This window comes from Lytechinus variegatus, chromosome 19 (genome assembly GCF_018143015.1).
Source record: "Lytechinus variegatus isolate NC3 chromosome 19, Lvar_3.0, whole genome shotgun sequence".
Classification (NCBI taxonomy): Eukaryota; Metazoa; Echinodermata; class Echinoidea; order Temnopleuroida; family Toxopneustidae; genus Lytechinus; species Lytechinus variegatus.
Window position 1 is genome coordinate 10,769,733 of NC_054758.1, and position 139,012 is coordinate 10,908,744.

A 139,012-nucleotide genomic window follows, 5' to 3' on the forward strand; every position below is an offset into this window, starting at 1 on the left:
TCCTTAACCCTGGACTATCCTTAACCCCATACTATCTTTTTTCGATTCACCCTGTCTTCCTTAACCCCATACTATCTGCTCAGCTGGGGTTAATGCCTTAACCCCGGACTATCCCTCAGCTTATGAATATTGATGATTTTGCCATACAGAGCGTGATTAACGTGCAATTCGACTTCTGTGATTGGCTAATGCTTAGCCCCACTTTCTTTAGCCCTGTTTCGTTTTCACACTGCATCTCTTAGCACCGCAAGTGTGGTGCTAGCACCACAATAACCCGGCTAACCCTGCTTTTTTGCACGGCCAGATAGTACCGTACTATTTACCGCGCTAGCCCACTTTGCTAAAACGTAGTGTGAAAAACGAAGTGGGCTAGGCTTAACCCCAGGAAATTGGTGGGGCTAAGACCCCCCCCCTTAGCCCCACCAATTTCCCGGGGTTAAGTGAAAAAAGTGTAGTGTGAAAAGCATATTACTGTACAAATCTACAGCGTAGGATAAGCTCTGATATTACAGTGATTGGGGACATTCCAGGGCTCTTTATATTTCACCGGGCTTTGTTTTTAGCTTTTCGCCCTCATGTAAATTTTTCCTCAGTATACAATCATAAAAATGTGTGCAAAAGTTCTACGTGTTGACATGCAGGGAATAAATGAGGGGGGGGGGGCTAAACTTTTCGCAACTTACTGTTGATTTTTCACTGTTGACGTGTTGATGTCTTGCATTCAGATGTCAACAACAGCCCTCCCTCAAAGAAAAAAATCCAAAATAGTAAAAGGTGTTACAATATAAAACATTAAAGAGTATATAAATATTATGAGGGGGTACATTTTTACAGATTGTTTAGATTGGTGGAACTAGAAGGAAGTAAGAAAGCCTGTAATGTTCCAACTTGCTTGAATTGAGTTTCAGATCATTAAAAAGTTGAACATAACCCTGACATATGATTATGTAAAGTAAAGTTGTAGCGATGAAAAGAAGTAAGTGACCATTCTGAAATTTGTGTAAGATATTCTTATAAGTTCTTTATGTATTAAAGTTTTTTCTGGGGGGGGGGTAAACTGGAATGCAACAAAAAATCTAATCATTAGTCTTTGACCTTGTCATTGGCAAGCCGTTATGAGTAAGTTCGAACTTTTTCACATATCTTTATCATATCTCTTATAACTTTGGGGTCACCCTAACCGCATTGATGACCCATCGATTAAAGAGCGTAAAGAGGAGTTCCCCCAGAATTTCCCAGGTCGAAGGACCTCTGACTCATTCTCAAGTTGACCCAACTTCTCAAAAACAATCAAGATTTTTCTATTCATTTAAATGTGATTCTGCCTCTTGTTCAATGTCATATTCAATATGTTGTGTACCTCTTATGCATTTGATAGCAAGCAATCTCCTTTTCTACCGTTGTTGACTAATAAATTTAGTTGAAGTTCCAAACAAATTTTAGCAGAATTGGAACTGACACAGCCTGTCATGATGTTTCTTATTACCTTGATTTAGCATGGCTTCCTTGATCGGGCACTCGGGTGTTCAAGAAATTTCTTTCTACCGTGTATCCATTCACCTCACCAGGGTTAGGTGCAGCACATCTTGGGTCAATTTCTTGCTGAAGGAAAAAATGCCATGGCTTGGGATTGAACCCATGTCCCTCTGATTGGAAGATGAAATTCACAACCACAAGACCATGTCACCCCCACGTATGAAGACACTTGATTGATACCCCTTGTTTTTCCTGATGATGTCATGATATGGTCATCAAAGTTTGGGGTCACCCCAATAAACAACCTGCTGCGTTGCTGGTCAGTAATGTCTTGTGGGAAAAAGAAATGAGCAATATCGGTGAACAATTAGCCTATCAATCAAACACCAACAAGAAAATAAAAAGGGGAAAATTGGTCCCCAGGGATGTGTGTAGAGAGGTCTATCTTTCCTGAGGAGCATTTCACAAAACAGATTTTCACTGTCTGTTGTTATACGCAATGGCAAATCCTTGCGACTGATTGGCCGATGGCAGATTAGTTGGTGAAACACACTGATATAACTGTCCATGAAACGTTTTCCCGATGACGACGATCAAACCAACTTGATGCTCATCCCAGAGGAGATTAATTTCCACCCCGCTACTTGGAAATTCATACGCATCATTACTTAAACCAAGACAATTAGAAGAGATTTGAATCGACCAATCACAGACCTATACTGTGACTTATCAGTGATGAGTGACTGATGACATAAAATGATGCTGGTTTTTCTGAAAGTTTTTTTTTGTCTAGAATTGCATCATTCCAAAGGTTTGCTATTCTGAAAGCAATTGTTATATACCAACTGGTTTTTTATCGAAAAATGAAAAAAAAATGGTAATATGAACATTTGTGTTAGTCTAGACGTTGATTATCATATAAATGTTTGTTCAGAAAAGAACCAAAAGGTTTTTTTTCAAGATTTTTTTAATTCAAGAAAAAGATATGATTTGGTGTTCTTAAGGCTTGATAACTAGTCCAAAATAGAAATAAAGATTGTTCGAACAATTACCAATGTATGCAAACCTTTCTTCACTTTTCAAACTTTCACTCCTTCCGAATAATGAACCATGTTTGGATTAATAAATCTTATTAATGAACCTTCCAGCAAATAAAGTTTGTAGGAATATTGAACCTTCAGAATACATGTATTGTACTTCAGAAGAAGGACTTGTAACCACATGGGTGAAGCTTATTTGTGATACAGTTGTATATTGTTTGTAATGGATATCAAATAGAACAATTGAACATAGACCAAATGGGTTAATTCCTTGTGGTTTTGGTAGCAGGCTATCTCAGAGCATGGACCTAGTAGGTCCATGCTAAGAAGTAGACCAACTTGTGTAAGCCATAGTAGATCCATGTGTAAACCAAGTCCTGCACGGTCCTCTGATTCAAACTCTTAGGACGCTTCAAAGGCAACCTGCAGGGTGACCTGGAGATTGGACAATAGGAACGATAGATCAGGAGAGACTCACCCTGTCAATCAAAGTCCTTGAGGAAAAAAAAATCAGATTCGTCAAAGAAAATTAGAAGAGAAGATGATATCCCCAGGATGCTCGGAGATTCCCCCCTCCCTGCCGATGATGTCATGACGCGGCGGTGAGTGTGCCCTCGTTGTTTCCTGTGAGTCAGGCGGGGAAACAATGGGGTTGCAGGGAAGGGACAATCAGCGCGCTGATGGATGCAACAATTGGCGATGTGATGCATCTGTGACGCATCGTGACTCTCGCACGACTTTGCCCCCAAGTTGCTGCTTGTTTTCGTTGGTGTTTGTGTCAGCCGGGTGGTGACCTGGCACGGGCAGCTGATGAAGATAGAGCAACCTGTCTCAGGATCTCAGCTAAACTGCAGGTTCACCCTGTTCAGCACATCAACAACTGGATTTCGTAATTCTCATAGATGTCCTATAGGGACCATCTGGTTCCAGTAGCAATGGGCCAACATGGAGACTACCAGATTCAGTACTTCCCATATATCAAGGACCACCAATTTGCATGGGACAATGGGTTTGGCCGACTACTGAATTCTGTAATTCCCATACATGTAGGGCATGTAGGCTACCAGATTCAGTACTTCCCATATATCAGGGACCACCAATCTGCAGGGGACAATAGGTTTTGCCGCCTTCTGAATTCTGTAATTCGCATGATTGTAGGTGTTGCACAGGGACAACCTGGGGAGTGTTTCATCAACATTTTTGTCCAACAAGTTTTCAGATCTGACAACTTTCCTTGATTCTGATTGGCTGATTGTAATTGTCGGATAAAGCGTCTGACAAGTCTTTTCATGAAACGCTCCTCTGGTTCCAGTAGGATAACCTGTTAACTACTTATTCTGGACTTTCCATAGGCTTTGTACAGGGACTGTTTGGTTCCAGTAGGCATTCATGGTTTAACTTGTTGACTACCGATTCCTGTACATCCCATAGGCTTTGTACAGCGACCATTCGGTTCCAGTAGTTAGTGGGCTAACCTGTTGACCTTAAGATTCTGTATGAATGTACTTCACATTGTATGGAATCTAAATCATGCTCAATTAGTCGAAAAGCTCCCAATGCAATTGTTCATCTTTAGTCACTCTATCTTGTATCATTAGGGCTAATGTCACCTATTATCTTGACTCAAGACTAACACTCATTGTCATGCTGATTTAGCCTTAGACACAGGAAATAGGGAATTTTCACACATTGTGAGTATTATGACTTCATTGATAGGAGGCACATCCTGACAGGAAAATAGGGTGACACCGAAAGATAATTGATCTTTATGTCTTGAAGTAAGGTCATCAATTATCTTTTTAATGATGGAACGATGACTGTTAAATTAAGACCCTTTGTCTTGCTACTAAATGGGTTAATGACCGGGATTCAGAAGTGAAAAGTAATTGTGTGGATTTATTAAAACATTTTATTTAATTAATGACAGTATTAAAGATGGGGAGAGGGTGTACAGGTTATTGTAGCTCGTTCCATGACATTTACTCTGGCGACAATTTCTCTGCTGTGAATTCCACACACTGATGGAATCGTCAACTTCAAACTTGGATTTAACACCATACTCTATCCTCAACCTAACCCTAAACCTTAAATAAACTCCTATTGTAACCCTAACCCTATGTCTTATACCGTTTTCATACTGAAGGCGAAGTGGAGTTACTCCGGAATAACTCGGGATTGAGTTTATACGCTCATACAGCGGACCGACTTTAACCCCCCTTTCATATTGGCAAGCACCGCAGCGGTGTATCCGCAGTCGTTGCCATGGTTTCCAAGCGAGTTCGCGCCATACGTGTGGCGAGATCACAGCGATAAGCGCATACCGCATTTCCGGTGCGGAGTAACTCCGTTTGTAACCCTCTTCTCGAAGTGGGTCGAGTACTCCGCTTTGAATCCGGATCGAACTAATCTCAGAATATTCATATTGCCCTCCAAAGTGGAGTAACTCCTCCTGGACTCTGGACTACCTCCACTTCGGCTCTTACTATGAAAGGGATATTTGATGAATTAAAGCCCAGAGCAATTGCCGCAGGAGCAAATGTCGTGTCACCATTGTAGCTACTTTCTATGAGGGTGCCAGGCCTCAGCTGCTGGCCCCCTTGTTAGTGTGAAACGACTAGAGTGGAAGTGGAAGAAAGTATGGTCACTCGTCTGTCCCCCCACACATACTCCCCCTAGCAGACCCGTGACACCCCTCTCTCATGACATCCCACGATCCCATTTTAGGGGCTCCACACCAAAAAATTGATTGTTAAGGTTTATTAATCATATTGACAAAATGTAATGAAATTTATAGCAGAGCAAGAAGGGGTAACTACCTTGGTGGGGGGGGGGTGACAGCTTACCCCCAGATGGGTGTCACATGACCAAAGAATGGGTGACCACCTACCCCCCCCCCTTGGACTGTTGATATCCCATAATACAGTTTTTCAAGTTTGGCCAATACTGGTACCAGCAACTACAGAGTGCAAGCCTTTAAAGAACAACTCTGATTTGATTGGAATGTCTCATCGTTTGCTGAGATGGGATTTGCAGTAAATCAGGTATAGTATAAGAAGGCAATTTGTCTTGCAGTCAGAATCAATTGTGTACCACACTAGAGTGATCATACTCTGTAACCACACAAAAAGAGTTATGTCCCCTTTTTTCACCCAACTCTTAATGAATCAGTGAGAATGAGTATTTTCTGGTAAGTAGTAAAATCATGCCCCCTCCCAGCATCCACCCCCACTTGCCTTCTCCCAAAAGTAAATAAAATAAAATGAGAGCTGAAAAAATAAATATAATAAAAAATAAAGTATAAAACATATTAGAGTAAAAAAGTATTATTTTCATTTATGTGAAGATGCAACCATTATTAAGTGCACTACAGACTGAGCACTTGGAAGACAAGAATTTTAGCTGCTCCCCACCCCCCCATGTGCGTACACACACACACACACACTAATGAACAGAACATCGAAAGGTCACATGTTTACCAGTCTTAATACAAATTAAAAAGAATGCAGCCAAATATTCCACCCAATTCCTTTTCACTTTGAGTAGAAATAGAGCAAAATAAGCCTGTGATATCGCATATCTAGGGTAGGGATTAACCCGGTATTGATAATAGGGTTGGATTTGTGTGAGGGAAATTCGTCTAAATCAGAAACGATGATTCATAATTTGAGTGCTTATTTTTATCATTGATGAGTTACATCTTTACTGATGCAAGAGAGATATTCTGGTTTCTCCTTGTGAAAAGAAATAAACAGCTAGTTCGATTTTTGATCTTCATATTTAGAGACAGTGTTTTTCCGTTTTACCGGTAAAAGAAACAGAAAATCTGTTCGGTTCTTATGCTTTTCATGCAGAAAATCATGGAATTCACCTTTGCAAAACGGAATTCAGGTTTTTTGCTGTGTATATTTTCAGTGACAAAACGGAATTTCCATTTTTAGATCAAGTTGAAACGGATTACAGATTTTCATAAACGGAAAATCTCTGTCTCTACATACAAGTATTATATTATCTGTGGAAAAATAAAGAAATAGATATTACTATCATAGATATTACTATCAAAGGTGATTCCAGTTATAACTCTAGTCATTTTGGTAATGAAGGAATACATTTCAACAAACTTCTGTGCAGTTCTGCAATAAAAACTTCTCTCCAGGTATTTGTAAAAACATATATGTATGGGACTTTTTTTTGAAGTTACATAGAACATAATGCAAGTTGTGATGGAATATAAACCATGAAAATTGTGCCCTGCATTTATTGTCATTTTATTTTGTTTGGTTCCGTATATATATTTGCCTTAAAGTGATTGGTTAACATTGGTTTGACTTTTAAAAAATCTGAGCTAGAAGGTCACACTTGTCACCTGTGTCTGTGATATGTTACAAAAATGAAGCCCAGAAAAAACTGCGTTCGAAAATAATTATTTAGTGCTTCAAAAATTGAAATATAAAGTGACCGGAAACACCATCTTAATTTCATCCCATACACTTATGTGTACTATTTAGGTGTCTATAAGACGCCTATTTACAAAATCGGGGTTTGCCTTGTAGTTTTAGCTTTTCATTCTCAATAATGGTTGTTTTCAGGGTTTATTAGTTCTAATACATGCACTTGTACACATGTTTCATCTTGGTTTGAGAATTTTTTTAAATCGGCTGCTCACAAAGTTAAACAATACCTTGAATAAAGGGATATGATATATTTTCCTGAGCAAAGGCAAAGAGCTGTAGTAGAGCAGGGCGTACAGGCGCTTCAAGTCTTTTGAATTTTACATTTATTCTGTACTAGCTATATGCTTTTGATTGGATCCCCTATTTCCACTGACATTTACATCTATTTCACATTACTCATTACAAAATCTTGTGATTAGACCAGAAATGATCTATATTTTGTTCACTTGTTTGTCTTCTATGATATTGAATGTATGCTGTGTAAGTACATGTAGGCCTAATTATTTTGTATTATTCACTGCGGAAATGAATGAATACAAATTTGTATTGGAAATTTGAGTAGATTACAAGGCAATAAATGGGGCTATCAACCCCAAGCTCCTCCATCTAGTTCATCTCATGTTGTTGATCGTCTTCAATCATTTCACCCCTGGCCCTCACCTAGTCTGCAAACACAGACCCCAATTTGACACGTTAACAAATAATACCATGTCTAGAATGGAGACTAGACTAAACACTGCCCGCATGTCAAATGTGATAGAAGCAGCTGCAGCTCGGTATAGGCCTCCTTGTGCGAATCTAGTCTCATACTCCAGACTCTGCATTTGGCTTGACTTTGTGAAAACCATGGGTCTGTGCGTGCAGACTATGCCCTCATCCAATACTTGTCATCAGCTATTCATTTGACCTCATTGTCCTGGGCAATATTCTCATTCTGCATCCTTCCTCTCACCTGAGATGAATTGCATTTGCCTCACCTGCGGTGGACTCGTACACAGTGTCTCATAAAAATGCTTAAGGTGTTTTGGTTTGTTATTCAGTTTTGTTCTGTTAGTTTTTGCTTTTAGTGTGTGTATATATGGAGATACTGAAATGTGTTGATAATATCAACTTGATTTGTCAATGATGTATTCTTTATCATGTTTTTTTTTTATATAATATTGACATTAAGATTTTGTATAGGCTACATCTATTTTACAAGTTCAACCATGCTTGAAAAAAAAAATAGTTTACATGTATGTTTTATCAAAGAAAGAAACAGAGGCATGCCTCATGTTCCTTGCCGAAAGCAAGGCAGGTTTTAAACCTGAACAGTAGTAGAGAAGATGAAGGGGACGAAGGAGGAAGGAGAGAAGGAGAAGGAAAAGGAGGGGGATGGAATGATGGGAAGTGGTTCTCATCTTCAAGCCCGTACATGCTGTACACATGCAGTTGGGAATAGCACTAATAAAGGAGCGACCAACAAGCTCTTTCAAAATAAGAAATCCCATTCTTAATCTCTACATTTAAACCTTTGATTTTGTATTAGATTGGAATACTTTCATGCCTGGGTGTGGCCACCTCATCCCTGATGCTCTGTCTCTGTATAGTGAAGCTCTACGCACTACACAGTGTCCGAGAAATGGATCACAGGAAAGGTCAATACAGGTTATCATTCATCTCAATGGGATTGCTATGTGGCCCCACCCTCCGAGTTGCCTGCTCGTAAACACCTGCATTGAATTCTGACCTCATTATTCAGTGAAGTATTCTCCACATTCTTCATTTACACACCTGAGTTTATCCTTCCTCTACCTGGATGGTGAAAGATGTGGTACACAGTGTCTCAGAAAAAAAAAAGGTGGAGTGGTTTACATCAGGGAACGCTTCATGTAAGGACTTGCCGGACGTTTTATCCGACAAGTCCCATTTTATTTGACAGTTACTAGATAAAAGTGCCTCTCAGCCAATCAGAATCAAGGAAATATGTCAGATCTGACAACTTGTCAGACAAAATGTTGATGAAACAGTCCCCGGATATTCTCAAAGGGGATTTTGTTTGCACACCGGGCACATTTACAGTCTAGCCCCTAGAAGGACTGCACGTATAATCAGTATGCCTTAATCACAATCAGCACCATCATCATCACCATTTTCACCACCAATTATCATCAATATAATGAAATTTATGGACATTTATTGTCATCACCTTCATCATGACAAAAATGTTAAGATCATCAGCACCATTCACATCATCCTCCTCATCATTGCCATTGTCATTGTTATCATCATTAAAATTACCATCATCATCTTCATTTACATCACCATTATCATCATCATCAACATCAATACCATCGTCATCATCATCACCATCATAATCATCATCGTCACCATCGTCATCATCCTTATCTTCATCCCCATCATCAAAATAATTCCTTTTCACAAAACATATGATGGCTCATGATGCAAAAGAATGTAATTCAATATTTTGATGGATCTCTGCATATAATATATTTCGAATGGAAGGAAATGTACTGAGAATATTCCCCTTTTTCATGACACACCCCGTAGTTCATTCTCACCTGCGTGGAGCGTACTTTCTCTCACCCCTCCGAGGCCCCCAAGCATCTATCACTTCAGGTAGTGGGTCATTCTCTTATCAAACCTGGCAAAATTACAGGTACCCTCCCTTCCCCCCTTCTTGTGGTCCATTGCCTGAGATGATTCACCTGTATAATTCATCAACGGTTACCCTCAGGGCCTCGTGTCGATAACGGGTCAATCGTTTGGGTTTATCAAGGTGTCAAACTCCCAATTCGTGCTTTATATGGTCGGGTATATCCCTATTGATGTTCTGGTTTGGCTTAGGTTTCATATGAGCCCTTCTTGTGCAGGATCTGTTTACTTTTTGGTTCGGTATATTTTCAGTTTATTTGAATTGTAGGGGTTTCGTGATGAGGTATGATGACTTTTTTTTCTTGATCACCTTGTACCTGGTGCACCTGAGTAATAACCCCCCCCCCTTCCCAAATGTGGCCCCATATCTCTTCTGCTTGTCACTGATTTCAGGTCATCCTTTTGTTATTGATGCGTTCCGCGGAAATAAACCGAGATTGCGCTCACCGCGTTCATAGCATGATTGGCCTAGTGCGAATTGGCCTTTGCGATTGGCCTAGTCCGAATGGGGCCTGTTTAAGGTATGGTGCCATTATGTATATTGACTATCACTTTCAGATGTAATATGGTTTTGTAGTTCAGCGTATTGCACCCCCTCCCCCTTTCACCCTTTTAATTGGCATATATGATTTAAACCGCAGTGATTTTCACCTGTAACAATCAACTTTGAGTTTCTATCTAGATGTACATAGTTAAACAGTGGTTTGGATGATATATGAACTACATGTCTCATACTTATGGTCTCATTTTAATGCATGAAAGTGAAAACCAAGTACTGCCTACCAGTTTGGTTGTATCTAAAAGAAAACTCCCACAACTCCTATTCAAAATAATAGTTGTTAGATTTCATAGTGAACCTGTTCACCCCCATCTATTCTTATCTCAGCATGCCACTTTCTCCCTCCATCGCCCCGCCCCAATCTCAACCTTGGTTTTATATACTTTTCTCATTTTTGCTCTTGCAAGTCAAGTAAATTGATTTCAAATTTGGTAATACTGGGTTGTTATGAAATTCTAAAAACACTTTCTGAAAATGAAAAAAAAAATTCTGAAATCTAAGAAGCAAGTTATCTGTTAATAAGATGAAATTCTAATCATTAGCAGTATTTGCATCTTGAAAACTCAAATCAGATCAACAGATCTTCTCTTTTACACTGCATGCTCCTTCACTTGCCCCATTTACATGCTAGTGGTGAAACAGTTCAGATTTGACCTGTTTTTCATACTCGTCTTGAACTACAAACCTGAATTATTTATTTGTTATTCTGCTCGTGTTCCCCTTATTTTCTATGCCTGACACGGTTTCCTCAAGGTTGAGCTTGAGAGCTCAGTTTGTTATCACTTGTTGTCAATTACAGTTGTGACCCCCTCCAGCCTCCCCTCCCCCATGTGCCCCCTCCCCTCTGAGCCCCCTCACCTCTCCTCCCCACCCCATAATCTAGTGTAAAAAATTGTTTCAACGTGGGTGAATGTAAGGTTGACTTGTGCAAATTCACCTTAAAACTTTCATTTCTGAGATAGGGAATGCATCCTGAATAAATCTTGTATTTTTTAGTGGAAACAAGATGCATGTAACACAGGGAAGGTTAGAAAGTGTAATTTTTAACACTCCATCTTCATGTTCAAGTTTAAGCTGACTTTTTTTTTTTTCAATGGGTGAAGAAGGTATTTGGCCACTGAACATTCTTGAGGTGACCTTCTTCCGTTACTTTAAAAGGCATCCTAACTGACTACTAGTATCTGCTTCTTTTTGAATGAAAACATTGTGTGTCCATGTTAGACAAGTACAGAGTGATGGAAAGTATCATTTTTCTACCATTGCTTTTAAAACTTCTAAGCTTAAAGTGATTTTATCTATTATTTGGAGACAATAAAAGCATTTGGCTGCAGAGCGTTCTTGTTGAAGTGACCGGAAGGCTTTCTCTTCGACTTCATTCTTCTTTTTGGATGTTAAACATGGATGATATAGTGAAAGTACCTGTTTCCTTTTCAAATGCTGCTTCTGTATGTGAAGACGGATGAAGGGATTTAGATTTTAGATCTGGAACATTCTTGAATTGACCTTCCATTGACTTTGAGAAGGAGCGAGGCATCTTTAATCGACTCCCTTTGAATGGAAACGGGATGTGCCCGTGTTGGACATAAATAGGAATTAATGAGGATGCGAAAGTTAAAGCCTGGAAGGGATGAGGCTCCGTGGCGCCAAGGAGTTTGGAGAGACTCTTCTCAGAAGAGGGAGAGGGAGAAAAAGTTTGAGAATGAGAGAGAAGGAAAGACAGAGTAAGAAAGAGGAGAGGTAGGCCTAGGGGAGAGGGGGAGGAGGAAGAAAGGGGAGAGAGTGGGAAAGTGGGGTGCAGTGGGGTAGAATGATAAAATAAAGGCAAGATATTGTATGATAACAGAAGAAAGATTATAATAATAATAAAGGTATATTTACCCAGGGTAGCCACTTTAGTTCCGCAAACTTGTCTCCCAGCGGGCCCTGCTGTTAGTATTACCCCAGCTAAGCTAATCTACCAATTCAGGTGCACGCAGCTTTTTGAGGAATTAATTACTGCGGGTACCCATTTACCTCACCTGGGTTAAGTGCAGCACACTGGGGATGAATTCTATGGAGGAATCTACGCCATGGCTGGGATTTGAACCCACAACCCTCTTTTTCAAAGTCCGGAGTCTAATCTACTGGGCCATGACGCTCCAGATTGTGGGTATTGACAGAAGAAGAACAACTTTAGCATCTGCATCCTTTTTTTAAGTTTCTGTTCCATTTTGTGTTTATCTGTCCCCTTGCAAAAGGTAGATCTGTTAAAATTCAGTTTTAGTTCTTTAACCCATTACCTCCTGGACTCAGCTGGTCCTTGTGCAAAGCCAATATGAATGATGGAATTCAGTTGTCAACAGGTTAACCCATTTCTGACTTGAACTGCATAGTCCTGTTCCTGTATAAAGCCTATGGGAAAGACAGAATTCGGTTAACCCATTGCTTACTGGAAATGGGTGGCCCTTGTACAAAACATATAGGAATTACAGAATTTAGTAGTCAATGTGGTCCAATATCTAAACCTTCACTTCCTGAACCCGACTCTCTTTCTTTCACCCTCTGTACCAGTAATTAATTTTGAATGGAAACCTCCATGACATTATCACCAATCATGCGCCTCATTCATGATTTACAGTCCCTCCTGAACATTCATGAGTAACCGTGACTGATCAGAGTTGAGGGTTCCACGAAGTTGATCAAGCATTAGTGCCTTCCTGTCTGGGTGAAGCTCCCCCGGATTCATCCAAACCCTGCCATTGAGGATAAACCTTCGTTCTGGTCGAGAGCCAGAATAATGAAATCATATCAGAAAGTAGAAACTGTCTCAAAGTGGCAGAACCAATGTGGCCCTGTGGATCAGTCTCCTGGCTTTGAAACAGAGGGTCACGGGTTCACATCTCAGCCATGGCATGATTTCTTTTAGCAAGAGGTTCATCTATATTATGCCGCTCTTGTCCCAGGTGAGGTAAATGGGTACCCGGCAGGAATTTATTCCTTGAAATGTTTGTGTGCTGTTAGAGGCTGTGGGCCTAAAGCCGAGATTATAGTATCAAAGTCATTTCGAACCGTAAAGGGACGTTATATGTAAGCGCTATTATCGCTGTACAAGATTTGCATAATCATCAACATGTGGAAGAATCAGGAAAGGTGGTATCTAACAGCTTTACAGTCAAGTTCTGTTCAGGGTTCTGTAACACAAAGGATAGTGATTAATTGTACACCTGATTTTCGTGATTGATTGTACATTGTAGTCAGTGCAATCAATCGTAAAGATGTTCTTTTGCGATGATTGCTAAGCTTTGCGTCACGGGTGCCAGGTCGCATTTGGGCTATGATCACACTCATCACAGCTTCCATATTGGCCTCTTGTATACCATGAAAGAATAGACAGCAAAAACTGCTGTGTTAACCGGTGTACATAGAGGACCACTGTTGTTTTACACCAGTGTTAAATTAGTGGTGTTAGTTTTACAACTTTGGGTGTTATTACAACACCTTTGGGTGTTACATTTACACTCTTTGGTGTTATGTTCAATCTCTAGGGTGTAGTTTTAACACCTCAGGGTGTGGTCCTCTATTAACACCAACTGGTGTCAGTTTTAACACCACAGTTTTTACAGTGTAGCGATGATCATTTAGGATATTATTAAACCTGTCTTTCGTTTAAACCGTCATAATGTTTCACACCTCAGTGCCAAAACTACAAGGAACTTCTTGTAGCGCAGGAAAGACCTACACGCGATGACTCACAACCGCCAATAGATCCAGTCCTCCCTCTCAAAAACAGAAAGGGATGGCTACAAAATTAGATTGTGTAAGCCCTCGATGAGTCCTTATCGCTCTAAAAGTGACACATAAATAAGCTTCGTTTAGTCCCCCTCCTCGCATTGCTTTGCATCAAGGCCAAAACAGAGGTTTCTGCCTTCGAAATGACACATAATTATAACCATTTTGAATCAACTTGGATCAAGTTATCAAGATTGTCTCGCTGGAATCATGGGAGATCCCAAAAACTTTTTTGGTAAAAAGCGTGATTCATATGGTGACATCATTTTTTTCAGGCAACATTAGTCTAAATTATAGACCCATTAGAATATTAGTGTTTTGATACTGAGATCGGAGTAAGGAATATAAATTGTCCACAACATTTTATTGCCTTTCCAGTGCCAAGTCTACCCCAATAGCCATTTCCTTCAAGTAAAAAAAGAAGAAAAATCAAGTAACCCAAATGCTAAGAATTTATTTGTATGTTTTCTTTTTATTTTCTTTATTTACTACAGTCCACTAGTTTGATTTGATAGACTTGACCTGTATAACCAGACTCTTCCTGAGCATCATTAAATATGCAAGTCTATATGCAATCATTGATTTTAATGAAAATCAACTGAAACTATGTCATAGTTTTCTATAGTTCATTTCTAATTTTTATTGAATTTTCAATTTTATGAATGTTATTGTTTTCTGTTTATTCAAATCACCCTGTTAAAGGGTAGAGTTAAAGGGGAAGTTCACCCTGAAGAAAACTTTGTTTCAAAAATAGCAGAAAAAATAGTAAAAAATATTAGTGAAGGTTTGAGGAAAATCCGTTAAAGAGTAAGAAAGTTATTAGAGATCAAAGTTTTGGATTTGTGACGTCATAAACGAGCAGCTGCCCCATGTGTTATGTAATATAAAATGCATGAATTTCAATTTTTTTATGGTTCCTGATGACTTAATTTTGTTTTCTATTCATGATCGGGTGTGAAATGATTTGTCTATTGATATACAAAAGGTACAGCGAAAACCATTATGAATTTTCTGAGAAAATGACATTTCATTGATTTTTTACCATTCGCTATGTAGGAATGCTGCTCGCATATGACGTCACAAATCAAATAATTGAAATTCTGATAACTTTTTAATTATTTGATGAATTTTTCTCAAACCTTCGGCAATATTTTTTATTATTTTTTCTGCTATTTTTACAATAAAGTTTTTGTCAGGGTGAACTTCCCCTTTAACCCTTGATTTTGGAATAAAAGTTGAATTCTCATCGAGTACACATTAAAGCTTGATTGTAAGACTAAATTTAACACAGAACAGCTGTCTCTAAAATAGAAACAATCTTCCTCAAAGATTCACTTTTAATGACTAATTTGTTTTTAATCCTAGAATTGAGTGAACCCAGGCCTATGATAATGATATATTTGCCATGATATCATTTTATACTCTGTCATACTCTCATACTCTGTGTTTTTAAGATGATGATTTAGAAGGAAATATGGTTTTGGTGAGTAGATTCCACAATTGCAATTCATTGCTTGATGACACGTATGTCCTTAAACCGATATGATGTGGATGATATGAAATGAAAATATGTTTTTGTTTTATTTGATAAATTTGTGACCTAATGTGAATTTTTTCTTCGAACAAACGCCTCATCAAACAAAATGAATTACTTGCGTAATTTTTAACTAAAACAAGTATGGAATGAATAATATACATGTTAGGCCTAAGATTTATATAGCACATGTATCCACCTTGTTAGGTGATCAAGGCTCAAGGCAGAATTTCAGGGATTATTTGGGAAGGGTGCATAAAGGTAGATACTCTCAAACTAACACTGGTGCACAGATGTATCAATTACTACCTTTATTAAGTATACATGGCAAATTGATGGGGAGGGGGTCCACATTTTCAAATTGAAGAAGCATCCGATGGGTGCAATTATTGGGAAGGATCATAAAGGGGTGATACCCTAACACTGGCCGTGGGTTTTGGCAGAGTACAGTAGGGGATACAATGTTATGCTAAACATACCCTCAAGCTCAGTAAAAGATGATAGCATCCCCTTGTTTCACTATCAATGATGGTTGTGACTCTATGGAGTATCTGTGGTAAATGGATATCTGTCAAAACAGAAAAATCAAAGAATATGAACAAAGAAAGTTTGAGAAAAATCAGACAAATAATGAGAAAATTATGAGCATTTGAATATTACAATCACTAATGCCATGCAGATCCTCCCATTGGCAATGCGACAAGGATGTGTGATGTGACATGTGAACAACTTTCCCATTGATGGACTATAAAATACCCACCAAATGTCTCTATTTGCTTTTTGTTATGGTGACACAAACTCTTTATCCATTATGTATTCTTTGAAAATCCGTAATACATGCCCTCCTAAAGAATACATGATCTACTGGTAGATGTGATAAAAAGAGGCAGTTTAAGTGAAATATATAATAAAGTAATGGGGAGAGTTGTTCACAAGTGACATCACACATCTTTGTCGCATTGCCAACGTGAGGATCTCCATAGCATTAGTGATCGCAATATTCAAATGCTCAGAACTTTCTCATCATTTGTCTGATTTTTCTCAAACTTTCGTTGAACTGTTTCTTTGGTTTTTCTTTTTTCACACTAGGTATCTTGTTCCAAAGGTTTCATTCTCCTTTAAATTTGGTGGTTGGTCCAGAGTACAAATGGAGTCTGATTTGTGCCTGGTGGGATGAGTTTAGGTATGAGTGCCTGTGGGAGGGGGGGGGTTCTGATACTTATTATGATGAAGGGGGGGGGGGTCTTGTCAGTCCCTGACCCAAGAGATATGATGCATTTCAAACCAACACAATAGAATTGCTCATTCTCTGATTGTGGTGGGTCCCTGTGCGCATGGAGTCATTCATAAATATGATTTGTGGCTGGTTTGGTATGAGTGAGTGTGAAAGTTTGTAGTATGACTCAGCCTTGTTCCTACCAGGCACCAACTCGCACCCCTGCAGTACTGGTGGTATCTGGTATCCCAAATAATGCCTATTACTCATAACAAGAAACATGATGACATAATTGTCTTCTTGTGATACACCTGTACCTCTGTGTTCTGTATGTCTGTCTTTTTGTCTGTCTGTCTACCACACTTGGGGTTCTGGTATGATACATTTTGGTGTCTGTCTGTGAAGATGGTTCCTTGTGTCGAACCTGTTGATTGCAGAATATGTCTGTAGGCCTGTGTGTCTTGTGGTATTTTATTCAGATTCATTTATTTCACACCTCTTTGAAACACACAAAAATGCATGAATACATTTAATACAAATAAAATTCCCAATACAACAGAACAGATATTGACAAGTATTAAGTATAAGTAGTCAAAAACTACTTATACTTTATGTGTGTGGAGGCTGTTTCATAAAGATGTTGAAAAGAAATACAGGATTTCGTGGTTGACTTTACAATCGACTTTGCAATTGCTTTCTGATTGGCTATATGGTTGATCTTGTAATTTACTTTAATATGATTGACATTACAATTGAATTTGTGAGTGACTGTTCAGTTCACTTCTTGATTGACTTCATGAGTAATATTTCAATTGATTCTATGATTGGTTTTAGGATTGATTGTACTAATAATCGATGGTTGACTTCACAATTAATTCTACACTTGATTTTATAAGTGACAGGACTATGGAGTGCCAAGTTTTGGGGAGTAATGTACACCAACGCAATGGCTATTTTGGCCAATTCTTTTGAAGAGTATAGATAAATGTAGGTCTAAATGGTTGGTCAGCTGAAAACAAAAAAATATATATTGATCTCCTACAACTCTTTAATTTAGACCAGTATAAAACCTCCTAAAGGTTTATTTCCAATTTGTCTAATGCCAACTCGTCTACTACCATTTTGTCTATCATCAGTTCGTCTACTCACCACATAGTCTACTTTCATTTATTTTAATCTCTAATAACCAGTTGGTCCAATAGCCATTTAGTCCTTGTACCATTTGATCTAATTAAACTGAAGTGTTAATGTGCAAAATGAATGATAAGAAAATAGATATTAGACCAACTAGTTATTAGACGAAATGGTAATAGATGAAATGGTGATTAGGCAAAGTGATGATTGGACCAAGTGGTTATTGGACCAAATGTTTGTTAGACGAAATGTTGTTGGGCGGTATAGCATTAGGCCAAATGAAGGTAGACCATGTGGTGAGTGGATGAACTGGCAATTTACTAGTACTAAATAAGCTCTGTATAGGCCAGTTCTCACCACAAAGCCTCATAAAGACTCCAAACTCTTTGTTACCCTACGAGACATGCTAACTTTAACTGCACCACAGATTTAATAATTGATGCCTATTTTCATATTTTTCCTAAACAGCATGGAGTTATTACCCCATTCAAGATCTCCCCATCAGACTTTTATGATAGTTTTTGAATAATTAAGGACCCCTGCAGTGGTTTTGTCTCTGCTATTCTGTCTTTAAGGGAACAACCCACAAAAATTATGAGTCATCGAGTTTGAGGGTTGTTGTCTGACCAGTAAGTGGGTTATCAAGACTAAAAGTTGGCAGTAATACCAGAACTGGTTACTGGTAGGGAGGCATGAGTAAGGTTTGTGATCAAAATGTGCTGGTATAAGTTACAAGAATTCTGGGAAAAGCGTATATAGATACAGATAGGTAACATTTGGAGCTTCCTCACTTGTGCTTGTTCGAAAAATATTGTAAGAAAGGTGTGTTCCTTTGCAATATTCTGTGTGTGTTCATATAGGACTGGTGTTGAAGGTATGTCATATTTCAGGTGACACCTTTGTAGAAAAAATTCTAGTGCAATTGATTCTGTCTTAATCATTTTCCCCTTCACTTTCAAACATTTTCAAAGCAATTCTAAGCAGGCCTTTCAAGTTTTAACAGCTTACTTTGTTGATAACATGCCAACATGCATTTTTAGATAGATCGTGTTTAATTCACTGTTTGTGTGATTGTTTAGTCATACCAATAGAGCTATTAACATGGTCATACCAATATGCTTTATCTTTTGTTTCTCTGACAACAATGTTGTTGAGCTTTAACACTCTGATAACATGAATACCCAGATAACATTAATACCCCCTGCAAAGTGGATGTTTGGTCAAAAGGAATGATTCATGCTCTCCTTTGTACAGGCAGTTTTTTTATTGGTAGATAAGCACCTATATGTTTGATGTCAAAGTAATTATAATACATTATTTCTTTTTCTTGTAAGTTTAAAGAGGGATTAATGCAGTTACTGTACCTTGTCTAGGATTCAAAATCAGTCTGGGATTGAAGTTGTCTGTAAGCAAATTGTAGTTGTGATTATTTAGGTCAGTCAAGAATAGACAGAATTTCATGGACCCAGGAGGAGGGGGGTGGGGGCATTTATTCAATAAACATGTTACTAAACATTAACATTACCATCTTATGTTTTGTTTTGCTTTTTTGCTCGTTATTCATTCAATCTTCAATTGATCTATTTTCTTTGATTAAAAAAAATGAATTCAGCTTTGTCAGGGGTTTCATTTTCCTTTATAAGCGTTTTTAGGAGGGGAAGAAAGTGAAAGATGCAAAAAAGAACCAAAAATGCAATGATTGAGGATAAGTGTACTCTTCATTCTCATTCTTTTCAGTTCACTCTATAATTGGTGATATACAACAAATCAAACAAAACTACACCCTGAAGTACAAGCAGAGAACTAGGACACCTGCTAAATAGGCCTACTAGTCATCTATTGTTATAGGATCACCATCATGCATAAAAACAGTCTATACCTGGTCTATACACTTGAACTACAAACGGTTCTTAGCACTCCCATTATTTTCCTTTATTCTTATTTTTATGACTTTGCCTTTTGTCTGTGCTTGTGCCTCTACCAAAGGTTTGCACTGCACTGGTCTGGCATTGTTGACAAATATTTGTTTATTTGCTGGTTGTGTTGTTGTGGGTTTGTGTGTTGTTCTAGAGGTCAATGACCTCATACTTTGGTGTATGATGATCTACCCAATGGCATTGATCAGAAGAGGAAGTTTGGGTGGGATGACAAAGAGACTAATTTCCTCTACATGGTGTCATGGATCTGTTCATATGGATGATGTTTATTAGGGGTGTGTTTACACGGTGACTCAACTTTGCTCCTGGGAAATTTGCTCCTCACCTGCAATGAGTGCTCCTCTACAAAATGCTGACAATAAATGCATTTTTACCTCCATGATATTAGTTTCCATGTAAGTTCAGGCTCTTGGAAAGCTCTGTTAGTAAATACTGAGTTTTGTTGTATATCTTTTAATATTACAAGATTTATGAAAAGGAGCCCTGATCGTAACTGCAGATAGTAAAATCTGTAACATTTAATTTTTGGTGAAAATGAACCCCTTTTTGACAATTTATGAAAATGGTGACAATAGATACTTTTTTTACCTCCATGATATTGGTTTCTATGTAAGTTAAGGCTCATGTTATAAAGTATGGAAAGCTTTGTTAGTAAATACAGAGTTTTGTTGTGGTGAAGGGTAACCCCACCATGAGTCATCACCTTCCATAATATTGTTTCTGTTTACATAGTTTTAAAGACACATGATTCATTTATCGTGAACTTGACGCTATTTGGATGTTTTACTTGTATACCAGTAACAATGGGTGTTGAGTTGTCAGTCACTGGAACAGAAGAAAGCCCCCATCTTTATAGCCAACAGGACTGAAATAATGGTCTGCATTTATAGAGTCATTATCTTGTAGTCCCAGCACTTGTCGCCCAATGTGTATAATAAGGCGGTTTCAAACCGCCTCGATCACAAGAATCCCCGTTAAATTATGAGAACTTTTTTTGGCTAAAAAATACCCATTAATTATTCCTGCATTCACACCGCCCCGCGACGTACCCTTCAGGATAAGTTCCCGAAGTTACGAGCATGCGCAGTATGGTCTGATAAGCAGGCAAGGTGCGAGATTCAAATTCACTAGCCCAGCAGCCACCCACGCCGCCGCGCCCAACGACACGCTGGGCTAAAAGTTCCCGTAATTTGCTTTCACATCGCCAAAATACCTGCGACCTTGGAAAAATCCCCACGAAAGTTCTCGTAATTTCGCCAAGTACCTACTATTTAGCGGGTATTTTCTTTCGGGGAGATTACGCGTAGTTTGCTTTCACATTACCAAAATACCTGGTATTTTCTGATCGGGGTAAATTTCCCGATCAGAGAATACCTGGAACTGGCGAACTTCGAGGCGGTCTGAAACCACCTATAGTGATATGTTGCATTAATATAGCGCTTTTAACGAGTGTTTATAAGCAGTAAATTAAAGAGAGAAGTAGGGTAAGTTGCCAATTCGTCCACTGACAACTCGTCCACTCACCACATGGTCTACCTTCATTTAGTGTAATGCCATCCTTTTTCTAACAACCATTGGGTCCAATAACCATTTGGTCCAATCATCACTTTGTCTAATAACCAGTTTGTCTATGACCATTTCTAGGCGAACAGGGGTTACTTTTCTAGAACAGGCAACTCTTTGAACTTCTTACATTTATCTTAAAACTTTAATTCTTACATTGCTCATTAGATGTCAATGCGTACGTTTGATTTTACTTTACTCATGTACCATTTCAATTTTCAAATGGAGAATTCCTTTAATTGGAGCCCATCTTTGTTTCATGTTTATGATGTAAAAGACTTTGTTCTGAGTCTGAGTTCACAACTTGGAATTGGTTGCACCTGCCTTTCAAAGCCAGGCAAGCCACAGAATATCAACAAAGAAAGTTAGTACAGGCAGGTTGGTGGGGGGGGGGGGGAGGGGAGGAGATATTTTCAGAAAGGGAGAGAGAGGGAGAGACGGGGCTGGCGATGTGAGGAAGGGTTGAGAAGGGATGAGTAGAAATAGAGAAGAAGGGGAAAATAAGAGGGGAAGGAGTCGTGAATAAAGACAAGAGGGAGTGGGAGAGAGGGAGATAAAAGGAGAGAAACAGTGAGAGGTTGAGCTCTAGAGAAGAAAGGGCGGAGACAAGAGACAGAGAAGATGAGAGAAAGAGAGGGGACGAGTGATAGAAAAAGAGATAGAGTGAAGGGGGGATGGGAGAGGTCTGAAAGAGAAAGAAGGGGATAGTGTGAGTGATAGAACGGAGTGAGAGAGGGAGAAACAAAATGAAAGAAAGATAGATGGTAATAAAGGAAGAGAGGGGGGAGGGGCTTCAGTGGGAACCAAGAATGAGAGGGAGATAAATGGGGATAGAAAAAAAAGGAGAGGATAATAGAAAGAATGGAGAGAGAAAGAGAGACATTTTGATTTTAAAGAGAAGGGGAGGAGAGGGAGAGAGAGAGTAAGAAAAGGAGGGTGGTAGACATCTCAAATTTGAGGTTTCCTTCAAAATAGTCGTTTCCTGTTCTAGGAGGTCTGCTTTTCTCCTTTTGTGGTCAATGCCATGGACTCCTGGTTTTGTTTTGACTGTTACCCTCGCCTGTACCTGCTCAATTTAAAGGAACATGTCAGTTTGGCTTTACTTTTTTGCGATTTGCAATCAAAAAGAGGGAATTACGGCTAACTTTGCTGAATTAATATCTTTTAAACCCATAGAAAGCTGATTGACTCTGGAGAAATTAATCTGGGCCCTGTCTTACAAAGAGTTGCGATTGATCCCATCAACCGCAACTATGGAAAGCAAGCCTGCAATTCCAACATCTGATTTTGATGTTTGTTCACAATATTTTCTAGATATGATGTGCAATCATAGTCATACATTCATAGTTTACTTTGAATTTAGTGGGCTTCTCTTTCTTTACCAAGGACATCGTGCAAATGTCTTATTGAAAAAAAAAACAATGTTGACGGATTTCCATACAGTTGAGGTCGATAGGATCAATCATAACTCTTTGTAAGACAGTGCATGTGTCTAATAAAATTACTTGTGGAAGGTCGCCTTATGTGGGGTCACCTGTAGGCCTATATATCATTGTACACAAATTATTTAACATTGATCAAGAGGCTTGTAATACAGACTTCATAGAAATATGCCCTTTAATCTGAAAATTATGTCATGGTAATCCTTTAATTCATATCTTTGTCTGGTACAAGTGTGAAGGAAGAGGCAGTCTGCTGTAGCGCTTGTAAGTGATTGTGGTTTGAAGAAGAGAAGAAAAAGATCATGCCAAAAAAGGAGATTATCCAAAGCTTTTCAAGAGTTATTTACTTTTTCATCATGTTTTGAACAAGAGACAATGATTTACTTAGAAATGAAATGATGCCAGTTGCTTTGTTTATTAATGTAAATTTTCAGATTTTTTTTCATTTTCTACATTGTCTGCTCAAGGAATGAGGTTCCAAAATTGCAAATCATCGATATCATTATAAAGGCCTGTTCAGAGGTTATGTAAAGAGTAAGAATGTGGATTATACTAGATTACCATCGAACAGTACACTCAAGTCTTACAACATAATGTGCATTGGCTGTTGATTTTGAGAAAATTTGAATTTGTTAACTTTTTAGGCCTTTAATTTGCTTTCTTTCTCTGTACTGTTGCCCCCCCCCTAAAACTGGAAGATTTGAACACTAGTGATTTGATGCAAAAGGATTTATGGAAAGATGGAATTTTCAGCCCATCCCATACCTGAGAATTTGTTTATAGCTTTAAAAACAAATACATGGATATAACTTTAGTTTGAATGGTCCCTCAATCGAAATGATTCTGTGAAATCATGAAATACTTCCACCAAAACATTTTGTTACTCTATCCACACCGTAACAGTTATAGGGCACACATAGTCATATTTTAATGTGGTTATATGGGTTGGAACAATGACATACAATTTCATGGGTTTCCCCAAAACTTTTAAGGTGCTGATGATAAAAAGTATAAATTAGTGAATTGGATTCTCAAGTATACTCCATCTCGATGTCACATACCCCCCCCCCCCCCCCTATTGGAGCCACACAAACCGCTGTGCTAAAAACATCATGGTGTCGAGAAAAATATAGAACGTAGCAAGCTGTGTGATGCACTGTGGCAGGGTTTTCTCACGTTAGTCATAGCCCATCTCGGCCTCGTTCACGACACCTTTCAACAAAGATTCTTGCACGAAGAGAGAGAAGTGGATATTCATGGACATCATTACGCAGGGGAACAGTTCTACTCATTCACAATCAGCTGTTTTGCCTTATTTGGTGTTCAAAATATTGATTTTTGCCAAATTTTGTGCATATTTGGATTATTTTCAATTGTGGTTGCGTACCACTATAATTGCTGCGACCTTGGGGTTTTCTGTTAACTCACGTTTTACTTGCTCGGCATAAGGCATTCCAAAGAAAGATCTCAAACTTTCTTTTGAAGGGGGGGGGCCAGTATAAGACCCCCCACACACACACACACACACACAATAGGAATGCTTGTATATTTCCTTGGCTTTGCCCAAAGCTTAAAAAAAGTTGGCAACACTGATAATTGAATCATTGAAAGGTATTGTTTAGGTGAATTGGAATCTCCCTAGAACTATTTTGATGAGAATTATTCAAGAAAATAATAAATTATTTACTTTCTTTCTCTTTTTTTTCCAGATCACAGTTAAAGAACTCCTCACCTCAGCATGCAAGTCTGAATTGGATCTGGGCAATGAAGTCATAGTCTACGATCAAGGCACACAAGATATTACCTCTCTTACTGCCGACACTTTCCTAAGTGTTCTACTGTCGAAGCTGAGCGAGAACTTCAAGACTGTGTATTTACTGGCAGGTAAGACTTGAAACAAGACTATTGATTATTGATTGATTTATTGATAATCTTCCTCTCTCTACATCTCCCCCTCCCTCTCTCTTTCTCTTCTTATTTCTCTCTTAAATTATGAATTTTCTCTGAATGGTATACAATAAATATTGAACTGCTTCTCAAAGATGGAATAATGATAATAATTCTATATTGTGGAGGAGGGGCACCTCAAAGTGAGTACACTCCATTTTTTAAGTGTTTGGTGTTCCATGAGTGATTTGTTATGTTTTGTTTGTATTTCTTTGTTATTTCATGTTCAGAGGAATTTAGATGTTGTTTTTCATCACTCAGTTGATTGATTAATCTATTTATTCTTTCCAGTGAAATATTCAATTATCTGTTTATTGATTGGTTTATTAAATATACTCTAAATTCCAAGGATTGGAAATAAATCCAGATTGGCTGTGAATTGTGACCAGCCAAATGTTAGATTTAGATTTAAACCTTCTTGATTTAAATATAAATCTAAAAAAAATTGAAGATTTAAGTTAATCCTATGATTTAAAATAAATTCCAAATTTTGCTGGTCACTAATCACAGCCGATCTGGATTTATTTCAAATCCTTGGACTTTAGAGTGTATTCATTTGTTATTAATTAGTGAGCATGTGTTATGTTTGTGTAAGGGGTGTATTCTTATATCAAAGCTTCAATGAAGGAGGCAGGTAAGATGTTGAATGTTATTGTAATATATAATCAACGCATACAATGTTGATCGGATTGGATGTCTTTGTATCTAATCATCATGAGGAATTATACATTTTGTCAGTTCTATTCAGTTCTTAAATGTTACCGGCATTCATGATGCCATATTTGAGCAATGTTGGTTAGTTTGGTGTTTTTGTATCTATTCCTTATGAGGAAATATAGGGCAATTCCATAAAATGATCAACCTAATTGTACGTGTGACCCCCATTTGAAAATATACCTCTCTGTTTTCAGATAATGTGAATATGTCATATTGTCATTTATTTATTTATTATTCATTTATTTGTTTTCTTTATTTTACACTGCAGGGTTAGCCTGTTTAGTTATGCAAAACTGCTTTCCAAAGGCACCCTGCAGTTTAACAAAACAAATAACTCAACATCATACCAATTCAATGTATGTAACATATGATAAGGTAAAAACAGAATACATTATATACATATAGAGTGAATCAACAATTATGGAATCAATTACATCTACATCAAGTTATTCAGTGTCATTGTATTGTATGACAGTCACTAAGATGATAGCATTTTTATGATTTGACCTCAAAATTTGTAAATATTGAGAAATGAGGTTTAATAAAGGCCCTCTGATGATGTGATTACCAATAAGGTGGTATACTTACCAGTCACAGATCAGTGGGGGAGAAATCAACGTGTAGAAACGAGCCATCCTGAAATAAATTGAAGTCACCCTCTGCATCATGCCACGACTTGCTGGATTGCGTGGCTGCGATGAGAAAACGAGATGAGATGAGCTCATTATTGATTCCTCATCCCCTTCATGACTCCAGGCACTGTCTCGTAATGGCCAAGAGAGGGCTTTTGACCACGTCATCGGACGGTGGTCTCCGGAGGAAGGAGTCGGGAGCGTGGAAATAACGTCTGACTTTGCTTCCCCCTCACAATAAGCTGAGCGAAGATTTTTTTTTAATGATCTTTTATTCTTAAAAAAAATCTTTTTATGTTGGTTTATTGTGACTTTGTGTTCTTTGTCATCTAATCTCTATATCTCCATTTTGCTCCAAAATCTAGTGTATTTGATGTAAATATTATTAAGTATGAATCATGTGGTAATCTCAATCCAATCACATGAGAATGAATTACTTTTGTTTTCATTATTGTAAAAGTAAATGGATGTTCATGACTCATCTACTGCTGTGCGTTATTACTTTGAATGGTCATTTGCATGTATTTCTAGTGCATTGCCAACAATATACTACTATTTCTACTAAGCATTTTGCTTTATCTTGTGCTATTATTGTTTTCTTTTTGTGTCATAGCACATTCACGTGTTTTAATGAGTAATACACTTTTAATGTATCAATTAATCAAAGATTTGTGTCTTAAAAGAGCATTTCATTTAGTTTCTATTGATTTGTAGCTTCTCTAGCAGGAAAATAGTTTCTAGCTGATGAAAAATTCTAATTTCAGTTTGCTATATAATATTGGCAATAAACTGAATTTGATGTTATTAAGATAAAACACCAAATACTCTCTAAATTTAAAGTATATCACATAAATCTAAGGGTGGTTGTCATTTGTGAATAATCACAAGCCTATATTAAACATTAGATTTAGATTTCAATCTTCTTGATTTGAATTCAAAGCTAAGGTATTTCAATTTAAATCCTTTGAGATTTAGAAATAAATCTGAAGGATAAATTAAATAGAAAAAATATAATAAATAAATGAAACGTTAGCTAGTCACTTATCACAGCTACCCTGCATTTATATAAAACACTTCTTTATGGGGTGTTATACTGCTTACTAACTCCTTGAACATATCACCATAGTCAAATTAGGGTTATTTTTAAACCAAATTGAGTAAACTTTACCTCTTTGACTCCTTATTAGGCCTGAATCAGATGTACGAGATGAAATCACATCTGCCACTTTGAAACAGGCTCTGATTACCGACTCACCTCTCATCATAGTTCATGCATAAGAAGGGGGATTTTCATAATGACATCATACATATGCATCACTATATGTCACAAGGATTTCTTTCGATGAATAATGATAATTAATCCAATCCTTGATGAGTTCATCATTATCATAGCCAACTTCTAAATTAGTTGATTACTCATAAGAAAGCGCTCGAGACAAGTCGACACACCCCCTTTTAGCTCTGTGTAGGCCTATATAGATCATTTTTATCGTAATCTACGATGTGTAAATGCCTTTTAATTAATTGTGATTCATTTACTGTTGTACATGTTTTATAGCAGTTGTAATCCAACGCAATTGCAATGATCGTTATAAGCTTGTGAAGTTGCATTGATTGAGGAGAGTAATTTTGATTGATTTTTTTTGGGATCAATTGTTATTCGTACGAAGGTTTGCACTGACGTAGGGCTTTTATACGTTGTATGGAAAAAAGCCAGCGTCCAGAGTAAAGAATGTGAATTTGTATGAATGACAAGAAGAATGGATCAAAGAAAAAAGATCGATGCAATTCAAATTCAAATTCAATTGTTTTTTGAGGGATTGAAGTTATTACAAGAGACATGATTCTTTATATTGATGTTGGTGAAATTATCTTTAAATCACTTCACTTAACCTTGAGTTTTGTCTTGTAATGATTTTATTTTATTCTTCTAGGTAGACATAATTTGTAAAGTGTGATATAGGTTTAATTGTACTTCATCATTTATATTGATATAGGCCTATTGATGAGTTGAAAATATATATCTCTGTTTGAGTGTATGCCCAGAATATAGATAGAAGATTTTACTGTATTTGTGAAATATATATGTTCTCTGTATTGATTATGAGGTTCTACATATATCTGTAGGTATAATCATTAAAAATGGTCATGATTTTACAGCTCATATTTACCACTTCTGTGGCATAGGCCTAATAGATTGATGCATATATGTAGCAAGTTTGATGTTCCCCTTGCTGTAAGTTCATTTACTACATTATGAACGCTGGTTAGCGCCTGAGGGATATGTATTTCAGAATACCCGGTTTCCATCTGGCATCGTTGGGATCAATTAATGGATGTCATATCTTTCAATAACAACCCTTCAACGGTGGAATATACTGGAATATACCACAGCGGTATATAATCCTGTATATCTCCCCGCTCTCCAGTGCATAGTTGGTGCCCATACACAATAGCTGGCGTAGAGCAAGAATGGTTAGCAGTCACTGGTAATGTATTAGTGGAAGGGAAGTGCCAGATTGGCCTGTAACTGGATGACATCATCATGCTGCGCTGTGATTGGTCAATACCTGGGATGAGTCATCCTGGGGTTGTCCTCTCTCTCTCTCTCTCCCTCTCTCTCTGCACAGCTGATTATCTGTGTGTGTATGTGTATAATGACTGTGTGTTTACAATACAGCCTGTGCCTCAGCACCATGTAAGGTTGGAGAGATACCCCAGCGCTGCCAGGAAGATCTCCATAGGTACAGTCATTACCTCCCCCCCTATGACTGTACCAGTCATACCCTTTATACGCTCTTCCTTACTTCGGCTGGATCATAATACACCGAGCTCTATAGCTAGAGAGTATCCCCCACCAATTTGCTGGGCATTCATTTGTTGACGAGAGAGAAAGCTCGCTCTCCGCTGCCAAGGAGACACAAGTTGCTCAATCGCGCTCGAGAGAGGACTGGTACCGACACCCGCTCCCGCGAAAAAGAATATAACCACACAGGGATCATACATGGTTCGTCATTGTTGAATCGGTTTTAGCGATCGTCTGTTGTCGGAGCGCTCCTATTTCTTCAGCCCAAATGTTACTGGATTTTTAGTTGTGGATTTAAAGAAACCAACCATGGTTATCCAAGTCGAAAGGAATGTGAAAACAGTCGCTGCTGGCGGTAAGGATCGTACGTCTTTATTTTCACGCAATACTTCGGCATCTTCATGAATATTGTTATATCACAATACTCAATATTCACTTAAAATTGTTTATTCAACTTGAAAGTAAAACTTGAATGTAATATAAGTATCGTTTTTGTCATTAATAAAAAGAATGTTTTCTGATGTATCTTGGAATATTGAAAAAGAAAATTCTACATTTCAAGATTCTTGCAATCAAAGCTTTTGCAAATGAATTTTCAAGTGTACATGGTGTATTAATCATTAAATGAAATTGACATTCTACTATGTATACGTTCCTGTAAAATAAAGTATTACCATATAAATGACTACAAATTGGCAGCCACTACTTGTAAGGCAAATTAGGCATTCATGCCATACCTTGCCAAATTTAAAATCAGATTAATTGTTTTTAATATTTTCTTAAACTTGTCTAGCTTTATTACAGCATTTATCCATGACCATGAATATTCAGGAAAATCATTTTGTACGATTTGTCTGTGATAACGATATTTTAGGTAGAATATCAAGAATTTCTGTTCAATCTCTTCAGCTCTATTATTATTTGTATGCAAGTACTGAATTTGTTGAATCTGTACTTGGTTGGAAGGAATATCACATACATGTATTCTCAATTGCAGTGTTGATTATGTTCTATAAGACCTGTGTTTATCAAACAATAGTACTGGTGACTCTATCCTGGTTCATTTTTTTTACATTATTTCGTCTTTGGGCATTTTATGATCTTAAACCCAAGAGAAGTTGGGTAAAAGATGTTTTCAGAGGTATTCCTAGAGTTCATTAATGAATGTACATTGATAAATTTGCAGTACAAAAAGGTGGAAGGGCTCTGGCTAGGCTTTGGAAAAAATTAATAAAATCATGATTTTTTAGGTGAAAAACTTTAGTCTATAGATTTCACCATTTTATTTGATAGTTTAGCTGGATGACGTTTATCAGATAAATGAAAGCATTATGTCATAGCTACCTTATAAGGGTTTTTTTTCCCCTGACTCCAAAATAATCTATGATGTAGGTAAGCCAGAGTACTTGGGTTTTTCCTGTGCGGGGAGGTTGAACGCAGATCGACGTATTTCCTTATAGTTGCCGAGTGAACTGGTATAAGCCAGCTGACTGTGGTAGTGAGTGAGAGTGAAATTGAAGAGTAAGGATTCCTCGGGGAGATAGGAAATATTATCTAAGCCAAACCATTGTTTCCCTTTTGATATTTCTTTCTTCTGTTTCTTTATCTTTACTGCCAGCTGGTTCTCTCTCTCCTGTTTCTCAATTTTTTTGTTCTACACTTCTAACCTACTGGTACCGGAATGCCTTTTTAAAAATTCTGCATCTGCATTTGTTTATACTCACTCTCCTTTTTTCTGCCCCGTTCTATGCCCATAAACTTCATCATTAGTTTTGGGGTTTTTTAAAAGTTTTTTCCAAAGCTTTATTTCTATCTTGTATACAAATATGTGACTTGTTATACTTCTCCATCCACCACATTTTGGAAATTGATCTCTACATTTTGCTAAAATGAAGTTCTGAAAAAGCTGGGATTTATTGAGTACTGGGCCTATCATCTATGCCCAATCACGTCTTGTAGAGTTCACCTTTCTCTGCGTGCATTCTGCCCCAACTCCCTTTCCCATTCTCATCAGTTTAGTTTTGTTTTCTTTTTCACATTTCTTTTGATCTACTTACTACAATATGCTTGTACTGTACATTGGGAAGAGCAAAGGGGAAAGTGAGCTTTAGACCTCATATGGCTTTTCCCTGCCAAATATGGTCATGTAAACGTCCGTTGTAGAGTTCCTCACATTGTCTTGTTGACTTTGGTTACAAATGGGTATATTCCGGGACGATATTAAAGTCAGGTCTTCCGATGTGCATTGTGCTACTGAGCGGAACAGATATTGTTGCGGTTCCTTCATGCGTAGAATGTGGATTGTAGTTCATGATGAGAGAGCAAACATCATGCTGACGTCTTTTATGGGATTGACGTCGTTCGTACAATTTGACAAATTGAATTGGTATTTCATGTATAGTGTTACTAATCATTGCTATGTTGGTAATAAATCTTTATTATCTTTATGATATTGAGATATGCATAGTTAAATTGTTTTATGTCGAAAGAATTTCTAGGTTTTATATTGTAATAGAAATTCACTGGAATGAGACTTTTAGAATATGGTTCGTCCTTTTTTTAAATCTTGCTAATAAAAAGTGAACTTGTATAGATAATTAGCCTCATATGTATTGGTCTTTATGAAGTGTTATATTTGACATTCAATACTCATTTATCAGATGTGAGTGTTTTTCGTATTAAATGTTAAAATTTGTATCATAATAATAATATTGTATCATATATTTGTATGAATGAAGAGACGTGTATGAGGAATAATCTTTCATTTTTACCATAAATCTGATATACATGTAATTCAGGAGTTCCTGGATTTCATAATATTCATTTTTATCTCCTTCGCTCACAGGCGGCTACACATCTTTCCAGTCTTGTTTCCCGTACCTGTGCGAGTCCCAGAACCGACCCCCTTGCCCCGCCCGTGCCCCCCTTTCACAACCCTGTCTACCGGTTACCAACACGGGCCCCACCCGTGTGCTTGGATTCCTGTACCTTGGATCACAACAGGTAAATAGGTTTTTTTCAGCCATAATAAGAGACGACTGAAGCTAGAACCATCTGAAATACTGTTGTGTTGTAAACAAAGTATAGTTTTTCTGCCCAAATCAAGAGTTTTTAAATAGGCCCTAATCTTTGATCATTTTGTTGTTGTTGGAAGAAATGCAGTTTAATACCAATTTTGAATAGTATAAATATATATGTAGTATCTCATTACATTTTGATATTAGATCATCCCTAAATATTATAGATGGTTTGAGAAATATGCAACAAAATCATACAGTTTGGTAATTGAAAATATGATTTGTTTAGAAATATCTGATATAAATACCTAATTAAGCCACCAGAATGGTATAAAATAATTGAACCACCAAAATGCTATAAAACAACTTTTGTACAGTCAGATATTATTTTTTTGTTGAAATTTTGCATGTGGTTGATTAACTTAAATTGAATTCCATGACTTTCAAAGATGTACACAAAACCATATACACATTACAACTGCATGTGTAGGCCTAATGTAGTAAACTCGTAACGGAATCACAGAAAAAAAAAATTGTGTGAAAAAACCTGGCAGCTAAACTCTGATCTGGGTACCTGTACGTAGATAGCATTCAGTAATCTTGGCATTGTACACGGTCTGGTTTAGGAGATAACCTTTACTCATTGAGAGCAGGGTTATATTCTTTACTATCGCCCTGTTTGCTCAGGATATGATCAGTTTGCACTCCTATTCTCTCTCTGCCTCTGTGACTCATCCTCATAGCCTTCACACTGTACACTGATACATATCAAATGCATGTAGGCCTATGATTTTGCAATGATTTCTAATACAGTTTACACTTGCAGACCGCGTGGGGGGGGGGGGCTGTAGGGTCCTCGCTTTTATGCTGGGTGTTATTTTGTTATATACACCTCTTTTTAAAATTTTCATCCATTATGTTGTGAATCCTATAGCAAATGGTAGGTGCTGTTCTGCATTTTGTTTCAAGATGGGGAGGATGGAAATTGCTTATGCCTTCTCCTTTTCCTAAAAGAATAGACAGTTGACTATATATTTCTACTTATTTGATATCTTTAATGTTCATATATTTTGCAATTTCCAGAAGGAATGATATAACCAAGCAAAGAAAAGGAATAGGTTTCAATTGGCAAAATGAAAAATATATTTTTAGTTACTTTCGTATTTTTCATATTTCGTTTTAGTATTATATATGGGAAACAATACCTTTTAACTAACTAAATTTTTATTCCACCTCGATCCTTGCAGGATGTGATGTCGGAGGAATGCCTGAAGAGTTATGGGATAAACTACGTCCTGAACGTCAGCAGGTCGTGTCCGATCCCAGAATTCCTTCCCCAGACCCACTTCCACCGGATACCCGTCCGCGACAATCACAGCGAGAAGATGCTCCCCTGGTTTGATGAGGCGCTTGAGTTCATTGGTGAGTATTGAAAAAAAGAAATTTTCTTATGAAACAAATTCCTTGTCATTTTTCTATCTTTCAAGAAAAATATTAATATCTAGCATTGTCATTGATACCCAAATATGTTCAAGCAAGACATCGCAATTCACCCACAAACCTAAAATTTACAGTTACAGTGTACGTACCTGTGTTGTAGTAGGAATGATGTACCAAAACTCTTGGGACTGTGGAAGCAATTGAAGCCTGTACATGTTCTGCCACTAGATGGCAGTATTTCATCTCTCACCACTGTCTTTGAGGTGAATGAATGAAAAAAGTCAATTTCTGCTTGTTGAGGTGGTCATGCTGAATCTTCTGGGTTATGTTTGCCTCTTTATGTTTGTGTCTGTCTCTTCTTTCTTTCTTTCTTTCTTTCTTTCTGTCATCCTTTCTTTCTTTCTTTCTTTCTTTCTGTCATCCTTTCTCTCTCTCTGACTTCTTTCTCTCTTCCATTTTTAGATTTCTTTTTGTACTTCTTATCTTATTTACTTCTTACATTGTACTATTTCACTGCTTTTTTTCATTATTTTAGTCTTTTATTAGATTACTGACATAAATTTTACCTTTTTTCACCTTTCGAAAGTATCACTTCATTACTTTCAACACAGCAACCAGTCAATCATTAACCACTACAAATTGTGACGAATTTGCATACAAGTCTAACTCACTTATTACATGCAAGTTGCTTGATCTACGCACCAGAAATAGGATAACTTGAACCGCATTCATTCAATTAAACCCTCTTTGACCCATTGTCAATTCCTAGCGCTTCGTAAATCACTTCATTACAAATGGTCAGCACAAGATTACTTACGTTGCATGATTTCCTGTACTTATATGACTCAGCGCTGATCGCAAGTCCTCTAATCTGATTTCTACTGTTGGTTCTTTCTGGAATATGGCTCTTCTTAACGTGTCACTAGTGCCTCTGCCTCTTGGATCATGGACATATTTGAGTGGTCACTTCCTTGTAGCCCCCCCCCCTCCCACCCCAAAAAAAATGAAATCTTGTGAACATTGTATTGATACATACATTTTGACATGCACAATGGTCCAAGTTTAATCTCATAAAAATGTTGATAACATAATCGCTTGCTTGCGAGCATAATCAAATTGCATTTTGATCATTACAAGCTGGAGGTAACTTGGCCCGCTGTTCTGCATTGTCACGTCCGTTGCCAGGTGTATCATAATTTGAGCGCCGAAAATAAGCCGCCTGCCGCGATGCACTGCGAAAAGGCAAAGACAGAAATACACCTGAGTGTTTTACCCCATGACGGTGACGATGAAGATTATGTTTATGATGTCATACAGGTAGCCCGCTACCCAGACGATAGAATTAATAGGGTCTTGGATATTTTCAGACACCGTGAACTGATAAAATGTGATCATTAAAGCTCTATTTATAACCTGGGGAATTCTACTACTCATGCTCAAAGTGCACAGAATATCTATCAGCCTGTTTTCATGTTGATATATTTTTTTGGGAAAGAAATAAAAGCATAAGTGGTAAAAAATGTTTCTCTTTCATTTTTGTGTGGCCCCTCTTAATCTTATACATTTTATCAATACAAATGATGCAATGTGAGCGAACTGAGGCACAAATCTTTAAAATAATTTGCAAGGAATGGATAGACTTGCTTCTTAATAAAAATCAAAAGAAAAAAATTTTCATACAAGATTATATGCCATGCTTAACATGAATATTAGCTTTTATTTCAAATCAATAGGCTTCATTGGTGTTCATAATCATAGACTTCATCAATGATAAAGATCTTTATTGCTAATCATAGATCTAATTAATAGCTTAAAGGCTCTATTGGTGATCATAATTATAGCCTTGATCGATGATATGACTTAAACGATAATCATGGATTTAATTAATCAAAGGACATTACTACTACACGGTCTGTAGCCATCATGTCTGCGTTCATGGCAATATATCTGTGAGTCAATGTCGCCTGGGTCTCGTATGTTACCAGCCCAAACTTGTATCATGGCTCTATGAAGGATACAATTAGTCCGCTCTTGCTTTCTCATGACGCGGAAATAGATCTGTATAGTCATAGTTTTTTCATCAAACCCTTGGCCACACCTGTCTCTGTCAGAATTTGATTTGGATATTCGCCACTCAGGATGAGTAAGACAATCGCCGCGATGAACGAGTCAAACTGATTTGCATAGAATTATATCTTATCGTTGTCACTTTTATGAGGAAATGGTGACCTAGTCTTTGTACCAGCCACTAAGTATTTTAGCTACTTGCTCAATGCATACTGGATGAGGATCCGATTGCATTCAGTCCGTGTGATTTTTTATATGAACCAATAAATCATGCATAATTTTTATAGAATCCCTTGATGCCTTAAAAGAGAAAACTTACTGTAACTTTGCATGCCCTTAATCGGTTTATTTGTTCATATTTTCAGATTTAACCAGTCACATGTACCTGCCATAGCAGGGGTGTCTCTGTACAGTTTTTATTGGACAATCAGAATTCAGTTGTCAAAATGTCGAACCGTTCCTTGAACTGAAACCATTTTGTCTTTGTCACCTCTATAACTTGTCAATTTATTGTATTAATATTTTGTTATTCTTTTCTTTCTTTAATCATCCAGACAAAGTCCGGTCAGCAAACGGATCTGTCATCGTTCATTGCCTAGCCGGGATCTCTCGTTCTCCAACCGTAGCAATTGCCTTTATCATGCGTTACCTCAATATGAACGTCGACGAGGCCTATAAGTAAGTAAACTGCACTGCCATCGATGCATTTCATCTTACAGACTCTGACTATCTTGGCACCAAGCTATAGAACCTTCAGAGATATATATGTTCTAAATAATTTCTTCAATACCTACCCATCAATACTTATGATCAGTAAACTATGTTTAATACTCGACCCGAGCTAAGACCAACATCTTGGTACCTATCTACAAAAGCTTTAACAATCACTCTTTAATTGTCTTTATGAAATTCAATTCATTCACTTCGTCTTTAATACCAAAAAGCCAAATTACCAAAGTAACCAAACAACGCACTTAATACTTCATTTAGATCTGACCTGTGAAACTTTTTAATCCCCCTGTGTTGAAGCATAGGAAGAAGACATAAATCTTGTGATGTCCTTTTGATGTAATAGAAAGCTAGGGGGTCGGAAGAAAGTATTTTTAGGGGATGAGTCAGTGAGGTCGGATTGATGGCCCCGGTAGCAGGACTCAGAGGAGGAAATTGGTTGAGGATACAAGGTTAGGTCCGCCAGATAGCAAGGTTGATAGAACATGCGCGATCATAATGAATAGCAATCAACCTCCATGCTTGCCAGGGACCCACCCATACATATTTATGTTGTTGTTTTTTTCAATCTCTCTGACAATGCCCCGACAATAAACTGACTCCTTATTTGCTAGAAGGGTTTAGATATTTTTTGTCGGGCTAGTTGTTAAGGATTTAATGTATATTTTGCATTTCTTAGTAGAATTATAGTGTCAGAGAAAGAAAATTTATTCATGTCTTGTCTGTTATGTTATAGCATCTTTATTGTCATTCCATCATTTAAATTGGATTTTAATTAATTTGCATTTGAAATGTTATTTGGAAAGTATTTTACATTGGATAAGATTTCTAAATTATTATTTTTTGTTATCAATTATAGGTATGTCAAAGAGAAGAGGGCGACCATATCTCCAAACTTCAACTTCCTCGGTCAGCTCTTGGAGTATGAGAAGATCATCCGAACGAGGCAGGGCCGCCCATCGACCTTACAGCCTTCAGGACCTCCAAAGGAGGACGTTGAGCCTTCAGAGAAGAAGGAGAAGGAGGAAGGTGCCTGTGCCAGTGAGCCTTCGGTACTGCTGACGTCACCAAAGGAAGACTCATCAAAGGCTGCACATCCCAAGAAGGGCCATGAGGACACCTTGCTTCCGATGAAGCCCAACATCAGGAAACTCAGTTTGGAAAACCTCTCGCTGCCATTGAAGTGCTCCTACATCCCGGGGAAGGCAAGCCCCAGGTTGAGCAGGACTTTGCCCCGTGTCACTTTCGCCGACGCACCCACCACACCTACCTCAGAAAACAAATCAATAAAAAGATCACTCAGCCGTGACGCCCTTACAGAAGTTGGAACGCAGACGCTTGTAACAGAGAAACGCTCTACAAGCCACCTCACGCTAGACCTAAAGAATGCACCGAGCAGGACTTTGCAACGACCGACAGGTCTTGACGTGAAGAAGACCGCTCTTTTGCTCGATTCACCAGGGGATTCGAAGAAGCCCCGATCCCTCTGCAATAGTCCCTCAGGCCTCCTTGAACAACTTGCTTGGGGTACGAGCCACCTCAGTGTACATTCACCTGAAGTTCGCAATAATAATCCTTTTGTGGAGGCATGCGCAAAGTTTCAGGCTCAGCAGTCAGGCCTGACCACCGGTGTCCAGAGGTCCCACCCAGAGAACTCTAAGAGCAAGGTGGAAAGAACAAAACTGAAATTAGAAGGACTTGTCTCAAACTCTGAAACAATCTGCGCAGAGGTACAAGCTGCTGAGAATTTGATTCCTTCTGCTTCAGGATCATCGGTCCTGACGGCTCCTGCTTCACCCTCGACCAGTCGGAGCCAGAGGCACAAGCACAGTGAGACATCTGTAGGGTTTCAATTTGGACGTTCACGAATAAACCACCCCGACCCTGCTTCAAGCAGCTCAAGGGTCACAAACTCCTCAACCACAAAGGACCAACAAAAACCAAGTGCGCTAAAGAAACCAACTTTTGGACCTCAAAACTCTCCACCCCCTATTCACCCCTCTGCATCCGTTGTTGCAGGAAATGTTTCGAACCCCTTTTTCTCCCGTCAAAGCAGTGGACATTCGGTGACTAGTGACCTAAGTCTTAGCAGCACAGCTTCCCCAGCTTTAGATCCTAGCTCCTGGATGACACCTCATGGTTCAGTTAGCTCTGGGATATCACCAGACATAAACTTAAGTTCTGCTGCAAGTAGTGCCTGCAGTAGTGCTAACCTCAAGCCAGACTCTAATCCGAAATCTAAGGGTTCAGCTGATATGGAAACCCCTCAGGTACTGCCTTCAGGCTGGAACCCTTTCTCATTCCCTCAGGCAAAAACAGATGACAGTCCTAGTAGCAAGGGTGACAGCGTGGTGTGGACAAAGCGTAAGGAATCCGGGAACAGCATCGATGAAGCTGGGCAATCCCAAAGAATCCACCAGTCCCCCACCACGGCAATGGATCGGGTCGCAACGTACATAACCAAGTGTAACTTTGGGTCCCCGGACGTAAGTGACTCTGACTCGTCAGAACCAACACACCCACACAAGAAGAAGTGCAATAATAAAAAGCGACCGAAGCTCCACCCAAGCATCCGCAGCCAGTCTTGCGAAGAAATTGGCTCGTGCTCCCGGGAGGTGGTCACTTCTGAGATCGTTGTTAGTGCGCGACGGGAGATCCTAGAGTACGGTCGGGCGGCGCTCGACCAGGACGAGGAAGACTTTGATACAAGGTCACTGAGCAGTCAACGATCTCTCAGCAGTAGTTGCGAAATGATAGAGGTGTCATGACAGTCACTGAGAGAGACTCTGGTCCCTTGTACATTGTGTGTTATATCATGAATTCATTCAAACATTCTAAATTGCTCTTCGGCCTGCTAATCGCAAACATGGCAGCAAGCTCAGCATAAATCAATCCCGAAAGCCATGACGAAAGATACAAATGTATATTCAAATTAACATCAACCTGTTATCTAATAACGTGGGTAAATAGCTTTTTCTTTTCTTGGTGATTCTAACTCGGTGTGGGTCCTTAGATTTTCGACAATAGCTTACAATTCTAGACATAGATTTTTTTTTAATGACAACCAAAAAACGAAAAAAAGTTTGTGACCAGTGGTATATTGAGGTATTAACTGAATGACGAGAGTAAATTTCTGTATTTTTTAGTTTATTTATTTCAGTATTGGTTTTATTGTATGGATGTGGTATAAACCGATTAATGGATGTGTAACATGAACTTATTGGTGAAGTGTTAACTCATAGACTGCGAAGGCCTGTTGTAGAGGGTGTCTTTGGTAGCTGTAGGGTTAAGCTCTAAATTTTGTGAGGTCTGGTGTTATACATCTAATATCATATATACAGATGGAATTAAAGGGTGACATTCTCCTGGCGAGAGTAATCATACTCTTTATTCTGTTATAAAACTATATATTCTATAACTCCCCAAGTGTTTCTGTGCAATCATTACATTTTTTCTTGTGGTATCGTTAAGAAACAGATCAAACTTATACTTGTAGCCACAACTTATTTTGTCACAATATTCACAAAAATATATATATTCTATATTCATACCTATTCATTACATATTTTGAAGTATTTTTGTTGTTTTTTTAAATCAAGTCGTGAACGAGTGGTGGTGAAACCGTACGTAGCTAAGGCAAAGAAAAAGTCAGTGTTTTTTTTTTAATTTAAAGACAGTGTTATTGTTTGTTGCATTTCAGTTGTGGGGTATGGTAGGGACATAAGTCTGTCTCTGATTCAGATGCTTATCAAGTTTTGTGTTTCTGTTTTTAATGTTTAGTTGTAGCACGGTGAATATAGCGAGTCTTGTGTTCTGTTTTGCACAGTACAAAATAACAGAAAGTGCGTTGGTCGACAATCTTTGTTTTCATTTGTTTCATATGTTTGATGTATAATTTCAATTCAGAACAATTGTTTTTTTTTCATATGCAGGTGAACAGTGAAATATTTGTGGTTTTTTAACTGGAAATTTGGTTTTCCCAATTTTGTTTTCCCCTTCCCTTCTTTTTTTTTTGTTTCCTCATCTGATGGCTTTGTCGGGTAATCTGGTAAAATTCATGACTTAAAGCTCAGGTCCATATCAAAGCGGGGTCCCATTTTACAAAGACTTGTTATAATACCATCCGCCAATCAGTTTGAAAGATTTCAGTAGCTTTTAACTGTAATTGGAAATTTGTTATTGTAAAAGTTTTATGAAACGGGTCCCTGATCTCGAGTGCCTTTTTCCATGTTCATAAAAATGAGAAGGAAAGGAATTGGAGCAACATGGCTTCAGCATATATCCATAGTGATTCATATGAAATTAATCCTAGATTATCTATGATTGGGGCAGCGTAATAAACCAATTGATAGCAAGTGCAAATCCAAAATACATATTTTTAATTGTTTGAAAATCAAAGTGTGTATGATTTCGAACTTTGGAGTCGCTTTTTATTGCAACTCTTGTGCAACAGACCCCTTTACACGGTTTGTTTTTAACTTCAAACTCCATAACCCTTTTAGAAATATCTACAATCTGTAGTTTCAATATGTTTCCGAAGTAGGATTGGACTTTTTGAGAGAAAATAAGTAAGTCAATTTAACAGTATCTCAGCGAGTATAACACATTACTTGAATATCAGGGCAGCATGTCTTTGCATTTTGTGGTACCAGTTGACTCTATATGATTTAATTTTATGTAAAGAAATATAAGATTTGATGAAGTAGTCGTATCTTTTTTGTCTTGGCATTTGTTAGGTCATCTAAACAAACTCAACGCAGAACCCAGAGTGAACATACATAAAAAGAAAAGAGAATGGATTTGATTTAAAAAAAAATCAGATTTGAAATGGGAAATATCAGAAATGTTCATTGTACATGTATATGGAAAGCATATATAATGTTCATCAGATTATAAAGTCTACTAAAGGCTTGTGTAAGATGAATGACTCGTAACATGGAAATGGAAGCATTTTCCATTTTCTAGAGTGCTGAGAAAATACGGGAATTGACGAAAATTGCTGCTTACATATATTCATAAAATTCCAACAAGAGACCTGTTTTATTCATCCTAGCTTGGCTCATCCTCTAATGTTTTTTTCGGTACTGTCTTTTTGAGAAAATCTATTTAAAAAAGACTCTGTAGTATATATATATATATGAACATCTGTTCTGCCAAAATATTGCAAATTATAGCTTTGCAGTTGTCTTTTTTTGTATGCATGTCTTAAATGTTTGAATATGAACATTTTTTTGATATGAAAAAGAGAATATTAAACTAAAGTGAAGGTGATATATATATTACATTATGTTTAATTGTGTGAATTCTCAATGTACTTAATGCTTTCATATACTGCAAGTATGATGGTTATGATATTAATGTGTGTGTGAGGGTGTGTGGAGGAAGATATGTGAGTGTGTGTTAGGTGTTTAAACTAAGTGGCCTTGTGTTCTTATTCCACTTTTTTATTTTTGCTATACTTTTTTTCTTATTCTCCTTTTATTATTTATCTATTCATTTATCTTTGTATCTATTTATCTGCACATCTGCTTATCAATTCTATTATTCATTCTATCTGTCTACCTATAAATTTATCAATCTATCTATCTGTCTGTCTTTCTGTCTCTGTCTGTCTGTCTGTCAGCCTGTCTATCTATCTATCTATTCATCTATCTGTCTGTCTGTCCATCCATCCACCCGTCTGTCTGTCCACCTATCACTGCGAAAAGTTTGCATGTTTGCCCTGGATGAGTGAATTTGAATCTTTGAATGTATTCGTTGTCAGGGTAATCAATGGCAATGCCATTCCTACATCATTCATATAAAAATTAACTTATGTTACCCTCCAACATGTGGATTAGGAAATTAATTTAGACCCTAATAAAGCATGTGTGATATCAAAGGACTCCTTGAGAATGTTCTGTTGGTAAATATTAAAGATAAGAGCCCCTTCCCATAATCCTCTGCTTCTTCTTTCCTTTGTTGGCAACCAGTCAGGATTGACTATTTTTGCCACAGATTTGTTCATTTTCAAAAGCTTATCATAATTTTTTTTTCTTTTCCTCTGGAAAATTGAATCATTGGCCTTCTCCCAAACTCCATGAATTATCAGTCGGGTATAAATGAGTAATTTATTTAGCTTTGCCCCCCCCCCCCAGTGTGTATCATTTCATTCTAGTCTTGTTCCAAACTTACAACATTATCCATCAATCTATTTAGCACTCTCCTTGTCCAAAATAAGACAAAAAATAAATGATTTCAGAGAGAAGACTAGCTTAACCAAAGCAGATAATTGATAAATCTTGAGAGAAAGAGGCTCGGTCAGTAGAGCAACGATCTCGCAATGGTTTGCTATAACTGCCCATTGGTTAAGGATTTTCTCATTACCAGGTCCCTCGGAGATGACCTTAAATTGTAGATCCTCTGGTTGCTTGCCTATGAGCTTTCATGCTGATAGCATTCATGGAATATAAATGCCTGCATTGTAATCATTGATTTGTCAAAGTTGATAAACTTTATATAAAAAATCTTTAGATAGTTTATAAACGTCTGAATCCTGGCCAAACATGCAAGGAAGAAATTTGATTCCACCGAATGACTAATTGCAGACTCTGATGTAATTTATTAACTAACCGTCGTGGAAAATTATGCCACACGATACGCCTTCCTCTGAAATCTCTTGAATTTCAATTGAGAAGCCTGTAGCAGCGGCCTTAATAAGATCTTAATAAACCCTTCCGAGTCGTTTGCAAGTGACCTATCCCATTTTTAATCTCATCAAGATTTCAGAGTTTCACGGCTGACCTAGATGGGTTGGTGGGAGACTATCCGTGCACTGTGAAGGAGCTGTGATATGCTTCCTTCAAAGTTCAATTTGGGTTAGTTTGTCTTGTGGTTGCATGTAAGTCACCAGACTAATTGAGCCACAAGGTCTGGGATTCAAATCCCACCACGGCGCTCACATCCTTTGGCAAAGCATTTATTTATATCTGCCACTCTCCACCTGGGCGTAGTAAAGAAGTGTCCAATAAAACATCATCACGATATTCCCAATGTTTATTCATAACTTGTAAACATATTCGTGGAAATGATCACCTGCTTTTTCATATTTCCAATGTTATGCATAACTTAAGCAGATAATCTGCTTATTCCTTTAGGGGCACACCTCAACCCATGCTTTTATAGGCCTAAGCATATTTGGTGCATCATGGGTAAAATGAAATAATCAACAACAAAGAATTGGCAAGAAATGAGAAAGATGCTTATAATCAACCAGATATTGCAAATCTTTTTTGTTCATTCATTAGATTTTCTTCCCCATGCCTTCCCTATCAGAAGTCTGTATACTCTGGGGAGGGGGGGGGCAACATTTTGTAATTTTGTGAAATGACAGTTGTTGGCTTACACATAATAAGCAACAACAAGAAAAGTAATGAAGAAATAAATCAATGAATTAATTGGTTCGTAAGCAAATTCATAACAAATGAATAAGAACTCCCCCAAAATCAATATAGAGATGGACATAAAATAATGTGAATTGTATCTATCTCCCTGGTCCATCAGAATTGATTGATTTTATGTGTTTGTATTTGTTTGTTTTTTCAAAAATGAAGTTGGCATTCAGGGTGTGATCTCCCTCCTATTGTGTACCTGTTACTCTCTTCTTTCTATCTCCCCTCCCCTCATTCTTTATTTAAATCTTAATTTGCAATAAATTTCTTCTAAAAATCCATTCTCATTTTAATCTCAATCAGTGCAAATGTTATCCATTTGAATTAAATGTAGCTTAATTGTTTTAACCCATTGCCGATTAGAACTGGGTGATCCATGTGCAAAGCCTATGGGAATTACAGAATTCAGAAGTCAACATGTTAATCCATTGCCTACTGGAACCAGTGGTCCCCGTACAAAACGTATGGGTATTGCAGAATCCAGTAATCAACGGGTTAAAAACTTTTAGCAGTTTTCAAAATTGTTGCCTTAATCTGTTGAGAGCATCCAGGAGTAAAGGGAGTGTCTCAAAATTTGCAGGCAATTAAGTGAAACGAATGAGCTAAATTTTGACCTTTATAAAATGAAATTCATTGAAATTTAGTATAATACCGAGAATACATTTATCTCTTTTGGATATTTTTGTACGTTGTGGGAGCTTAGGGTGGTTTTTGCCCATCCAACTCCACCCCCCCCACCCCTACAGAAATTTAAGCGTGCCGCTTGCTAGTAACTAGCATGCGACTAGCAGGGCGCTCGCTTAATAAGCGAGTGCATGCTAGCGAACAGTCCCTGCTCGCTAAAAGATAGCTTAACTATTACTCTGCACGCATATTACACGCTTATTAAGCTAGCCGCATGCTAGTTACTAGCATGCCGCAAGCTTGCGCAAGCTAGTCGCACGCTTCCCGCAAGCTTGGAAATTTCTGTAGGGGCAAGTTACTTTATATATCAATAACTTAAATCAGGGCTTTCTTCGATTTCATTGATATTTTTGAAGTTTTAGAGTATAGATATCTATCATAAGCTGTCGTAATTCTGTCTTCAAATTCTCTGTATGCTATTGGTGTGGCGTGTGATTATTGTGATTGTGTATTGTTTGTGTTTAGTGTGTTCATTGCATTGATTTGTGATCTGATGTAATATATATATATACTACAGAGTCTCTTAGTCAAAAGTAACGGCAAAAAAAGGTGATACATGGATGGCAGAATCTCGACAGATGAAGATTGTTTACATATTTCTCTGCATCTTTGCATTGCTGCCCGTTAACTCGCCAATTCCATGCATCATTATTTTGAAGTGAAAGAAGTTCTATTAAAAACCAATTTAGAAATGAGCAAATAAATGAATAAATGAGTCCCAATCAACTTTCCTTTGTACGTTTAAACAATTATTTTTTTTCCAAAGCCAAATAAGAATTCAAATGACTGTAATTTTCTTTTTATGACATGCTGCCCAAACAACTAGCCAACACATATCCTTACTATAGCCAGTAACATGCTTACCTAATTTCCCATAAAAAGACTGAAATTCATTGAAATCCTAAATAAAATGCTTAAAATCCAAACAACAATATTCAATCTTTAATATTAATTTTATAAGATTTGAACATCTTTTTTTTTTCTTCAATGCTTGTTTGAAACTCTCATATATAAATAAACTCCAGTAAAGATTATCTGTCACTTTATCGGTTTATTATGAACTGATAGGTATTATTTGAACTTATTTGAACTTTATATAAAATGCTTAATTTAAATAAACAATGTTCAGTTTTTTTAATTTAAAAAGTTGAATAGTGTTGTTTCAATTTTTATTCAAACTCTCTTATTCAAATAAACGCCAGAAAAGATTATCCATAAGTTCATTTAGTAAATCAGGTTGTACATGTATATAAGATTCACACATCACTTCATTTTGTTTTTACTGCGCATTGATTACAAGTTGGATATGTGCACTCTCAAGAGTTTCAGGGGTTAATTCAAATGGGAAGAAAACGTGAACGCAGTTAAGAACTAATGAGGACAGACAGAAACGGGAAGTGTCCTCGGCCGCAAGCGAGCCAAGTTCCCCTACGGAAGATGAGAAGAAAAAAATGAGCGATGAATCATTCCTTTGGCTTTCTCTCTCCAGTTTCCATCTTAGTTTTTGGCTCTCTTTTTTTTTTCTCTCTCTCTCCTTTTCGTCAATGATCCAGTTACGCCTTCACCCCTTCCCCCTCTCCCCCTCCCCATTCACCTCCACCACCACTCTCCAGCACTTACCCTCTGTTTGTGTACATTTGGATTTGGTCCACACCCACTTGGTCTACTTTCCATTTGGTCTGATCCCAAATGGTCTAATCCTAGTTTGTCTACTAGCCATTTGGTAAATTCAATTGAATTAATTGTCACTTGGTCCACACCCACTTGGTCTACTTTCCATTTGGTCTCATCCCATATGGTCTAATCCTAGTTTGTCTACTAGCCATTTGGTAAATTCAATTGAATTAATTGCCACTTGGTCTACACCCACTTGGTCTACTTTCCATTTGGTCTCATCCCCCATGGTCTAATCCTACTTTATCTACTAGCCATTTGGTAAATTCATTTGAATTAATTGCCATTAAGCCCATTTTGCTACTTCGTCTAATTTCCAGTTAGGTGTTGCCCAAATTTTACCTAATATCCACATAATTAAAGTTCATCTATTACCAGTTGGTCTACTTATATCTTATTATATTTGCCATCAAGTCAATTTTACCAATTTGTCTAATTTCCAATTTGGTGTTACACATTTTGTCTTATATCCACTTGTTCTAAAACCATGGAGTCTATATTTTTTATGAACCAAATTTTTATGTGACAAAGTGGAAATGGTTGGTAGACAAAGTAGAAATTAGACCAACTTACTGTTACTTTACTTTACTTTAATGCAATGATGCTTGTATGATTATACCTGTTCATTGATCAATGGAAAAGTGTGTGTGCTCCACACTATCTGTTTCAAGTAGTTGCGTATGGCAAGACAGAAAATTGATTACTTAAAGTCATACACAAGAGCAAAATTCTTTCAACTGGGCATCAGACTCCTAAAATTAGGCCGATAATTAGAACAAGTGATGGTTGGACCAAATAGTATATAGACCAAAATGAGATTAGACCAAATGGGTTTAGCTATGATGGTGTTGGTTGGTCTGAGATTATAGTCCATCTGCTAGTAGCCCAATTGACAATGGACCAAATGGATAATGGACCAAATGGGTTTGGCCATGCTGATGTGAATCAGACGAGTTGAGAATTAGACCCACTTGTAGACCAAGTCAATATAATGTTTTTTTGCATGGGAAAAAGAGAACCATCTCTAGCGGATAGAGCATTAATGTTTTGACACAAAGATGACAACACTTTGATCGAGAGAGCACGAATACCTCGCCCCCTCAGCCGAGTCACACCCACGCTTCCAATCCGGACGTGTTACCCCTTAATCTCAAAATCTTCAAAACCCAAGCAATGAGTGTCTTCCCCTACAAGGTACGATAAGGTCCCCGACGGAACTCGGTTCCTTCTTTATTCCTCCACTCCTCCCTGTTTTCCAGTCAGTAATTGTTGCCATGACAACTCGACACTTGCAGGCTGCACTCCCCTGATAATCAAAAAGGTCTTTTCAACCCCCCATAGTGAATTACTTGGTTTATAACAGTCATGATATTCATGTATGTCATTGAGGTGTTTGGTGCAACGATTGCTAACCCAGATTTGTCCTTATGGAATATTAATTTTGGATTTGTTTAAATGACATTTTTTATATAATTTCACTCAAATTGATTGAGGTATGGGGGATCATTTATGACACATGATTCACCGTTTTGTATTAGAACTGTCGTACCTGTTTAAGGAATAAGTATCGATTCCATGAAATTTCTGTTATTCGTCAAATAGTAAGTTTGATTTAATACAAAACTACTTCATTTCTTTTTAATGTTATGTAATGAATAGTCTGTATGCTATTAAACACAAGTTCCCCAAAAGCCCTGATATGCAATTGTCATAGGTCAAATTGCAGTAGATGGAATTTAAATAAATTTTCAGTACAGCTGAAGTAATATTTGTAAACAAATTCATGTGGCCTGGAGCCAAGAAGACATTTCAATGTCTTTAATTCTTTCTCTATCAGTGTTCAAAATAGAGTCTATAATATTGGGAAATCCTATTTGTAACACATGAGAATAAAAATCTTTTTTTCCATTTCCATTTTCCATTTTACTCAAGTATTTTGATCAAATCAAATTTCATTGCGTTGAAAGTAAAATTGTTTTTATACTCAGGTACTACTATATAATTTATTTTGTGCTGTATATTCCTTTTCTGTGTGATTGTAATTCTGCTTATTTTTAAATGGATAGAGCAGAAAATTCTCTATATGTTGGTTATGAATATATTTTCTTGATAAAATTGTTGCAAGTTTGATCCATTTATAAGCACTCAGGCTATATCTCATGTTAGATTTGATTTTGAATGGTTTTAAAAGTGATGCACTGTCTTGTGGATTTGCCATTGCGTAATCATCAAAACTTTCAAGAATTCAGTTTCAAAGTTTATAATAATCATAAATAGACTGGCTCTTTCATCGGTTTGAAAAGCCCGGAGCAATTGTCGCCAGAGCAAAAGTTGTGTCGCGTTCTATGAAACATACAAGGGACATACTCTCAAAATGATGCTGATAATATAATATAATACGTAATATAATAATAATGATAGTTTGTATAGTGCCATCTGTTACATCCAAGGTGTGCTATTATTATATTCACTCTGTATAGGAGTTGATTTTGAAGTGAGTGAATCTAGAGTTCATTTGGATTGAAATCGCATTTTCACTCGATTTGGAGTGAAATCAACAATCACTCTTGGATTTTAGAGTGATCGTGGTAACTTGTCTTTCCAGTTGCAGAGAGCATGAGTCAAAGCACACATTCTCACTGGGAATTCACTCTCAAACCACTCTTTTTAGATTTGGGCCATCAAAGAACGAGCACTATTACTTCTTATACTTGTGGTACTGAAATAGCCTTAAACTGAATTCTTGAAAGTCCTTATGATCGAGTTTACAGAACCACTGAATGAAGATGTTCTGATATTGAGTACTATGGTATGTGAAAATGACATGTTTTGTTTGATTTGATTATGTAAAGTGAAATTATATGCCAGAAAAAAAAATGAATGAAAAGAATGTAACTGACTGGCATAAAAGTTTTATGTACTAGAATACTTTTAGAAACAAAGTTTTAGCATAAGGAAAATTGAAAAGAAAAATGAAGCATGCATACAGTACATGTACATTATTCTGTGTATGTTGCCAAACTGTTTCATGAAAATATGAATTTTGATGATTGAAACTTAGAAAAATGAGTGCAAGAGAGAGAGAGAGAGAGAAAGAGGGGTGGAAAGAAAAAGAGGTTTTCATCATAAAATGTACAAAAGAATGTAAGAGTGAAAGAGGAGAAATATATAAAGGTTATTGGTGATATTTTACTCTTTATACATTGCATTCCAGTAGTATTAATAAAATCAACTTATTTGATATTGATTAATCTTTGAAATCTCGAGGGAAAGGTTGATGATATTAAGTTACAGTTTGAATGTGTTTTATTTCCTAGTGATCATGGTTTCATGTAATACAAGTTGATTGAATTGGTTCATAAATGTATCTTGCAAAAAAATAGTGTTGCAATTTTCATTATATTCTATTTGGTTTTGTCATTGGAAATCTCTAGGTGGGTGTTTCATAAACCTGTTCGTTAATTGAAGAGTGAATTTAAGGATGACTGGTGAACCTTTCTTACACGCTAAATAATCACTAATGAACATTTAATGGTGAATATCATTTACCACAAAAAAGGATCACCGGTCGTTCTTAAAGTCACTCTTAACTTACGAACAGCTTTATGAAAGGGCCCTCAGATTGCAAAGTAGGCATTTGCAGATTAGGTTTATTTTTTCCCTCTGATTTGTGAAATATTTAATTTTCGCTTGAATTTTCAAAATTTTTTAGAGCGTTGATTAGAATAATGAAGTATATAAATAATAAGAGATAAATATATATAAATATATATAGTTGGTCGTGAGCTTTCATTATGGCTGGTGAATATAGAATTAAAGCACAGAAATAAAAGCTTTAAGGCTTAAAACTAAATCACTATAATGAGCCAGTACCTATAGAAATCTAGAGCTATGCAGAATAGACACTTTCATGATATTAAAAGTAATTACAGGAAAAAAAGTATTAACAGAAAAAATTAGATGCCTTGTGAATGTTGATTGGTGTGATATATAATAACAAAATTGTGACAAAATGGAATGATGGTCAGATAGAGTATATTTCACTAGAGGAATGTTGTGTACAGTGCATTTATATTGAGTATTTTGTGAAGCAGGTTTTTGAAGGAGTATCAGCATTATTACAAGAAAATGTGACATAATAGAGATTTTATGCATTTATATACTACCGGTATACGCCATGGTCGGGTGTTCCATGGTTGTGCGTTATGTGTGAAGATGGTGTCTTAAGGTGCAGTGTTAGTGTTCCAGTTAATGGCATGATGTTTTTGTTACATCTACACCTGATGTAGATAATCTGTACTTTGGTGTCAGAATCAATGAGGTGTCTGTTTTGTGAGACATCAGTATCAATGATCTATATGCTGACTTAGTTAACACCTAACACTGCACTTGAAGACACCTGTGAAATATATTTGTAAAAGAATTAATCCAATGTTTTTGGAGTACTGTAATAAAATAAGTGAAAATCTTTACTCCTAGGGAATGGACTTGGAGTGATGATTGAGTAAAAGGAGTTTGATTTAAAGAAAATAGAATTTTAACTCCAAAACTCACTTGTTTTTTTTTTCTCTCAACAAGGTGTAAATATTTTCACTTTTATTTTGTTAAGAATAAAACATTGGATTGATTTGTTGAAGTAATGCTAAGGAACAAAGGTTTCAATTTCACCCCCCCCAAAAAAAAGGTTGGTTTCTGCAAATATTTGCAACTACAGTTTTAATTTCAAGGATTTAAAATCCCCCAAAAATGTGAATATTGACAAGGCAAATACTGAGTTTGGGTTTGATATTTGCAGATTTGAAAATAAAGCTCAAAGATTTGCATCCTCAGCATTGAAAAATAGTCCAATGTTCAGTTGGTCAATATTCACAACAGATCAGGATTTCTTCCTTTTCTTGGAATTATTATGTACTGCCTAGCATATCTGAAGATGATGACAAAAATTTTATGCCAATTTGAATGTTGCTATAATTGAATAATACACATACACATTTGTAATTCCAAAGCTTCGTTATTCCGAAGGTTCGAATATTCCGAAGGTTCGAATATTCCGAAGGTTCGTTATTCCGAAGGTTCGTAATTCCGAAAGTTCGTAATTCCGTAATTCCGAAAGTCCGAAAACGAAATGAGGTTCGTAATTCCAAAGGTTCGTTAGTCCGAAAACAAAGTGAGGTTCGTAATTCCGAAGGTTCGTTAATCCGAAAAAGAAATTATGTTCATAGGTTTGTTAGTCCGAAAACGTAATGATTTACAAACCTTATTTCATTTTCAGACTAACGAGCCTTCGGAACAACGAACCCTATTTCGTTTTCGGATTAACGAGCCTTCGGAACATCGAACCTTTTTTTGTTTTTGGATTATCGTACCTTCGTAATAAAGAACCTTCGGAATAACGCCACAAATGTTCGGATTAACGAACATCGGGGTATAGGCAATTTATGTGTTTCGGAATATAGAACCTTCGAAATTATGAACCTTTGGAATTGCGAAGTGTAACTGAATAATATGCAAGAGTTTTTCAGTTATAAGTTCGATCTTAACATGAAAATGCTCCAATGTAGATATGTATGAGGGGTGAAAATGAAACCTTGGTTGCTTTGCCTACAAATGTCTCAAGGAAAATTAAATGCTAAAAAGCTAAATGTGTGTGCCTTGTTAGTAGAAAAAATATCCAAGGAATGTTTAGAGGCGAGTATATGAAAGGCAGTTTATATATCAACAAGATTGTTATGGTGTTTAACATTAGACAAATTAATTTGGGGATTTTGTAAAATTGATCCCCTTTTACATTTTATGGGAATTATAGAATAACCATAGATTGATTTTGATATGATTTGGAGAAAGGAAAACAGCACAGACTTATAGTTGAGATGGTTTTCCTTTAAAGAATAATTAAAGAATTCCATTTTTTTATGAAAGGAAATTGTGGTTCGATTGGATTGGATTCAATAAACAACTTGGAAAATAATGTTTGAGGAGTACTCTGTTTTTCATTTTTGGGGCAATTTTCATTATTGCAAAAATAATTCATGTTTGAAAATCAATTAACATGTACGAGGATAATGGGACAGTTCATTTCATGACAATCAACATTTTAAATTTCAGTTTGCTCTAGAGTATGTATGTTAGCATGGGAGATTTATAACCCATAGTTCCATAAGTTATTTTATTTTTTTTATATCAATATTATTTAATTATCAAATATGTTTGTCATAGAGGATTACTTTTTTGTCTTGATTTTCAAAAGTGAATGAAGTTGATTATTCTGGTTAATTATTTGAGTAGTAAGATTGACTATGTCACAAAAAAAATGTATTAATGAAATGTTTGCTTTTTCTTGCTCTGCATGCACTAATATAAGGTCAAAGGTCATTCACAGTGTATTGTACTGCACACTGCTTTTGATAGTATTATTATATGGTTCACAATTGTTAAAAGTGATGATTTGTATATGTTGACTTTTCACATTATAAGTATGATTTCTTTGTCATGTATGGTTTACGGAAATTACAATTACTTTTTCCTCGTACAATCAATTTGTATCATTGTTTTGAGTGAACATTGGTTTAACAGTCGGGATATTATATTACATATTCCAATATTCACTGCCAGTGTATGTTTCATCTACAAACATATATGTTCCACATTATATATTCACAAACCTATTTATGTTCGACAATATGTAATAACAAATATATGTATCTATATATATATAAATATGTTCCACAATATATATTTAGAAACATATATATGTTCCACAATATACATATATTTGTAAACATATACATGTTCTACGGTATATATTTACAAACTTATATCTGTCCCTTCAATACATATTTGCAAATAATATGTACAATATATCTTTAGAACATATATGTTACACAATATGTATTTGCAAGCATATTCCACATTACTAACATGTATGTTCTACAATATATATTTACAAACATATATATATATATATATATGTTCTGAAATGAATATTTTCAAACATATATATATGTTCCACAATATATATTTTACTGGCTTTATTACTATGAAAGTGCCATCGGCAAAAATGGTCAAAGCTGGTTTCAAGTTATCAATTGGACAGGGTAATTAGTTTAATACAGAGAGGAGCAAAATATATCAATCCTGTGGGATGGTTGTTATTATTGTATGCTGCATTTACAAAAAATATCCTCACAATGATATTTTCCATTCAAGTCGAAAGAGGCAAAGTACCTGATATTGGTTTCTATGTAACATACATTACCATGGTAATATTTTCCCATTCCATTCATTTTTTTTGAATGACCAAATCAAAAGAGAATAGAATTACATTCAAATCTGTCGATAAAGGCCACGTAAGGGAAACAAAGGTGGCCGCTGTAGACAGGTGGCCTAATAGACAGACGCTATAACATATTCATATTCCTTTCGAATGGGAGATATATGGTGGCTAATAAAGACAGGTTTGACTCAATTCTAGATAACAAAGATAGGTTGGGGGGAAGATGCACTCTTTTGACTTCAAATACAGCAAAACCTCTGAAAATATCCAAATGAGAATGTTGTGGAAGAGTCCGTCAAAACAGATGATGATAATTTGTGGAAACATATATACTAACTCAAATGTTCTAAACATCTTTTTTTCTGCTTATTTTTCATATTTCTCAATTCTGGAGTGAAAAATGGATGACAAGTTTACAGAAATGCATACTGTGGTGGTTGCATGTACATTAACCATTTCTAGGGCTATTGATGAAAATGACAAGATTGATCATTAGATAGAAATATTGAACAATCCGCCTGGTATATCCACCGTATTCTCGCAGGTAGAGGTAAAAACAAATCAAAGTCCCTTAATTACGCCTAAGGGTTCTGAAATATCTTGAATATATATCATTACAGGTATAAAAACTTATTATATATTTATAAGTGAATTAGATCTTAATGGGTTTATATTGGTTGAAATGTATTCAAATATACAAATATTGTTATACAAAGATTGTGTTGTATGCCAGCAAATGCAATTTCTGACAAATGTGTTTCATATTTGATAGTCACTTTATCTTTGTATTTTCTTGTTTTGAAATATCTTTACATGTTACAGCATTGATATTGAATTAAAACTAGCCAACTGTCTTCAATGTACAATTGTCATTTTGGTGTGATTCTGTCGTGTTACTTTAGCAGAATACTTGAATAGTATGGCTTATACCAGTAAATGCGCATTGGTTGGCCTTCCATAAGTGAATACTTGCCCCAGTTAAGATTATTTTTTAGACCTGGGGGCCGGTTTCATATAGAGGTAAACTGTCATAGCCTTGCCATAATGGCAACTACCATGGCAACAGGGCTCAGCAGCTAATCAAATCAAGGTTTCCATTGTATTTGCCATAATAGCAGAGTTACGACAGTTGTAACTATTTATGAAACAGGCCCCGGATTATGCATTTTTTCCCCTTAAATTGAACATATAACTTTGTAAACAGATTCTACTTATGCACTGTTACCTGTACATGAACGAATGAAGATGTGCTCATGCCAGCTCGATCACATGACTATCCATCAATGACGAGAACTAAGAACATGCATTTATCATGGGCATTTAAAGTGAGACAGATGGGGGAGAGAGACAGAGAGAAATGAAAGGGAGATATTAGTAACAAGATAATTGGTAATGAGAGAGAAGATGCAAGAGAAAGAGAGAGGGGAAGAGAGAGGAAAGCAAAGAATTAAGAATTGCAGAAAGGGGAGAGAAAGAAAGATAGAAAGGTTGCTGCATTGAAAGTAATGAAGTTATACTTTTGAAAAGGTGAAAAAGGTAAAATTTATGACGTTAGTAATCTAATGAAAGATTAAATTATAAAAAAGCAGCTAAATAGAAATAAAAAAAAGATAAGAAGTAAAGAGAGAGAAAGAATGAAAGAAAGAAAAAGAAACTGACAAGAAAAGGGGGAAGGGAGCAGGCACGGATCCAGGGGGCATGTACCCCCCCCCCCCCTTTTGAGAAGCAAAATGATAATTTACAATGTAAAAATGCCATTAAAACCGAGGTTTGCTCCCTCTTTAGAAATTGAAGACCTTTTTTTATTGCTTGTCAAATTTTTTCAGGTACAAAAAAATCCTCCGAATTTGCCCCCCCCCCCTTTTGGAAAATCATGGATCCGCCCCTGGAAGGGAGCAAGATGATATGCATAATGAATGAAAATACTTTAAGAAAAAAAGAAATTCCAAGAAATAAGCTATAAGACTGCAATCAAGAACAAAATAGAGCATTACTGTCTTATTTGCAAATTTCATTCACAATTTTATTGAATGTATATCAAATTCATAATGTCATAGATCAAATTCAGAGTACTTCAAATCTCAAGCTCCCTCACACAAGTAATCATCCTTCAGAATAAAAAATATATATACTTATTTACTCAGTGACCTAAGATTTACCAAGAACATTTATAATATATGAATATTGCCCATTTATTGGGGCAAAAGCAAAAACTATTGCCCCAAAGTAATCTTTAGATTACAGGCCTACAATTTCTCCCCAAGACAGAAAGTAGAGAGAAATAGTAGACCTATAGTCTCAGAGGGTTACAGGTTTTACTATTACCTGAATAAAAGACAGAGCAGACAATAACTGCTTTACACCACTTCTTTGTGCAGGGCATTAGCAAAGACTATTGCCCTGCTCAAATAATGCAAATCGGCGGTATACATCATTCATAATCCATTTTGCTGTTAAAAGCAATATTTGTTTGAAAAAGAAAAGGCAATGCTATCTGGTGCTTTCTGAACTCAAATCATACATCCTCATAACACACTTTTGGAAAGGTGCTCAAATATAGCATTTACTTATCTTCTCTGTTTAAATCCTGACACTAGATGGCAGTAGACATTAGTTTGATGATACAGGATTTTGCATGAGGTGAAAGAAAGATGCTCTATTGAATCGAGTGGCATAACCAAGAGAATATAGTGTCTCTTTTTTTCACCGAATGTGAAATGTCATACCATTGCAAGAAAAAAAATATTTTCGCTACTTGTGTTGTTCAATGCCTTGGAAGTTAGCGTAAATACAATTATCAATTTTTCCCCTATGTTAATGTATGTCAATGAGGAAAGTATTATTGAAAGCAAAAAGCCCCTGATCGCACACCACATCTCAATTCAATTCAATAAAATTCAATAACATTTATATCCAAATGAATCACATTACGGCATTTTATAAGAGTTACAATATCATGGTGACAACTCTGAAAGCACAGCTTGAAACGAGTGCACCATATTAACATAAGGACAATAAAGACATGATACTGAAAAGAACTGAAAACAAAAACCATACATAAAATACAGTACATAAACAAAGGGGAAAAAAAACAATATCAAACCAGGCAGGACAAATCATATACAATGTATCAAATCAAACAGTTAATCAACCATCAACCTATTGACCCACACTAAGAATCTAATGGCAGATCCCTCAAATCTTGTGGGGGACATGCAAATATTTTTCTTAAGTCTTGTCTTGAAGCAATTTAAAGATGGTGCATATCTAATATCATGAGATAATTTGTTCCATTTTCTGGCCAATAAAACTAAAACTACATTGATAAGAACACGTCCTGTGTCTTGGCAAGGGCACAAAATAATAAGTATTTGTATTTTCATTGCCTAGATGCTGTCATGTCTAAGCCCCTGACGAACAAGGAACTATGATTTGGGGGAAGTTTATTCTCCCCATGATGTAATTGCAACACACTATTCCTGACACAAATATAGAACAAAGAACTATATCAAATTCCAAGGTAAATCAGCATGTCTAGAATAAAGCATTTGTCAGATATCCAACATAAGTAATCATTATAAAATGTAACATAACAAAAATCAGGCATGATATTCTCCTCTGAAAAAAAAAAAATCTGAAAAGTAGCCAAAGGTAGCTAACTCCCAGCCGACGTCCGAGACGCCCCAGTTGGGGTTACAAGCTCTTGCATAGTAAAGAAATTGAAGGTGATTTTTCAAGGTGAGTCTGCATGATAGCTTTATCATCCGACTTTAAAAAGCAGTAAAAAAACATGAGGATGTTCTTGGGCAAAGGATGTCACATACAAAAAAATGATAATAAATATTTTATGTAAAAAAATCTGAAATTTGTTGTTTAAATCGCAATTCCGATTTTAATCGGGAGAATATCATGCCTGAAAAATCTATGTCTACATGTAAATAAAGCATAAAATGGTGATGTTAGTAAAAACAAAATATCTGTTTTATACACAAATGCCTGTATTCTGAATGCCGCTTTAATTCAATTCTTAAATTGTGTTTTAACTATGGATAGCCAATTGTAACACAAATCTGTAATGATTCAGGTTCAATTTATCACATCATCTGCCACTCAAATTATTTGGACGTCTCTGGGAATAAAAACTTGATTTGTTTTCTCCCACATTACAGGATGATGAAAGAGTGAAGTGAACATAAGAAACAAGCAATGTTAACAAAACTGTTGTTAATTTTGGCTTTCCATAAATTGGCTTTTGGCTTTCGATCATTCATATGGAAAGCCATAAGTCTGAAAAAGTATGAAATGTACAATGAAATAACCAATATTATTTTATAATGAATAATTAAGAACGATGTTTATTTTATTGTATATTTCATACTTTTGGCTTTCCATAATTCAAGCACAGAGTTAAACTGGATTTCATAACACATGCCAAAGATACTAGTAGTACATTCTGTGAGAGTATTTGGGTATAAAGGTAAAATGGAACATGCTTCTTTCAGACATGCTCTTGTGACTACACAAAAACAACACAAATATAATAATACAAAAATAAAATGGCTACATGTCCGGTGACATCTGCTCCTGCGACACTTGCTCAGGTCTTAATATCTCTGAGGGCACAGGGTTAGAGTTAGGAATGTAATAGAGCTTTTGGTTCAGAATAATGTAAAGATAAGGATTAGGGTTTATTTAGTTTTGGAGGTTAGGTTTTATGTTTGGCTTAACATGTAGATTTTACATCGGAGCAATTGTCGCCAGAGCAAATGTCATGGAATCACATTTCCATATACTCTGGTCCACATATGGCGATCCTTAACTACAAGTAAAAAGTTTAAAATCAACACAGCTTGACTTTGTCTCATTCTTCTTCTTTACATTCATCCGGAAAAAAATGATGTAAAGATTGATTTCTTTTTCAGTTTCAAAATCAATATCATTCCTATTTTTTTCATTTTCACAGAGCTCTTTCAAAGGAAACTGTTTAAAGAATTTATAAGGAATAATACAAAAAATAATATTGTTTATTTTTCTGTACATTTCATACTTTTTCATAATTCATACCGAGATGCAAAATGCATTGTACATTACACTGTAAACTTGGGTTATGAACCTAAATTATCAAAATACAACAAAGTTATGAGATGCGAAATACTGGATATTCAACACTTACATTTTTCAAGCATTTATAATGCATAATGAATCTTTGAATGTTTCATTTGTTTTCTTAATTTTGACAAAGATACAAAATATACCGTGCATAAACTGAACATACCATCTAAACACAAAATGCCAAACAATAACAAGATGAAAGAATACAGGAAATAGAAAAAAGTCCTAAAACCATGATTACATGTATTAAACTGTTACATCTACTTTTAACCAATAGATGAATATAATCCACTAATCATACATTTTTCCTGCCACTGAAATAAGAATTCAGACTGTATCGATTTCTTTCTCATTTCATCATATTTTTTTTCAGGGGGTGTAATTAGTACCATTTTGATAAGATAAATAATCATAAATAAATATACAATTGATAACTTGTTCCTTATCAAGTACACTTGCTTTAATAATGCTATATTCATGGTTCAATTTTTTTTCAAATGCAGAAGAGGTAAAATATATTACTTTTTAGATCAAAGTACTAACGTATTATGCATATCAAGTGTGGACGCTTATGTTTGAATTCAATGGCAAGTTTCAAAGAAAAAATGGTACATATGCCTGTCAGGTCATTGGTTAAGTCATAACTGGGTCTAACAATAATTCCAGTTCGTGTAGACCATGGGCCTGTTGCATAAAACTTTTTACCTGAGAAAACTCTGGTAAAGACTGAAAACTAAGGTTAGTCTGATTTCTGCCATTGACTTTAACACAGGGCAGAAAATCCGGTAAAAACAACCTGAGTTTTCTCAGGTAAAAAGTTTTATGCAACGGGCCCCATGATAATCACAATAATCACTATACTCAAGTGTACAGGTATATAAGGGGGCTTTTACACTTGGCTGTTAGAAATAAGACTAAGACAATTCAACCAGGTATGAATCAGGTGAAAAGGGTTACGAGGGGGCATTTGGCACGAATATTCCTTTTTTTTCTTCAAAGAAAATTTCACCTGAAATATACTTTAATCCCAACAGCATCCCAATCATGTGAAAGAGCTTAATACGCTCTTTCATTTGATACCAAATTTGTCACGGTAGTATTTATATTTCTGAAGATATAGTAAATTTTACGATGTTTGGCAAGCGAACAAATTTTGCTGAATTCAATGAGTGTATGTAAACTTTCGGCCTCAAATGTATATGCCTATATTAAACTCAAATGAAGAACTCTTATGGGGCAGTGATTATTCATTAAAAAAAATTCCATTCTGAAAACCTGACACTCCGTTTCAAACTTGGATCTAAAATGGACATTCTGTTTTGCTATAGAAATGTTCACAGCAATAAGATGACTTCTGTTTATTCAATGAATTTTCACACAAAATAAGTAAAGGACCAAAACATATTTTTCTTTCTGACTTACCAGTGAATGGAAAATCACCGTCTACATTTCTACAGCAGGTGTGACTTCACCATATATTCTAGTAATTAGTTTATTATAACAAAAGCATTGAATTTAAAATATGATAAAAAAAGTAAAAAAGCACAAAAGTTGTAAAAATAAGAAAGACAGGTAAGTTTAGAGCACACAACACTTAACATACAATCAATAATGGATAATATAGCAATATTGACTGGCCTCCAGGCGATACAACATATATCGCCCAAACTAGATTTATATATCGCCCCAGTCGTAGACGAGGGTGATATCAATTTAGAGAGGCGATATATGTCCTTTCGCCCCCAAGCCAGTCAATATTGCTATTATTAACCAAATCAGACATCTAGAGCAAAAATCATTAAAATTCAGATATTTTAGAGTTTAAGATGGGAATTTATTTTTGTCATGTTGAGCAGACTGGGCCTCTGAACTTTATAATTGTGATGTAATTGACATGACGCGTCTATGGCCTTTGGCCACCGGGGATGCAGTTTCCAGCGCATTGTCTCCACTTGACGTACAGCACTGCCCGGTTCAAGGCCGCGTACAAAAATGCGTAGAATACCTGGATGTTAGCTCTGCCTTATTGCCCGCTACGTTTCCACGCAATTTCTCATAGACTTTCCTGAGTGGTCAATAAATTTGTCCACGGTTAAACAAATGGAAACTTATTGACCGACCACTTGATCCCGGTCTTAAGCAGGCAATAATGTATCAAAGTTGCCCTGCTCAGATGTCTGATACGGGTATAATTTCATACATGTATTTCATACATGTCAATTTAACAGCATTCATTTGATGAATATTAAAAAAAAAGAGCCATGCAGGACAGCCTATGACATGATTTTTAGAGTTTGTTTTCAAACTAGTACCCTGTTACATAAAACATGTTATTAATGGTAACTCTGTATAACATGCACTTACGATTGAATCCTTGATTTTGATTTCTATTTGGTAATGTTAACATGGAAGTTGATTACGAAGTTACCACAAAATGCATCCCACAGTTTTAACTATCTATTCTTATGATAGCACGTATTACTATTGGCATGAAAAGACAGACTAACCTCATCCACACACACCCATGCAATCATAGTCCCCTCAAACAACTATAAAAACTCTTCCCCCCTCCCCCGTCACACTCACAACCCCATCACCCACAAATGCAAACTACCCCCACCATCACCTCACAAATCAATCCTAAATGTACACTTCTTCCCCCTCTCCCACACTCAATCACACCCCTCCCCATAAATACAAACCTCCATGTACACTTCTTCCCCCTCCCCCACAAAGGCACACTGCCCCCACACAAATGCGGTGCTCCGCCCCCCCACCTACAAACCCACATTCTCCCGCTCCCCTCCCAACGAATGCACACCCCCCCCCCCCCACATTTACTACATGTATAGAGATCATCACTCACTAATAGATATTACATTTATAAAAAAGAAAGCCACTATAAAAGGGCATTTTACTCACACACTTACTTTGATCCTATTAAAACATGATCTAGTCCTTACAACCTTAATCACTTTAAATGGGAAATGGCACAGTGAAGAAATATCAACATACACAATGACATGATACATAGAGTAATGTGTTCCAAGACAGTTGTGATTAATTGTAAATGTAATTATGGTCCCCAAATTAATCACATGAATTGCAAATTTGCAATTGATTAATGATCTTGGGCCTATAACACAAAGCTTTATAGCAATCATTTAACACTCTGCCAATTTGCCAGTGAAGACTGGTTCATTGAATGCTCCCCCATAGAGTACCAAAGTGTGAGGTTCTCAGTTGCCATGGTGTCATGGCAAGCTGGTTCTAAACAGAGTCTTAGCTGACGATCGTTTGTACACATTTGTGTGACTTTGGCTCGTCCGAAAAATGGGTTGCAAGCGATCAAATTCCAATAGCAGCCATCTTCTCCTAAGAGAAACTCATGCTTTCCTTCAGCGGGTTCGTTTGTTTAGAACCTGGGGCCCCGTTTCATAAAGGTTGCAACTGTTGTAACTTTGCCATAATGGCAACTACCATGGTAACAGGGCTCAGCAGCCAATCAAAATCAAGGTTTCCATGGTAGTTGACATAATGGAAAATTTACAATAGTTGTTAACTCTTTATGAAACGGGGCCCCAGGCCGCCATGACACCATGGCAACTGACGTCATCACTTAATTACTCTATTGTCATTCAATGTTACAAATTAACTTGATAATAGAGTACATCATACTGGTCTACTACCAGATCATCTTACACCATTCTGGTTAAAGACAAGTAGTCCACCGTCAATTAGGTGTAATTACTGTTTGGTTAAACCATCAAATGGCCTAAACTGCCGCTTAGTTTAATGCTCAGATGGTCTGAATTCTACTCTAACTACCCATTATTTGGCACCTTGGCAATAAATGGCAAGTATACCAAATCATGGTTAGTAGACGAACAGGCCCAGCCGCACAGAAATGTTGTTAGCGTTATTTACAATGCGCTAACAGGGTTCATGTTACAATCAGGAAAATGTGACTGGGCTTACTGTGAGTGCTCTGTATGGCCGGTACTGGTTGTAGCCCAATTCTGATTGGACCGAGTGGAATGAGACCACAGGAATGAGACCACATGGAACATAAGAAAACACATGAATTTATCAAAATTTACAAAACATACCTAATTTACCAAATTACCAAACTGGCAAAAATACTGCTGATTCAAGATGAAGAAATTTCTCCTTTCCAGAGGTACAACAATCTGGTCCCTGCAACACGAACCTCAGCGACCGACTTTGGGAATGGTTTTCTACAATCGATTGCATTAATAATTGGGTATTATTGATCATAAATACATAGTCAATAATCAGTTGCTTAGGTTTATGTACTTGGGGCCCGTTTCATAAAGCTGTTCGTAAGTTATGATGACTTTACGCACGACTGGTGATCCTTTCATATGCTATGTGATATCTCTTTGTAATTGAGTTATGACCTAAGAACATGTTCATGTTCCAGTCGTGCGTAAAGTCGTTTGTAACTTTACGAACAGCTTTATGAAACACCCACCTGGGCACTATTTTCCTAGTCTGCAGGCACAGACCCTTAGGCCCGAATTCACAAAGGTGGTTTTGAAAACCAACGGTTGAGTCCATGGTTTATGCTGATTTCCTGTATAAATTACGCTTAATTTAGCACGTATCGGGTGCGTGTATAAAACGTGTCCAATGCTGATGCGCGCTTTTGTCACGGTGTGCCAAATTGACGCCTGTTACCATGGTTAGATACGCTATTTTATTCATGAGTCCACTGTTTGAAGAGTGGATTCATGAATAAAAACAGTTGACTCATGAATGAAATAGTGTTGATAACCACGGCAACAGACGTCAATTTGGCGCACTGTGACAAAAGCGCGCATCAGCACTGGACACGTTTTATACACGCACTCGAGATGCGGTAAAATAAGCTTAATTTATACAGGAAATCTGCATAAACCATGGACTCAACCGTGGGTTTTCAAAACCACCTTTGTGAATTCGGGCCATAGTGTTTGCAATGTGCATTGTGCATAAATGCAGTCTGAAGTAGTGAGACTAGATTCACTGGGTACTGTGGCGGGCTCTTATTTGACACAACAGACAGAGCCTTTGGCGTCTAGTCTTGGCTCTAGATTAACGTGTCAAATAGGGGTCTGGGCTTGCAGACTACCGTTTTCCTACCCGAAGGCTCGCTTTAATAGCCGATCCGAGGCCAATAGGAGAAGCAGATGTGGGGCATGATGAGGACAGTGAGGAGACACGATAGGAGGTTGATGCCCTCGTTGTCAAAGAGGGCGACGCCCGATATGTGTTCGGTGGTGGGCGAGGCTTGGTGGACCACCTTACACTGTCTCGTGCAGTAGCCTGTAGAACGGTAAGAGAGACAGAGAGGGGGGTGGAGGGAAGGAAGGAGGGGTAGAGAGGGAAAGAGAATGTTTATTATTAGCCGTATCAGACATCTGACATCAGACATATCTCGCATCGCCCCGAGGCCAGTCAATATTGCTTTAATACTGTTCCACTTAAAGAGAAATTCCAGTAGTTGCAGTTAACACTGATTTCATGAGAAAGTCTGTAAAACAAGGCTTAATTGCCAGTATATCATCGAGGATCTAGATCTGGTACAGTTACATTAACTGGACTTTGTGAAATCTTGAAATCTAGGCTGAAAAATGTTCACACCGAAAATCCCCAACACAGATAAGCGCACGTGGGACAATGTATAATTATTGTCCTACCCGAATCCCGTGCTTATTTGCTGATTTCTCAGCAATTACACAATTTCTTCCAGCATCCTTTGGCACATGCGTTTTATTTATACAAACAGACACTTTAGTGGTCATTTCATTGGATTCTGTACAAACTCATTTTGATATCGTTACCAAAACTAGCATTTACCTTTAAAGGGATTCAAAAGGGATATTGATATGGTGAATGTTGCCCTTTCACCGGGGGGGGGGGGGGGTACATGCAGAAAATAATAAGACTTTTCTGTGCTGCACTCAACCCAGGTGAGGTAAATGGGTACCTGGCAGGAATTTATTCCTTGAAACGCAGCGCGCGTAACAGCTGCACTGCTAAAGCCAGGGTAATTATGCTGCATATACTGTAGAGCGCTTAGAGACTTCTGACAAAGTAAGTGTTAAGGGCTATATAAGCAAGTATAACTATATATAAGCAAGTATAATTTTCGATTTGCACTTTTGAATCTGCGTCACTGTGCATTAACGACCCCATTCACCACCCAACTTCGTGTGTTTGCCCTGGTATTAACAGTCTATCCAAATCTACCAACGCCACGCTTCTGGCATTTGCTATTCGGGGGGTGCCTGCGGTATGATGGCCGAGATCATGAAGCTTTTCAGCATCATACGCTTGCTCACTGGTACACACTGAGGGAGAGGGCGCCAGCATGCAATCGAAAAATAAAATAAAAAATGCACAGATCAACATGCAATAGAAAAAAAATGCATGCATTATAATAATGCATGCACCATAATAATGCATACACCGTAAAATGGATCAAACATTGAACACCTTTCTACCAATCAAATGAAAATGAGCCATTGTATAAGTTGTAAATAGCGAAATGTCGCTCGGCGATGCGTAATGAATCCTACAACGCAGCAAATGCATTGAAAATGCAAGTCAAATCACACTGAGTTCTATGTCTAGGGTTGGTGAATCGGAACAGCAGTTTTGTCCGACGTTTCAGAGCTGACGAAAAATCGCTCATCTGCAGTTATCCACGGTCAGGGACGAAACTGCCATTTCGATTCACCGACCCTCGAAAGCTTTACTGTCATGGAAGGCATTTGGCAATAGATTCTCTATGTTCCGGAAAGCGTCTTGCATAGCTTTTGCCACAACCCCCAAATAACTGAATACCTGAATACTGGAACCAAGCCCCGAGCAGAGAGTCGAAGAGGGAGCCCACCAGGCCGGCCACGCCCCCAAAGAGCACGACCGGCCACTGGGGAGGAGAGCTACGTAGCATCTCCTGATTGAACGTTAAGAAGATTCCTGCCAGGTATCCAAGGCCCACGACGAGACCCCCAGCAAAGCTCATCAGGGTACCGACAAGAGAGACAGCGCCATTGGTTCCTGGTGACGAGATAAAAAAACCCATATTTTTATGATATTATCAGATATATTTTGATCTCTGTAGCCAACACAATACAAAGTCCCTCCAATGTTATACATGCATGAAACAATTTTGAATTTGATCTCGGTGACCTTTACCTTTTTGACCCCATAATCTATTCAATTAATAATAATAGTAATAATATTCCGCATTCATATAGCGCTTAATACATCGGAAGAACGTCTCTAAGCGCTTTAAATTACATTAAATTCATATACCTTAATGGCCCAACTTTGAAGATGATGCTTCATACTATTCTTCAGTTTTGGCAAGATCAAGATGTTTCAATGTATATAATGACCACTCTCACCCTTGACCATTGACTGCTATCAAAACAAATCAGATCATTATCTCTCCTATATATGTATACTCGAGCCAAGTTGATAGGGAGACCCTTTTTTCTCTCTCTCCATTTTTTTTAATTTTGGGTTTTCTCCTCATAACAGACAGCTAGCCATCTCGCACAGAATGTGAAGGACCTATGCCCCATAGGCTCAATGTGTTATTGCCCTACAAACCAGGTCCAGATTTTTAGGATTGCTTCGTTACAAAATTGCATTGAGGTGGCGTTGATTACTAGATCTCCTTATTCAAAACTTTGATCGTTCAGAGGTCGATATTTGATGAAAAAGTTGAATTAACACAAAAAATAATAATTTGGGGGTATAGGTTCTATTTACAGAGTGGAATAATGACTGGGGTGTTGCAAGAAACTTGCGATCAATTGCAAGTCTATTTTTGGTCCCTGAATCATTCTCATGTCTTGCAAATTAGTAATTGATTGCTAATCTGCTTCTCAAAACAAGAAGTTTAAACCGATTGGCTACAGCTAACAAAGCATTCCTTGTACTAGTTGTTTAGCCTGTTTACTACATGTATGTCTAAAGTCCATAGGGTCGTTTCATGAAAACTGTTTGTAAGTTAAGAACGACTGGTGATCCTTTCTTTTGGTAAATGATATTCACCATTCAATGTCATTGGTGATTATTTATCATGTATGAAAGGATCTCCAGTCATACTTAAAGTCACTCTTAGCTTACAAACAGCTTTATGTAACGGACCCACCAGGACGAAACGGCCGTTTCGATTCACCAATCCTTGACAGAGGCTTCAAAGGGCATTAGACAATAGATTCATTATGTTCCTGAGAGCGTTGTGTCGCGGTTGCGAAAACTCCCCAAAGACTTGTGTACTGAAGCCCTTTCTGACATGGAAACAGCAAGTCTTATACTGTATGTGCTAGTCTTGCGTGAAGACCCACTTTCTGATCAGTTTCAATCAGGGTCTGTGCCTGCAGACTACGGTCAATGGGTGGAATTTCTGTTGGAGTAATTCTCACAAGTAAATGTCATCAAACCCATCCCAGGTACTAACCTCTTGGTACCCTTTCCCAAGTTGTGATCAAGCGAGGTTTCTCCATCCCGACGACGCTCCCAACCTCGGAAGCCCAGGTATCTCCGCTGCAGCACGCTATCCCGCTCATCACCCCTAGAGCGATGAACGTGGAGTTGTAATAGTGTGAGAAGTCCAGCGGGTGATCTTGGAAGCCGGTGTCGAGGATGAAGTGGGCGGCATACAGTGCAGGAAGTCCCCCGTTTGCGAAGACCTGAATCCATGTTCTCTGTCCACCTAAAGACAATATCAGTGAGTTTATTTATTTATTCATTCATTCAAGTTACAATTAATCAGATAGTTATTCAGTCATTTATTTATTTAGTCAGTCAATCGTTCGGTTGGTTAGTTAGTTCTGATATTTTGTCATGGTAGCCCATTCACCAATAAGAAGTGGTCTTCCATGAGGCCCTGAATGACGATAAACATATTTACAAAATGCATTAAGAATGTACCAAAAGACTCACCGGTAAAATTCACAGTAAAATTTGAAAGTACAGACAACATAATAATCGGTTTAGCACAAAAAAAGCGCAAACGAATACCTGTTTGCAAGATCAGTGACCAAATTCAGCTTATAATGACATGAAATATTGATTCAGTCTCAAACATGTGCAATACAGAATGAGAACAATGTATTTTCAGCTATCTTAAAAGTAAATACACATAAGTTTGTTTCAACACCCTCTCCAATCGCATGACAGAGGAAGCTGAGAAGAGTCATAACTAGAACAAGCACTTCCTTTTTACACACAAGCCATCCAATGACAAAAGGTAGCAGCTCTATTTTTTCTTGAAAATTTCTTGATATGCAATATTTTATGCATGCCCTACATGGAGTCACATATTATACTTGCTTAAAATTTAGCACTCGACATTTTTCGTGATAAATCCGTTGCTCGAAATTTCTTGATCGCGTCGCTCGCTGACTGTTTACTTTCAAGTTTCGCGCAACTTTTGAGACCAAAATTGTGACCCCCGGGTACGCGGTTCCGAAATTACGCAACATTTCGTAAGTGCATGCAGACCCAAAATTACTCAAAAACGTGAATTTGTGTACAAATCCAATGCAAATAGTGTTTGTAACCATTATTTTTCCTTTCACTGCTTAATATCAATTAATTTTATCTTGTTTATGGTCAAAATAAAGTCCCTGACAATTTCCATTGAAAAAAACAATACAAAACAAAAAGTCTAAAAGCAAAGAAATACATAAGAAATTTAGAAAGCAATAGAATACATGTTTTTTTGAAATTTTTGAAAAATAAATTTGATGACATGCCTACCTAGAGTAACATCATTATAGGGGCATTATTTTATTGATTAGAGCAAACTTATGCTTTTATACATACATTAGCACAATTAATGAGCAATGAGATTTTTTGCAGAACTTGATATTACAGTTTTGTGGATAATGCCATGGGCAAGGCGCATGCCAATTTTCATTGTGATCGCGTGATCGACGGCCGGGATCAGAAGGGGGGCTGAATCAGCGCCCCCCCCAGTCTTCTTAGGCGTCAAAATAGCCCAGTCTATTTAGGGTTAAACACTTTTATCAAAAGTCTCACCCAGTTAAGGTGAATAGATACCTGGTAAAAATCTATTCCTTGAAATGCAGGCGCATTACAGCTGCTCTGAAAGGGTAATTATGCTGCATAGCCCTCAATTCCTGAATTTTAAAAGAAACTCATTCAAGCATGTTGCCTGCTTTTATCATTATAGAAATGGCCTTCTGCCAGCTACATTTTGTTATGTTGGTGGTAGAATGCCCTTAGCAAAACATTTTCATACACCACATCAGTGCAGAAATGCCCTTACGCAATGCAGTGCGTGCAGCTAAGGGCATTTTTTAGCACATGCGTCATCTGATGTACGAAAGTGTGGTGTTACTGTTAAGGGCATTCTTGCACCGACACAATGATCTCACCTTCTTTATAATCCTCTTCCAACTCTTGCTTCTTTCTGGCCCTGAATCGAGTGAGCTTAGACCCGGAATAGAAGAATGCGGCCAGGCTCAAGAAATGAGAGTAGCTACTCAGTGTCATGACGACACCTATTACAAACGCTGGATAAAATGAAAGAGGTGTATGAAATTAGATGTGAAATACTGTAGAAAATAAAATTGTACAAGTCAGCAAATATATCAAATTATCTCTGGCTATATTTCTTACTATAACTAAATGAAACACAATTGAACCCCTATTTCACCTAAATTACAAATTTAGGTGAAAAGCACATGAGATGTTCTTGTAATTTTGTAATTGTATTAAATAAAGAAATACATTCAGAGATATAGTAAGTTTAAGTACTTCAAAACTAGAAAACATTGGTGTTCATTTTTCTTTACTCAGAAGACCCATTCAAAATGGTCAACTGCTGTTTATAAAAAATAAACAGCACATGTATTACATACTAGAAAACAATAGGGAGATGCATGCAATGTCTATACCAATATCGAATGATTCGTGTTTATATTTCTTACTACAACGACCGAGTCAAAATGTCAAACTGCCATTTAGACACCTGTACATGTATGTGTTTTACCTATTACACAAAAACATGAGCAGTGCAACTATGCATGATCAAGTCTTAATGGATAAAATATAATTATAAAAGTACTGTAGCATATCTTTATTTTTTATATTTCTTGATACTACAATACATTGTATGGCCGATTAAAAAATGTTTACCCATACTTATTTACTTTTAAATTTTTTTAATTTCTATAAAATCTAATTTTTCCATTGTAAAAGACAACTGTTGCTCAGCTAGCGCCATGAGCGTCTACTGACGGTGTGTGCGCTCTACAAATATACACTATTATTATTATTACTTACTTACTCAGATTTACTTGGATGTAGAGACATAAAGCTGGAAGCTTATTTGCCCCTCGTCACATAGGGTTGTCTCTGGTATGGTGAATATCTTAATGGATGGGAATTCCCGTTTAAACCATTGCTGACTATTTTGTCGTGACGAAAACCATTTGACCATTACGGGAAGATGAAGAAAGTGCAATCTTCACTGGTTAATTTGCACTCAGCCAATCGGATGCAAGGGTTTCAGTAGCTTATAACAAATGCCAGTTCAAAATCATTTACTATCTTACTACATGAAATCCCCCCCCCCCCCGAGAAGTGGCTGGATGATGATACCGAAAGATTGTTACCTAATACTGCTCCGGCTCGGTCCAATTTCTTTCGGTGTAATGCATCAATAGACATGTAGAGAGGGACACAGACAGCAATAAGCCATCGTAATGGGCTGATAGGATAAACAGGGCCTATAATGGGATGAAGAAAATTAGTATATAGTAAAACAAATATATTTTATTAAGAAAGCTTACTAATAGGCCTGAGTCATGTCAGAACTTTTTTGTTCCAGAATCTGCTGGTGTTGCGCTGGCCAGATTCCTGTATCCCAATAAATGAATTCACTAACAGGGAAGTACAAAGAGGTCACTCTCACAGATTTTATTGATTTCATTTTCAAACAAACTTTCATTAAAAAAAAACAAGAAAAATATTGAGAAGATAGGAAAAAAACTTGACGATGTTGACCTTTACGTGGCCATCTTGTTCTCTATTAGTAGCTAAACTACGAGACACATATACGCGTCTCTTAGCTTAATAGCTACTAATAAAGAGAAAAGAAAATGAAGAAGGAAGAAAAATAAGAAAGGGAGAGAGAGAAAGAAAGAAGGAAACAAAGAGTAAAGAATTTTTGAGACAGTTGAAGAGGACAAATAAATGGAAAGACAAAAAAAGAAGAAAAGTGAAGTATTCATAATTATACATTTCTTTTTAAATATCTTTCAATCATGATATAATTATATATTCATTCTAAAATGAATATTTAAATACACCATAACGAAAAAAGAAAATGTAGGAAAGAAAAATAAATAATGGAGGGAGATAGAGAAAGAAAGAGGGAGGGAAACAAAAAATAAAGAATTTTTAAAGATTGAAAAGGAAAAACTAGAATTTAATTCGTCATGCGGACGAATTAGGTGGTCTGTCTTTATTATTGCCATCATGATCACTATTACCATGTTCATGCAGATCAATATGATCTTCATGATGACAATGGAATGCTCATTATGGATGGAATACTTGTGAAAGACGGGAGATGATAAATCACTGTGAAAAGGGCCTCTTTCATGTATGACAATACATGTGATATGAAAAAAGTAATTATAATCTCTTTTATCTTGCTAAATTTTAACTTTTGTGCCTTTTAATTATCATAAAGGATCATGTAAGAGGTGGCAAAAAGAAAAAAAAATTGAAAAAAAAAATCATCTTGTTCACCCCAGGACTCGAACCTCCGCCCTCGAGAAAGCAAGTCAAATGCGTTATCCATTGGGCTACGATATTCCCCATAGAGATTACACGTAAGCAATTTTGAGAATTACAATACCAATTTTGCAAGTGAAAAACGGGCATGATCCCGGCATCTGATCAAAAAATGGAGGGCACACTTCCGAAAGCTTAGAATCTCAGCTACAACATACTAAACGCTCAGGGAAACCCGACAAGAAAAAATGGAGATATGGCTCACGAAATAGAGGAATGTCGATTCTAGTTTTGAGAAAAAGTCATGTGCCATAGAGATTACACGCAAAATGAGGAAAAATGACATGCCTCTTTTCATCGCTGTTTTACGCAATGATGCGTTTCTCAAAACGAATATTCATGTTAACTGAGGAGAAAGAATACATTCTAAACTAAAACATATCAAAATCTGGGCGAAAAACAATCTATATTCGAGAAGTTACAGCCAAATTTGCATAAATTTGATGACGTCATTTTTGAAAAAATGAAATTTTTAGTTTGGGCGCCATTTTGATGACGTCACGATATAATTTAGGGACAATGGTGACATGAAATCAAATCTACAACTAATATTCTATCGATATATGAAAAAAAAGTTGGGGGTCAACGGACTTTTTAAAGAGCTACAGTGAATTTACAATAGGCATGTTTTTGCCCATATATGGCCTATAGTGAGAGCTCGCGCGCACACGTGCTGCAAACTTTAATGGGTGTTAATTTCTATATTAATGGTTGTAGAAGGTTGATCAAGGTATCAAATTGCTCAGAATTTTATTAGCAATGCAATGATATTAAAAGAAACGGTTTTTTCTGCGTTGCGTTAAGGTGTAACGCGCGGAAACGCGCGCGCATATGTGCGCGCGCGCAAATTTTTGAAATGCTTAAAATGACCTGAAACGTACCCAAAAAATTTTATAGGTCATTTGGACGATTTTTTTACCTTTGACGCGCGCGTACGCGCGCGTCATGACCTCTACATGACCTTTGATGACATTGACAGTTGACCCTTGACATGAAGTTAATGTCATGTAAATATTGTCAATTTTTGATAATTGATATTGAAGATATGATCAAATGAAGAATTTTACAAAATGGCGCGTAGATGACGTCATCATGACCATATGACCTTGAAAAGCTTATTTTGCCGTCTCTATGATAGATTCTATATATGACGAAAAAATCAGCCAAATTGATTCAGCCAATTCCGAGAAAAGTTGGCGACAAACATAGGTGCCAAGAATAAATAAAGAAAATTCTGACGAAAACAATAGGTGATCTGTCGTAGACAGACCACCTAATAAATGGAAAGACAAAAAAGAATGAAAAACTAGACTTTAATTCGTCATGCGGACGAATTAGGTGGTCTGTCTTTATTATTACCATCATGATCACTATTACATGTACCATGTTCATGCAGATCAATATGATCTTCATGATGACAATGGAATGTTCATTATGGATGGAATACTTGGGAAAGACGGGAGATGATAAAGCACTGTTAAAAGGGTCTCTTTCATGTATGACAATACATGTGATATGAAACAAAGTAATTATCTGTTTTATCTTGCGAAATTTTAACTTTTATACCATTAAATTATCACGAAGGATCATGTACGAGGTGGTAAAAAAAATATGGAAAAAAATCTTGTTTACCCCAGGACTCGAACCTTCGCCCCTGTGAAAGCAATTCAAATGCGTTATCCATTGAGCCACGATATTCCCCATAGAGAATACACGTAAGCAATTTTGAGAATTACAAGTCCAATTTTGCAAGCGTGATGCGGGCATGATCCCGGCATCTGATCAAAAAATGGAGGGCACATTTTCGAAAGCTTAGAATCTCGGCTACAACATACTAAAAGCTCAGGGAAAACTGACAAGAAACAATGGAGATATGGCTCACGAAATAGAGGAATGTCGAATCTAGTTTTGAGAAAAAGTCATGTCCCATAGAGATTACACGCAAAACACATGTGATATGAAAAAAGCAATTATAATCTGTTTTATCTTGCTAAATTTTAACTTTTATACCTTTTAATTATCATAAAGGATCATGTAAGAAGTGGCAAAAAGAAAAAAAAAAGTGAAAAAAAAAATCATGTTGTTCACCCCAGGACTCGAACCCGCGCCCTTTAGAAAGCAGTCAAAGCCACGATATTCCCCATAGAGAATACACGTAAGCAATTTTGAGAATTACAAGTCCAATTTTGCAAGTGAAATACGGGCATGATCCCGGCATCTGATCAAAAAATGAAGGGCACACTTGCGAAAGCTTAGAATCTCAGCTACAACATACTAAAAGCTTAAAGAAAACTGACAAGAAAAAATGGAGATATGGCTCACGAAATAGCGGAATGTCGAATCTAGTTTTGAGAAAAAGTCATGTCCCATAGAGATTACACGCAAAATGAGGAAAAATGACATGCCTCTTTTCATCGCTGTTTTACGCAATGATGCGTTTCTCAAAACGAAGATTAATGATAACTAAGGAGAAAGAGTACATTCTAAACTACAACATATCGAAATCTGGGCGAAAAATGATCTATATTCGAGAAGTTACAACCAAATTTGCATAAATTTGATGACGTCATTTTTGAAAAAATGAAATTTTTAGTTTAGGCGCCATTTTGATGACGTCACGATATAATTTAGGGACAATGGTGACATGAAATCAGATCTACAACTCATACTCTATCGATATATGAAAAAAAAATTGGGGGTCAACGGACTATTTAAAGAGCTACAGTGAATTTTCAATAGGCATGTTTTTGCCCATATATGGCCTATAGTGAGAGCTCGCGCGCACACGTGCTGCAAACTTTAACGGGTGTTAATTTCGTTATTAATGGTCGTAAAAGGTTGATCAAGGTATCAAATTGTTCAGAATTTTATTATCAATGAAATGATGTAAAAAAAACGGTGTTTCTGCGTTGCGTTAAGGCGTTACGCGCGGAAACGCGCGCGCATGCGTGCAAATTTTTTGAAATGCTTAAAATGACCTTAAACGTACTCTCGTTTGGTCAAAAAGTGATTTTGAGCATTTTGAAGTTTTGACGCGCGCGTACGCGCGCGTCGTGACCTCCAGGTGACCTTTGATGACATGACCTGATGACCCTTGACCTTAAATTGATGTGATGTTAATTTGATTGATTTTTGATAATTAATAATGGAGATATGATTGATAATGTGATTTTACAAAATGGCGCCTAGATGACGTCATCATGACCTGATGACCTTGAAAAGCTTATTTTGACGTGTCCATGACAGATCCTATGTATGACGAAAAAATCAGCAAAATTGATTCAGCCGATTCGGAGAAAAGTTGGCGACAAGAAAATCCGTAAAAATAAAGAAAGAAAGAAAGTAAGAAAGAAAGAAATAAGAAAATTCTGACGAAATTAAGAGGTGATCTGTCAAAGACAGACCACCTAAAAAAGAAGGAAAGAAACGAAGAAAGGAAAGAAACGAAGAAAGGACATACAAAAGAAAGGAAATATCAGGGGAATGTTTCATCAATATTTTTGTCTGACAAGTTGTCAGATCTGACATCTTTCCAGGATTTTAATCGACTGAGAAGCACCGTTCCTACAACTGTCGGATAAAACGTCTGATAAGTCTTTTCATGAAACGCCCCCCCGAAACACAATTAAAATGTAGATTTATGCAATTATGATCGAAATAATAGACCACAAAAACTAAACGCATCATGGCATCAATTTTCATAAAGCAACTGGGGTGGTATTCTGAAAACGTTCTTATGTTTGTTCTTATCTTTTATCTTATCTCACTGAGATAAGAAGATGCTAAAAACATTGCAAATCGGTATTCTGAAAATCTTCTTAACGCGTTCTTATCTCTGTAAGGACTGCCCCCTTCTTATCTCCAACACGCCCATTTTTAATATTTTACCAATCAAAATGCGCTTTATATTGGCAATTTAACCAATAGAAGCGTTCCTTATATGTGAAGAGAATATCATGGGCGCTGCGCGTACACTGTTTCTGGCGCTTTGCGCAAAATGGGCATTTTATACGCAATGACTGAATTTATTATTTCGAGACGTCCACGTGCACAAAATAAAGAAAAAAGTAAATAAAGCAGGTAGGAATAAAGAATAAAATATAATAATAACAATAATAATGAAATGTTTTTGTAGAGCGCAAAATACATAAGCAAAGTTGCATGTCTCTAAGTGCTTCTTAAAAAAGGAGTGGAGGTGAAGAGGAGAGCACCGGGTTCTTACATGAAGAAATATGAAGAAAGAAAGTACACTGTAAAAAAATGAAGTGCTAATTTCGCACTAATACCCCTTTCATAAACCCAATTACTATGAATTAGGCGGCCAATAGCAGCATAATTTGGTCGTAAAATTGGAGGAGGACAAGAGTTATCCGCATTACTCTGATGCTGCTATCATCCGCATAATAGCGGCATCGGGATAAGATTTTGAGTTTATGAACGCATTTCCAAATAATGCGGATAATTGCCATGGTGCGGTCACAAGGTCACCCTTTTCCAACACAACCGTATCGGAGGGGCGTGTCCAGTTGTCATGGCGATTATCCGCCTTTTTCAGGACGGGTGCTCGTAAAAATAATGCGGCTTATTTTCGGAGTTTATGAACGCAATTTTTATTAAATTATCTGCATTACTCTTAGGCGGCTAATTGGAGGATAGGTTTATGAAAAGGGTATTAGAGTGCTTGTATAGTGACTGCACTACGAGTGCTGATTTTTGGTTCAAATTTAAACTAGAAAATCAGCACTCATGGTGCAGTCACTATACAAGCAGTTTAAGTGCTAAAATAGCACTTCATTTTTTACAGTGTAAGTACGTATTAAACTAAGAAGACAGAAAAGGGTCAGAATGAAGCAGAAAAAAGATGAAAGGAACAAAGCAGAAAATAATGAAAAAAATAAAGAGTAAACGAAAGAAAGCAAGCAAAAAGAAAAATAAATAAAGAAAAATAGAAAGAATAAAAGAAGGAAAAGGAAAAAGAAATAGAAATAGAAAAATTATCAATGATAAAGTAAAGGAACAAAAATGAAGAAAAAAAAAGAACAAAAAGAAAGAAACTAAAAGGAACACACAAAAAAAAAGAAAAAAGGTCAAACTAAAAAGATAAAATAAAGTAACAAGGAACCGAAAAAGAAAAAAAAGTCTGAAAAAAAAAGAATGAAAGAAAATTAGAAAGAAAAAAATAAAAAAAGGGAATAAAATTGTAAAAAGTGAAGGAAGAGAAAAAAAAGGAAAATGAAACAAAGAAATAAAGATGAGAGAGAAAAAAATGAAAACAAAATTAACGCAAAGATGAAGACTACAAAAAGATAAAGGAAAGAAAAAGAAAGAAAGAAAGAAAAGAAAGAAAGAAAGAAAGAAAAAAAAACGAAAAGGGAAAATAAAAAGTTGGGAAAAAGAAAACGAAATAAAAATCAATGGAAAGAATTTTAAAAAAGTTTATAAAAGAAAGACAGAGAGAAGAAAGAAAGTATAAAGAAAAAGAGTAAAGATTAAACGAACAAAAAAAAAGAATGAGCGAAATAAAGAAAAAAAAGAAAGTAAAAAAAAAGACACAAGTGTCAGAAAGCAGAAATTAAAAAAAATAAGAAAATTAAGAATTATAAAAGGGAAGAAAGAGAAAAGGGGAAAAGCAGAAATAAAGACTCAGTAAAGAAAAAAAAAGAAAGGGATAAAACGAAAAGAAAAAATGAAAAAGGAAGAAAGATGAATAAATGAAACAAAAGAAAAAAAAAAAGAGACAAGCAAAATAAAGGGTGAATGTAAGAAATGGTGGGAAGAATACTTGTGGGTACTTGTTATTACTAGTGGCCATCGATTTTGAGCAAGAAAAAACGCAGACATCGTGAGATGTGATAACCCTCTAGCTATTTTAGATATTATCTTAAATATCGTGAAAGATAAGAAAGAAAAAAGATAAGAACGTTTTCAGAATACCACTTATCTTGATTTTGTTCTTATCTTTTTAGCGTACTTTTGTATTATATGCACGAGTGGTAAATTTACGCGCTTAGCATAGGATGGAAAGCAAGATAAGAACAAAAGATAAGAACGTTACCACTTTGAGATCATGACGTAGATAACAAAATTAAGATAAGAACGTTTTCAGAATACCGCCCCTGGTGTGCATCTATGCTTTTTGGTCGCTATAGTAGGTAAAATACCTGGCCAACTTTCGCCGCACTGGCACTGCTAGAACATGATTTTTAAGGGCTCATATGAAATATCGGTGCATTTTTATTCCGTAAAAACAGAATTCCTCAAATTATAACTTTCCGAAATGATTCTACAAAATCTGACCTTTAGTAAGATGAATTCTTATCTATGGTATACGAATATATATTTTTTTAATTACAAAAATAGAAAAATGATCTGGACACCCTGACTACCATGACTACTAAAATTAGAATTTATTTAGATACTAATACGCCTATCTATTTTATCAGCATGCAGTCATGAAAGTTGCAATTTATTTCTCATGAGACATGATGAGTAACATGGGGATCATTTTTGTATTCACAAGTGCGCTCAAACTTCAAAGACCTGAATTTTGGGCATATTTTCTGGTACGCCCTCTATTGATGGAAAGCAAAATGCCAAGAAAATTGTAATTTTTCAAAATTCAATTCAGAGAAAAAAAAAATAATTAAAATTAATAAAATTTGATTGAGTAACATGACATGTAAGAGCCAAGTTATATGAATATCTGTAAACTAATGGAAACTGACAGTGTCAAAAAATCAAACATATTTTCCCCAACAACAAGAGAAAACAAGCCAAATATCATGCCAATTTTGTTTCACCACACAGATGACACAGGATGTGAATGAGTGAGAAAATACATGTAGGCCGAGGACTAGGTCCTAGTTCACATTCACACAATGCTGTATATGGGACTAAGCATTTCAATCCTTACCTTCATAACCGTAATACGTAAAAGATATCAAGGATATCCACCAAAGCGTCAACGCAAATGGTACGACTATCAGGGCAGTAGCTGCAACGATCACCATTTTGACGAAACGAGCTCCCTTACTGTCAAACTCACGATGATTTTGCGTGAGTCTTTCCCTCGGAAAAGACATGGGGTCAATTAAAAGCAAGATGGCGCTGTTGGCCTTGAAAATTTTTGAAAGCGACGCTTTACGCAGGCTATACACCTATAGCTAAACAACTGCAGGGTTGCAGACTTTTTAGCAGACCGAGGGCTGAATCCAGTCTCTGTTCGTCGGCTGTTCCACTACAGTATGTCTTGTTCCACTATTGAGGAGGAGAAATAAAAAAAGAAAGTTTTAAAATGTTTGAAAACTCCTCCGAAGAGACATAATTTAGCTGTCTAACGTCAGGTTGTTTGATCGTGGGTACTGTAATTGTGTCTTCCAAGGTCAAGCTATTGACCACTCCGGCCAATTCGGCCAAGCAAAATTTTATTTTTAGAATTTTTATAAACTAACCTTGAAGCTTTATAATGTTCCAATTATTCCCTTATTTTATTTCATTTACTTTTCTTCTGTTCTTTGTTTTTGTTTTCTTTTGTTTTCTTCTTATTTGTTTTTCTTTTCCTCTTTTCGCCTATAGCGGGGAGCAGGGCGCCCCCGGGATCCGCCTTACATAATAATAATAATTCCCCCCCCCCCCGAATACTTCTTTTCTCCTACAAATACAAGAATAAGGTTTTACCTTATCACATGACACCTTTTTCTGATTTGAAAAGGGAAATGTTGAGCCAAAACAGATTCTTATTTTGAAACAGAAAAACGGTCATGTAATGGGTTTATTTCTATCAGGAACAAATTATGTAAATCAAACTTCTAAAACTATAAAGCGACGAGTTATGGCGTTTTATTCTTTTCTTCTCTGCATATATTAAAGGGGAAACCAGCCTTTAAAATTTTGTGTTCGACAGGAAAAATATAAACAAATGAGAAAGGCGAAAGTTTGACAGAAATCGGACAAGCAATATGAAAGTTATGGCTGCTGCTTTGAAATTGAGATCCCTAAGACTGTAGAGTTCAGACATTGGCAACTAGATAAATAAATTATGAAAATCATGGCAATTGGCCATCTTTTCCATGGGCCATATACTTCATTATCTTTTTTAGTGTGATTTTATCCTCAGTACCCATTCTCCTGGGGCAATATACCCAGGTAGTACATGTTATGTCGTCATGAAGGGAAAATATAATTGAAGTAAAACTTAAAGGTCAATTCCACCTCAGAAAAATGTTGATTTGAATCAATAGAGAAAAATTAGACAAGCACAATGCTGAAAACTTCATCAAAATCGGATGTAAAACAAGAAAATTGTGACATTTCAAAGTTTCGCTTATTTTCAACAAAATAGTTATATGAACGAACCAGTTACATCCAAATGAGAGAGTCGATGATGTCACTCACTCACTATTTCTTTTGTTTTTTATTGTTTGAATTATACAATATTTCAATTTTTACGAATTCGACGATTAGGACCTCCTTGCCTGAAGCACAAAATGTTAAAATAATGGAATTCCACGTGTTCAGGGAGGAATAAAACTTCAAGTTCACATGAAAATGGCGAGAAAATAACAATATTTCATATTTCACATAATAAAATACAAGAGAAATAGTGAGTGAGTGATGTCATCAACTCTCTCATTTGGATGTAACTGGCTCGTTCATATAACTATTTTGTTGAAAATAAGCGAAACTTTAAAATGCCATAACTTTCTTATTTTTCATCCGATTTTGATGAAATTTTCATTGTTATGCTTGGTGAATATTTCTCTTTTTATTCAAATCAAGTTTTTGTTGGGGTGGACTTGTCCTTTAAAAAAAATGACATATTGGACATACTTGAGTCCTTGCCTTACATCACAATGACATCACAAATGTGGCCAATTTGAAGTCTCCATGGGTATAGCGGGCAATTTTTACAACTTTTGAAATTTCATAAGTTTTTTATTGTTTGTCCGACTGTTCAAACATCTTTCAACTTGTCTGATTATTAGTTTCCCTTTAAAAACAATTTGTTTATTTGGGTTGGATTCCCCTTGAAATTTTATAAACCTTTTAGAAATTTGTTGTTGTTGTTAAGATATAAGTAAATCAAACATTAATTTGCGATTGACTTTTATTTTGTGCTTTAAAAGAAAAAAAAATAAAACATCTTCTGATGGTAAGATTTCATTGACTCTATTGACCCCCTAGTATGAAAATACAAACTTATATACATGAATACAACGACATAAGTGATAATGCAAAAGCATAAATGATAATATATGTACAACATATACATGTGAAAATAAAAGATACAATATTTACAAGTCAAGGCGTATAGGGCATTTGACTATATACTTTATACGTGTATTCTCATCTATATCTAGTTTACTAAAACAACTGCATGTCCGTCTTCTTTACTGTGTTAACAATTAGTTATCTTACTCATAGCATTCATTTTGTTAACGTAAATTAATCAGAATCTCCAACAAGGCCAGTTGCCCGGGGGGCCACTTCCATTCACGAGTGGATACCATGCGCGACCATGGGGTCTCGAAAAGCACCCTAAACACGTAATTTCCATATTCTGAAAATGCACCCCTTAACAAGTATTGGCGTGTGAAACCCTACCCTTAACAAGTATAGGAAACAAATCGATACTCTTGGCAAATATTCCTGAAATGAACCCCTAAACAAGTCCCGGGGGCCACTTCCATTCACGAGTGGATACCATGCGCGACCATGGGGTCTCGAAAAGCACCCTAAACACGTAATTTCCATATTCTGAAAATGCACCCCTTAACAAGTATTGGCGTGTGAAACCCTACCCTTAACAAGTATTGGAAACAAAACGATACTCTTGGCAAATATTCCCTGAAATGAACCCCTAAACAAGTACAGGAATGTTTTATTGTTACGGGTCCTTCGGTCGTCGGCTTTACGTTATTAGGCACCTTTCGCAAATCTCTACAACGCGAGATTGGAGTCGGGTAACTCAAAAGTTGACGATTAATCATAGACTCGAATTTCTAGATTGATTATACATTACAGTCAATACAATCAAACGTAAAAAACTGTTTTACAATCATTGCCAAGCTTTGTGTTACAGGCCCTATTATAATAGATCTTGCTTTTCGTGTGCAAAGCTCTTTCACACGATACCAGCATGCCATGCCATGCCATTTGCCTGCCGAAGCTCGCGGCAGGACTGTACCTGTATCATGGCTATGACTCCAGCTGGCTGGAGACATGCGAAATGTAGATTATGACATGGATAAGAAAGTGGTTTTTCAAACAAATCGAGTACATATTGAGTAAGTAGAAACTTACCGAATAAAGGTTTAGATATAGATCATTACAGTCCATCGAATCGATATTGCATTTAATGTGCATTATTTGTGGATCACTGACAATTGATTCCATGATTCAGATCACCTCTCAGGCCGAATCATTTCCCATGCGTTGACATGTACACATCATGCAACAGGCCATAAACCGTCTAAATTTGCGGAGTTTTTTTCTTTTGCCTGCACCTCCTACATAAACAATATGCCTCTAGCACACAATGTAATGGGCAGTATGTTTTACTTTTCCGCGGAAATGGGGGGTTTGCCGGGGGGTACACTTCCATTGATGAGTGGGTACCAGGCGCGACCATGGGGTTTCGAAAAGTACCCTAATCAAGGGAAGGTCTTTTCCAGATTATGAAAATGCATCTCTCAACAAGTTGTGACACCCTACAAGTAGTGGAAATATATACCTTTTCAGTATTTTAATCATTGTTTCTCACACCCTCATAAGGCTACATAGGCCCATACGTATACCCACTCTTTCCCTTTTTACGTATGGTCGCGCCTGGTATCCACCATTCAATGGAAGTGGGTCCCCCGGGCGGCCTCTCGAGCTCTGGGAGGAAGCAAATTTGGATTTGGAAAGTCGTCCTAAATCAGATATATCGCTGTTACCATAGTAGCAACCAGAATTTTGCACACGAAACGCAAATTGAATGTTTCCGTTCCAGATGCGAAACGAAAAAAAATCCCATGTCACACAATTTGCATTACAGGACGGAGTTTTACGACCATGACGACCGGCCCAAAAGTCTCTCCCAAAATGAACTACCGTTCTAAATAAGCGTACGCGTCCTCAAACGAAAGGTCGGGATTGTTTTAGTACGACCCCACCTTCTACACCTCGCGCAAATCGGACTCTAAACACGAAGTGTTGGGGCAAAAAGGACATCCTTTATCAAACATTTTAAATTTGTTTTATCATCCCCGCAAATTCGACCCTAAACACGTAATTTTCCTAGCGAAATAGATACCCTTTTTTCATTATTTTTGTGTTTTTGACACCCTTATCACGTTACGTACGTAACGTGCCCTATCGTGAAAAAGACATCCTTTTTACGTGTTTTTTGGTCGCGCATGGTATCCACTCGTCAATGTAAGTGCCCCCCCCCCGGGAAACAAGTATAGGAATGTTTTATTGTGTCGTCGGCTTTACCTTATTTGGTTTAGTACGACCCCACCTTTTACACCTCGCGCAAATCGGACTCTAAACACGAAGTGTTGGGGCAAAAAGGACATCCTTTATAAAACATTTTAATTTTGTTTTATCATCCCCGCAAATTCGACACTTAACACGTAATTTTCCTAGCGAAATAGATACCATTTTTTTCATAATTTGCGTGTTTTTGACACCGTTATCACGTTACGTACGTAACATGCCCTATCGTGAAAAAGACATCCTTTTTAAGTGTTTTTTGGGTCGCGCATAGTATCCACTCGTCAATGTAAGTGGCCCCCCGGGGCCAGTTGCCTGTGGAATTCCACAAGGTAGCATTCTTAATTGGCCCATTCCTTAAACTCATACCTTACTTATGTTAATTATGTGGAAAAAAATCATCTCATGTTCTCTCTTTGCTGAAGATTCCTACACTGTAAAAAAACTGTGGTGTTAAAACTGACACCAATTGGTGTTAAGAGAGGACAAAGTGTGTAAATGTTACAACCATAGGTGTTGTAATAACACCTATAGGTGTAAAACTACCACCACCAATTTAACACCGGTGTAAAATAACTGGTGTGGTCCTCTATGTACACCGGTTAACACCACAGTTTTTGCTGTGTATATTTTTACACCTTATCATGATCCACATTTACTTATTAACAGTGAATACAGAATTGAAAAAGAAACTAATGAATTGGATTGAAGCCAACAAACTGTCATTGAATCTGCAACCCCCCCCCCAAAAAAAGTTATACATGCTTTTCATGAAGCATCTGCCACATCAAATAGCTTTAGATATTGCTGAAATTAAAGAAGTGCAAGCATCAACAATTTTGGGTCTTACTACAGATAACAAACTTTTGCCAGAAATATTGGAGTCATCAACAAATATAAAAAGGTTCTTCCAGCACTGGCGCTATCCATTATTGTGCATTAATTCTACCGTATATCTTAATTATGAGATCCTAGCATGGGGAATGCATCTCAAACGAGACTCAACCAGTGGCAGGCGAGGGGGCAGTTTGCCCCCCCCCCCCCCGGCGGATTTCACCGGGAAAATAAAAAAAAGGAAAAGGAGAGAAGGGAGGAAGATAAAAAGGGAAAGGGAAAGAAAGAAAGAGGAAAGGGAAAAGTGAAAAGAAAGAAAACATGACTCAATGGCACAGGCAAGAGTGGCGGGAAAATTGGAGAAAGACGCAAAAGAAACGGGAAATAAAGAAAGAGCCAAATGCTTAATTGAAAATCAGAATATGAAGAAAAGGGACAAGAAAGAAAAGAACAGAACTTAATAACACAACCGGGCTGCCGATGATGATTTAAAAAAAGAACGGGAAGAAAGTAGATGGCGTACAATGTAAGCTTGCTAAATTTTATGCATTTATGGTCGCAATCAGGACAAAAAAAATTCTTAGCCAAGGGTTAGTTATATTTCCCTCTATGTGCCGATCATAACCCAGAAGTAAAGCTTTACGCCTGCTAGATTTACCGTTAAAGTCTCTTGGTGCTTACTTTGGCTGAATTTCCAAAGCTATTATCAGATAATTAGAATTTAATTTCAGAATTAGTTTTTAAAACGCCATTTTTTCTGGCTTGCTTCGCTCCCTGGAGACTTTTTACAAATTTGTACCACATTCGCTATGTTGTGCTGCCACAAAATATTTCGTTTATCATCCGCAACTGCTTTGAAGTTATGTGCTGTGTCAGTACCCGCGGTTTGATAATAAAATGGCCATCTGCAATGTTTAAAAATATCACGAGGTTCCGGGGGCTCCACCCCGGACCAGTTACGGCACAAAGAGGGAGACAAGGGTGTATTTGCCTTCAGTGATTTGTCCCCCCCCCCCAACAAAAAAAGAAATTGAATAGTAATAAAAAAAAAATGCAATGAGCAGTTAATCTTGCTAAAAGCATCTTACTAAATCTGCAAGTACTCAAAAACAGCTTTTCATTCTTTAAGTTTTGAAAAATTTCTCATCCATTCACTATTAGCTCCAAACAATCAGATCATTATAATAAAATTAAACAATCCAGTGTTCAAGTATAATCACGCTTCTCGCGATTTCATTATTCGTTAATTGAAAGCGACATACGCATCCTGCGTATTCATAATTTTCATAAATCACCAATTTATTTTCAGCTCGAGCTACGCGCTCGCATCAATTGTTTTATTAGATAGCCATCCAGTTCATAACAACAAAAAGTGCTTAGAACGTTCAGCTATATCATCTCAGGATATCAAAAATTTTCTGTTCGCGCTTCGCGCTCTCATTTTTTATTTGTTGAGATATAGTCTTCATGATATGCAAACAGCTAGCCCTTAACAGGTCTTATTTCAAGTCAGTGGTGCGTACATTAAAACATAAAATACCTTACGCTTCTCGCTCGGTTTTGTGAAAAAGGCAGGGAAAAAAATGTTAATTGCCCATCCCCAATGTTCATTTTCCTCCCCCTAGGTTAAAAATCCTGGTGTCCAGTGGCGTAGCTACGGGAAGGGGGGGGGGCACGTGCCCCCCCCTGAGATTTGGTGTGCCCCCCCCCCAGGTGCCCCCCTGAAAAAAAATAAGCCTAGCAAAAAAAAAGAGAGAAAGAAGAAAAGAAAAAAGGAAAAGAAGAAGAAAGACAGAAGAAAAAAAAGAAGAGAAAAACAAGAGGAGGAAGACGAGTGAATGAAATAATGTGAGGGGAAGACTTGCAAAAAAAAATCTTTCATGTTACTTTATAAAAATTTTTGCCTCCGCTTCTCGCTAGAATTGCCTGTTCGATGAGATTCACATCTTGCTCAATACGCTGATATATACGGAGCAAGTTTTGAAGTCAATATACAAAATATATTTTTAGCTCGGATATCAAGCTTTCATTATTTTTTCAATTACAAATTGAAGTGCTCTGTATTTTATAAAATGTCCGTTTATGGTCTACATATCAGCATTTTAAGCTCACGCTGTGTTGTCACATTGTTATATTTGCCACGTTCATATTGTCTACGTGTATTCCATATAATGTTTCATTAAACAAATGTATTCAGAATGCCCAGATTCTAGGTCTAAATCTAAAACATGCGCGATAGCCTGCATGTTGTTTATTCAAAATGTACTTAAATTATCAAGTTTCACATCAGAATATCAATAATTGTCTGCTCACGCTTCACGATCGCATTATTAATGATACCCAATTAACTATATCCTATTAATGATTTACAAAATATGAATAGAGTGTCCTGCTTTTAGGTCTAAAATCTCAATTTTCTTCCTCTCGCGCTTCGCGCTCGCATCAATTGTTTAGTTACATACCTATCCGATTTATTAATACAAAAAGTGCTTAGAATGACCATTTTTTAAGTCGGAATGTCAAAAAAATTTGCTCGCGCTTCGCGCTCGCATTATTGAAATATATACCGTCTTCGTGGGTAACTGTAAGCAGTCCTTAACAGGTCCCTTTTAGATAATGCTAGAACAGTTAATACAAATTTCTGCTCGTGCTTGGCGTTCGCAGTAACCATCTAGTTACATACGAATCTTGTTCAGGATCACACATAACATTGCCCAGAATATTAAATTTTCGGGACAAAGTACATGAGAGTAAAAAAAAAAACGCTCGCGCTTCGCGCTCACCCTTTTTTTTCATAAGGCTTATGAGATTATTTTTATGTTTATGTTGTTTTATAAGAATAAAACTAAGAAGTGATTGATCGGGGAAAATATAGGTGAAGATAATTTCGGGCCCCGTCCCCTATTGGCGAAAGTCGGATCCGCCCTTGTGACACATACACATCACAAAAAATGGCTGGTGCCCCCCCTGAAAAAGCAAGGACCCCCAGTGCCTCCCCAGGAAAAAAATCCTAGCTACGCCACTGCTGGTGTCGCCAATGCCCCGGACCTAATCCGCATAGCACTGGCCCCCAAAAGTTCTACAATTATAACAAAAAAGGAAATATGAAAGGAAAGGAAGGGAAGATGTAAGATTTGATGCTATTTTCTGAATACCTTGTCAAAAATCAATCTCATAGTTGGATTGTCATGAAAAGGTGATTTTTCCTCGCTCGCTCGGGACTTATAGTAGTTTCTTATAGTAAACAACTCTTTGCCGCGCGGGTTATGCTGTGCCCCCTCTTTTTTGTACTTATCAAGCATTGAGATGCTTCGCCCTAATCTGGGCACACAATGATATGATCGGGAAATGAGTTGGCTCTTGCCCCCCCCACCCCTGGCCACCGACCCCTGTTACGCCCCTGCGAACAAATCCCCCTTTTTTTGGGGGGGGGGGTGGGGGACTTGTCCATTTTCCCTAGATAAAACTTTCAGTCAGTGTAGCGAAGCCAATTTTTCTATTTGCTTTTTATTTTTAGCTTTACAAACTTCTCATGATTATTCAAAATGACATTCATTTTGTATTGAAAACCTCCTTCCTTTTTGCTTTTCGAATTCAAACTAGCCACCCAATCTTTTCTTTAAAAAAAATCTCAAAAGGTAATCATTTAGGGCCCAATTGTGTCTGGACGACGCAGCTATCAAAGTGTGAGTGACTATATAAGTTTGACAAGCATCTCTTCTTTTTCTATAGATATTGGAATTTTGGGGGTCATACTAAGGCCTTTTGGCTTTTAAAAATTGGACAATGTTTCCCAGCTTTCCAGCCATTACCTGCCCTGCCTCGATCTGTTACCTATCTAAGGTGGGGGGGGGGGGGGGGATTCTAAGATAAAAGTACTGTAGACCTCTATTTTTATTTTCTTTTTGTCTCCTCATACTTTTTAAAGTAATTAATAGACGGTAACTTCAGTAAAGAGCGAACGAGTAATCGTGCTCAGTGTGCATGTGTACACTATTTTAAGAATAATAATAGCAAACAATTTTCTTCAACAATAGAATATCTGGCAGGCCAGAGAATCTGGCATTTCGAGAGGCGAGAATTCTGGGACAAACTGCAAAATAAAGGTAAAATTTTAGGTACTTGGCAGATCAGTATATCTACACTACATTACGGTGCCGGTACTGTCTGTTTTATTATTGTTGTTTCCTCACTGGCAGGGAAAAAACCGCTGAAAAGTGCAAAATTTGTGTGGATTTTTATGAATTTGATTTTGAGAACCACTCCGAACTCGTCGTGATCGCCGCTACGTACCGTACCCGGTAGGGAACTTGCGAATTGCGGTATCAGTTGTTGTGTGTCCGGACTGGTCGTGGGTCCGGACGATCAATTTTAGAAAGTCATTTGGAAAAATTTACAAGCGAAGTTTCATCAATTTTTAGTACAAAATGTTAGGAAATATTATAGAAAACAAAATAGAAGATGATTACTTCCATTTAATTCATATTTTTAGTGTAGGCCAAGGCCTAATCCAAAGACAAAAAAGAAGACTTCAAAAATATAAAGTGTCCGGACACCCGACCCCACATCCTACTATTAAATCCAGAGAGGCCGGAGCGAGCCCAGGCAGGAGTCGACCGAGACCAAAAGCTTCGGTCTCTGTTATGTTGGTTGTTCCGCTGAACTACGTTGGCTCCACTCACCAAATACAGAGATCATAGTCCAAGCGCCATCTGCACAATTCAGACAAAATTAAGCAAAATCCTGAATACCAAACGGAAGGCAAGATTCCAAAGACAGTTTGCCAAAGTCAAAATCAAATTGGCGTGATGGAATTATAAACTAGGCCAAGGGTTTTGCCAGTATTGCGATCTCAAAATTCCATGACGATCGACTAGTGCGCGCTCGGCTGAAAAAGTGTCATAAAAAAGCGTGACCTTAGGCTTAATTTGCGCACGATCGTTATGTAAGGCTTTAACAAGAAATCGAGCAAAAAGGTAAGATAATTGTATCAGATGGAGGTTAAAATGCAATAAATTTGGTTCATATCACATTTTACTTATTTGGAGACCTCCGCTTGCAAACTGGCGAAATCTTGATGCTTGTCGAGAAGGTCGGATTTTCTCGGAGCGGACGCAAAAAAGTTAACAGAATTTGCCAATGTTTTGCCAATATTTTCATTAATAGAGACCTTATCTTCAAAAAAAGTACAAGACTGGGTAATTTTAAGTCGCTCTTTCTGTTGGTGATAACAGTTTTTCAAAATATTAAGTAGATATTGAGGTATTTGCCCATGCGCAAAATTAGGTAACGCGTGAATTAAGGTCACACTACCATACATGTTAAGTTCGGATAAAATGGGGAAGTGAAGTTGCGCAACAGCGGAAGTAAGTCACTGTTTTCCCCGTTTTGGTGCATTTCATTTCGGAATAATAATCTCTACTTTGGTTCAATTCTTTTTCAATATTTTTATGAAATAAAGACAAAAATCGATGTGCCCCGTTTGGGGGATTTTGCATTGTAAGTCCCCTAATGGTGGCTGCACGATAGCGAGCCGTCTGTGTACGAGGAGAATTTAAAAAAATGAAAAAATGCTGAAAAACTCCTCGAAACAGACGGCTGCCAGCTGTCTAGAGTCGACCGTGTAAAAGGAGCAGGGAGACACTGGGCCTGGCCCTGGGGTAGATCGAGGTCTCAATAATAAAATGTGGAAATAGAAATTATGCACTTACCACGATTATTATATGGATGAATTGAAAGTCTATCGTGACACACATATCCTGACATCTATCTAAGCACAGACTGGAACCTCAAAAAAACAAAAAGTTCTTCTGTCGCAATACCGGTACCTCTCCTTTCAAGAGACAAAGTTCAAAACAAAATGGCCGATTGAGACCGAGGCTATATTTCTTTTTTTTTTTAGATTCTAGTCTGTGCCTCGATTTCAGGATTTGTGTGTCACAATAGACCTTCATGGATGAAGGCTCCATCCATTATAATTGTGGTAAGTGCATAATTCCTGTTTCCACATTTTATTTAGATTGAGACCCCAATCTACCCCAGTCCTGTGTCTCCCTTGTTTTGCACGGTCGACTCCTGGGCTCCGGCCCATTCCCTGGGTTATTTCCTTACTTGATGCTTATTTTTCTATTTTTCTTCCAACTGCACTAGGTCTACTGCTGAGAGACACAAAGAACTATCTTTTTAGAAGACTGCATTGATGGAAGTGTTGGATTGGGCTCAGAAATGATGAGGATCTGGCACCTACGGCGCGTGGTGTTCGTCCTCGGCACGGCTGCCGTCTTGGGGTCCATCTTGATTTTCTTGTCGGGGACCAAGTCCGGTCTGCCGAACATGAAACTCCTCGAGAGTTCCCACATTGACAGGATACAGAGACTAAAGCAGAAGATGAAATTGCCGATGAGGAAGACAACTCCACTGGCTAGCAATGGTAAAGTGTTGACTAAGGGGGTGTTGCAAGAAATTATTTGCAATCAATCGCAAATATTCTGTTGCAATTTTACAATAAATAGGTCAATTTTATCTGTAGCAAATCAGATGACACTTCTTGTTTCAAGAAGCAGTTCAAAAATCAATCACAAATTTACAATTAATTACAAGAGATATGACTGATTTAGGGACTGAAAATAGATTTTCAATTGATCGCAAGTTTCTTGCAAGGCCCCATTCAGATGAAATGTGAATGTTGTCGATGATGATGATGATTGTTATGGTAGGATGGGGGGTCGGGTGTCCAGACACTTTATATTTTTGAAGCCTTCTTTTTTGTCTTTGGATTACACTAAAAATATGAATTCAATAGTAGTGATCATCTATTTTGTTCTCTATAATATTTCCTAACACTTTGTACTAAAAATTGATGAAACTTCGCTTGTAAATTTTTCCAAATGACTTTCTAAAAATGTAGTGCTTGTGATAGTGGTAATTGTGCAAGTGGGGTTGATAATAATATGATTATCTTATGTTGGTGATAAATGAATATTTTTGGTGAATGTGATGGTAATTACAATTTCAGTGATGATGATGATGACATTAATGGTGTCGGTGGTGGCGGTGGCCTATGAAGATCATCGTTGCATGCTCAATCTGTTCAGTAGGCTGAATAGGAACCAATCAGAAGTATTCTTTCATAATGGCGATTAATCGCTAACCTTTGTATTACGGTACCCAGATTTACCAGTAATTCTTGTGTCACGCTGGGCAGTGATATGGTGGATTGAGAGAGTGTCAGCATTAATGAAAAAAAATCAGTTGAATGATCTTGTATAAAATCAATATTTTGTGTCTCCATTGTGAGTAGTTATATTCTTGTTTGTAGATTTAGAGAATCTCATGAACCCAGAATAATCAATAAATGTATCACCATTTTGTTCTCCGCAGTGGCGGACCCTGACCCGGAGGAGACAATTGATTGGAGGGGCACTGTATTGTTTGTGAACAATGCTGTGCCCCTTCAATGCTTTGTCTCCGCCGGGGGAAAACAGTCCGCCACTGGTTCTCAGCATACATTTTACATGTACATTGTACATGTATGCCAGCAAACTGTTGATAGACTCAACTGAATGCGACATGGACATGAGTTTATTTTCAACTGGTCTAAATGCCAATTTGTCCAATTACCAGCTCATCTAATATTGTTTGGTATACCATCAGTTCATCCACTATCCACAGGATCTAATTGCCATTTTGTCCACTCGCCATTTCATCCAATAACCAGTTGGTCCAATGGCCATTTAGTCAAAGTGTAAATTGGGCAAAATGAGTGAAAAGAAAATGGGTATTAGACCAACTGGCTATGTGACAAAATGTTCATAGATGAACTGGTGATTGGATGAAGTGGTGATTAGACAAAATGGGTATTGGACCAAATGGTTGTTAGACGAGATGTTGACGTTAGACTAAATGTAGGTAGACCGTGTGATGAGTGGACCAGTTACCAATAGACAAATTGGCAATTTACCATGAAGATGTAACTGTAAGATAGGATTCATATGTTTGCAATAAAACTTTGTGTTGTGTGTATATTGTATAATGTTTAATCATTAATCAGCTTAAGACTTTAATCCTTCTCTATTCTTATCAATATTAGAGACATGCACTGCGCTGAGTGGTAACCTGAACTCGTCTCTTGGCCCTCGGATCAGACCTGAGAAGCCTTTACTTCAGAAACTTTTAGCCCAGTCTTCTTTGCCTTCAGCTCCACCCTGGCCTAGCGATGTTGAATGTAAGGAACACGGAAGTTTTATTCCAGCTCATAATTGTGTGTGTGTGTGGGGGGGGGGGGTGGACCGTACTGATGGTCAGCCATTGACAGAAATATCACAGAAACATGCATCTAGAATGTACTTTAAATATACAAAGCAAAGTAAAAACTAAAAAGTACCTTCTCTCTCTGTGACAACAACATCAGCACATTCACTCCCTTTACATCCAAAGATGAAGAAGGTGAAGCAAAAATATGGACAGAATGGCATTAGATGATAGAGAAATAAAGCAGGATCTGTTTCATGTGCATAACTTAATCTACAGGGAGAGAGAGAGAGAGAGAGAGAGAGGGGGGGGGGATGGAGGAGGGTGATGCAACATTTGCTCGAACAACAAATTGCTCCGGGCTTTATTTTGTCTAAGATAGGGTTAGGGTTAAAGTTTTAAGAGGGTTTTGTATTAGGTATAGTGTTAGTTTTCAGAAAGGGTGTAATGTTTATCGTGGTATGAAGTTAGCCATTCCATTAGTATTTTGAATTTACCATGGAGCAATTGTCATGGATCCGGAGGGAGAGATGTGTGTCTCATATAAAAGGGACATCAAGTAGGTAATTATTTCACATTTCACATTTCATTACCGGTATACAGTGCATCTTCCAAAAATCGAACCCATTTTTTAGAGACAGACTTCACAGTTATTAAATTATGTTTTTACTCTAAATTTAATATTTATGGTAAGAGTGGAATTTTATCTTGAATATGAGACCAACATCTTATGAAATCATTCGTGCATGGCAGATTAAAAACAGTAAATGTTGTGGCATGTGAATCTGAAACCATTCTCATTTCAGGGATCAGTGAGAGAAACTTAACAAAGCATACAAAAGAAATGCTTATGAGCCAATCGTCGAATAAGCACGGTGGTCAACCATTCTTGTTCAACTTTGAAATTCGCCTTGCTCATTAATGATGAAGTGTTTGTCTCATATTAGGTGTCAAAATATAAATGAATTATTGAATTGTATGATGATGTAAATGAAATATCATAATAAAAAAAGATATTGAATGTCATTTCAAAATGTCTTTTTATTTCAGCTCTCTTTGATGTTGAGGCCATCAAGTCATCTGGCCTACCACTCTTTAAGCCAAGGTAAGACCAAGTGATGAGCGCTTAAATCATAATTTCAATGGCAAGGAGCATTTCATCATGGTAGCAAATGCTACCATCAAGGAGCATTTCAGACAAGTTTTTTAAACATAATTTCAATGAGAATGAACCTTATGTGCGTGTAACATGATATCAATGGCAGGCGAGTGTCTTTCAGACTAGTGTTTGTAACATCCAGAGCTTTCAGACCAGTGTTTGTAGTAACATACTGAGAATCGATAGCCTTTCAAACAAGTGTGTGTATCATCAATGGCAATTGGGAGCTTTTGACACAAGTTTGTAACATAATTTTAGTTGCAACGAAAAGCCTTTCAACCAAGTATTTGTAACATAACTTCTATGAAAATCTAATCTTTTGAAAAAGTGTTTGTAATATATTATTAGTGGCAACCTAAAGTATTTAAAGTAAGTATTTATAATTTACAAATGATGCATTTAATTATGCAATCTATCCTCACTTGAGTTGAGGCTCTGTTCAATTCATTGCATGATGCCGTTAGACTGAGTACAATGAGTTGAACACAGCCTCAACGATTCGGAAGTGAGCACTGCATTCCCTTCCCTTAACGTGCCTTTTTAAAAACTGGCCTTGCTCCTTTGAAATCTCAACTCCAGCCTCGTATTTCATTCTCGTATGTAGGATACCAGCCCTGGTCTACCACAAGCAGACATTCTTAGCCTTCAGCGAGGCCAGATTCGATGGCCTCAAGGACTACGGGAATATCATGATGGTGGTTCGGAGGGGGCTTGTCCAGGGGCGAGAGATTAGCTGGGGGCAGATTAAGCTCCTTGTTAATCTGCCAACTTTCAGGTACATGTAGATTTTATAATTTTGTTTATGTATGTATTTTTGATCGATTGATTGATTGATTGATTGATGGATTCATTCATTCATCCATCCATCCATCCATCCATATCCCACCAAAAGAGCATGTCACTATTCCATTTCTTTACTAGATTATGTGTCCCAAACGGTTATGCTGTGAAGGATATAAACTAAAAATTTATTTTATATTAAAGATAGATTGATTGATTTATCACATAAATATGTAAAGTAAGTGCTCAAACAGCAACTTTAAATAAAAAAACACATCACTGTGAGGGGGCGCTATATTTCTATTTAAAACCTAATGGCAAAAAATATTCCATATTTACATGTAAATCTCTAATGGGTAAAAAAAAATTATTCATCACTTACGCTTTGGTATTGTAATATTCAATGATACTTGATCTTTTAAAAACCTATTTGGATTACATTGTCTTTTATATCTATTCTCTTTTATCTCAACAGAATAAACAATCCAAGTCCAATCGTTGACCGGGTGAACGATGCAATCGTCCTGGTTTTTGCTGCGTTTCCAACGGAACTCTCTTTTCAAGATATGATGGCCTTTCCCAGGTTCCCCATGTCAAAACTGTTTGTTATGAAGGTAAGATTTTGAGAAGTAACAATGGGTGATTTCATGTTCAGTGTTGACCTTTGGTGTTGGTGTTAGATCAATTTTTACATGATTATAAAACCAAACATGAAATGAAGATGGTCCCAAAAAGTCACATTGAGATGTCAATAATGTGATCCGGGGGCCGTTTCATAAAGCTGTTCGTAAGTTAAGAGCGACTTTAAGAACGACTTGTGATCCTTTCTTACGCGCTAAACCATCGCCAATTCAATATACCACTTACCGCAAGAAGGGATCACCAGTCGTTCTTAAAGTCGCTCTTAACTTACCAACAGCTTTATGAAACACCCACCTGGATCAATTTTACAACCCTGAATAAGCTTTGGAGCTAGGTTAAGCAATCCCAATTTCAACACCAACACCAAGGCCAACACTGGACTCGAAATCGCCCATTGATGTGATACAGGGGTCCGTATTCTGAAATTGAGGTTTTAAAGTACACCCTGATTTAAAGTTGTAGTTTACCTATGGAGAGCCAATGGGGCACAAATCTCTATTAGTACATGTTTAATTTGTTAACTTATATGAGACTAAAATCATTAATAGCTGTCTCAGAATGTTAACTGAAATATTTTCTTCATTATGAAAGCAAGGGGAAACGCAATGGTAAATATGTAAGAAATATGCAATATTAGCAGAATTTTCGAGTTTTTGGCTCTTCATAATTTTAGCACAGGGTTAGACCAAGGTCTAAATTAAACCTGACTTCAGAATGCGGGTATTTTGCCATTATGTTTTACATGTAGATAAACCAAGGTCCCAAAACACACAGATATATGATTGACCTTGCGCTTAATTTTCACGATTGATGGTACATTGTAGTCAATAAAGTCAATCATAGAAATCATAAAAAGTTGTATGATCATAATTATTTGGTGTTACGGGCCTTAGGTGTAGTCATTTCATAAAGCTCTTCATGAGTTGAATTGAGTTGAATTTATTTCTTTTTTCAACTTTACATCAGGCAACATAATGAGTGTGTACATGTACATGTACATAAGAAATTGTGTAATAAAAAAAAGCATTTTAAGAATAATTAGGTATATATCAGATTTGGAATGTATAAAATGTGGAGCCTGAATAGAAAGCAAATCATATAGAAAATTAGGCTCTCATTAGGAGAAACATAAGTGATTATGATGTGAAATGGAATAAATGTCGGTTACACACTACACACAAAAAGGAGAAGGAAACAAACAAAGAGAATAGACTAAAAACAGAAAGGAAAAAAGAGCAAAGTAGGCATTCACATACTTTTTCTTCAATTGCCCCTGCCCTTTGGAATGAGCTACCGTCTATTCCATTGGAATAAATGTCGGTTACATATTACACACAAAAAGGAGAAGGAAACAAACAAAGAGAGAATAGACTCCAAACAAATAAAGGGGGGAAAAAGCAAAATTACATACATTCACATGCTTTTTCTTCAATTGCCCCTTCCCTTTAGAATAAGCTACCATCTTACATTCATAATGCCAAGTCTGTGAATCAGTTCAAAACCCAATACTCAAACCATACCTGTTTAATCGATGATTCACAGTTGTGGGTCGGTCAATTGGAAGTGCACACCAGTTTTGATTATTAGTATTTGTTGCATTAGCTGTGTCATTTTCCAAATTTTTTGTCATTTCTTTTCTTTTAATCCCAAGTATAAACCATAAACAGAACACAGTGTGCTTACATGTAGAAACACCTGGTAAGCGCCTTATAAATGTGTATTACTATTATTGAAGCATACAAATTGTACGATCAATTGCTATTGAAGCAATGTGTTACTCTGCTCTGGAATACTCTGTATCATATCACCCTCTATCGTATTTCAGGGCCCCGTCTTACAAAGGAGTTACGATTGATCCACTCAGTGTCAACTGTATGGAAGTCCATCAATAACACATTTTTTTATTCAGGAAATTAGTTCAATGTCCGTTGTAAACAAAGAGAAGCACATCAAATTGTCAAGGCAATGATGAAAGTATGAGTAACCATTATATCTAGAAAATGTTTTAAACAAACATGCAGTTTAGACGTTGACATTGCTGGCTTTCCATAGTTGCGGTGGATCGGATCAATCGCAACTCTTTGTAAGAGGATATGACCTTGGGGCTGTTTCACAAAGCTTTCTGTGAGTTACAAGTGATATCATGCAAGAAAGATGTTCCTTTTCCTAGACGATACGTCCCTTAGCTGTGCATATCTTTACAAAGGGATTTATGAACACCACCCTATACCATGCTAAATTAATGTTGTACTTTATTGTAACATTACGTCCTTATTTATTTTTAGACGTATGACCTTGGCGAGACCTGGACTACCCATGAAGACATCTCTCACCAGACTGTCCTAAAGATGTTTCCTGTACCTGTTCTAATGGTTCCAGGTAAGGAAATCTTGGCCCTCCTAATAGCTCTGGAAATGGAACCATTGACCGGTAGAGAGGAAATATATTTCTTGTATAACAAGTTTAAAGGCCCTGTTACATTGTTCCGTGCAAGTTTTGTGTTTGACTTGCGAGTAAGTATTTGTGCTACCTGCAAGTTGCTTGCAGGTCGCCCGCATTGACTGTATCTCACATGCAGTTGCCCCTGCAGAAGTGCACTTAAGTCTGATTTGCACGCAGAAAATGTTTGAACATGCTCAAAACTTTGTTGCAGGTGAGATGCGGATGATTGCCCGCAACTCACCCGCAAGGCTTGCAGGTAACAATGTAAAAGGGCCTTTATGTAATTGGGTCCAAGTATCCTTATAATAGAAACTCATTATTGCTATTTGCATTGAATGGAATTTAATTTGAAACAAAATTATTGGTTTATTTCATTTCTATATTAATTTTTCAACATATACAAATCAGAAATTAAAATGAGCTTACACTGCAAATTGATAATAGAATTACGAGCAAAGTACAATAAACTCATATCATTTCGTAATATAAAGTAAGAGTATGAACAGTTGTAATTGGTAATAACATTACAAGCAAAGTACAATAAGCTCATATCTTTTCCTAATATATAGTAAGAGTAAGAGTATGAATAGTTGTAATTGGAAATAACAATACAATAAACTTTTATCATTTCTGAAGATAAAGTAAGAGTATGACTAGTTGTATATATGCTTATAAAAAGAAGAGAAGTGAAAAAAATAGTTCTATGACATTTAGTTTGGTGACAATAGCTCAGCTGCATATTCCAAACATTATTAGAATGATCAACTTCAATCTGGATTTAACACTACCCTATCCTAAACGTATCCCTAAACCTGGCATAAAGCCCTATTGCAACCCTAACTTTATATCTGAGATGAAATAGATCCTGGAGCATTTGTCACCGGAGCAAATGTCACCAAAAAAGGGACCAGCTAAGAAGTGAGGCTTATATAACGCTGTTCTCTTGAACAGAATGCAAATTTAAAAGGAACTTGAATAGGTGATACGGGAGTGTAAGAATTATAGAATTATACGGTAATCTCATTTCAGGTCCAGGGCATAGTATCCAGCTAAAGTGCGGTCGTCTTGTCGTTCCATGTAATTACTTTACACAAGACAAGAGGGGGAGTGAGTATTGTCTTAAAGATAAATGAAAGTAGATGCAGTAAACACTGATTTCACAAGAAATTTTGTGAAACCAGGATTAATTGACACTATATCATTGAGGATCTAGATCTGATACAGTTACATAAACTGAACTTTGCGAAATCTTGAAATCTACGCTGAAAAATGTTCACACTGAAGATCACCAACACGTGGGACAGTGTATTATTATTGCTTTGAATGTTGGCCCAACGCTTGACCCGAATCCCATGCTTATTTGTTAATTTCTCAGCAATTACACAATTTCTTCCAGAATCCTTTGGCACATATTTTTTATCTATATAATAAACAGACACTTTGGTGGTCGTTTCATCGGATTCTGAACGAACTCATTTTGAAATTGGTACCACAACTGGAATTTCAAAATCTTTAAAGGTCAAGTCCACCTCAGAAAAATGTTGATTTGAATCAATAGAGAAAAATCAGACAAGCACAATGCTGAAAATTTCATCAAAATCGGATGTAAAATAAAAAAGTTATGACATTTCAAAGTTTCGCTTATTTTTTAACAAAGTAGTTATATGAACGAGCCAGTTACATCCAAAATGAGAGAGTCAATGATGTTACTCACTATTTCTTTTTTTTTTTATTGTTTGAATTATACAATATTTCAATTTTTGCAAATTTGATGATTAGGACCTCCTTGCCTGAAGCACAAAATGTTAAAATAATGGAATTCCACGTGTTCAGGGAGGAATGAAACTTCATTTCACATGACAATGACGAGAAAATCAAAATATTTCATATTTCAAACAATAAAAAACAAAAGAAATAGTGAGTGAGTGACATCATCGACTCTCTCATTTTGGATGTAACTGGTTGTTCATATAATTGTTTTGTGAAAGGAAGCGAAACTTTAAATTGTCATAACTTTCTTATTTTACATCGGATTTTGATGAAATTTTCAGTGCTATGCTTGTTGAATTTTCCTCTTTTTATTCAAATCAAATACTTGTTGGGGTGGACTTGTCCTTTAAAGGAGAAAATCAACCCTGCAATCGTTTTTGTCTTCATATGATAAGCTAGTCTACCAATTCTGGTGCTCACAGCTTTTTGAGGAACTACTTCCTGTCAGTACACATTTACTTCACCTGGGTTGAGTGCATCACAGTGTGGGTGAATTTCTTGCTGAAGGAAAATATGCCTTTGCTGGGAATCGAACCCACATCCCTAAGATTGAAAGAAGAGAGTCTTAAAGGGGAAGTTCACCCTGACAAAAAGTTTATTGTAAAAATAGCAGAAAAATTAATGAAAAATATTGCCGAAGGTTTGGGAAAAATTCATCAAATAATTAAAAAGTTATTAGAATTTCAATTATTTGATTTGTGACGTCATATGCGAGCAGCATTCCTACATAGCGAATGGTAAAAAATCAATGAAATGTCATTTTCTCAGAAAATTGAAAATGGTTTTCACTGTAACTTTTGTATATCAATAGACAAATCGTTTCACACCCGATCATGAAAAGAAAACAAAATTAAGTCATCAGGAACCATACAAAATTTGAAATTTATGCATTTTATATTACATAACACATGGGACAGCTGCTCGTTTATGACGTCACATATCCAAAACTTTGAACTCTAATAACTTTCTTACTCTTTAACGGATTTTCCTCAAACCTTCACCGATACTTTTTATTATTTTTCTGCTATTTTTACAAGAAAGGTTTCTTCAGGGTGAACTTCCCCTTTAACTCCTACACCGTGACTCCCATAAAAGCAGAAAAGAAAGACATACATTGGTTAATATTTGAAGAAATCCATTGAAGGATATTCAAACTGTTACTTCCTTTAAGGAAGTTTTTATGTTGTGAGTGTTGTGACAATATCCATTGTAGATCAGGTGGTAAGGTATGACATGCAAATTGGTAATTTCTTAGAAACTGCTCAATCATGCACCATATTTCACACCAGCTTCTGTTGAGAGACCAGATGCCATCATCCTAAACCATTTATTATTGAAAAATGTCCATTCTACATGTATATTATAACAAGAAATCTTGGGGGGGGGAGCTTGCCAGGCAAAAAATATATTATTATTTTTATTTTCATGGGCTACTTTTCTCAACTTACTAAATATGCAACATTTGGATAAGCTTTAAAATTGTGATGAATGTTGATTTCCAGGGCTTTTTTGAGCACTCTGGGGGCTAAATTGCCCCCAGCCCTAAATATTCCCCCCCCCCCCGGAGCTTGCATGTGATGTTAAAACATTAAAACTTGGAACAAGGCATGAAACAAAGTGTGGGGCTGTTGGTTGCAATATGGTTCAGACGTAGTTATCATGGTTTGTTGATTTTTTTTTTTGAAAAAGTAACCTCTAATATTCATTTTCATTGCTGTTTCATCACAACAGAATCACTACACGGTCTTTGCCAGAATTGCAGTAATTATAACCGTATCATCTACAGCGACGACGGGGGTAATACCTGGACGATTGGTGGACGATCAAAATTCAAACGGGATTCCTTCCGCATTCCTATTCATCCTAATGAAGTAATGGTGAGTGTAACACAAAGGTAATTCACACTACTGCTAGGGGATATTTTGATTGTACCAAAATTATGCCATATTGAAAAAAATATGGTATATTCCATAATGGTTTTATGAATGTGTTGATATCAGGGGTGTGAGAGTTCAGATTTTTATCTGATTTCAGATTTTTTTGTTTTGATTTTCAGCTGAATTTCAGCTTATATTTGGTTTTCCTATGTACAAAAAGTATGGGAACTCTTTCTATTACAGACTTTTTCAATACTCATCAGCTTTTTTCAGATCTTTTTATTTGTGACCACTCACACGCCTGGTTGATATATCATGATATGCTACAAGTAATTAGGTAACATGACATTTGGAATGTTGATTACCATACAATTATGAGTGAGAAGAATTTGAAATCGCCAAAATAGTCAGAAATAAGTTCTAGATTGTTGAGAGTAGCATTTATATGTAATGTATCTGTAAAGCACAGCATGTAGAGAGGCTCCACTTAAGTGCTATATAAAACGCAGAATATTAATATTATTTGCTGCACACTGAAATGTATCCATGGGACTGCATACAAAATTTTTGCCTGAAAATTTCAGTGATTTTCTGTCAAATTATGAATGTGGGCACACAGTAATGGTCTTACGCATTGTATATATTTATTTGTTATATCCTTTAAATGACATGAAAATAATTTGAATATTCTTTTTACTGTTGTGATTTCATTCATCTCTATAATAAACAGGCCGTAGAACTGGATAACGGCGTGGTAAGCCTGAATAGCAGGACGCTCAATTTCCAGCAGACGAGGGCGGTCATCTACAGTTTTGACGGGGGTGCCACCCTGTCGGAGACCCAGCTGAAAGAGGAGCTTATCGAACCGGGGTGGAAGATTACCAATCAGGGGAAATCATCACCTCGGGCTGCTGGCGGATGCCAGGTATGGTGATGATAATGACGGGTGATGATGGAGATGATAATGATGACGAGTGATGGTGAGGGTGATGATGATGTAAGGATAATGATAATGATGGTGATGATGGTGATGATGATGATGATGGTAGTGATGATGATGACGATGATGATGGTGATGATGATGATGGTGATGATGGTGATGATGATGATAATGGTGATGATGAGATGATGATGTTGGTGATGATGAAGGTGATGATGGTGGTGATGATGATGATGATAATGGTGATGATGATGGTTATGATGATAATGGTGATGATGATGATGATGATGATAATGATAATGATGAGGATGATAATGAAGATGATGGAGATGAGGATGATGATAATGGTGATGATGCTGATGGTGATGATGGTGATGATGATGATGATGATAATGGTGATGATGATGGTTATGATGATAATGGTGATGATGATGATAATGATGAGGATGATGATGAAGATGATGGAGATGAGAATGATGATAATGCTGATGATGCTGATGGTGATGATGATGGTGGTGGTGTTGGTGGTGGTGAAAGAGGAGCTTATCGAACCGGGGTGGAAGATTACCAATCAGGGGAAATCATCACCTCGGGCTGCTGGCGGATGCCAGGTATGGTGATGGTGATGATGACGGGTGATGATGGAGATGATAGTGATGACGAGTGATGGTGAGGGTGATGATGATGTAAGGATAGTGATAATGATGGTGATGATGATGATGGTGATGATGATGATGATGGTAGTGATGATGATGACGATGATGATGGTGATGATGATGATGGTGATGATGGTGATGATGATGATAATAGTGATGATGATGATGAAGATGATGATGTTGGTGATGATGGTGGTGATGATGATGATGATAATGGTGATGATGATGGTTATGATGATAATGGTGATGATGATGATGATGATAATGATGAGGATGATGATGAAGATGATGGAGATGAGGATGATGATAATGGTGATGATGCTGATGGTGATGATGGTGATGATAAAGATGATGAAGGTGATGATAATGGTGAGGGTGATGATGATGGTGATGATGATGATGAAGATGATGATGATGATGATGGTGGTGGTGTTGGTGGTGGTGATGATGACGATGATGATGAAGATGTTGGTGATGATGGTACTGATGAAGATGATGATAGTGTTGATGATTATGATGGTGATGAATGTGGAGAGGATAATATGGGTAATGATGTTGATGATTATGGTGAAGATGATGATTTTAGTGATGGTGATGATGATGATGAATAGCATGCATACCGAAAAAGGGGGAGGCACTCGGGGAAACTGGCCTGAAATTAGTCGGCAATCTTCTCATTCTAACATCATACTTGCTTTGATTATTGACACGTATATTACAATTACCACCATCACCAAAGATTTATTTCTGCAATCACTCATTTCACATCCTCAATTTTCTCATTCCATCATATCAAGGCAAGCGTCATAGCATTCCCGAGACCCAAGGGCATCAGCATCGGTCAAGCCACGTGGGTCCTCCTCTCCAACCCCGCTGATCGCATCGAGCGGCAGAACCTCGCCCTCCGCCTCAGCATCGACGGCTGCCAGTCCTGGTCGAAGCCCTTCAAGATCCATGACGTCTTCGCTGCGTACTCCGACATCGCCTACTTCGAGATGGTCAACGCAAACGGGACGTCCCTCCCCCATCTTGCTCTTCTCTTCGAGGGCGGGATGAAAGGGCCGTATGAGTATACCCGATTTAAGATTTTCACGTTAGGACAGGTGTTGCAAGGTTTAATCACTAGCTCACTGAATAGGTGACAGTGATCACTGTGCAGTATTTTCTCCTGTTGCTTTTGATATATGTATCTGTTGCTAATGCTAGACTTCCAAGCCAGCTTGCTGAATGGCATTTGATATCATCTTGTACCTTCGAAGCTTAGTCATTTAAGTGCCATATGAAATTTAGTGTACTATCAATATTAGTGTAATATTGATGCATGATTTGGGCCAAATTGCATTTTGTATGAATGGCATAATATCTGTAAAGTGCTTGCAGGCATTGTAATGATGTTGATATGCAGTATAATGCCCCTAATGAAAAAGTGGAATATTATTATTTTCACTTCAATAGTGTTGTACTATCATGGTTATGCATGATCAAAAGAAAAAAAATGGGGCATTGCAAGAAACTTGCAATTGATTGCAAGTCAATTTCATATCCCAAAGTCAATTGGAAGTCATGCATTTCATTGCAAATTTGCAATTGATTGATGGTCTTGCAAGTCTCCTTATTAAGCATGATGATGATGCTGATTCCATGCATTTGTATTGCGCCATATTTCTGTTATTAACATTCATAGGTGCAGGCTCATCCAATTGATTTAATTACTACACATCTGCTGAAATAAGTGAGTTATGAGGGATGATTTGAAGAGTTCAAAACATTAATACAAACCTTAATTCATTTTTGGGATAACAATTCTTTGGATTGAGGACCTTTGGGCTAATGAACCTTCAGAAGAACAAAATTCCAGAATAATATGCTGTATTCATTATTCAACTGATATGGTTTTACAGAGTTTAGAATTTAAAAGTTTATGACTATTAGCAGATCCATCTTCAATATTAAAACTGAAATATCCAGTGCATTTTAATTGTTGTTTATCATAGTTTGCTCATTTTTGACTCAAAACAAATTGTTTCGTGTGCTTGTTATACTAATTGGACATTGTATTTAGCCATTTTAATGAATTCTACTGAAGTATGGGGTACTGAATGACAATCCAAATCACTTACTTTTTATAGATTACCAAAGATTTTGTAAAAGTGCTTTAGCTCACTTTATTTTTATTTCTATTTTCTATGATGTGAACCTTTTCCATAGTATATGTTTAAGAATACATGATATAAGCATGCCTGCCACCTAAAAGACGTACATGTAACTATACATGTTAATATAAAACACATGTGATGGTGTAATGCTAAATGTAGATTTGATTGGAAAATAGCATCGAACACAGACCTACTGAAGATTTTCGACCTGCACTCATCAGATTTAAATCACATGAATGAAGTGAACGCTAGAAAGAAATAATATATAATAGAACCAAAAAATAAAATGACAGGCTGTGATTGGCTGTTGAGGTAAACAAGATAAGGCTTAGCGAACAGCTGTTGGGTCAGTAAATGTGACATAGCGTAAGCTGTAGCATAAAACTTTTTAGGTGCCGCTGAATACTACAAGAAGCCAGACGTAGAGGAACAGAGGATCATGCATCTAGAACTGAACCACTAGCATATCCAGGATCAAGAAATGTATGGGCCCATGCACAAGCATGATAGAGTCGCTATTGTCTCCAGACAATTGGGCCCATGAAATGCTTTGTACGATCTGATGCTTGATATGCGCCTTTGAACCCCTACGTAACCTTTATACATTTACTACATGTATATTTCTGTATTTCTGTTAACTCTTCGTGAAAAATTCGCACCGCCATGTTTTATGGCCCTTTTACTTCAAGTCTCGAGCAACTTATAAGACCAAATCTGCAACCTGGGGAACATGGTTCTGAAGTTATGTAACTTTTTGTAAGTGCATTTCACACCCAAAATTGCTCAAAAACATGATTTTTACTTATTTAAAGCAATAGATTTCATGCTATTTATGACTGAACTAGTGTTCCATTAAAAAAAACAATTAAAAACATAAAGTAAAAAAAAAAACAGAAATACATGTAAGACCTATAAAAAACAAAATGAGAAAAAAAGAATTGATATTACAATTTCTGAATATACTTTTGATAATAATCGTAAGAAGAGTGTCCGACCAAAATCTAGCAGTTTGGGGCTATATTTAGAAAAATACAGGCAAATTCTGGTTTTATGCATTAATTGGAATAATTGGGTAACTAAAAATAAATTTGAATAATTTGGGGACAATCGACATTTAAATTGTGGAGATAATATCATTTATGATGTGGATGCCAATTTTCGTTGCGATCTTGCGATCAATGATTGAGATCTGAGGGAGGCTTTTTTTCCCTCCCCCGGGCTATGCAATTTCAAAATAGGCCCGGGCTAAATAGGGTAAAGTTTGTCTTGAACACTATGCACTTTGAAAGCAAGGTTCTATTTATATATTATTTATTGTAAATGCTCTGAGCACATAACACTTGCTGAATACATTATCACTCTTTATCGTTTCCAACTCATGTATTATGTTTTAACGTTTATAACTGTGGGTCTCAGTCTTGGCATTTTGTTTTAGATTGATAAACACACTAGGCGATTATTGACAAGATGGTGGATAACTTTCAAAAGAAGTTGTAGTTTTTTTAAGTTTGCACTGTTATTTGACAATCATGTACATGTAATCATGGTAAAATAGTCTGCACTTGTATATTCGTAGTGTAATGATTTGATCAGATATATTTATAGTTCATGTCTTGTCAGAAAACATTCTGTAGTAATAATGAATTGTTATATTTATGCAATTGGTGAATGTAAGCAGTGCTACACTCATTTATTTCAGGTTAACTTGCATGAGTTGACCTTTTATAGAGGTATATATGTAGAGGTGTTGTGGCTCAGTGGATAAGTCTCCGGACTTTGAACCACGAGGCCAGGGTTTCTAATCCCACCACAGCACTCACATGATTTGGCAAGACGTTTATCTACATTTGCCACTCTCCACCCAGGTGTAGTAAATGGGTACCCGGTAGGAAGGAGTTCCTTTAATGCTCATGCGCCCGATCAGGGTAGCTGTGCTAAAGCATTGGTTAATTTATGCAGCGCTTAGAAACATGTTGAGCGCTATAGAAATGTTGCTTATTATTATTTTTATTTATGTGTCAAATATGCATCAAGTCTGAGTATGCAAAATACGTGTTATACCATTCTTCTTTTAAAGTCAAATTTCTTCTAAATGGAACCGATTTCTGTGGTTCAACAAGACTCAACTTTGGCAAAGAAATCTCTACGCTGAAGTCTGTATGTGAATACTGCCCAATAGAAATGATTTTTATGGACATGTATGTGCAATCCATATTCGATGCAATTCGGTCATATTATATGGTAAATTTGATAACCCTCACAAATTGGACTGTATTATTGATAAGGTAATGTTGATGTGCTATGGTCGGGTGGCTAAGTCTCCGAAGAGTTTTACCATTACAAAAGTCTGGGTTCAAATCCATCTTAACACTAAATTACGGAATGAGTCATCCTTGAGCATATAGGGACACTTGGTTTTGGTGTGAACTGGGTTATTATTATTGTTGTTGTTGTTACTACTACTGCTACTACAACTACTACAACCTCTACTAATACTACTACTACTACTTCTACTACTACTATTATTACTACTACTACTACTACTGCTACTACTATTACTACTACTACTACTACTACTACTGCTACTACTACTACTACTATAAACAAAACAACAACAACTACTATACTACTACCTCTACTACTACTACTGCTACTACTACTACTACTACTACTACTACTACTACTACTACTACTACTACTACTACTTCTACTTCTACTACTTCTTCTACTACTATTACTGTTACTTTTATCCCCAGAAATTTTTGATGGTCTGACACAATGGAGAATGTAACAAAAATGACCTATATTTTGTACAGAAACCCTGTTTTTTATGCTTGTCAAATTTTTCAGGACGAAAATGACCTCTTTGTAGTGAAACATTTTTTTTTTGAGGGGGGGGGGGGGCTAATGGACGCTTGGCCTTGTATGAAGACCCTGTTGCTTATACATGAAGTATCAATAGCTGTGCCAAACAGTGTTGCTGTCAGGGGGCATGTGCATCCCCCTTCCATTATTAAATTGTGACCTCACTTTTGTGAGTAGCCCCCCTCCCCTTTTTTTTTTGTGATAGCCAGCTAGCCAGCATACAATTCTATATACTGTAGATTATGAAATTTTAATATGATATGTGTGTGTATGATATCTTGTAATATTTAAAACATAAAGAATCAATTACATGCAATCAGTATTTTCTTGAAATATGAAAGTTTTTGTCGTCCTCTTCAAGATGATCAAAATTATCGAATGAAATTTCACCTGCTATTTCTGCGTAATGGTATTTTAAATAAGGGCTAAAATTGATATATGGAAATCTTGAGAATGATTTTACATTTGCTTTTTAAAAGTGAATTTAGAACTAATTGATTTGAAATTATGTAAATATTTCTATGGCTTATTAATCATGTTTACTTTTAGAAATCTTGCGCCATCTATATGCTGGTAGAATCAGGAGATATATGAAAAAAGATTATATGTACATGTAACAAGGACCACATTGTTCGTATTGCCAGTTAAATGTCTTAATATTGTTCCTTGCATCTGTATAATTTCTTACTTAAGCATGTTGCTTGTTTAAGGCAACTTTATTTTTTTACATGTTGCCCGTCCTGACACTTATTAATCAAACCATTAATTCTTTGACATTGCCATGTACCTATACACTGCGTCCCAACAAAAAGGAAACCTTTTTCAGAGGAAGATTTCACAATCATTGAATATGTTTTTTACTATAAATTTGATACTCATGGCAAAAATGGAATCGTATCTCAAATTTGAAATCAACAGCTTCGCGAATTGTTCATGCATGGAAGATTACAAACAAAGAATATTGAGGCATATCAGAAACAATTTGCGCAGAAACTTATTCGTGAATCTGAATCCACTCTCATTTCAGGGATCAGTTAGAGAAACTTAGCAAAGAATACATGTACGAAAGAAATGCTAGCCAATCGTCGAATAAGCACGGCCATCGTATCACTTATCAATCTTGTCCCATTTTTCTGCGCAACCTGGTTTTGGTATTCAGATTTCAAACTCGTCTTGCTCATTAATGCGTGAAGTATTTGTCTCATGTTGGGTATCAAAATAAAGAGGAATAACTCGGTATTATTAATTACTAGAATTATTAGAATGACTAAGTATATGATTATGTAAGTGAAATATCATAATTCATTTGCGTTTAAAGAAAAAAAGACATGCGAATCCCGCTTTCCTTTTTTCTGGGACACACTGTATGCTTGGGATGTGTAGCTTTCATTGAGGAAGTAATCGTTGCTGTCATAACATGCATGTTCTTTGTATGATGTTTCATTCTTTATGTGTTATTTTTGTCAAAACATTGATTTGCTATTCAATGTAATGTGTAATGAAATCATAATTCCTATATTTATAGAAAAAATTATTCTATGTAATGTTTATTGTATGTTAAATCGTATGCAATGAAAGACTAGAAATTCTGTTACAGAAGAATTGTGTATCAGTAGAACCAGTCGTGTTAATGTTGAATTTATATCACTTTGTCTGATTTTATTGTCAGTATTAAAATGAAATTGAAATTTTATTAAGGCAATTTGTGGCTGTGGATTCTATGTAATTTACAATATTTGCATTTTTCCCCAAACTTGTTTCAAGTTCATCACCTCATAGATTATCATTATTTTTATGGGCATTTCCTTAGAAAAATTTGCCACCAGCAATCAAATGACACGCTTTCAGTAGCACGTAACAGTTATTGTCGGAGTAGCTTTATTGATATATCAGCTTTTATTAAACAGGCCCCCAAACACTGAAAATTTGATAAAAATCAGACAACGAACAGTAAAGTTAGGGCATTCTAAAGATTTGCATTACTCCGATGAAACAGTTCTAGGCATTTCTTTTTGGATATTCACTGAGCAAAGTGATGTCATCTGCCTACTTGTTCTTTTGTGTTTTAGTACATGAAATTAGGTTTATTCAATTTTTTTCTTCCAAGAACTAATTAAGTGTGGATTAACAACTGATTTAGTGCATAAGATATTAAATGCTATACAATTAATGCACATTTATGAGTGTGTTATGACCTTATGACGATGCAGCACACTCGAGGGTATTTACAATTATGCGAAAGCAAGAGGCGCTTGCGCCGAGTGCTTTTGCATAATATTGTGAATGCCGAGAGTTGCTCGCATCGTCACTAACATCACGAATCTTAAAATGTGCATTAATTGTTTTATAAAACGGGTCAGCAAAATGATTTTTTTTTCATGGAAATCTTGTTCAAATCCCTCCAACTTGTGTACGATCGCACAGACAAAGAGATCACAAGACTGTCAATTATGACATCACAGGCGTATCTACTATGCGCGCCTAAGTAAGCGCGTCAAAATCCTAGCCAGCCTCTTTTACTGAACGCGTATCAGTTTTTACGTGCTATTGGAACTAATGCTGCACAAAAATTGCACAGTGCTGCACGAAAAATGCACGACTGGAAGGTTGCGCATAATTAAAGCATGAACACGTGACTTGAATACGCACTCACCATTGGCTACATCCTTGAACCCGTTTTATAATACAACTTATTTCATGGTAAGGAGACAGATCATTCACACATGGATGAAAATATTAAATAATCATGATTTCATGTAATAATATAAAAAAAGGAAAGTGGGATGTGACATCAGCTCGATTCTCATGTTCTTGTGAAAACTAAGCCTTGTGGAATAAACTAATCCAAGTTATATTTATATATATTATATATATTTATACATTATATTTACAGTTGGTCAGTAACATGAAAAGTTAATGGAATTCGTTATCATTATCTAAATGTTATTTTGATATTCATTTTCATTTAAATTTGAAATAAGAATCCATTTAAAGTGATTCTGAAGTGATTAAGGAGTATAAAAGAGGAGGCAACAGTAAGCCTATGTTTTCGATTAAAAAACAAAAAACCCTTTCGTGTCAGCTACAGTCAATGTGATTAATCGGAAGTCAGAAAATTGGAAATTTATGGTTCCATCATGCTAAAAAAAAATTACTTCATTTGGACATCAAATATGATAAAACATGTTTAAAAGTTTAAGTATTACGTGAACCTTAAAAGTTCTATATCAGATCAGATGATTTATTTTCACAATAATATATAAGCACTACACAATAGAAAATGAACCGAGTAGGAGCCAACCAAAATAGAAAGAGATGTAATTTATTGTGGGGAGGGGGGAGGGGGCAAAAAGAAGACAAAATCAGATGGGTTTAATTGGTCAATAATTATATTCTGTTTAATATGTTCTCAATGGTCTCGAAAGTCCATTCGACATTTAATTTGTGTGTTTTTCTTCTACATTTATGACCGAATGTATATGTTTCAATTTCTATAAAACAATGAGGGTGATATAAAATGGACGGGAAACATTTTCAATTTTCTGAGCAAATGGGAAATCTGTTATTATGCTATTCATCGGTCGATTTTGGACCTACCTTTGCAGTAACATTAAAATAATTTTCATGCGAGTGAATCTGTTTTTAAAGGAATTTCATTAAATACCCCTATTATTTAATGGGGAGGGGCTATGACGTCACATTTTTGTCTCTCGCCCCCTTCCTGGTTCCGCCCCTCTAGAAAGTTGGAAAGTTAATGATTCCGTTAGTAAAGCCTAGACAAAATGGGGATTGCTGCGGCTCATTCTTACTTTCACATCGTATTTGTAGAGGTTTAGGGTAGAGCACTGACAAATCGGGGGGGGGGGGGGGTGGTCATCCGGCTCATGCCCCCCACTTTAAGAGTCGCAATCAAAATTTTAAATGTAAATATGACAATTGTGCCTCCCCCCCCTTTGAAAGCGAGGCCATTCTTTGGTTTTCAATTTTTTTGCGGACGAATAACCTTAAATTTTAGGTGAAATAATTGTTTGTCAAATTTACATCGGGAAAATGTGCCCCCCCCCCTTGTAAAATCTTGGATCCGCCCTGGGGTATATAGAGAAGTGTATAGTGGAAGAGTCTACGCCCTCTGATACTTTCATTGGTTTTGATTGTCAAAAATAATCTAAAAATTAACAGCAATTTTGCATGTCACGCTTATAACTAATGCCGATATCCTCTTGATCAGGATGTTAATATTATTGTGTAAAGTTCCCCGAATCTACCATTGCCGGTTGATGTCGCGTCGATTAAAAAAAAACACTTTTGTTGATAAAAAGTTACGATTGTTTCCGTTATCTGGTTGTTACTCTGGAGGTCGATTGTTATAATGAAAATGTCATTTTTAACGACAATACCATCGATAGGTATGTATAAAGGTTAAGTTAAACACTGCAAATCTTTGTTTTTAAATAAACTGTAATTGGACTGTTTCTATCCTTGTATTTTACATTTCTATGGGAAAGTTAGAATATTCTATTCACTACATGTATATTATGTGTTATTGCGATGGTAACTTATTTTGAAAAGATTTGCAGCAATAGTGAATGCAAAAGAAGACTCAAACAAACAAACATACTGTCGGTTGGATTTTCAAAGCCGTAGAACGAATTGCACTGGGATATTCATGAATACCATATAACCCATTTCGAATAACTGACTATATTCGGACCTATATTTTTACCATGAAACTGCCAAGTCATGGATCCCGCGACGAACATAACCGGCGAAAATCGCATAACCAAATCAACCACAACAAAATTGGTCTATTAGCAGTTGGTCTGCGTCAAATTGTTTCAAATTTTGTCAAATTAAAATTCATTCATCATCTAGAGTTGGACCAAGTGAATATTATACGAAATCGATAGGCCTATAGCCTAATCGGATATTAGACAAACGGTAAATGGACTAAGTGGCAAATAAACCAAATGGTTATAGTACAGGGGTCAGCAAACCAATGTAAAGAACGTAATGACCATCTGATTGTGATGTTTTCGCATAGGCAACCCCCCTCCCCTTTCAAGACCGTTCCGTAGCTCCTGAAGTAAACAACTAGTTCTACATGTAATCCTAGTTCTAGACGAACTAGGATTAGATCACGTATGGGATGGGACCAAACGAAAATTAGACGAAGTGGGTGTAGAACAATCAGCAATGCACCTATTCCAAGCAGGGGCGTCGATCCATTTTTCAGATTGGGGAGGGGGCAAAATCATAAAGTGAATCAACGTTCCATAGGCGTGTGTGTGTGTGCGTAAGAAAGAGACATATTTCACCAACAAAATAATGCGAGCGCGAAGCGCGAGCCGAAAATTTTGGTATTTAGATCTGAAAAAATTGAGTTAATTGGATGTTTTTTAATAAAGAACAAGATATATAGATTATTGCAAATCGAAGCGGGAGTTCTTTTGAGGTTTAGAACTGAAAACAGGACATTCTATTTACCTATTTACTCATGAAAAGTATGGGTTCTTGCCACCGAAATGATGCGAGCGCGAAGCGCGAGCTGAAATTTTTGTATTCCAATCTGAAAAAGCTGACACTTCGAGCACGATTTTAATAAAGAACGAGTTTTGTATCTCAATCTCGCTCGCTGATCTCTGTGTAACATTACAATCTTATTTTATTTTTGTACATGCGGAATTATTGGGGGGGGGGGGCAAAACGATATGTTTGTCCCCCCAATATTTTCATTGGTTGGGCGATCGCCCCGCTGCCCCCCAGGATTGACGCCTCTGATTCCAAGTAACGAATAGGCCTATTTCAACCTTTTAGAATCGATAACAAAATAATCAATCCACTGTAGCTATGGTGAACTATCTACCAACCAAATAACAATAAAGTCCGGAAGCGTGTTTAAGAGAAATCGGAAACTCCCAAAAAGACCTATTCTTGTACAACCTGTTGTTCGAACTGAAAGTAAAGTCAGGCTTCATAACTCGTATCAGGAAATAAAACAGGGAGTATACATCACTGAGGCGGACTATAGAAAACTTTCTCTACTGGCATGGTTGGTGATTTAGTTTTAGTTGGCAGAGCAGATAGCAACATCGTTTTTTCTGGGTCGTTGAATAACAGAGTTCTTGGAGCGTTATTACTTTATTTGAACATCCAGAATGTGATGTTATTCAAAGGAACTGCGTGACTAATAGCTCTTCTTTTGAAGCGTACGAAATTGTTTCACCCAGTTCAGCAACTTCAATACTGGAAAAAAAAACTATTGCCACAAATGTTTGTTTTCACGGGAACATCAGTATTGATTTAATCAGTACATCAGAATTGGGATCGACATTCAAAATTGAGCTTTCTATCCTGTCCTGGGGAGTCATAACAGTTTGATAATCGATGTGAGAAGTTCGCTTTTCCTGAAATTAACATGGTTATGAAGATCGCAATGGCTAACGTGCCACGTTGCTTGCTATTAAGGGTGTTATTCTTGTGTACCGGTGTTTCGTTCACTTATGGACTCCTTAGAAGTGATCGTTTAGAATGTTCGGCAACGCCAGTGGACGGTGTGAGACCATTTCGCGTAGGACAGTATGTCAAGTTAGAATGTAATTGGGTAGATTTGTCCCCACCTAGCAACATCCTTGGTAACGCATCATCTGTCGGTTCTACAGTTGCTACCAGGACAGTATCCCCGACCACCGCGAGGGGGAGTACCGCCAGCAGAGCTGATGAAAGACCCCAGCTCGCGTGGTTCAGGAGAGAGAATCCTGAAATGTTAAGTGAACTATCGGCCAGCCACGAGATGCTCGTTAAGTGGCGTTTAGCCGGTGATGATTTCGGAATCGAGTTCCTCTGTGCGGCGACGAACGGGTCCGAGATTCTCTACACCTCCACCTGCTCGTTGGTGCCACTGAAGATTGTTCCTGAGGTGACGATTACCAGCTTGCCGGGGGAGCACCACCACGTCGGAAAGAGCAATACCTTTAAATGCGATGGTCAACCAGCGTCCGAGATCCGCACCTACGAGTGGTTCCTTAACGGGCGCCAGAAATTTCCGGAGCATGACGACCGATTCGACGGTGACTCACATATCCTTGTCGACGACGAAAACGACAAGCACCGGTACCTGACGTTTGACAGATTGAACTTGACCGATAATGGAACTCTTATTACTTGTGAAGCATGGACAGTAGATAATATCACTAGCGAGGCTTCTTTATTGCTAATAATTACAGGAGAGGCTGAAGATAGGACACCATGGACCAAAGAATCAGTTGTGTTGATTGCGTGTTTAACAGCTGGCGGTGCTCCAGTTCTTTTTCTCATTATAGTCTGTGTTATTTGGTGTATACGTCGCACTTTAAAGAAACGCCGCCGCGGTTACGACATCGATTACAGCGGTAGCTTCAAAAGCGACGACGACGTGCCCGCAGCGACAGAAGAAAACGGCGCGCCATTACAGCGACGATTCCAAAGTAACAATGCGGGGAGTAACTCCAACCATCACGGTGCCGGTACAACCGCGGCGGCGATACAGCGGCCAAACTTCTTTCGCGAGAAGTTCAATCGCTTCAGCCAGTTGTTTTCCGCCCCGACGCGGTACACAGACGACGAGTCCATCTACGAGAACACGACGCCCCTCACTGACCACGACGTTTAACGACAAAAGCCTTAGCCGCGGAGGGTCAATACCGAAAGGAGGATCCATCACCAGGGGTGGGTCCCTTCAGTTACCGCATCGTCCACCGCTAACAAAGTCGGCGTCTACAGTTTCAACGCCGATGTCGGCACCGTTATGTTCTTCTAGTCTGTCAAGAAGCCGGCATGTCGAATCGGACGAACAAGAATACGAGAATTTCGTGCCATTACAAGACTACGATAATACCCCGTCTGCTCTAGACGGACCGACGTCACCTTCGTGGTAAAACGACAGAAGGAAAGGAAAATAACAAAACTGCGAAATTCTCAGATTTATCACTTGGAAAATGATCTCGTCTGATTCGCCTAAATGAGGAGATTTTATGACTGTTGTAGTGTATAGTTGACATCTTTTGATAAGCCTCCAGCAAAAAAAAAAACATACCGGAATTGTCATAATGCCAACGAATTACCTGGAAGGGAAAAGCACTATTCTAGTCAGGACCAACAAAATATGACCATATTACTTGTTTTGAAGTCAAGTAGGGCGTGTTATCATTATTTGTGTACGACAAGTAATTCATATTATCGTATCTGACATTTTTTCTTGGTTTTAATTATTGGTTGAAAAGTTCAGTAATGATGGTAACTTTCCGATAAAAACACATTTCGTCTCATCGTCTGACGAAACGGAGATCCAATGCACAAGTTCCACCACTAGTCAGAGGGCTGACTTTTACTTCTGAATGATTAATGTGCAATCAGTCGTAAACATCAACTACAATCAATGTTTAAGCTTTGTGTAACCGGACCACGTCATCATGGATCTATTTCAATAACAAATTTACAATAACAGTTCAAAGCTATTGAAATCATTTGATTTGATCGATGGGCTGATATAGGAACTTTGCACTTTTTTTATGAAACGGGACTCAGGGGTCCGTTTCATAAAGAACTCATAATCAGTGGCGTCGGAAGGAAAATATTTTGAGGGGGCCGAGTATGCCGTATGGGGAGGGAAAATCTGGAAGAGAGTGAAGCGAGGGAGCAAAAATTTTGACACTTTTTATATCTAAGTTTATGATTTTGACATTTTCTGTTTTTAAGTTTATATCTAAATTTTGACAAGCTATTCCTAAAATGATATCATCCATTACCCCTTTTTTGCCATTTTTGGTCTAAAAAACTTTTGCGGGGGCTGTGGGGCAAATCCCCCTCCCATCTTTACGCCAGTGTTTATGATTATGCTAACTTTGCTTTTGTGGTATCTACCAAGGTAACATTGCTCAGCAGCCAGGAAATGTTAATCAAGGTTTCCATGTCAGTCGCGACAATTGAAAAGTTACCATCTTTATGAAATTAGCCCCCAGATCTGTTTGAGTCAATTTTATTATTTGACACTATTGAAAATGGTCGCTTTTCGGTCTAGCAATAAATGTGTTTGTGATCCATATCTTATATGATTTTTTGTTAGTTGCAGATATTTTAAACCCGTGTCCATGGGAAAATTGGGAAATGGGAAAGGTATGACAAACTCTATACAAGAAAAGAAGTTCAGAGTGCGATGTGTACTACCGGAGGGGTGTATATTGACTTTCCAATTGGGAAATGCATTTCCTCTTTGTTTAATCAAATTAATTGTCTACTTTACCGGAAAAAGTTGTTAACCTCAATGAAAGTGTGTCGGTCACTAGGCCCTTGTTTAAATAACATTTTTTATATACAAACTGTGTTACGAACTGCTGTATATTTTTAAGACCTTTTCCTGTCTTTGTTGATTTACCTGGAATTTAGTTAACGTCCATGGAAGTCACATAGAAAGCTAATTCCTTTGTTTTAAGTGAATTATTAGCTCGATGTCATTGTTATCATATCAGTAGATGGAATTAAGAGCCATCGTCTACTACAGATAACGCTATATGTATGTACTTTATCCTTTATATGAACGGAGGCATAAATGAGGACATATGCCCTGTTTTACGTTAATATTTTGATTTCTTAAAATACTGATCAAAGATGTTTATGCCCAATATTACTTAAATCCTTCTATTTATCCAACACATGTACACAATTTTTTTCAAACATATGCATACAGACCTAATTAGTCTGGATTAAAAAAAAACTTTATACAGATACAATTCAAACCATAGGCATAAAGTTATTGTGACGGACCAGTTCAACGCCGATTTTTTTTTTGGTTTTATCGGATTCTGTTAGGTTTGGAATTGTTATCAAGGAAATGCGTGATTCATGTATTCGAAAGCACCGATTCTGCTTCCTTCCTCCATGCGAACTGTGCGTTATATGACTTCTATTTTTCTTTGTTCTCTCATGGCAACGTCATATTGGAGTCAAGTTCAACGGTTCATATGCAAGTAATTTAGTGCAGGGAGGGCAATACACAGTTATGGTTTGGGCGTTTTTTTGTAATGAGACTCTGCCTTGACCCCTTTCGAGGTTGCCTCATCGTTTAGCAGATGTGGCCGTTTGAAGTGATACCACATACCCCTGCCATACACTCCAAAGAACATCTGAATATAGTGATGATCGATTTTTGTAGAATAACAGGCATGTTAAATACAATATAGTAACCTTAACCTTCTTGAAACAGTTTTGTTTTGTCCTAGTCTAAATTGAGACGATGATTTCGTCATAATGACCAGTATAAATTTCATGAAGCTGTTCGAAAGGTACTCTAACTTGGCGCACGAACGGTGACCCAGCCTTTGTTATGACGGAGTGCATTCCTTAAAATTGGTAGTCAAAAATCAAAATTTTGATTACCAAAAATAAAAAAAATCAGATGCTACGAAAATCATATTTCAACTGTTGGTAATGGGACTGAAAATGATTGAAAATATAAAATAAAGCCCAACATAGTGTGCTAATGTCAGCAAATGTGCGTGTTTTGTAACTTAGGGAACCGCTTAAAGGGAAATGAAACTCATGGAATAGGTGGGCATGCGTGGAAAGAAAAAGATTAACGAGAGTGTGAGAAAAATCGGACAAACAATGATAAAGTTATGAGAATTTGAATATTGCGATCACTAATGCAATTTAGATCCTTCTATTGGCAATGCGACCTTCTCTCATAGACTGTTGTACAAAATTCGAATTTTGAGGGTGGGGGCACCTCAAAACCCCTTCCCCGAGAATCGCTGAATTACCAACCATGCCACCCGGGACCTTCTAAAATCATGAAATTATTATTTGACCATTCGGACTGTAAAGGCATCAGCACAATTTTCAACTGATCTGATCTTATCACAACGGTTAACGTAACTATAGATATTATTTGACAATACTCATTTTCTATAGTGTCTTGTTAGTTAATTTAGTGACTGCACTCTTGTGGCACAGTGTTCTACCCAAAATCTACCATCATAGACGTGTCATTTTGTGTGTGTGTGTGTTTACTTCCATCTCGATTGTGTTAATCACGACTTAAGTAATGTGTCAGTTTAAAATGACTATTAATAAAATAAATTAAGTTAGCTTGTTTTAATAATGAATGGTTTTGTATATAGTATTACGTAAAGTCACTGCAATAATCATGATTATTATTTAATTCTAGTATATTCTGTTTTATTCTTTGAGCTTAATTTCAATCAAACCTCTGTAGATTTGAATAAAATGAAATGTATAAAAACGTTTTTAAACATTTTTTTTAGCGAACATCGGAAGTTATTGAAAATATACTATTTTTTATTTTTGAACAGGTTTTTTAAAAAAAATTCAGTGGGAGTGATGTAAATATCTTAAAAATATGTATATTAATTAAGGAAATCTGAAAATAAGTCGCAATTTCCATGTTATTTCCGAATATTATTGTGAGAATATGTCAACGGTAGTCTTAACTTTAAGTTCTCAATGCCTTTTTTTATGAGATTTTGTTCATTAAAGAATTTAAATTGTCATTTTTATGACAATTCTAATGATTATCAGTATTAGAACAAACAGATTATATAACGTGCATATCAAGCATGTTCTACGAATAAAATACAAGAATTCAGATACATGATCTTAAAAAAACTACAACGATGACTTTATCATGAGTATTGTGCATGCTTATTTTTCTTTTAAGGACGAGTCTTCCGTAAAAGATGATTAATGAATAAGATATATTCTAGCAGGCATAATGCAGATAACTGTATAAAATTCAGATAAAATATAAAAAATGTGGAATTTCAATTTTGCGATGATAACTTTTCATAAAATGGTATCATAAACATAATGAGGATAAAGACAGTCGATAATGTCACACATCTTAATTTCCTTTCTTGTTTAAATTGAAAATTTGTCAATATTTATATTTTCCTCTAGATAATCTCGCCCATGGTTTAACTTCGCATGATCGTAGTTTTGACATTTTTTTGTTCTTTTGTCTCCGCTGATATACTTTGTATTTTGTCTTGTCCTTTCTTATCTGTGTATTCTATTTAACCAGTGTTTGGGGAACTGCGCTTTTACAAGGCCTCATGACTTGTTGTGCAGTTCCCCATTTCATTTTCATTTTTTATTTTGCTTGTTAATAATTTCTTATATTTTGTAATGTGTATATTTTTTTAAACCCAGAATGAAATAAATGCGAATTGAATTGAATTGAATAGATGTATATAATATGTACAGTTATCACTTTCATTCGTCTTATCTGTTTATAATTAATCATTACTTTAGCAATACACCCCCGCTCTCTCTCCCTCTGTCTCTATCTTGCCCATCGTCATTACGTCATTCTTCTCGCACTACATTTCACGCGGCAATAATTGAAATACTTACCTGCTTAATAAGTTAAACAGATCTCTTATGTAATTGATCTCTTTAATCCTTCTTTCTCGAAACATATGGCTTGGTTCTCATCTCATAGGCATGGTAGATATGATGAGAGAGAGAGGAAGAGATAAAGAAGAGAGAAATGGAGAGATATAGATAAATAAATAGAGATACAGAGAGGGGGAAGAGAAGGAGGGGGGGGGGGTTGAGGAGGGAGGAGAGATTAAATCGGGAGAGGGGAGTGAGAAATGGTCTCAGATATATAGAATATAGTATAGGGAGAAGGGGGGGGGGGTGCGCGGGTGGTAAGACAGCCCAAAGTATAAACACTACAGACTGCAACTTTCGTACATCTTAGATCATGACAAATACATGGGGGGGGGGGGGCGGCCTTTATGTTAAAAGTCCGATTCGCTGCTCGTTTTACGACTGATTTCAGGAAATTATAAAGCACTGTATGTAATCGTTAACCTGATTTTTGTGAAGAGGGTTAACGTGATTCGTATCCGAAAAACATAACGTAAATACAAGATCTACCGCCAGCCTAAAACTTGGTAACTCCCATATTTGAAAGATTTTTGCATTTCAAAATAAACATTAATTTGGAAATACAAAGAAATCACGTAAATATCGGAGTCATACGCAAAAATATTATTTATTATCATTATTATTAGTATTATTTTATTTTATTTATTTTTTTTTTTTTTTTTGGGGGGGGGGGGGTATATTCTAATATGTTTAATGATCTTTTGTTCTTTGCACATGACTCCTTTTAATACCAGCCGGATATAGCTGAAAAGGCAGTGTACTATAAATTGCTAGAATATATAAATGAATTATAAAAACAAATGAACCAACGGTTTGAGCAACATTTCCCTATATTTTACAAATGCATATATTGTGTATTACAGCAATCGATCTTCTTTCGTTTTTAGCTGAAAATCCGCATATTATTTATGTTACTACAAGTATTGTCATGAAGTCAAGGTATGAAAAACTACAATGATAAATAAATCAAAACATCCAACAGTCTCAAGAGTTACTTAAGAGTAGCTTACAAGTGCTTTTCGTTTCATTTCAACATTAATGTTAATCAATTATTGTTTAATTTTTTAGTGTGAAAATGACATATTTAAGTATATGTACTTTTCTTTTCGTTTCAAATTTAATATCAAATTAATATGTGTTTTATTGTAAAGTACGAAATTGATATAGACAGTGCACTTTTGAACTACAAAATAAAAAGCCACCCCAAAAAATATATATATGTATAGGAATTTCTTCACGTCTTCAACCATATCATCTTAGATTTTGTTTGAAGGTTTGCATGGTGGCATGTACAATCGCAGATGTGGTTTACGTTTAGTAGCGTACCTAGGATTTTCCAAAGGAGGGGGGGGGGGGGGAAATCGTCCGCCGAAAATTCGACAAGCAAAAAAAAGGTCTTCAATAAATAGAATAGGTATTCAAGCTCGTCGGGGGGGGGGGACAAGGATACGTCCTTTGCACGGGTTGTGACTCGTCAGGGGGGGGGGGGCAGATGGCCCCGTAGGTACGCTAGTGTTTACGGTACACCATGAAGAGGACAGTCAACCTGCCCGAAACGTCGAATCTTTCTATGATTCTATTCATCATCTGTATTCGCCGACTCGATCAAGCCAGCATCTCCTCATCCATCCTACTACTCAAGCTGTTTTCAACTACCATCTCTCTGGTTTACAGTTCTTTTAGGACTTACATTCAACAAAGATTACTCTACTCTCAAATTTCAACCCAGGCCAAGTGATAAAATAAGTGTGTTTTTTAAATCATACAATCTGCGTAAGGTGAGCACGAAGCGCGAGTTATTTGTTGTTTATATATTTGAATGACATTTGAATGACTGTTTGTAAAAAAAAAAAACAATGAAGAGGATTTGTATTTCCCTTATCAATAAGTTGTGATGAAAACGTTGCCAATTATACATGTATGTATTTTTGAACCCTTTGTAGGAATTAATGAAGAGTAAAGTATTAAAATGCAAGTTTGTCCGCAGCTGGAGGTGAAAAGTTGGGATTATTTGCGTTTGAAAAAAAAACATCTTAAGGCTTTTTGTTGGAATTCTTGAAGAGATAAGTAAGTAATTAATTTTGTAAATGTTTTGGAAATGCATTATTATGGTAATAGCAAAAAGGACGGGGGTATTAATCACCATCAGTGGTATTCCCTTTCTGCTCCTTTCTTCCTTTACCTTTTCTCTTCATTTTTCTTGTCATTTTCATTATTTGCCCCCCCTTTCCTGAAAGGGGGCAGTTGCGAAATTGAAAGTTGCGCATTGCTTTGATCCAAACTTTTATCAACAAGCTGGCTTCGCCGCAGGACTAGCTCAAGTACAACTTCTTGAACATGTTGAATAGGGGAGATCTCCTGTACAGAAGCCAATAGACGAACCATAGGCTGCATATTAACACATCTATCCTGCCTTAAGGTTTTTGCCAGTATAATTCACACGCACCCCTCAACATGCTCAATCTATATTGTTCTTTATTGACAAGTCATCCTAGACCCTTCAATTTAAAAAATACTATTCCCCAATATCAACACTACAGTCACCCTAATCCACATCCACACGATAATCTCATCTTCTCCTACAGTCCCAAACTCATCTCCACTCCGCTCTTCATCCCATCTACACCCCACACTCAATTCTCACCCGATCTCGACCCCACATCCCAGACTTATTCCCACCCAAACCTTTATCACACACCTCTCACCCAATCTAATGTATGTTCCACACCCCACACCCATTCTCATTCCAATCTATGATCCAATTTAATTAACCCACACTCTTTCTCACACGATGTATATTCCACACCCCACAATCTACACTCATCCTCACACCGATAAGTCTACCACACCACGCTCATGCTCTCCCTGATCTACATTCCACACCCCAAACTCATTCTCACCTCGATCTATGTTCCACCCCCACAATCATCCGACATCGATCTATGTCCCACATCCACACTCATTCCATCCCGAACTTCTGTTCCACACCCACACTCATTCCATCCCGATCTACGTTCCACACCCCAAACTCATTCTCACCTCGATCTATGTTCCACCCCACAATCATCCGCATACCGATATATGTTCCACACTCACACTCATTCCACCCGGATCTATGTTCCACACTCATTCCACCCCGATCTATGTTCCGCACCCACACTCATTCTACCCCGATCTATGTACCACACCCACACTCATTCTACCCCGATCTATGATCCAAACCCACACCCATACCCACCCCGATCTATGTTCCACACCCACACTCATTCCACCCCGATCTATGTCACACACCCACACTCATTCCACCCCGATCTATGTTCCACACCCACACTCATTCCACCCCGATCTATGTTCCACACCCACACTCATTCTACCCCGATCTATGTACCACACCCAGACTCATTCATCTACACTTACCCAATCCCACAATCCACACTCTTCTTCACCCACACTTACCCAATCCTACAATCCACACTCTTCTTCACCCACACTTACCCAATCCTACAATCCACGCTCTTCTTCACCCACACTCAACCTAATCCTAAAATCCGCACCCCACAATCTACACACTTGTTCACCCACTCCCACCCTAATACTTACAATCCGAAACCCACAATCTACACACTTCTTTACCCACACTCACCCTGATCCCACAAACCACACACTTCTTCACCCACACTCATTTTCATCCTACATTCCACACCCCAAAATCCAAACTCTCCTTCACCCACACTCACCCTAATCCTACATTCCACATCACATAAACCACACTCTTCTTTACTCACACTTAACCTAATCCTAAAATCCGAACCCCACAATCTACACACTTCTTCACCCACACTCACCCTGATCCCACAAACCTCACACTCATCTCGATCCTACATTCCACACCCCTAAAACCACACTCTCCTTCACCCACACCCACCCTATTCCTTTAATCCACCCTCTTCTTCACCCACACTCTCCTTAATCCTACAATCCGCACCCCACTCTCCTTCAGCCACACCCGCCCTAATCCTACAATCCACCCTCTTCTTCACCCACACTCTCCTTAATCCTACAATCCGCACCCCACAAACCACACTCTCCTTCACCCATACCCACCCTAATCCTACAATCCACCCTCTCCTTCACCCACACTCCCCTTAATCCTAAAATCCGCACCCCACAATCTACACACTTCTTCACCCACACTCCCCTTAATCCTACAATCCGCACCCCACAAACCACACTCTTCTTCACTCACACTCCCCCTAATCCTACTATCCGCACCCCACAAACCACCCTCTTCTTCACCCACACTCCCCTTAATCATACATCCACACCCCACAATCCACACTCTCATTCACCCACACCCACCCTAATCCCACAATCCACCCTCTTCTTCGCCCACACTCAACCTAATCCTAAAATCTGCACCCCACAAACCACACTCTTCTTCACCCCACTCCGCCTAATCCTACAATCTGCACCCCGCAATCTACATTTTTCTTCTACCCCACAAAATGAATGAGAAACAACAGGAGCTTTTATGTTATCGTTTTCCACAATTTATTGCTTCATTTTCACACAAAAATAAATAATCTATGATTAATCTATAATCTAAACTAATATGACAGTGATTGTTTTTAACCCTGTATGATTGTACGCCTGGATAATACTTGAAATTCAGGTGAATTTCTACCCTGTAGTTTTAACTAAGTGCAAGAAACAAAAACCCTTCAAAGATAGCAATAATAATAATGATAAAACTATTAATGTATTTGTTGTATTGCACTAAATGGAATCATAGGATATATTTTCTTGAAATAAACACAGCTGACTAGTTTTATCATGCTTGTGCAGTAAGATGGTTCCTTGACATCAGCTGCTCAATTCAGTTGTTTGCGATGATTCCGTTGATCCAGTCGTTGTATCGTGTAACCCTGGCGTATACTCCTGGGTTGAGGGGATCAGCGCAACCGTATCCCCAGCTGACGACACCAGTCAATTCCCAGGCACCTGCGCTGTTCCTGCACATGAAGGGTCCACCGCTATCTCCCTATAGAGGGCGCAATTTTGAACAAAATAATTGATTTCAACGGGGAATTCAACACACACACACACAAAAACACAACAGGTGAAACTGTTTATAAAATCAGGGCAAGAGCACGTAATTATCATTTTAAAAGTTTCAATATTTCTTTCAAAATTTTCCTTTTTTTTTGTTTCATCCTAATTTCACGGAAATATGAGTAAAAATGCACATTGACAACATTGACTTTATAAAATAAAATTTCTAATTCACTCTCTGAATGTGTTTTATTTTAGGGAGTATCGTCTTTAAAATTCAACCTGCAGTCTATTAAAAAATTACCATCCAAATTCACTCTATAATGGGTGATCTGTTTCATGGTGAGTTGAGAAAGTAAGTTGGAAGACAGTACGAGCCTGACACGAGTACTTGCCTACCGCAGTAATTTCTCGACTCTGACTCTAAATTCACCTTTTAAACTACAATTTTACGAATGAAATTGAACATTTTAACTTCTTTCAGGGTCATTTTCGTCAAAGAAAGTGTACGAACCTGGCAAGAGTCTTTGCCTCCGGTGGAGTATCCAGCGCAGAGCATATTGTCAGTGACTTCACCGTTGTACCACGAGGCACGGTTGCACACTGCGTTGTCGATGATGGGGACGTAGACTTCTTGGAGCTCGGTCTGGTCAATGGCAGCTAGAGAAAAGGAGAAATGTAATTAAAGGCATAGGCTAAGCATGCAAATGTCTTATCTTAGACAAGAGAGTTTTCATTCACTTAAATATTATTCGTATAGAAGAAAAAAAAACAGGAAAAAACAAAATCATATTTCTGCAGGATATCTGTAACTGGAACCCAGCCCCAAACACACATTAACTGGATCCCCTGAGGCGATCAATTTAACACATGTCAGTGTATGGGTGCATTTTCACTCACACCATTAAGATGGTGTTTCCGCTTGACTTAACTACACTTTTTAATGCTCTAAATTATGATTATCAGGTTCGGATTTTTTCCCTCTGGGCTTTAGTTTTTATAACATATCACAGACTCAGTTGGCAACTGAGACCTTGCAGAGTGTAAAGAAAGTGAAATTCTTGTTAACCCTTAATTGATTGAATTTAATCCATTTCTATATTAATTTTTTTTTCATAGATTCATTGACAGGCGATCGAATATGTAATCAAAACTCCCCGCAGAATAGACTTAACTCACCATGCATATCTATATGAATGCATATGTATATGCATGTGTATTCTTTATTCTCTGGCTTGCGTTAAATCAATTCAGTATGAGATATAGATTCCAAATCTCATACCGTTTTTAAACTTCCATTGCGCAGTTTACTTTAGTATTTCTTTTTACACACTTCATGTATTCATTAACTACATGTATACGAACTTTGCAGTGGCTATTTAAGCGGTTTAAGGAAGTGTTTGGAATCTTTTAAAAAAGATTGATTTGAAACATAAAATTCTCAATAAATTGAGTTTTAGTGTTAAACAGCTACTGTACGCTTCATAATCACATTAAACTGCCTTGTGAAGAACTCCCTAAAAATGGAAGAATTTGAAGTTTTAATCCATGCGTAATTATAATAACAATTATAATGAAACGTTTTTTTTTTTAAGCGCAAAATACATAAGCAAAGTTGCATGTCTCTAAGCGCTTTTCACAAACGAAGTGGAGATGGAAGGGAAAGCACTGGATTCTTACATTAATTGTTTAAAAAATAGTGAATAAATAAAGAAAATAGGCAAAGACTGGACCCGTCTTATAAAGAGTTAAGATCGATCCAATCAACCCAAACAATGGAAAGCTAGTAACATCAGCATCTAAGCTGCATTTTTTCCCCAAAATATTTTTGTAGATATGATGTATATTTTTATACATTAATTGTATTTCTTGTAAGTTAAGTGTACTTCTCTTTGTTTACAATGGTCATTGTGCAATTTTCATGAAGTAATTATTATGACATCGACTGATTTCCATATAGCTGAGGTTGTTTAGAAGAATCGTAACTCTTTCGTAAGGGGGCCGGAACTAACTTTCTTGGTCTCCCCATCCAGTGACGACGCACATGGTTTCGGCGGGGTAGTCGGTCTTGGCAACGCAGGCCTCGCTGATGTAGTCGGTGAAGGTGACGGGGTTCTCCAGCTTCAGGAGAGCGATGTCGTTGTCGAGGTTCCTGGTGTCGTAGTTCTCGTGGACGAAGATGCCGCCGAGCTTGGCGTTGACTTGGGTATCGTCAATGGCGTCGCGCTCGTGGGAGCCAAGAGTCATGGTGTAGTCGGAGAGTCTCTTCCAGCGGCTATTCAAGATCAAAACAAAATGAAATGATCAAAATACATAATCTATTTTAAGTATGTGTAAGGTTTATGGTCGAGCGGCTACAAGCTCTGGCGGATCCAGGGGGGGGGGGGGGGGGGGGGGGGGCATATCCGGTCCGTGCCCCCCTTGAGCTGCACAATTAAAATTTGTAATGTAAAAATACCTCCTTTTTTTATTGTAAATTTTTTTGTGGACGAGACGAAATCCCCTTAATTTTTGGTTGAAACCCGTTTTTTTTTCGCTTGTCAAATTTTTCCTCGGGAAATTGTGCCCCACCCCTCAAAAGGTTCTGGATCCACCCCTGGCTACAAGCAGTTGGTCTCCTTCTCGGATAGTCAAATCCTAGCCGAAAAGAACACAGTGTCAAACAGCTTGAACACAACGTGTTCGCATAATAGACAATGCGAGGATAGTATTCACACTGTTAAAATGCTGGAATTGAACAGTGTGAAGATATTTTCACACTGTGGACGTCTCGACAGTGTTACTCTTCAAAGCGTGTTCACGTAGTCGTTCTATGTGTAGTGATTCACACTGTTGGAATTCTCAAATTTAACAGTGTGAAAGTGATTTCAAAGTGTGTTCCACACCTTGATAACACTGTGTGTTTTTTCAGGGTGGATACCACAGGGGCGTCATAGGGCTCCAACCACTTCATGTTTAATAACCATGCCGATTTCTTCTAAAGAGTATAATAATAATAATAATAATAATGATAATAATAATAATAATGATATAGGTATATTTGCCCAGGGTACCCACTCCAGTTTCGAAATTTGTTCTACCTGCTATTATTAAAAATGCTGAATAAACTTTGAAGTTTAAGATTTTAAACACTTGAAAAAACACCCTGTTATACAAATATAATATAGGCCTACATAAATGACATACATTTGGGTACCAACATTCACAAAAACATCTACATTAGCAATAAATGATCTAATTCAATTGATTTGTCTAATTATATCCGTTTAATCCTTACATTTCGTTTATTACTTATTACATGATTGCGTGACATTGTATGAGTGTAGTGACAGAGAGGAAAAACAGTATATTTTTTTGAAGTTCTTCCAATTCTGATTTTGTTTGACTCTTGAATCAAATCGAAAGTTAAAACACAGTGACAACGAATAGTGCAAAATCATTATCCTATCGAAATCATTTATTTGGATTACAAGGAAATAGACTCATATTTCCTTCGAATAAGGGTTTCATCCTTGGTCTCATTTTGTATCCTATAGAGTATAATAAACTTAACTAAAAATAAAGAAAAATTGCCATTTGATTGGAAATAGAGTTTCGATAAACTAGAATCTGAAGCACCTCCATTATTCAGAGAATGAAAAATAATATTCAGGACTCCGTAACACAAAGGTTAGCGATTAATCGCTAAATGAAATGACCAATCAAGATCCTCGTTGCATGCGCAATTTGCTAAGTAGACTGACTATGAACCAATCAGAACTATTCTTTGAAATTAGCGATCAATCGCAAACCTTTGTGTTACGGAGCCCAGATCTTGTTATCTATTGGTTCAAAGTGAAAGAAAAAAATGTCATCACTGTTACCGCCCTTTCACAGGGTAAAACAAAATTCGTAATTTGAATGATGATTCCAGTAAAAATAAGGCTAATGACGAATCTCTAGCACGTGTGAAACGAAACTAGAATCACTAACGCTAATCACAATCATGAATTTAAATTCTACTCCGGAAGTGAATTCCATTTAAGTTTCACTCAAATCACAGTTTTCGAATGAGCGTGTGAAGGGTCCGATGATTCTAAAGACAAATTGCGACCATCAATACAATGATGATTCAAGATGCACGTGTAAAAAGGCCCTTAAACACTTCAGATTGAAATTAAATTCACAAGTCTTTTTTTTATAAAGTCATTATGAAAGAAGAATGTTAGTATATATAAACGAAAAAGAAACCAAACCAGAAATTGTAACTCAGATGCCCTACTGCATGTTAAAAAAACAAGAAATGATTAAATTGTTCGATCTTAGAATTTGTGTGTAGTCCCATGTAACACTTGTGTGTGTGCCGTGCAAGTTTCTCACAGCATAGTACATAATAATTGTTTATAAGATATTATCGATGGGATGGCGTCATTATCGAGCGCGAGGTGCCGTGGCCGAGTGGTCTAAGGCGCTCGACTACCCTACTGAAGTCCGGGGTTCGATTCTCGGCACGGCCCCAGACCTAGGCAATTTTATATGAATTGCTATTTTATCTTGCATTAAATAAATAAATATGCATTATTGATTCCAACGTGTGCACGTGTTGTTAAAAAAAGAAAAAAAAAGAAAGATAAAAACTTATCACTAAAACCAACCAACCAACATGATCAGCTTGTTGCATCATGGGTAAGAATTTGGAACAATGGAAGAATTGCGGTCTTGTGCTATACTAGTATTAGAGATAACGCTACAGTCACACCAAGGAAACAGACTCCGAACCCATCGACGATATTCCATTCGAAACAACGTAATAGCTTTGACCGATCTGGAGTTGGTTGCCGTAGTGTGACTGCGGCACCCTCTGTCTTTTCTTTCCTTCCTCTTTTTTTTCATGGTTGTGATATGTATATATTTTTTTCTAGGGGGAGGGGCAAGCGCCCCCAAGTCCCCCAACCTCACCTGTTACAGTAGACCACTGACTGGGCATATTTTTCTTGTACTTACTAGAAGCAGTGGGCAGCAGATACGATCCACTGGTCGCTGATCAGGGTGCCTCCACACATGTGATATCCGCCTCCGCCAACGAGGTAATTCTTCTGGATACCGACCTGCCACGGCCAGGCGCCGGGGGTGGCGGCATCGCCTCCGACGATGAAGGATGACTGGATGGCGGGAATACCACAGTCTGGAAGAGGGAAGGAAAAGAGGATGAGAGTTTAACGAGAATGAATGGAATGACAGGAAAAATATATAGGAGAATAAAAAAGACGGAGGAGGAGGAGTGGAAGAATTATGAGCAACAACAAGACTTGATGATGATGATGATGATGGGGGGGGGGGGGGCAATAGATGGCCCCCATGAATAGAGGATAATCCTCCGCTCGGCCGCCCATGGTGATAATGATGATGATGTTAGAAGAGACGAATAAAGTAAAGAAAATTAGAAAGATATAACAGACGAGAGGAATGTGAAGAAGGAGATCAGAACAATAAGATATTGATGATAATGATGGTGATGATATTGATATACTTAGTTATAATGGTAATGATGATTAAAGATTGATTCAGTTGATAAAGGTGAAGAAGATCGACGGAAAGTAAGAAAAAAATAAAACAGAAGGAAAGAAAAGAAAGTGAAGGAGGAGGAGGGGGAAAAGAAGAAGAAGAAAAAGAAAAAGAAGAAGATGACGAAGAAGAAAAAAAAGAAGAAGAAGATATAGGAGAAGACGACGAAGAGAAGAAGTGAAGAAATGTCTTGCTTCATGTTTGAGAGTAAAAATGTAAGTTACAGAGAAACGGTCAGAACTGAATTTGAATAGATGGCGGTATTTAAAAAACAAATTTCGACAATTTAAATTACCTTACCATAAAATACCCTAATCATTATTTAGAATGTAAGCGTAATATAGAATACAACTCTCAAATGTATTTTACACTTGTAATTTTTTTAATATGATATATAATGCATATCTAGGTTATCGTAATATTGAAACTAATTATTTTTTAAAGTATGTTGCGGATTCTTTTTCTTCCCTTTTTTTTTACTTACCAGCCAGCGCAGCGGCAACACAGGATAAAAGTACGATAGCCTTAAACATGATGACAGATTCCAAGTCCTTCTACGAGAGGTGTAGACCAGATAACTGAAGAACCCTTCTGAATCCACCATTTTTATACCAATTAATTACAGTCTTAATCTGATTAAGTGATTAGTTTAAGAGGCACGCTTTTGTCTCATCTTTAATCGGGTCTTAAGCGGGGAGACGTGTGCGTAAATGTGACGTGCGAAGCGCTTTGAGATAAAATAATAACCTTGACTGGTTTGTTTATTGCATAGCAATTAATTGATATATACATACACATAAATAAATATATCATACTAAATCCGCCGGATAGGGGAATTCTTTTGTCTTATTTTATTGTTCACAATTCGCCTAAACGCCCTTTACATTCGCCTATACGTTGAAATGTCTATCACGACGCCCTTTTTGTAGGCATATATATATATATATATATATATATATATATATATATATATATATATATATATATATATATATATATATATTGCTGTTAATCTTAATCAATTTTTCTCTGACCAGTTTACGTTTCAAATCTGGTTGTTATTCATTGACAAAAAATAGTTGTTTTTTCTTTTATTGGAAATTTATTGTTATCCCTGTGACCGTCGAATGAGACAAGAACATTTAAATCATGCGCAATATTTTACCACCAACAGAATAAGCTACGATTTCAAGCACGTGAAATTGACATCTGCACCCGTATTCATTTCCCGTGTTACGTAACATTTTTTTGGTTTAATTAATCCGCTTGCTCTATGCAATCACTGATAATGATGATAACATACTATAGTACACCGTTATCTGTTTGACAAGAGTCTAGTTATAATGTATCGTGCAAAATATGAACGAGACATTTCGTTTCAGCAAAACACCGACAGGTGAACATTTATAGTTATTTAGAATTAAAATGCATCTTAAGAATCCGAATTCGATGATATTAAAGCTGATTTACAACAGTTTTCAAAGATGGCCACTTTATTTTCATATTTCAAACTTACTTATGCCGGACAATGATACTTTTTTTTATTTAATATGAATAAATCAAACAAAGGAAAAGAATAAAAGTAGATTAAATCAAAACGTTTGTAATAATTTATGGAATGCGTGACCAAGACTGGCAATTAGTCATCAAAATCATAATCTCTAATCTGGAAAATCTGGAATTGATCTCAAATGATTATTGTACAGCTACGCCTCCCCTTGACACAATTCTTGCACAGAAAAGTACTTAAAACCGCGCTTATGGTGAAAAGGGTATAAAGGTCGCCAAAATCAAGAAAAATGAGGTATCCTTTAAAAATCCCAGTGATGCATTGTGTGTAGGAAAAGGGGCCGAAGAACGGTTTTGAAAGTAGGGGGAGGGGGGGAGTGCTTAACAATGAAAAAATCACAATCGGTAATTGGTATTTTTTTTTTACATTTTTGTACACGGTTTTTGAAATAGAAGTTGGAGGCTTAAGCCCCATCCCCCCTTTCCCGGCCCCTGTAAAAAGGGTATATATTTTCCCAATCATGAAAATTGATCATTTTGCGCTTATCAACATTTGTCACTCTCCACCCAGGTGTAGTATATGGGTAGGAATAAATTCCTTGAATACCTGATGATAGTATGAAGCGCTTAGAAACATTTGTATTATTATTTCATTTTTTCATTTTATTTCATCTTTTTCATGAACATATTAACAAAGAAAATACAATAATAATATACATATAACTGACAAGCAAAATATACAAAAAAAATAATGCATTTTCTATTAAAACATCGATTATTAGAAGGTTGCAGGGGTTGCCACTATAAGCTAAGCTTGACTGCGTGGCAACCCCAGAAAACGATAATTATTCTTACTACATTATCTTAACGTAAGGGTGCAGGTGCATAATGACGGGGGAGGGGGGGGGGCGCTTGGTCCTCATAATGTATGCTTTATTTGTATTCTTATAGTTGTTGTTTTCCTGTTTTTTTAAAACATGTGTTTCATAAGATATAGAGAAATAGCCTATTAACTTTGTGAATATTTATTCAATAATAGTGATTTAATACCTTTTTTGAAAGGAGAAATGAATCTTAACTGTTTCAGCGAACTAGGCAATGTATTCCATATGTCGGCCCATGATGTCTAAGTGTTTTATGTGCTAATAGTGTTCTAGGATTTTCTAAGTGAATATTCTGACAAGTCCGTGTTGGATATGAATGTAAGTTGTTATTATATGAAAAGAAATCGGTAAATACAGAAGGAAGCAGTTTGTAATGATATTTATACATGAAAATAGCTATTTGTATGGTATTTATATCATATATCTTATACGTTTTTAGACGATAAAAAAGAGGATCAGTGTGTGAAAGATATGCTGATTTTGTGCAGATTCTAACAGCTTTCTTTTGTAATAAAAGTAAATGTTCAAGGTTGGTTTTACTACAGTTTCCCCAAATAAGGTTACAATAATTAATATATGGTAGTATCAATGCATTGTATATCATTAAAAGGGAAAGCTCTGGCAAAAAATACTTCAATTTGTATAATATTCCAATTCCTTTAGCCATTGATGAGGATATTTTGCTTACGTGCTGGTTCCACGATAAATGTTTGTCTATTGTTATGCCCAGAAATTTCACAGATTCTTTTTATCTATTGGCTCATTGTCAATTAGAATGTCTTTGGGAAAATCGTCATTCCTATGAGTGGCTTGAAAATGAACAAAATGAGTTTTACTTATGTTTAAGGATAACTTGTTACATTTAAACCACGACGAAACATTTTTTAGTTCTAAATTCATTGTATTGATCAATTCATCTAAATTTCTGTGAGACAATAAAATGTTGGAGTCGTCAGCATATAAAATAAACGAAAGAATTTGGGAAGAATTTACTATATCATTAATATATATCAAAAACAGAAGTGGCCCCAAAATCGAACCTTGTGGCACTCCACAATTAAGAAAGGACAACGGAGATTTAATATCATTAATTGAGACGAATTGTTGTCGATTTGAAAGATAACTTTTAATCCATGACCAGGCAACTCCACGTATTCCGTAATTATATAATTTATGTAATAAAATCTTATGATCAATGGTGTCGAAGGCTTTACTTAGATCCATAAATAAAGCGATTATATGACTTCTTTTTGAAAGGGAGTCAACAACATTATCAAGTAATTTAGTAATTGCAAAATCGGTTGAGAATTTTTTTCTAAATCCGAATTGGGTTGGAATAAGAATTTTATTTAATGACAAAAAAGAATCCAATCGTTTGTACACAATTTTTTCCAATATTTTTGATAAACATGGTAAAAGTGATATAGGACGATAATTAGTAACTTTAGTCGGGTCATCTTTTTTGTAAACTGGGACTACTTTTGCTATTTTTAATAAATTGGGACAACAGCCAGTAGAGAGAGATAGATTAAAGATATGTTCTAATGGAAAGACAATGCTATATATTACATGTTTTAAAAGTTTTGTGCTGATTCCATCATATCCTTTAGATTTTTTAGATGCTAAGGCTTCAACGATCTTAATTATTTCATGTTGATCTGTTGGAATGAAACACATTGTATTTGAGATGGGCTCGGAGAGATACTCAGTAAAATTTTTACCATCACTTTGTATTTTTGAAGCCAGGTCAGGACCAATGCGCGTGAAAAAAATATTAAACTCTTGAGCAATTTCAAAAGGTTCAGTAAAGAATTTATTTTCAACTTCAAGTTTTTCAATTTTATCATGGGGTTTACTTTTGTTTATTAATTTGTTTATGACATTCCAAGTTGAATTCAAATTCCCTTCTGCGTTTTTTATTTCTTTTGAATAATATATTTTTTTCGAAGATCGAATTACGCTGGTGAGTGTATTGCGATACTTTTTATACTTGATAAAATTATGTTCAGATCTATCAGAAATGAATGATTTATAAAGTTTATTACGTTTTTTGATAGACTGTAAAATTCCTCGAGTAATCCATGGATTTCTGATCTCATTTTTACGCTTCTTGCTTTGAACAAGTGGTATATTTTTATCATAGTAATGAGTGAATTTATCTAGAAACAATTTATAAGCAACATTTGCATCATTTTCTTCCAAAATGTCATTGCATTCTTATTGGTTAAATCTTCAATCAAAGCTGAAATAGTGTTTATATTTTCTTTCCTATATGTTTTCCTAATATTTTCTTTATCAACATTAACTTCGTATTCTGAAGAAATAAAAAATATTGGCAAATGATCCGTAATATCATACGTAAAAACTCCACTATTGTTATCATTGCTAAAAGAATTTGTAAATATATTATCGATCAATGTTGCTGACGTGGACGTCATTCTAGTAGGTATGTTGATACAAGGATGAAAAGCATATGAGGAAAGTATATTGAGAAATGTGTTTGCACTATTATAGCTATTATGATTCCTTACTTTATTGTTAATGTTATTATAAGATGGTTTGTTGTACAAAATGTCTGATAAATCAATATTAAAGTCGCCCATTATATAGATTTGTTTATTTTCACGGGATATCTTCTCATTATTATTGTTTCATCATTATCACTATCATTGTTATCATTACTATTGTTTTTATTAATATTATTATTATTATTACTATTTAGGGTAGGGAAATTAGTAGTACTTGTACTTCCTTGTCAGTTCATTTATTGTTTAGGCTACTCTTATACCGCTCTGAGAGTGGAGATTAATTAATTGGTTAGGATCTATTTTGAAAATCCATTGGACACTTTAGGTTTCTCCCTTCGATCTCGCAATATCAGCAGCCCTCAGCAGACTGGGGCTAGGCATGTCATTGTCCGCTATATGCTAGCGACACTTCGATAGGGAGTTGTCGAAACTACTATGCAGACGTTTTCTGGAACGTAGAAAATCTATTTATCGAAAGCCCTTCATGGCAAAGCAGTCTTTGTCGAAAATCGGTGAATCAATCCAACAGTTTCGTCCGTGACTCTGGACCAACGACATATTTGCAATTTCAATCCGAATCTTAGGACGATCTGCTGTCCCGGTTCATCAAGTTTCGACAAAGACCTTTCAGCTGTTCATTGTGATTTGACGGGCATTTTCAATGCATTATACTGTGTTCAAGAATCCTCCCCCTTGCTATTGCGATAGCTCGCTAATAATACACAGTGCACATCGGACACTCAATTTGGTGGTTTCAAATTCGGCAATGACCGTTGGTGTTAGCCTATATCACCATGATCTTGTATTATTGTAACAAAAGGCTCACATAAGTTTTTCAATTCAAATAAAACATTTATTCTCTTCCATTTCTTCACATATTTTTTTCTTGTAAACATAAGTTCATACATAAATCAATTTGTTATAAAAATATAAATATGTGCATGTAGGGTTTAAGGAAGAAGGCGTATACCCTAAAAGCTGACGCTTGTGGCGGGATACGCCTATAGACAAAAATACAATACAATAAACAATACAAAGGAAAGGGCAGAGAAAAGAAAAGGAAAGGTAACAAGAGAGGGAGACGTGAGCAGGCAGGCGGACAGGAGTTACTAAATTAAATAGAATGCTCAACAAAATATCAATGGGGGCAAAATATAAATGCCGCAACAACAATTGTCCATGGTTCATGTTATTATGTTTAAAGTCAAAAGGAAACGTAAGATGAAAACTATATTTATATATAAAACGACAAAAGCATTCGTTTCATTTTATTCTTAAAGCTGGTTATCGATAGAGATTTTTTTATGTAATCCGGAATTTTGTTCCATATTTGGGGGCCAGTATAACGAATGTTGTGTTGGAAGATTATTTTTCTATGATTGGGAATGAATATTTGATTATATGAGCGGGTATCAAAATGATGTATGTTGGTAACATGTGTAAATGAATTAAGAATTTTTTGTGGAATTTGATAATTCAAACACCTGTAGAGAAAATGACATTGTTGAAGTTTGTTGATGTCAACAATTTTAAGGAATGAAATAAATTTGTGGTATTAGCTAGTGGTAACTTGTCGTTTGGAGAAATAATACGCACAATTTTATTTGGAAGGGAACATAATTTTTTAAGATGGGTTTTATACGTGTTAGCTCAGATCAAATTACAGTAATAAAAAAATGGCAAGATTAAAGAGCAATACAATGTACGCAATACAGTTTTAGGCAAGTAAAAACTTAGGCGATGTATTATTCCAATATTTTTTGCAACTTTGTTCTAAATTTCATTTATGTGATGTATCCATGTTAAATTACTATCAATGATAACGCCAAGAAACCTAGTATTTTCAACTCTGGGAATAATTTGGTTGTTAAGCTTCACCACTATATGATTAAGAACAATACGCCTTGTGGAGTTACGGAGATGCTAGGCTATCATGGAAGTTAATTTGAATTACAATTCAAGTACCATTGCAATCTAAAGCACTGAAAATGGCCTCACCAGGCACCGTTAATCCTAATTACCATGACGTCACAAAAATATATATATGAGATCCGCAGATGGTTTGGTCCTGTTTCATGAAGATATAATATAATAGCATATTTACAAACAGTTAAAAGCTACTGTAATCCTTCAATCCTATTGGCCGATAGTAAGCTTGTTAAAGAAATTGTGCAGTTGTTATTGTAACAAATATTTATGAAATGGGATCCTGACAACCCATATAGAACTATCTCACAACAATTAAGGTGACAGGCGAATTCACCCATCAACTCGATAAATTCCATGTTAATCCTCGCTCCCCGAAAACTCACGGGGCGCCCTTCAACCTTTTGCAATAGTGCACATGAGGGTAATTCGTCTGCGCGCAAAGCATGTCGGACAGTCGTAAGTAAAGATCACATGACTTTATTGATTAAAATAATTCATTGAAAATAGATCAAATGTTTGTATATCAAAAGAAAAACGATAGAGATAATGCTATGTTCATACTCTTTCATAATTAAGGCGTTTGGAGAGGTTAGACTGCATTTTTGTATTTCATTTTAATTATTATTACCCTCAATGCAGTTCTGGTTTTTCTGGCAATGAACTGGCCGAAATTATGGTTAGTCTTATTTCAGGCCATTTAACTTTTGATTGAGCTGGGAAAGTACGTCATTAACATATCAGGTCTTAATGTATTGTTAATTGTGACTAATGTCAGTGAATTAAAGCAGAATCTATCGATTGATTGATTTTTAATGATTTTTTGAGAAGATATAACACGTGAGTGAATGGAGGTCTGTAATACTCATGTGAGCCCTATTAGTCAGGCCTGGGTACAGTTTTACCTTTTTGTAAAGTCACCATAATTGAAAGTCTATCTAAAACGGACGACATGTCTATCGCTTATAATATCGTTTACATAAATACCCCGAGTTTACATAATCAAACAAATAACCCTTTAGCAGCCAGAGGGGGAAAAACATGTATTATCCTTCTGTGATTCTAAGGGCTTTTTATTGGGTTTCCTAAGGGCGCAGGATGGTTTGAGCATCGGGAGGTGCACATCCTGGGGAGGTGGAACTAAAGTCGGGACAAGCAGCCATTGAAAGCAGAAGAAGGGGGTACACATTTCGTTTTGCTTGCCAGTGTCGGAACTCGTCTGGCTCAGCGCTGCGGGAGGGTGCACTTGCACCCAGTGCACCCCAAGCCTGCGCTCAGTGCACCCCAAGCCTGCACCCAGTGCATCCTAAGCCTGCACCCTTGGGTTCCTAGCTTGTTTGCCTCGGTGTCAACTTTCGGCCACTCATATCCGTTGTCTCGCATCTGTTCAACATACGACCCGGCGAAATGCGAAATATGCAGTCACGTGGCATGGCCCTGGGAAGCGGCGGTGCTGAAGCACCCCCAAAATTTTCCCTGGGGTGCTGCGTGTTATTTTCCATAGGCAGCACCCCCTGGAAATCTGATACAGTAGGTATGATGACAGAAATGTAATGAAAATGAACGTTTTGTAGGAACGCCCCCTCCTTTAGAATTTTCCTATACATTACTTGAATTCACATTTTTCAGATCGGAAAATCAAATAGTTTCAGCTTGCGCTTCGCGCTCGCATTATTAATTTTCACAACAAAAACTGCATTTAGAACGCCCAGATTCTAGGCATAAATCTAAATATACACATGCATGTTTATTCAGATACGCAGCTTTTTTTTATTACTCAAAACGTGCTTGAATCATAAAATTTGAGATCAGAATGTAAAAAAAAATCTGCTCGCCCTTCGCGCTCATATAATTAATGTAGGAAGATACCCAATTACCCATCCTTTTCCTGATTCAACAAAACATGATTAGAGTCTCCCGGTTTTATGCCTGAATCTCGCGCTTGCATCAATTGTACATATAGTTATATTGGCCTATGTTCATGATTAGAAAAGTGCTTAGAATGTCCCATTTTTAGGTCTGCAATCTCAATTTTTTCCGCTCGCGCTTCGCGTTCGCATCAATTGTATAGTTATATACCTATCCTGTTCATGATTACAGAAAGTGCTAAGAATG

The 139,012-nt window shown here is 36.9% G+C and overlaps 4 protein-coding genes across 7 annotated transcripts; 2 read left to right on the forward strand and 2 right to left on the reverse strand.

Annotated features, from left to right (window-relative positions):
• The first annotated feature begins 27,967 nt into the window (after positions 1-27,967).
• On the forward strand, positions 27,968-41,408 carry LOC121406364. 2 transcript variants are annotated; one of them, XM_041597399.1, is made up of 5 exons: positions 27,968-29,241; positions 31,723-31,880; positions 33,142-33,316; positions 35,956-36,079; positions 36,990-41,408. In XM_041597399.1, exons 1-5 carry the CDS (start codon positions 29,187-29,189, stop codon positions 38,896-38,898), a joined length of 2,421 nt encoding a protein of 806 aa, XP_041453333.1. In that variant the 5' UTR covers positions 27,968-29,186; the 3' UTR covers positions 38,899-41,408. The 2 variants fall into 2 exon arrangements, with proteins under 2 accessions (XP_041453333.1, XP_041453334.1); XM_041597400.1 differs by having other exon boundaries at positions 27,970-29,232.
• A 21,879-nt stretch (positions 41,409-63,287) lies between these two features.
• LOC121405785 (transmembrane protein 19-like) lies at positions 63,288-78,250 on the reverse strand. Its single transcript, XM_041596739.1, has 6 exons — positions 78,072-78,250; positions 69,973-70,086; positions 68,731-68,868; positions 66,786-67,040; positions 65,156-65,371; positions 63,288-63,631 (listed from the first exon to the last, which is right to left on the reverse strand). The coding sequence occupies exons 1-6, from the start codon at positions 78,238-78,240 to the stop codon at positions 63,462-63,464; spliced, it is 1,062 nt and encodes a 353-aa protein (XP_041452673.1). The 5' UTR covers positions 78,241-78,250; the 3' UTR covers positions 63,288-63,461.
• Positions 78,251-78,451: 201 nt separating this feature from the next.
• On the forward strand, positions 78,452-106,368 carry LOC121405784 (sialidase-3-like). 3 transcript variants are annotated; one of them, XM_041596738.1, is made up of 12 exons: positions 78,452-78,512; positions 89,621-89,900; positions 91,560-91,694; positions 92,771-92,825; positions 93,484-93,654; positions 94,135-94,273; positions 96,587-96,680; positions 97,773-97,850; positions 100,245-100,390; positions 101,121-101,267; positions 101,894-101,941; positions 102,784-106,368. In XM_041596738.1, exons 2-12 carry the CDS (start codon positions 89,696-89,698, stop codon positions 103,126-103,128), a joined length of 1,563 nt encoding a protein of 520 aa, XP_041452672.1. In that variant the 5' UTR covers positions 78,452-78,512; positions 89,621-89,695; the 3' UTR covers positions 103,129-106,368. The 3 variants fall into 3 exon arrangements, with proteins under 3 accessions (XP_041452672.1, XP_041452671.1, XP_041452670.1); XM_041596737.1 differs by lacking the exon at positions 78,452-78,512 and adding an exon at positions 87,477-87,576; XM_041596736.1 differs by lacking the exons at positions 78,452-78,512; positions 101,894-101,941 and adding an exon at positions 87,477-87,576 and having other exon boundaries at positions 101,121-101,315.
• A 17,613-nt stretch (positions 106,369-123,981) lies between these two features.
• LOC121406373 (trypsin-2-like) lies at positions 123,982-130,651 on the reverse strand. Its single transcript, XM_041597414.1, has 5 exons — positions 130,535-130,651; positions 129,490-129,670; positions 126,519-126,781; positions 125,021-125,166; positions 123,982-124,495 (listed from the first exon to the last, which is right to left on the reverse strand). Exons 1-5 carry the CDS (start codon positions 130,581-130,583, stop codon positions 124,331-124,333), a joined length of 804 nt encoding a protein of 267 aa, XP_041453348.1. The 5' UTR covers positions 130,584-130,651; the 3' UTR covers positions 123,982-124,330.
• Between the last annotated feature and the right edge of the window lie 8,361 nt (positions 130,652-139,012).

Coding starts and splice junctions, on each gene's coding strand:
- LOC121406373 (XM_041597414.1), bottom strand. CDS start 130,583: ATGTTTAAGGCTATCGTACTTTTATCCTGTGTTGCCGCTGCGCTGGCT. Junction 126,782..129,489: donor TCTGCTGCCCACTGCTTCTA/GTAAGTACAAGA, acceptor GATCTTGAATAG/CCGCTGGAAGAGACTCTCCG. Junction 125,167..126,518: donor TGGATGGGGAGACCAAGAAA/GTTAGTTCCGGC, acceptor CCTTTTCTCTAG/CTGCCATTGACCAGACCGAG.
- LOC121406364 (XM_041597399.1), top strand. CDS start 29,187: ATGGTTATCCAAGTCGAAAGGAATGTGAAAACAGTCGCTGCTGGCGGT. Junction 31,881..33,141: donor TGTACCTTGGATCACAACAG/GTAAATAGGTTT, acceptor CGATCCTTGCAG/GATGTGATGTCGGAGGAATG. Junction 33,317..35,955: donor TGAGGCGCTTGAGTTCATTG/GTGAGTATTGAA, acceptor TTAATCATCCAG/ACAAAGTCCGGTCAGCAAAC.
- LOC121405784 (XM_041596738.1), top strand. CDS start 89,696: ATGATGAGGATCTGGCACCTACGGCGCGTGGTGTTCGTCCTCGGCACG. Junction 89,901..91,559: donor AACTCCACTGGCTAGCAATG/GTAAAGTGTTGA, acceptor TATCAATATTAG/AGACATGCACTGCGCTGAGT. Junction 91,695..92,770: donor CTGGCCTAGCGATGTTGAAT/GTAAGGAACACG, acceptor TTTTTATTTCAG/CTCTCTTTGATGTTGAGGCC.
- LOC121405785 (XM_041596739.1), bottom strand. CDS start 78,240: ATGTCTTTTCCGAGGGAAAGACTCACGCAAAATCATCGTGAGTTTGAC. Junction 68,869..69,972: donor CCGAGCCGGAGCAGTATTAG/GTAACAATCTTT, acceptor CATTTTATCCAG/CGTTTGTAATAGGTGTCGTC. Junction 65,372..66,785: donor TTGGGAAAGGGTACCAAGAG/GTTAGTACCTGG, acceptor TCTCGTCACCAG/GAACCAATGGCGCTGTCTCT.